The following is a 144,179-nucleotide window of genomic DNA, read 5'->3' on the forward strand; positions in this document are numbered from 1 at the left end:
ATATACAGTGGGGAAAAAAAGTATTTAGTCAGCGACCAATTGTGCAAGCTCTCCCACTTAAAAAGATGAGAGAGGCCTGTAATTGACATCATAGGTAGACCACAACTATGAGAATCAAAATGAGAAAACAAATCCAGAAATCACCTTGTCTCATTTGGCAAGATCTATTTTGCAAATTATGGTGTAAAATAAGTATTTGATTATTAACAAAAGTTCATCTCAATATTTTGTTATATGTCCTTTGTTGGCAATGACAGTGGTCAAACATTTTCTGTAAGTCTTCACAAGGATAGCACACACTGTTGGTAGTGTGTTGGTCCATTCCTCCATGCAGATATCTTCTAGAGCAGTGATTTTTTTCGGCCTGTCACTGGGAAACATGGACTTTCAACTCCCTCCAAAGGTTTTCTATGGGGTTGAGATCTGGAGACTGGCTAGGCTACTCCAGGACCTTCATATGCTTCTTACAAAGCCACTCCTTCATTGCCCTGGTGGTGTACTTGGGATCATTATCATGCTGAAAGGCCCATCCATGTTTCATCTTCAATGCCTTTGCTGATGGAAGGAGGTTTGCACTCAAAATCTCACAATACATGGCCCCATTAATTCTTGCCTGTACACGGATCAGTCGTCCTTGTCCCTTTGCAGAAAAACAGCCCCAAAGCATGATGTTGCCACCTCCATGCTTCACAGTAGGTATGGTGTTCCTTGGATGCAACTCCACATTCTGTCTCCTCCAAACATGACGAGTTTTGTTTCTGCCAAACAGTTCTACTTTAGATTCATCAGACCATATGACATTCTCCCAATACTCTTCTGGATAATCCAAATGCTTTCTAGCAAACTTCAGACTGGTCCGGACATGCTGTTACATGCGCACATTTACTCTAGTGGTCAAAATTGTGGATACACTTCAAATTTCTGTCATTTTTTAAGGTTTTCAGCATGCAATCATACAATGTGTTTATAACAATAGTGCCACAAGTAGTCTAAGGTAGATTAGAACACCTCTACATAGAAAAAAGGTTACCATAATACAAAATATCTCATTGCTTCTATAAGAACAGCAGAATGGCTGAATCAAAATATCATGTCCTAATATGCTATCCCTATGTGTTCTTTCTTTAGTAGCGTGTAGGGTATCCTTTAGCACAGATAACAACTTTGCATCTCCTTGGCATTGATTCAACAAGACTTCTCAGGTTCTCTGTGGTTATAACATAGTGTCAGGAACTGATAACAGCTGCAATCAATGCCTGTTTGTTGCTCGGTCGCTTACTAGAAACCAATCGCATTAATCTTGATCACAAGCTTTCGATAGGGTTCAAATCAGGACTGTTTCCTGGCCATGAAAGCAGAGAAATGTGTTTACTTTCAAACCATTTTAGACATTGCCTTGCAGTGTGACATGGTGCTCCATCCTCTTGAAAAATAATTTCGGTCTCTTCCTTGTCAAGGTCACAAATTGATGGGATGAACTTTGGTTCAAGGACATCATCAATATATTTTGAAGCATTTACAATTCCCTCAAGGAACTGTATTCTCTCAATTCCATGCCAGGACATACAGCCCGGTATAACACTCTCAGGATGTTTCATTGTAGCTGTCATACACTCTGGAAGATAGTCTTCCTTTGGCCTTCTACGAACATAACGCATTCCATCACTACCACAAATTGATATTCTCGTTTCATTGCTCCAGATTACTTTCTTCCAATCGTCAGATGTCCAGCTAAGATGTTCTTTGGCCCAGGAAATTCTCTTACTTCTCTGATTAAGATTTAGGAATGGCTTTGCCCTTGGCGTTCATGCTTTCAGACCGGCATCAAGTAATCAGCGATATACTGTTCTATCCGATGCAGAAACTCCTCCATCATGTAAGAACTGGTTGAGTTCCTTGGCTGATGCTCTTCTGTTTTGCAAGGCTAACAATTTGTGCATTGCTAATCCTGGGACGCTTGACCAGAGGTCAGGTGATTTTCCAGTGCTCGGTGTTTCACCCGGAAGTAGCTCACCATGCTAGTCTTTTTAAATCTTCTCTGCACGAGTTTCCTCACACTTGTTACCCTGCTTCTGGCTGCAAACATGCCATGCATGCCGATTCTTTTTGTGACAGGTGTCACGGTTCCACACCTCAGAGTGTCTGGGACGCAGTTACTGACAGCTCGGCCATCCAATCCGGTACAGGGGCGTTCTGAAGCTGTCAGTACTTTGATGGACAGCATGGTCATCCAATCTGGTACAGGGGCAGTTTGAGCTGTCAGTGTGTTGATTAACAGATTGACTATCCAATCTGTGACTGGGAGGCGTCGGTTGTCTCCAGGTGTTCACTATCCCGGGTGATTGCCAAGCCTACTTAACTGAGCAGCTTCTCCCAGACCACTGCCAGACATACATTCAGCCTGTGAGGTTTGTGATGTGCTTTCCTGTGCCTTGAGTTCTATATGCTTGATCTGTTGCCTGACCTTGGACTTCGTTCTGACCATCCACCTGTTTAACCCCTTCAGCTCTGATCCATTATCCTCCTGGTACTCTGACCTCGGAATGTTACCTGACTATGCTTTTGTCTCTTCCTTCTGTTTATGACGTACCCTACTGGCTTCTGACCTTGGACTCCTTGACCCTTCTGACTCACAACTTGGTCGTGAGAAGTGTTGGCAAATATGCAACAGATACAGACTTCTATGTGTGCAGGAGGACTTTACACTTTTCTGACAGTAAATAGGGATGTTGTTACTGTTATATGCTTAGTTGAATGTAATGCATATACTTGTTGTACTTTGGTTTAATTTTCTCTTTGGTAAAAGGTCCTTTCAGACTTCCTGTTATGCTGTATTAAGAAGCTGATGCATGTACCTTATGTTCTGTGAAGATAAAAGTTGAATTACCCCGTTTAATCTACTCCCACAAGTTTCTTCTGTGACCAAACTATGCAACAAGAAGTGACTAGCGTCACAACAGGTAATATCTTCCCAATGTCTGTCTGTGATTCAGCCTTTCCTGCTATTTTTCATCTTACTTACATGATCTGCTTTGGTAGTTTTACTCTTTCTTTATCTTGTGCTTTTGTTCTGATCTTCCTTTCCTGGGTCTTTGTGGATTTTCCATATGCTATAACCTTTCAGGGATTGCAAGTGTTCTCTTGGCAGATACTTACTTTAGCAATGTGAGTTTTGATATTGACCTCATTGGCTTTCCATTTTTGTTCTCTTTACCTAACAACCCTTGGTTTAAGAATATTTACATTATTATGTCATTTTGTACTCTTGAATAATACATTTTGATGTGTAGGTGGTTACATCCTTTATTATTTTATGATATATGATATACAGATCTTGTAACATAACCTGGACTGTTTGCATAGAAGTGATATGCTTCACTATATTTGTGTTTATTTCTTTTCTTTTATATTGATTTGTTTATAGACATCCTTGATAAAGGCAATATTATTTTGTTACACGGAATATTCTCAAGAAATAGCTTTTTTTGAGCGCCGAATGTGTTTTCTACTACTAACAATTCTTCTGTCTGTTTTTTTTAGATGTTGCCTTTTTCCTTCCTCTTCCACTCTAAAGGCCCCGTCTCACATAGCGATTTACCAACGATCACGACCAGCGATACGACCTGGCCGTGATCGTTGGTAAGTCGTTGTGTGGTCGCTGGGGAGCTGTCACACAGACAGCTCTCTCCAGCGACCAACGATCAGGGGAACGACTTCGGCATCGTTGAAACTGTCTTCAACGATGCCGAAGTCCCCCTGCAGCACCCGGGTAACCAGGGTAAACATCGGGTTACTAAGTGCAGGGCCGCGCTTAGTAACCCGATGTTTACCCTGGTTACCAAAAAAAACAAACAGTACATACTCGCCTTTCGGTGTCCGTCAGGTCCCTTGCCGTCTGCTTCCTGCTCTGACTGAGCCGCCGTACAGTGAGAGCAGAGCGCAGCGGTGACGTCACTGCTGTGCTGCGCTCTCACTGTACGGCGGCACTCAGAGCAGGAAGCAGACGGCAAGGGACCTGACGGACATCAGATGGTGAGTATGTACTGTTTGTTTTTTTTTACATTTACGCTGGTAACCAGGATAAACATCGGGTTACTAAGCGCGGCCCTGCGCTTAGTAACCCGATGTTTACCCTGGTTACCAGTGAAGACATCGCTGGATCGGTGTCACACACCGATTCAGCGATGTCAGCGGGACCTCAACGACCAAAAAAAGGTCCAGGCCATTCCGACACGACCAGCGATCTCACAGCAGGGGCCTGGTCGCTGGTACGTGTCACACATAGCGAGATCGCTACTGAGGTCACTGTTGCGTCACAAAACTTGTGACTCAGCAGCGATCTCGCTAGCGATCTCGCTATGTGTGACGGGGCCTTTAGTTTTGATGCTTCAACTATCAGCAAAACATGAACACAGCTTTTGCACTCCAGAAGCAGTGACTCCACCACCCATCTTCCTAGCAATTTCTCTGAAACTGTATCCCTCCTTCCTCTAAACAATAGCTGTAGCTCTCTTTTTTGGAGACCAATCAGACCTCTTTGTGGCTGGCATTAGTGATCAGTGAGTGTGCTCGTTACTCGAGATTTCCGAGCATGCTCGGGTGTTCTCCGAGTATCTTGGGCGTGCTCGTAAATTATGTTTGAGTCCCTGCAGCTGCATGATTTGCGGCTGTTAGACAACCTGAACACATGCAAGGATTGCCTGTTTGTTAGGGAATCCCCACATTTATTCAGGCTGCAAATCATGCGGCTGCGGGGACACAAACATAATCTACAAGCACACCCAAGATACTTGGAGAACACTTGAGCATGCTCGGAAAACTCGAGTAATGAGCACACTCTCTCATCACTAGGTGGCATGGTTAAAATCTAAGAAAAAAAACAATTATTCAGGAGCTTATGAGCCCAAAATAGACATTTATAAGTATTCAGTTAAAAAATTAAATGAAAATATTAATAAAACACGAGAAATAAAAATTTTCAATAGTTTGTAAAGAAATTAAAGCCCGTAGGGCCTATACTGAAAGGATCAAGTGACGACTGTAGTTTTAAAACACTATTTTTAATTTAATACAGACATAAAGAAAAGTTAACATATAGCTAAAAATATATGAATTTTACTCAAAGAGAACGAAGTCCAGTATTTCTTGTCAAAATTATAAAAACTACAGACAAAATATCAAAAACAAGTCTCCCGATATCTTTAGTAACAGATTGCGTGCCTGGGCTATAAATATAATTACGTAATCAAGCAAGTAAGATTGCTGACATTTCCAGAAGCCTCGAAAATTATTAAAAAGCTCAAGTGTAGCCACAATTTTGGCCACTAGTGTACATATATACAGAGCTCTGCTACGTATGCACATTTACATACACACACAGCTCTGCTACATATGCACATTTACATACACACAAAGCTCTGCTACATATGTACATTTACATAAATACAGATAGCCTCTGTGCAGTTCCTGGTACTCCCTATTCCTCTCCTGCTCTTCACCTATGCGTTAAAGTGTGGTGCTGGAGGAGAGAGCAGTCCTCTCAGTGATCAGGAAGGACACTATCTCAGCATTCTCCTATGTCACAAAAAAGCTGCTTCAAGTCTATAAGACGCACTCACTAATCAGCAAGATTTTTTCATGATAAAAATGTGTCTTATGGTCCAAAAAATGCAGTAAGTTCTAAAGTAATTTCCCTTTATCATTTAATTATATAACTGTCTGTTATATGCTTTGTACAATTTGTCAATAACATTGTTTTTCCCCATCTCCCACAGTTCTTTTTGATGATCAACAAAATACAATTTTCCAATACTTAATTTTTCACACTCTAGGTATGATAATGACTTCTTCCTGTAGGAGATTTTTTGATGTTTAAAGGGGTTGTCCTCTACTTGGACAACCCCCTCTCATTCCTCATGTTTAGTCCTGATAAAACAAAAACAATTATACAAACCTCCCAAGCCAGTGCCATTCCTCGGTTGTCGGTACTTACGTTCCCAGGGCTCATGGAAAGTTACTACGTTGCTTAAGCCCAGCGCCCAAACAGTCTGGCGTCACTGTCCCCACCTTCAGACAAATTTAACATCATAGGAAGGCAGAAGCAGCCCTGGCTTACTGTTAATCTTTAATACTTCTGAAGAGTGACAGTGAAGCTGGCGCTGATTGGGAGCAGGGGTCATGTGATGTATCAAACTCATTTGAGCTCCCGGAACACGGATCCTGACACCACTGGAATGGCGACCTCACAGAAGGTGAGTATGAATATTTTTATTTTAACGAGCCCAAACAAGAGGAATGACAAAAAGGTTGTTCTAGTAGTGGACAATCTCTTTAAGAAGATACAATTTACGGTTAAAACAATTACAACATTCTGAACATGTGACATCTCTGATGTTTATTAAGAGTTTAATTCCGTGTAGAACATTTGCAATGTTAAGAACATAAAAAAGGCTTCTCACTTGCGTGAATTCTATAGTGACTACGAAGAGATGATTTCTGTACAAAACACTTCCCACATTCTGAACATGAAAAAGGTTTCTCCCCTGTGTGGGTTCTCTGGTGGTTATCAAGGTGCTCTTTCCGATTAAAACATTTCCCACAATCTGAACACAAGAAAGGCTTCTCCCCTGTGTGAATTCGTTGGTGATAAAGAAGAGTTGATTTCTGTACAAAACATTTCCCACATTCTGAACACGAAAAAGGCTTCTCCCCTGTGTGGATTCTCTGGTGGATATCAAGATGCACTTTCTGGTTAAAACATTTTCCACATTCTGAACAAGAAAAAGGCTTCTCCCCTGTGTGAGTTCTCTGGTGATTAAAAAAAGCTGTTCTATGGTTAAAACACTTCCCACATTCTGAACATAAAAAAGGCTTCTCCCCTGTGTGAGTTCTCTGATGTCTGATAAAACTTGATTTCTCTGTAAAACATTTTCCACATACTGAACAGGAAAAAGGCTTCTCCCCTGTGTGGGTTCTTTGGTGTTTAACAGCATCTGATTTATGGTTAAAACATTTCCCACACTTGGAACAAGAAAATCTATACTCCATTGTATGAATTTTTTGATGTGTAATAAAAGACTTTTCGAGGGGAAAACTATTTTGATATTCTGAACATGAAAATGGCTTCTTTAAATTAAGAGCAGTTTGTTTTTTAATGCTTATTTTGTGACTTTGATTTTCCTTAGTAGTCGGTAATGAATCAAAAGACGGAATCTGTTTCAAAGCATCAGATAACAGATCTTTGCTGTGAAGGGATGACAGTATAGCTGGAGTATTGGCATTCACTTCAATTGTATCCTGTGGGATCTCAAGATCTTCTAATTTAAAAATTGAAGATATCAGCTCTCCCTCTGATCTCCTGGTACAGTCATCTGCTAAGAAGAAGACCAATTATTATTATTACTATTATTATTATTATTATTATTAATAATAATAATAATAATAATAATAATAATAAATATCCTTGAGTTTCTTACATTTCTACTTAAATTGTCAGTTAAAATTGCAAGTTATGTAAAAAAAATGAATTATTACTATAACAGAACCAATGGAGCGTGGTGTTCAACTGTTAGTTCATTCAGCCTCTCAAATATGGAATTATAAGCCACCAAACAATGTTATGTAGGCAAAAATAATAACAATAAATTACTCATCTCACAAGAAACAAGTCCCCACTCTGGTGCATCATCTGTCAGTGGATAAACACAGGTTTCCAAATTAATAGTGGCTCAATGGCTCTTGGAACCAACATGGCTACCATAAACCAATCCAGCAAAATCTGTTCTCCCAAAATCAAATCTCCGCCTCCTTTCAGAGCCTTGTAGTGTGCTCAAACCACATTTAGCATCCATATATTTGGCATTATTATAGTGAGAACAACCTACTTAACTTACAGTGAGTGTCTCATGGAGAACAATCTGGGCACTATGTGTTGGGTAATAAAATGGCATATTTGCTATTTTCACTCTCCAACATTCACTGCATGCTAATTTCTGGAAAGTGGTTGTGGAATTAAAAGTCACTACTCCTATAGATTCACTGAAAATTAAAATTAATCAATTTATGGGGATTTCTAATGCTCTGTTTTTTTGCCATTTTGTCATATTAGGGCTTCTGCAAATGGTATGTCCCATCTCCTCTGGGATCTGCCCCTGTGACATCTGCCCCTGTCACTAGGCACTGCCTTTTTCATTGTGCAGGTGGCGCTTGTGATGGAGGAGACGTTGGAACCAGAAGCTCTGGGCATGCAGGCTCTGTCCAGCCACTAAGATTAGGGTGCCTGGGACCAGTAGTACCATCCAGTCTGGCAGTATGGGTGTGTGTGCTGTCCAGCTGAAGTAATCTGCTCCCTATTTCAGCCAATTGGAAATTACAACACTCTACTAAAGCTTGAAGCATATTGCTGGAATCTGCCAGATACAACCTTGTTCTCTGCTGGTTCAGTCCTCTGTGCTCAGCTCGCAGCTTGTATATTTGTGTCCTTTTGTAACCCCGGCCCGTTTACTGACTAATCTTGTGTCTTCTGATTTGGTATTTTCTCTTCCCACCTGATTCTGACCCGGCTACCTGACTATTATTCTTCTTATCTCACTCCACAGAACAGCATTTAACACCATGGCCCAAGCCTGGGGGTCTCTGTGTAAGTCCAGATCCATGTACAGGGGATAAACGTTGATGAGCAAGACAATCCCTGGGATCTGGAAAGGGAGTAGGTGGCGCTAAGCCTGTTCACGGTGGCCATTTTTTTGAGCTGCCAGGTGACCATGAACATTGGCCCAATACATTGTGTCTGCAAACTATTCCAGTAAGATCTGCATTTAAATAGCTAAATGGCGCTCCTTTCCTTCTTAACCCTGTCATGTGCAAAGACAGTAGTGCACAACCGTATATAGGGCATTGTCAGATTTAAGAGAAGTTGGAAAATAATTTGTGCGATCCATTTGTTTCCTATTATCCTTTGTGAAGAATTCCAGAATTATCATCACATAAAGTGACACATGTCAGATTTGAAAAATGAGCCCTGATTAGGAACACAAAACTGACTGCGGGAAGTGGTTAAATCACAGTATTTTGGGTACTTATTACTGTAATCAATAACACATCTACTGAAATGATCTGACTCAACAATCTTCATCAGAAAAAAATAAATAACCAGTGGTGAAACCTCTTTGGGGTAAATAGAATATGGGGCTCAGTGGTTCTTGGCAATCTAAACTACGGTATTGCAAGGGCCAATATCTTTTGTCAGATTAATTTCTTGAAGAAATATTTGACATTTAAAGAGAACTTTTTATAATAAATTGTCTTAAATTTATCTTAGAGAAATACTGTATCATGACACAGGTGTAATGTTTTATGTAGTTTATCGCAATCCGTTTTTAAATTAGTTGGTTTTAAAAGAAATTGAAAAGTCAGGATAAAGGGAAACTCTGTTGTTATTGTACAGAAATTCACACTTGGCCCTCACTGCACATTTAATGTTGTCGATCATAAAAGTGAAGATTGGCCAGTAAGGCTGGACCTGGTCTTGTAGGGAGAGAAGGTAGATTCATTCAATAAGATATCAGGGTTCTAGGAAGCCAACAGCATGTTAGGGTTTGCGGAACGCACCAAATATATTTATTGAGGTGATTGGTGCGTTCGCAACCCGGGATCCACCGTGCAGGAATTTCCTGCTGCTAAGTGGATGGCGGCGCTATATGGCAGTAATAACCAGCTCTGTTAGCTTCACAGAGTGGCCGAGAAGACAAAGCTCTGTGCCCTGTTAACTGTCACAGAGACACAGGCTAACTACCCAGACGCGAGCAGTCAGTGGTCATTCATGCATACTGCTCTCCTCGCCGGAGGTGCCAGCATTCTAAGGGCTTGTTTCAGCCGAGTCCCTGAATACTCTCACACACAAACTCCTCGCCGGAGGTGCCAGCATTCTAGGGGCTTATTTCAGCCGGGTCCCTGAACACATTCACACAAATGACCACAATGGCGCAAAGCATGTAACGTATGAGAATACTAGCGCATGGCCGTGCGGCCATGCGAGCCTTAAATAGCTGCAGCACCTGCAGGACCTTAAAGAAGAGGACCAATGAGAGATTGCCATACCTGAGCATGTGACCCTAGATCTCCACTGAGAGATCTTGCCCTGGGCATGCTCAGTGTGTGCAGAGCAGGACTTAGTCCTAGCACCTATAGGACCTTCCTGAAAGGACCAATGGACTTGGCTGCAGAAGCTGAACATGTGACCCCTGATCTCCAGTGAGAGATCTTGCCCTGGGCATGCTCAGTATGTGCAAAGCAGGACTTAGTCCCAGGAAAGCCTGTTCGCCGTAGATCAGTGCAGGGTACAATAGTAGAGCCTGGAGAGGCAGCAATAACCCTTTGCACTGAATCAGACTCAGTGAGACGCTGGGACCGACATCTCCGCTGAGCAGGCTCCACTGCGGCCGATGGAGAATGGGAGACCGCAGCAGAGACGGATCGAGATTCCCCCTGTACAGCAGAGGAAACTCGACTCCTAACATTACCCCCCCTCCTAGGGCCCCCCCTCCTTGAGCCTCGCTACGCTCAAAAGCTGCAATGAGCAGCGGAGCCCGAATGTGCTCCACAGGCTCCCAGGTTCTATCCTCAGGACAGAGACCCTTCCAATCCACCAGATAAAATTTCTTGCCACGTACCACCTTGCACCCCACGATAGCATTCACCTCAAACTCATCCGTGGATGAACCCGATGTCCCGGCAGATGACTCAGAAAACCGGGACAAATGAACGGGCTTTAAGAGGGAAACGTGAAAGGTATCGGTGATACCAAGGCGTGGAGGAATAGCCAAACGGTAGACCACAGGGTTCACCTGTTCCAGAACCTTGAACGGACCAATGTAGCGAGGCGCAAACTTAGTGGACTCAACTCGCAGCCTGATGTTACGGGCGGAGAGCCACACTAAGTCGCCAGGAGCAAAGGTCGGAGCGGGGCGTCGGTGTGTATCAGCCGAGACCCTCATTCTCTCCTTGGAGGCCCGGATGGCATCCTGTGTGCGGTTTCAGATGTCACGTGCCTCCACTGCCCAGTCTGCCACCCTAGAATCGGTGGATGACACGGGCATGGGCACAGGGACACGCGGATGCTGGCCGTAATTAAGGAGAAAAGGAGTCTGACCAGTGGAATCGGCTGCGGCATTATTCAAGGCAAATTCCGCCCAAGGTAGCAAAGATGCCCAGTCATCCTGCCTAGCAGAGACAAAATGTCGCAAGTATGTCACCAGAGTCTGATTGGTTCTCTCTACCAACCCATTCGTCTCGGGATGATATGCAGAGGAGAGATTCAGCTCTATGCTGAGTAAACGGCAGAGCTCTCTCCAAAACCGAGACGCAAACTGGGGACCCCGGTCGCTGACAACTTTATCAGGCATACCATGTAAGCGGAAAATATGCTTAATGAACAACACCGCCAAGGCCCTTGCAGATGGTAACCGTGGTAGTGGCACCAAATGCACCATTTTCGAGAAATGATCGGTGATGACCCAAATGATAGTACAGCCACGAGACTTGGGCAAACCCACCACAAAGTCCATCCCGACCATCTCCCAAGGCCTGTCTGCCACCAGCATGGGGTAAAGTAACCCGGCAGGCCGTTGCCGTGAAGACCGATTCTGGGCGCAGGAGACACATGCCCGAATATAGTCCCCAACGTCACGGGCCATATGCTGCCACCAGTACGTCCTCGCCAAAAGCTCAGATGTCCTCTTGGTTCCAAAATGTCCACCCACTCTGGACGAGTGTGCCCAAGAGAGAACCTCCGGTCGCAAATTTGCTGGTACGAAAGTCTTGCCCGGGGGCACGGACTCAAGCGAAACCGGGGCCACAGTTCTCAGGCTCTCAGAGGGGACAATAAGCCGAGGCTCCTCATCCTCCTCCTCAGATGACACTACGGAGCGAGAGCATCGGCACGAGTGTTCTTCTCTCCAGAGAGAAAATGGAGAGTAAAATGGAACCGGGAGAAGAACAGGGACCATCTGGCCTGGCGAGAATTCAGCCGCTGGGCCGTCTGTATATACACCAAGTTTTTGTGGTCGGTGAATACTTGAAAGGGAAAGCGAGCTCCCTCCAAGAGGTGTCTCCACTCAGAAAAAGCCAACTTCATTGCTAGCAACTCCCTGTCCCCGATGGAATAATTCCTCTCCGCTGGTGTGAAGGTCTTGGAGAAGAAGAAGCAAGGATGCTTCCGACCTTGAGCATCCTTTTGGAAAAGGACTGCTCCAGCACCAACGGATGAGGCATCCACCTCCATAAAAAATGGCTTATCTACATTGGGACGATGTAGAATGGGAGCGCTAGCAAAGTGTGACTTAATCAAAAGGAATGCCTTGGAGACATCCTCCGACCACAACTTGGGATTTGCTCCCTTCTTGGTGAGGGCAACCAAGGGAGCTACCAAAGTTGAAAAGTGTGGAATGAACTGGCGATAGTAATTGATGAACCCCATAAAGCGCTGCACCGCTTTAAGTGAATGGGGTTCCTGCCAGTCCATCACAGCCTGTAGCTTGGCAGGATCCATAGCCAAACCCTGGGCAGAGATGATATAACCAAGGAATGGCAAGGACTCCTGCTCAAACACACTTCTCCAATTTAGCGTAGAGGGAGTTTGCCCGTAAGAGGTCGAAGACTTTGCGCACATCTCTCCGGTGGGAGTCAATATCTGGAGAGTAGATGAGAATATCATCCAGATAGACTACGACCGAGGTGGTGAGCATCTCCCGGAAGATGTCGTTCACAAAGTCTTGGAAAACAGCTGGGGCATTACAGAGCCTGAAGGGCATCACCAGATATTCATAGTGCCCATCCCTGGTGTTAAAAGCCGTCTTCCACTCGTCCCCCTCACGGATGCGGATCAGGTTATAAGCACCCCGCAGATCTAATTTAGTAAAAACCTTTGCTCCCCGTAGCCTATCAAAGAGCTCAGATATCAGGGGTAGTGGGTACTTGTTTTTAACGGTGATGGCGTTAAGACCCCTGTAGTCAATGCATGGACGCAATTCTCCACTCTTCTTCTGTACGAAGAAGAACCCAGCCCCAGCAGGTGACACTGACTTCCTAATAAAACCTCTTGCCAGATTTTCTTGGATATACTGAGACATTGCCTCCGTCTCCGGGAGAGATAACGGATAGACTCGACCTCGGGGAGGCTCAGCTCCAGGCAAGAGATCGATAGGACAGTCATAGGGGCGGTGAGGCGGAAGGGTCTCCGCAGCCCTTTTGGAGAATATGTCCGCATAAGGCCAATAGTGCTTGGGGAGAGAGGAAAGATCTGCGGGTACCTCAGTTGTAGCAACCTGAACGCACTCCCTCTCACATCTACTCTCACAGGATTTACTCCATCCCAAAATTTTCCTTGAGGACCACTCTATATGAGGAGAATGAAAACGAAGCCAGGGTATCCCCAACAGGACCTCATCAACTCCCTCAGGAAGGACCAAAAGAGAAATAATCTCCTGATGTGATGGAGATAACGAGAGAGTGAAAGGGATGGTCTGGTGTGTAATCTGTAAAGGTAGTGTCGACCCATTTACCACTCGAATGGTTATTGGCTTGGCGAGCATCACCAGGGGTATTGCGTGTCGCTGAGCGAAAGTGGAAGACATAAAATTACCCTCCGCTCCAGAGTCCACGCAAAGCTCTACCATAAGAGTGGATGGGCCTATGGTAATTGTCCCCTTGAAGGACAATTTTGAGGTAAACGTCGTCGTGTCTAATGCACCTCCTCCAACTGCCACTAGACACTGACGTTTCCTCGACCGCTGCGGACACTTAGAGGCAAAATGTCCAGACTGCCGGCAAACATGACAGACCTTAGAGGCAAGAGCAGCCTGGGACTTAGACCCCGCTCGTGACCCCTCCATGGCCTCATGTGACTCGGGCGCCTGGACAGGAGATTCCAAAGGTCTGGCAAAGGTGGGAGCCAGCCGAAACCTCTGCTTACACTGGGCTCGCTCCAACCTTCGCTCGTGAAAACGAAGGTCTATGCGAGTTGATATGGATATGAGCTCCTCCAGTGTAGCGGGAATCTCCCCAGTGGCCAAAGCGTCCTTCACATGGTCAGCCAGCCCCCTCCAGAAGACTGGGATGAGGGTTTTATCAGACCACTCCAACTCAGACGCTAAGGTCCGGAAGAGAATGGCAAATTGACTGACCATGGTCGAACCCTGAGTCAATGCCAGCAGTTGGAGCGCCGTATCATGGGTGACTTGAGGTCCTACGAAGACCTGCTTCAGAGTGTCCAGAAACCGAGGAACACTCTGCACCACATGATCGTTGCGCTCCCACAGCGGCGTAGCCCACTCCAAAGCTCTGTCCGACAGAAGAGAAATTACAAATCCCACCTTTGACCGCTCTGTGGGAAAATGTGCAGCCAGGAGCTCGAGATGAATACCGCACTGGCTCACGAATCCCCTACAGGACTTACTGTCCCCAGAGAATTTTTCAGGCAATGGAAGATGGGATAAGGTCGGGACAGAGGTGGTAGTGGGTAAAGCTGCTGCAGCCACGCTAGCAGCCTGAACAGCAATTGCGGTAACATCCACCGCCGAGGTTGCACGCTCGAGAGACGCCAACAGGCCCTCCAGCAGCTGGATGTACCCCTGCAATCGCTGTTTGTCCGCCATTACTTAGCCAGATCCTGGCGCTAGTATAATGTTAGGGTTTGCGGAACGCACCAAATATATTTATTGAGGTGATTGGTGCGTTCGCAACCCGGGATCCACCGTGCAGGAATTTCCTGCTGCTAAGTGGATGGCGGCGCTATATGGCGGTAATAACCAGCTCTGTTAGCTTCACAGAGTGGCCGAGAAGACAAAGCTCTGTGCCCTGTTAACTGTCACAGAGACACAGGCTAACTACCCAGACGCGAGCAGTCAGTGGTCATTCATGCATACTGCTCTCCTCGCCGGAGGTGCCAGCATTCTAAGGGCTTGTTTCAGCCGGGTCCCTGAATACTCTCATACTCTCACACACAAACTCCTCGCCGGAGGTGCCAGCATTCTAGGGGCTTATTTCAGCCGGGTCCCTGAACACATTCACACAAATGACCACAATGGCGCAAAGCATGTAACGTATGAAAATACTAGCGCATGGCCGTGCGGCCATGCGAGCCTTAAATAGCTGCAGCACCTGCAGGACCTTAAAGAAGAGGACCAATGAGAGATTGCCATACCTGAGCATGTGACCCTAGATCTCCACTGAGAGATCTTGCCCTGGGCATGCTCAGTGTGTGCAGAGCAGGACTTAGTCCTAGCACCTATAGGACCTTCCTGAAAGGACCAATGGACTTGGCTGCAGAAGCTGAACATGTGACCCCTGATCTCCAGTGAGAGATCTTGCCCTGGGCATGCTCAGTATGTGCAAAGCAGGACTTAGTCCCAGGAAAGCCTGTTCGCCGTAGATCAGTGCAGGGTACAATAGTAGAGCCTGGAGAGGCAGCAATAACCCTTTGCACTGAATCAGACTCAGTGAGACGCTGGGACCGACGTCTCCGCTGAGCAGGCTCCACTGCGGCCGATGGAGAATGGGAGACCGCAGCAGAGACGGATCGAGATTCCCCCTGTGCAGCAGAGGAAACTCGACTCCTAACACAGCATCATTACCGTCCGCTTTCTCTTACAGGCCCATCATAATATTTTTCTTCGAGTGATTTTCTAATTTGTCAGCACATACTAGGTAACTGTCAGCATCTTCTAATATAATGGGGTAGGTGGATCTTTCAGGTTGTAGGTTATATAGAAAAAGTCTTTCAATGCCCAAAATTATTTAAGGTGGAGGATAGTGATAGGCGAGCACTAAAATGCTCAGGAGCTGGTTGCTAGGGTCGAGCATATTGTAATGCTCGGGTGCTCGACCCGAGCAACGAACCTAATGTAAGTCTATGGGAAACTACAGCATTTTTGCCGTGCCCACCCTGGGGGTCTACAGAGGGTCTATAAACTGTTGAAATCGATGGGAATAGTGCTCAAATGAATTGGGAACATCATGGGGAAGACGCATGGAAGCATTTCTTACTCCCTGGTCACTGCTGTGAACAATGTTGCCAGAGTCTTATGCCACTTTTACTGACTCACAATAAAACATACAAAAGCAAAACCAAAATGGATTTTCCTGGGAAATATGTTAAGGAACATCCTTTCAGCAGTTCAGTGTTAAGCCTGAAGAACCTACATTGGATTGTTGCAGTGTTGAGGTTGAAAATCCGGCGTTGGAGCATTGCAGTGTTGAGGATGAACACCCTGCATTGGAGCACGTCAGTGTTAAGCCTGAAGAACTTGCATTGGAGAATGTCAGTGTTGAGACTAAAGACACGGCATTGGAGCATTGCAGTGTCGAGGATGAACACCCGGCAGTGGAGCAGTTCATTGTTAAGCCTGAAGAACTTGCTTTGGAAAATGTCAGAGTTGAGGCTGAAGACCCATGCATTGGAGCATTGCAGTGTTGAGGCTGAAGAACCTGCATTGGAGAATTGCAGTGTTGAGAATTAAGACCCGGCAGTGGAGAATGTCAATGTTGAGGCTGAAGAAACTGCAGTTGAGAATTGTAGTATTGAGGCTGAACACCTGGCAGTGGAGCATTGCAGTGACGAGTCTGAAGATCTTGCATTGGAGAATGTTAGTGTTGAGGCTGAAGACCTGGCATTGGAGCATTGCAGTGTTGAGGATAAACACCCGGCAGTGGAGCATTTCAGTGTTGAGCCTGAAGAACTTGCATTGGAGAATGTCAGAGTTGAGGCAGAAAACCCGACATTGGAGCATTGCAGTGTTGACGATGAACACCCAGCATTGGAGCACGTTAGTGTTAAGCCTGAAAAACTTGCATTGGAGAATGTCAGTGTTGAGGCTAAAGACACGGCATTGGAGCATTGCAGTGTTGAGGATGAACACCCGGCAGTGGAGCAGTTCATTGTTGAGCCTGAAGAACTTGCTTTGGAAAATGTCAGAGTTGAGGCTGAAGACCCGGCATTGGAGCATTGCAGTGTTGAGGCTGAAGAACCTGCATTGGAGAATTGCAGTGTTGAGAATTAAGACCCGGCAGTGGAGAATGTCAATGTTGAGGCTGAAGAAACTGCAGTGGAGAATGTCAATGTTGAGGCTGAAGAAACTGCAGTGGAGAATTGCAGTATTGAGGCTGAACACCTGGCAGTGGAGCATTGTAGTGACGAGTCTGAAGATCTTGCATTGGAGAATGTCAGTGTTGAGGCTGAAGACCTGGCATTGGAGCATGGCAGTGTTGAGGCTGAACACCTGGCAGTGGAGCATTTCAGTGTTGAGCCTGAAGAACCTGCATTGGAGAATTGCAGTGTTGAGGATGAAGACCCGGTATTGGAGCATTGCAGTGTTGAGGCTAAACACCCAGCAGTGGAGCAGCATTTCAGTGTTAAGCCTGAAGAACCTACATTGGATTATTGCAGTGTTGAGGATTAAGACCCGGCAGTGGAGAATGTCAGTGTTGAGGCTGAAGAAACTGCAGTGGAGAATTGCAGTATTGAGGCTGAACACCTGGCAGTGAAGCAATGCAGTGATGAGTCTGAAGATCCTGCATTGGAGAATGTCAGTGTTGAGGCTGAAGACCTGGCATTGGAGCATTGCAGTGTTGAGGCTGAACACCTGTCAGTGGAGCATTGAAGTGATGAGTCTGAAGAACTTGCATTGGAGAATATCAGTGTTGAGGCTGAAGACCTGGCATTGGAGAATTGCAGTGTTGAGTATTAAGACCCGGCAGTGGAGAATGTCAGTGTTGAGGCTGAAGAAACTGCAGTGGAAAATTGCAGTATTGAGGCTGAACGCCTGGCAGTGAAGCAATGCAGTGATGAGTCTGAAGATCCTGCATTGGAGAATGTCAGTGTTGAGGCTGAAGACCTGGCAATGGAGCATTGCAGTGTTGAGGCTGAACACCTGGCAGTGGAGCATTTCAGTGTTGAGCCTGAAGAACTTGCATTGGAGAATGTCAATGTTGAGGCTGAAGACCCGGCATTGGAGCATTGCAGTGTTGAGGCTGAACACCCGGCAGTGGAGCATTTCAGTATTGAGCCTGAAGAACTTGCATTGGAGAATGTCAGTGTTGAGGCAGAAAACCTGAAATTGGAGCATTGCAGTGTTGAGGCTGAACACCCGGCAGTGGAGCACTGCAGTGTTGAGCCTGAAGAACCTGCATTGGAGAATTACAGTGTTGAGGATTAAGACCTGGCAGTGGAGAATGTCAGTGTTGAGGCTGAAGAAATTCCAGTGGAGAATTGCAGTGTTGAGGCTGAAGACCCGGCATTGGAGCATTGCAGGGTTGAGGATGAACACCCGGTAGTGGAGCATTTCAGTGTTGATCCTGAAGAACCTGCATTGGAGAATTGCAGTGTTGAGGATGAGGACCAGGCATTGGAGCATTGCAGTGTTGTGGATGAACATCTGGCAGTGGAGCATTTCAATGTTGAGCCTGAAGAACTTGCATTGGAGAACGTCAGAGTTGAGGCAGAAGACCCGAGATTGGAGCATTGCAGTGTTGAGGCTGAACACCCGGCAGTGAAGCATTGCAGTGTTGAGCCTGAAGAACCTGCATTGGAGAATTACAGTGTTGAGGATTAAGACCTGGCAGTGGAGAATGTCAGTGTTGAGGCTGAAGAAATTCCAGTGGAGAATTGCAGTGTTGAGGCTGAAGACCCGGCATTGGAGCATTGCAGTGTTGAGGATGAACACCCGTCAGTGGAGTATTTTAGTGTTGAGCCTGAAGAACCTACATTGGATTATTGCAGTAGTGAGGATGAAGACCCGGCATTGGAGCATTGCAGTATTGAGGCTGAACACCCAGCAATGGAGCATTTCAGTGTTGAGCCTGAAAAACTTGCATTGGAGAATGTCAGTGTTGAGGCTGAAGACTCGGCATTGGAGCATTGCAGTGTTGAGGCTAAACACACGGCAGTGGAGCATTTCAGTGTGGAGCCTGAAGAACTTGCATTGGAGAATGTCGGTGTTGAAGCTGAAGACACAGCATTGGAGCATTGCAGTGTTGAGGATGAACACCCGGCAGTGGAGCATTTCAGTGTTGAGCCTGAAGAACTTGCATTGGAGAATGTCAGAATTGAGGCAGAAAACCCGAAATTGGAGCATTGCAGTGTTGAGGCTGAAGAACCTGCAAAGAATTTCAGTGTTGAGGCTGAAGAAACTGTAGTGGAGAATTGCAGTGTTGAGGATGAAGACTCGGCAGTGGATCATTGCAGTGTTGAGGCTGAACATCAGGCAGTAGAACATTTCAGTGTTGAGCCTGAAGAACCTGCATTGGAGAATTGCAGTGTTGAGGATGAAGACCAGGCATTGGAGCATTGCAGTGTTGAGCCTAAAGAACTTGCATTGGAGAATGTCAGTGCTGAGGCTGATGACCCGGCATTGGAGCATTGCAGTGTTGAGGATGAACACCCGGCAGTGGAGCATTTCAGTGTTGAGTCTGAAGAACTTGCATTGAAGAATGTCAGAGTTGAAGCTGAAGACTCGACATTGGAGCATTGAATTGTTGAGGCTGAACACCCGGCAGTGGAGCATTGCAGTGTTGAGCCTGAAGAACCTGGATTGAAGAATTGCAGTGTAGAGGATTAAGACCCGACAGTGGAGTGTGTCACTGTTGAGGTTGAAAAACTTGAAGTGGAGCACTGAATTGTTGAGCCTGAAGAACTTGCATTGGAGAATGTCAGTGATGAGGCTGAAGACCCAGCAGTGGAGAATTGCATTGTTGAAGCTGACCAACCCCTACAGTTCCCATTATTAGGAAGTGGTTCTACCATACTGTTTGCTTATGCAGTGAATGAAAGGCGTGACCCAAATTTGGACGCACCCCAATACCCCTTGTAAGAGACGTGGGGGAGGGATTCCTAAAAATCTGTTCCCATTACAAAGGAGCGGGTCTCCTATACTTGTAATGCCCATGCAGTCAGTGTATGGGCTGACAAAAATTTCCTCCTAGGGGATATACAGCAACATACTTTCTAAAACATTTTTCTTGACTCCCTGACAAGTCCCCCTAGTGAAAGACAGGTGAAACTGTACAATATTGTGGTCGCTATTTCCTAGGTGGTCGGGCATCTAGGAAATAGCGACCACAATATTGTACAGTTTCACCTGTCTTTCACTAGGGGGACTTGTCAGGGAGTCACAAAAACACTGAACTTTAGGAAGGCAAAGTTTGACCAGCTTAGAGATGCCCTTAATCTGGTAGACTGGGACAATATCCTCAGAAATAAGAATACAGATAATAAATGGAAAATGTTTAAGAACATCCTAAATAGGCACTGTAAGTGGTTTATACCTTGTGGGAATAAAAGGACTAGAAATAGGAAAAACCCAATGTGGCTAAACAAAGAAGTAAGACAGGCAATTAACAGTAAAAAGAAAGCATTTGCACTACTAAAGCAGGATGGCACCATTGAAGCTCTAAAAAACTATACGGAGAAAAATACTTTATCTAAAAAACTAATTAAAGCTGCCAAAAAGGAAACAGAGAAGCACATTGCTAAGGAGAGTAAAACTAATCCCAAACTGTTCTTCAACTATATCAATAGTAAAAGAATAAAAACTGGAAATGTAGGCCCCTTAAAAAATAGTGAGGAAAGAATGGTTGTAGATGATGAGGAAAAGGCTAACATATTAAACACCTTCTTCTCCACGGTATTCACGGTGGAAAATGAAATGCTAGGTGAAATCCCAAGAAACAATGAAAACCCTATATTAAGGGTCACCAATCTAACCCAAGAAGAGGTGCGAAACCGGCTAAATAAGATTAAAATAGATAAATCTCCGGGTCCGGATGGCATACACCCACGAGTACTAAGAGAACTAAGTAATGTAATAGATAAACCATTATTTCTTATTTTTAGGGACTCTATAGCGACGGGGTCTGTTCCGCAGGACTGGCGCATAGCAAATGTGGTGCCAATATTCAAAAAGGGCTCTAAAAGTGAACCTGGAAATTATAGGCCAGTAAGTCTAACCTCTACTGTTGGTAAAATATTTGAAGGGTTTCTGAAGGATGTTATTCTGGATTATCTCAATGAGAATAACTGTTTAACTCCATATCAACATGGGTTTATGAGAAATCGCTCATGTCAAACCAATCTAATCAGTTTTTATGAAGAGGTAAGCTATAGGCTAGACCACGGTGAGTCATTGGACGTGGTATATCTCGATTTTTCCAAAGCGTTTGATACCGTGCCGCACAAGAGGTTGGTACACAAAATGAGAATGCTTGGACTGGGGGAAAATGTGTGTAAATGGGTTAGTAACTGGCTTAGTGATAGAAAGCAGAGGGTGGTTATAAATGGTATAGTCTCTAACTGGGTCGCTGTGACCAGTGGGGTACCGCAGGGGTCGGTATTGGGACCTGTTCTCTTCAACATATTCATTAATGATCTGGTAGAAGGTTTACACAGTAAAATATTGATATTTGCAGATGATACAAAACTATGTAAAGCAGTTAATACAAGAGAAGATAGTATTCTGCTACAGATGGATCTGGATAAGTTGGAAACTTGGGCTGAAAGGTGGCAGATGAGGTTTAACAATGATAAATGTAAGGTTATACACATGGGAAGAAGGAATCAATATCACCATTACACACTGAACGGGAAACCACTGGGTAAATCTGACAGGGAGAAGGACTTGGGGATCCTAGTTAATGATAAACTTACCTGGAGCAGCCAGTGCCAGGCAGCAGCTGCCAAGGCAAACAGGATCATGGGGTGCATTAAAAGAGGTCTGGATACACATGATGAGAGCATTATACTGCCTCTGTACAAATCCCTAGTTAGACCGCACATGGAGTACTGTGTCCAGTTTTGGGCACCGGTGCTCAGGAAGGATATAATGGAACTAGAGAGAGTACAAAGGAGGGCAACAAAGTTAATAAAGGGGATGGGAGAACTACAATACCCAGATAGATTAGCGAAATTAGGATTATTTAGTCTAGAAAAAAGACGACTGAGGGGCGATCTAATAACCATGTATAAGTATATAAGGGGACAATACAAATATCTCGCTGAGGATCTGTTTATACCAAGGAAGGTGACGGGCACAAGGGGGCATTCTTTGCGTCTGGAGGAGAGAAGGTTTTTCCACCAACATAGAAGAGGATTCTTTACTGTTAGGGCAGTGAGAATCTGGAATTGCTTGCCTGAGGAGGTGGTGATGGCGAACTCAGTCGAGGGGTTCAAGAGAGGCCTGGATGTCTTCCTGGAGCAGAACAATATTGTATCATACAATTATTAGGTTCTGTAGAAGGATGTAGATCTGGGGATTTATTATGATGGAATATAGGAATATAGGCTGAACTGGATGGACAAATGTCTTTTTTCGGCCTTACTATGTTACTATGTTATTATGGCATCATAAACACCCTTCAAAACAATAATGTTGGTGTTGCATCACGGACCACGGTCACCCTGGTGATAGTGGTGGTGGATGACGAGGATGAGGAGAAGGAGGAGGACAACAGCAAACAGGCCAATTCAAAAAGCATGTACCCATGTGTGGGTGTGAAGAGGTGAATGGGAATAGATCTCCCAAAAAAGACACTGGATTTGAGTATATGTTACGCTGCTATCATTTGGTGGTGTTGAGAAGTCTGGCCCAATCCAGCCCTTGTTCATTGTTATAAGAGTCAGCCTATGAGCATTTTCAGGTGACAGGCGGATGCGCTTATCAATTATAATTCCACCAGTAGCACTAAATACCCGCTCTGACAAAATGCAAGCGGCAGGGCAGGCCAGGACATCCAAGGCTTAGAGAGCCAGTTCATGCCACGTGTCCAGCTTGGATACTCAATAATTATAAGACACAGAAGAATCACGAGGATGTTGATACGGTCAGCAAGGTACTCCCTCAGCATCTTCCAAAACTTTGCACTCCTTATGAGAGTACCCCACGCCTCAGGGCCAGGGCGATGGGAGGGTCTGAGAAAAGTCTCCCAGAACTTTGCCAGTGTTCCCCTGCCTCTGCTAGATTGGAGTTGTGTCTCTCTCGCCTGTATTCCTTGGCTTTCCAACGCACTGTGAACTCTGCCGCCAGCATTTTCAGATGGGATTTTTTTTAATAATTCCGCAACAAGGGCCCTCTGGTACTGCAACATTTTAGTAGACCTGTCTGCCTCTATAATAAGAGATACAAAATTCTCCTTGTAGCATGTGTAGAAGTGTCATCAACCAGTAATGACTGTCACCCAAAATTTTGAGAACGCGAGGGTCATGGGAAAGGCAGCGTAACATAAACTGAACTGTAGGTTCAGTGGTGTCAGCCACAGATCTACCTGCTCTTTCAGAGCTGTCCACAACTCTTCAGCATTGTGCGGTTTGTCACCTAACCATATTAGCTTCAGCACAGCCTGTTGCCACTTGGCTGAGGCAGAGCTGCAGTGCTTCCAGCTTGTGACTGATGTGGTCATTTCAGAGATGAAGGCTGAAGAAGAGCAGGAGAAGGAGGTGCAGGAGCTGTAGACTGTGGGGTAAACCCTGATTGACCTAGGGCCCGCAATCCTCGGCATCGGGAGGACGTGTTTCATCTCAAGGTCTGACTGGGTCCTGGCTTCCACTATGTTAACCTAGTGTGCCATCAGTGAGATGTACCATCCCTGCCCAAAAGTACTTGTCCACGAGTCCATGGTTAGGTGGACTTTCCCAGTAAGTGCATTGCTGAGGGCACAGCTAATGTTGTGGGACACATGTATGTGTAATGCGGGAATGGCACACCGGGAGAAATAGTGGCAGCGGGAACCGAGTACCGAGGGATGGCCGCCGACATCAGGTGGCGGAAAGCTTCCATCTCCACAATCCTTATAGGCAACATTTCGAACGCAAGCAGACGATAGATGTGTGAATTTAGTAGTGTGGCGTGTGGGGCGTTGGCTGCGTATTTGCGCTTGCATTCCAAGGACTGGGGTATGGACAACTGATCGCTGCGCTGAGATAAGGACGCGGACGTGCTTGCTGATGGTGCTATTTGAGTCTGTGCAACGACAGGTGCAGGGCAGAAGGCATCTTCGCATGCACCATGGACAGGGGATTGGCTTTCATGGACAACAGCTGAAGAAGCAGTGGTGTCACCCACAGACACTGTTCGTGGACCCTGAGGTTCGGCCCACAAAGTCGGGTGCTTTGCTGCCATGGCAGGTGGTGCACATTGCCTTTTTGGGGTTATCGGCAGGGTCTTTAAAAAATAACCAGACTTGGGAAGACCTAACAGTTGGACTGACAACTTCCATCGTGTTGGTGTTACGGGGAACGGTTGCCCGCCTTCTGTCTGTGGCCACCACACTGCTTCTTCCTGCCTGTTGGGGTGTTACACCTTCCTCCCCCTGTGTGCTGCTGTCCTCGCTCTGCATGTCCTCCTGCCAGCTTGGGTCAGTTACTATATCATCCACCACCTTGTCTTCCACTTCTGCACCCTGGTCCTCCTCCTGACTTTCTGGCAATTGTGTCTCATCTTCATCCACCTCTTGTGACACGTTCCCACCGTAGCCTTCCTGTGACCGTTACTGCTCAAATATTTGGGCATCGCTACATGCCATCTCCTCTTGCCCCACTTCAAGTGGACCGGGCGAGAGTCCCGAATCTATAAATGGAAAAGTGAACAGCTCTTCAGAGTGTTCAAGTGTGGGATCAGTTGTCTCTGGCCACTCGGCATGGTGGGAGAAAGAAGGATCAGGGTGAGGAATATGCGGTCCAGACTCACGGCTACTCAGACTTGACCATGTAGAAGACAGGGTAGTGGTGGTGGTGGCAAACTGACTGGAAGCATTATCCGCTATCCAAACCAAGCCAAACCCGTTTAAAATACCTGGCCTGTCGGTAACTATTTTTTTTCAGCATACTGGTGTCAAAAACTTGTATACAACATTCCAACTCTAAAGAGCTCCAAACATGCAGGGCAGGGACCTGAATTCCCGCCGAGCAACCCCGGAAATGCTAGCCACTCGACGAGCAACGCGAGCCCTGCGATGCTTGGGCGAACACTTCCGAGCATGCTCGCTCATCACTAGTGGAGGAGAATGTTGTGGTCTAGAGTCAAAATGGTGATCACACGATTGTGATATGGCCGGACTACACAACCGATAAAGCAGCCACAGTCAGTGACTGAAAAGAATCTGTGACTTCTCTGTATTTAGTGGTTACTACTCACCTGGGTAGTCATATGTAGGAATTTCCTCTTTACACCGCTCATCATTCCTCACACATGTCTCTGTAATATTAATATTCGTCAGATCCTCACCCTGAAACAAATATTGTAAAAGTCACAGACAGATGGAGAAGTCATATCTATGATCAGCTCTAATCCTGACATCTCCACCGTTCTCATTACACAAATATAAAACATATTTCTGGTGGATAAAACAAGACTGAGCACACAAAACCTTCACAGCCGTCTACACATCATACGGGAGATCTCATGACACCCTCTCTCCATCTACCTGATGATCCTGAGGGACATTGGGATATTTCTGTTTACAGTCCTGTGGAAGAAGAGGATGAAAACATCTCTCTGGTGTTGTCCGCTTACTGGATAGATCTGGAGGAAACACATACAGGGACTGAATTCATTCTTTACATACAGATAATTATAGGCCGTGTGTATTAAGTCCTGTCTATTACCTGGTGATGTGAAAGGCTGTAGAACCTCCATCATGATGTCCTTGCACAGATCTTTGTGTCCTTGCAAATACTCCCACTCTTCCATGGAGAAATAGACAGCGACATCCTGACACCTTATAGGAACCTGACATATACAATGATATCATCACCCCCCGAATCCATTCATAGCATTACTGTATAATGTCCCAGCATTCCCAGCAGTGTCACCTCTCCAGTCAGCAGCTCAATCATCTTGTAGGTGAGTTCTAAGATCTTCTGGTCATTGATGTCCTCATGCAGCAGGAGGTGTGGTGTAGGCCCTGCGATTGTGCACAGGGGTCTTCCCCATCCCTCAGACACAGGGTCCTGACAGCGTTCAATAGAGGTCTTCTTCACTACTGTGTAATCCTGGTTATGGAGAGACACATGGATAAATCTCACTACAGACATTTCCAGAGTCCTCACCTCTCCAGTTCTGTCCATTTGTTATTCCCATAGATAAGAATGATGTAATGTGACATCATCAGAATCCCTCACCTCTCCAGTAAGCCGGAAGATGATCTCTAGGGTGAGGTGTAATATCCTCTCTGCCATCTTGTCTCTGTCCATATCCATCTTTGATGACTAAGTCAGGAAAATTCTCTTATATTGAAAATCTTCACTGAGAAGATCCGATATTGTAGACACCTGAATGAGAAGAAGATGAGCCGATGTAACATCATAATTATCCTGTGTAATAATACAATTACTAGGGATAATAAGGGAAACATATGAGGAGATTTATTATTTTACAGTATTTAGTTTTCTTCTTTATATCTATTACTAAAACCTATATATTTAGGCCACAGACAACAAGCAGTTTCTTCCTCAGAGTCGGCAGCTGAATACGTTTCTCATAGACTCATCTTCCATAACGCTAATTCTTATCTCATTTACCGACACTGGAATCGGGATTAGCAATACTGCAGGAGATATTCATTACACGTGACATGATGAGGACGACATCTTCATCTTCTACTATGGCTCTAGAAACATATTTGGTCATAGTCTATCGCTGACTCCATCACTACCTGCCGTCTATATGAATTTTTCCCATCTTCCCCGCACTGTAATCTTCTATCACGTTAGATCTCATGTCTGATTCACACACAAAAGTTTGAGGCTTTTCTAAAAGCATTTTTGTTTCCACAAACACCGAGGACAGAAATTATCTGATATCAAAGGCTCCATATCCAGTGTTTTATGGGGTTTATTTCTGTCCTTAGGTTTTCCTATATTACAGGAAAAACACCAGAAAAAAAAGATATTAAAATATTCCAAAAGAAAGTTGGCACCAACAATTCTTGTAGGAAGAGAAAAAGAACATAAAAAAGAAGAAGATACATTTCATTATTTTCAACAAGTGTGATGTACCAACTAGTGATCTACTGAGAGACAGGTATGTATCGCACAGACAGAGGTCTGCGGTGATCTGAATCCAGGACAGGTTCCTGGGTCTTGTAGTCCCACAAACCTGTATGTTAGTAAAGGGCTGGATATAATGGTTAATCGGAAAATGATGGGTGGGACTGGTTAACCACATACCTCACAGGGGGTGTACTTCTGTGACATCAGGAAGGTCCTATATGTTTTCCTGGTTGCACCACATGAGAGATGGCTATGTGTGAGAAAGGAGCTGGCTGGAGCACCTTTGAGTCCAGGAAGCACTGAGGGTCCAGGCTACTGATAGGACCTATATGAAGCCAGGCTGGGAAACCTGGGGATCTGTTAAGCAGGTAACCCAGAGCATGGGGACCTGTGTGTATTTGGCTACACGCCGAGCCTGAATACTGGACACTAACCAAGCCTGTGTGACCACAGGCCTGATGGAGCAGAGCCCTGTTATGGACATTGATATTTTGTTTTGCCTGATCAAAAGGCTGTTTACTGTTTGTTTGTGCTTCTGGGGTTTATGAAGCAATAAACCCACATGAACTTTTAAAGGAAGACATTCTTGCTGTATGATTTATTGCTGCCAAGTGAGTGTGCCCCAACCCGCTTAGGCCTCTTTCACACTTCAGTTGTTTGGCGTCAGTCTAAAACCGTCATTTTCCTCAAAAAACGGATCCGTCATTTTTTGTGACGGATCCGTTATTTTCCCCATAGACTTGCATTAGCGACGGATTGTGACGGATGGTCGTCCGTTCCATCCGTCATGCGACGGATCCGTCAAAATTTGGCGGACGTCATCTAGACATTGACGGTCATTGCAACGTTTTTTGTCTGCGTTGAAATGGCGGATCGTGACGGATCCGTCGCGTCCGTCATTTTATAGAATGGGCGCCTATGGGCGACGGATCCGTCGCGACCGTCATTTCGACAGATCCGTCGCCCCAATCCGTTTTTTCAATTGCGCATGCTCCAAAAAGTATATACAACCCCCGAGTAACGGATCCGTCAAAAAAACGGATCCGTTACATCCGTTTTTTCAACAATTGTGACGGATCCGTCGATCCGTCACTTTGTCGGAAGTGACTGACGCCAAACGACTGAAGTGTGAAAGAAGCCTTAGTGATGGCTACGTCACATGTGGTGGAGAATGCTAGAGGCACTCTTGTAGCCTTGCTGCTAGGGGCAACGGATGAGGCCTTCAAGCACGGTTGCTGGGGGAAATGGACGAGGTGAATGTCTTCTGGTTTCTGTAGCAGTGCAGCCGGGTTGCTAGGGCAACGTTATAGCTGCAACAGCAGGCATCTGGCTGTGGATCGGCGGGGCCACGAAGATTAAAGCTTCTGGTGGTAACTTGGCGGGGGTTATGAAGGTTTCAACTCACTCAACCCAGGTTTGCTGTGGCTCGGAGGAGCGTGCCAGGACCAAGAATGACCGCAGCAGGAGCTGTGCAAAATGCCCAGTGTGGATCAGTGTGCAGTGCCAGGAGGTCCAGCGACAGCCGTAGGAAGTGAAGCAGCCATGTGTCAAATGGCTTGCAGTGACGCTGTTGAGGAGTTCTATCACCTTGTGATCCGTGGGCATCCACAGGAGCCAGTGGGGTATCCACGGAAAGTACCCCAAAAGGGGGTGGTTGCCCAAAAGGGGGTGGAGTCCCAAAAGGGGGCGTTTTCCCACAAGGGGGTATTTGCCCAAAAAGGGCGGAGTCCCAAAAGGGGGTGGTTGCCCAAAAGGGGCGATATCTCAAAAGGGGATAGTTGCCCAAAAGGGGGCAGAGCACCTTGAAGTAAAAGGGATGGCGCAGACGGACTGTTGCCAGTGACAAGTGTACTATGTGTGCCCAGTCTGCCATATGAACTACCCACCCGGCAAGGGGCTACGTGAGTGTGCCGTGCAGATGGACACAGAGGGCGTGGTCAGACTGGTCGATTCTGGGAGCTCGGTGACCCTGGTGGGGGCTGCGCCCAATGTATTCGATACCCAAGAGGAAGATTGGGGTCACCCGCATCCATGGAGGCACTAAAGACTATCCGGTGTCCAGGGTGATCCTCGAGATGGTCAATGACATTGCAAACCATGATGTCACTGTAGTCCCGAATTTTGCCTATCCGGTGATAGTGGGCTGGGACTCTGAGAAGTTCTCAGACTTGTGGGAGAGGGGAGCTCCTCAACTGCAGGAGGATGAAGGGCTCTCTGCTGGTGGGGATGGGTACATTGAGAAAGTAACACCACCGAGAATTGACAGTTCAGACATAGGGGAGACCGGAGGAAGATATGCGTCTGCCCAACGTACTGACCTGACGTCACCTGAACTGTACCATGGTATGACTGGGAGTGATGGGGAAGCTAAATAGAGGGGAGCTAACACCCAGTTAGAGGGCAACTTGAGGGTTCACCATACTGTGGAGTATGACACAGACTCCAGGGGTGACGGTGACTCTACGAAACAACAGGATTACAGTCAGGAAGGGTCCAACCAGGACAGCAAATCCTCCCATTACCGAAGGAGCAAGGGCCACAAAGAAGTAATCCCACTGACTCTGTTGATAATGAGCGGTCAGTTGATGGAGCTATGGGAGAAGAAATCCTGAGAAGTGCTGGTAGAGAATGAGTCTGTGATGCCCAGGAAGACCAGATTAATAGTGGATAGAGCGGCAGGTGTCTGTTCTGGCCAACCAACTCGAAGAGGTAGAAGTCCAGCGAGAGCCGATGCCAGAAACTGAGCAAGCCGATACAAGCAGTCCCTCACCAGCTTCAAGTCCACACTCACTGCCGCAAAACAAACTTCTCCTTTCTCATATCCTCCCTGTCTCACAACCCTAAACAGCTTTTCAACACTTTTAATTCTCTACTTCATCCCCCGACACATCCCTCTCCTCTTATTTCTGCTGAAGACTTTGCCTCTTTCTTTAAGCAGAAGATTGATATGATCAGAGAAAGCTTTGGCCCGCAGCCCCCAATGCCCCTCTTAGCTGCTCAGCCCTGTTCCTCCAAAATCAGCTTCTCCACCATGACAGAAGATCAGCTCTCCACCCTCCTGTCAAGATCACATCTCACCACTTGCACTTGACCCGCTCCCGTTCCACCTAATCCCTAACTTCACCACAGTCTTCATCCCATCCCTAACACACCTCTTCAACCTCTCACTTACAAATGGTGTCTTCCCCTCATCCTTCAAACATGCCTTGATCACACCCATCCTCAAAAAGCCCTCCCTCGACCCATCCTCTGTGTCTAGATATCACCCAATATCTCTTCTCCCTTATACCTCAAAACTACTGGAACAGCATGTCCATCTCGATCTGTCCTACCTCTCCTCCTGCTCCCTCTTTGACGGGTAACAATCTGTCTTCCGACCGCATCACTCAACTGCAACTGCCCTAACTAAAGTTACCAATGACCTACTAACCGCCAAGAGCAAGCGACACTACTCTGTCCTCCTTCTCCTGGAACTGTCTTATGCCTTCGACACTGTTGACCATTCCCTCCTGTAGACATGAGCAATACAAGGCACACACAAGTACAGAAGGAGAGAGGACCCTGCCAGCAAGGGCTTACAGTCTCCAGGGGATGCGTGAGGATACACTAAGAGAGGGTAGAGCTGGTCATGCGGCGGTTCAGCAGACTAAGGATCACTGCAGATTGTAGGCCTGTTGGAAGAGGCTGGGTTTTGTAGTCCCACAAACCTGTATATTAGTAAAGGTCTGGATTTAAGGGTTAAACAGAAAGTGATGGGTGGGACTGGTTAACCACATTCCTCCCAGGGGGTGTAGTTCTGTGATGTCAGGAAGGTCCTATATGTTTTCCTGGTTGTACCACATGGGAGATGGCCATGCGTGAGAAAGGAGCTGGCTGGAACTCCTTTGAGTCCAGGAAGCACTGAGGGTCTGGGCTATTGACAGGACTTTTATGAAGCCATGCTGGGAAACCTGGGGATCTGTTAAGCAGGTAACCCAGAGCATGGAGAACTGTGGGTGTTTGGCTACAGGCCGAGCCTGAATACTGGACACTAACCAAGCCTGTGTGACGGAGCAGAGCCCTGTTATGGACATTGTTACTTTGTTTTGCCTGATCTAAAGGCTGTTTACTGTCTGTTTGTGCTTCTGGGGTTTATGAAGCAATAAACCCACATGAACTTTTAAATGAAGACATTCTTGCTGTTCGCTCTATTGCTGCCAAGTGAGTGTGCCCCAACTTGCTTAGTGATCGCTACCTCACACACTTTAAACATTTCTTTTAAAAAAATTAACCCTTTTTGGGCCCCAGAACATAGATATACACCGCAGGGACGGCACAGGTGCAGCTGCAACAAAAACCCTGGCAGTTTAACCACTTGCTGCTGTCAAAAGCAAAAAAAGCATACAAGAAGGTGTGACAGAGTCCAGCTGAATGCCCATCCACCCCCAGGTACTCGATAGTAGGGGTGGCCTGGTTACTACATACTTACATGCCTAATAATGGTGTCTAGGCCTGCAATGTACGAAGGTCTATTAGGCCAGGCCATAGGCACCATCCTATAAGATACCTTTTAACGCCCCCATACACATTAGACTAAAGTTACATGAAAGCACTGATTTTGGGAGGTTTGGTTGACTATATACAGTCATGGCCAAAAGTATTGACACCCCTGCAATTCTGTCAGATAATACTCAGTTTCTTCCTGAAAATGATTGCAAAGACAAATTCTTTGGTATTATTATCTTCATTTAATTTGTCTTAAATGAAAAAACACAAAAGAGAATGAAGCAGAAAGCAAAACATTGATCATTTCACACAAAACTCCAAAAATGGGCCAGACAAAAGTATTGGCACCCTCAGCCTAATACTTGTTTGCACAACCTTTAGCCAAAATAACTGTGACCAACCGCTTCCGGTAACCATCAATGAGTTTCTTACAATGCTCTGCTGGAATTTTAGACCATTCTTCTTTGGCAAACTGCTCCAGGTCCCTGATATTTGAAGGGTGCCTTCTCCAAACTGCCATTTTTAGATCTCTCCACAGGTGTTCTATGGGATTCAGGTCTGGACTCATTGCTGGCCACCTTAGAAGTCTCCAGTGCTTTCTCTCAAACCATTTTCTAGTGTTTTTTGAAGTGTGTTTTGGGTCATTGTCCTGCTGGAAGACCCATGACCTCTGAGGGAGACCCAGCTTTCTCACACTGGGCCCTACATTATGCTGCAAAATTTGTTGGTATGCTTCAGACTTCATAATGCCATGCACACGGTCAAGCAGTCCAGTGCCAGAGGCAGCAAAGCAACCCCAAAACATCAGGGAACCTCCTCCATGTTTGACTGTAGGGACCGTGTTCTTTTTTTTGAATGCCTCTTTTTTTCTCCTGTAAACTCTATGTTGATGCCTTTGCCCAAAAAGCTCTACTTTTGTCTCATCTGACCAGAGAACATTCTTCCAAAACGTTTTAGGCTTTTTCAGGTAAGTTTTGGCAAACTCCAGCCTGGCTTTTTTATGTCTCATGGTAAGAAGTGGGGTCTTCCTGGGTTTCCTACAATACAATACCTTTTCATTCAGACGGATAGTACAGGTTGACACTGTTGTACCCTCAGACTGCAGGGCAGCTTGAACTTGTTTGGATGTTAGTCGAGGTTCTTTATCCAACATCCGCACAATCTTGCGTTGAAATCTCTTGTCAATTTTTCTTTTCCGTCCACATCTAGGGAGGTTAGCCACAGTGCCATGGGCTTTAAACTTCTTGATGACACTGCGCACGGTAGACACAGGAACATTCAGGTCTTTGGAGATGGACTTGTAGCCTTGAAATTGCTCATGCTTCCTCACAATTTGGTTTCTCAAGTCCTCAGACAGTTCTTTGGTCTTTCTTTTCTCCATGCTCAATGTGGTACACACAAGGACACAGGACAGAGGTTGAGTCAACTTTAATCCATGTCAACTGGCTGCAAGTGTGATTTAGTTATTGCCAACACCTGTTAGGTGCCACAGGTAAGTTACAGGTTCTGTTAATTACACAAATTAGAGAAGCATCACATGATTTTTCAAACGGTGCCAATACTTTTGTCCACCCCTTTTTTTATATTTGGTGTGGAATTATATCCAATTTGGCTTTAGGACAATTCTTTTTGTGTTTTTTCATTTAAGACAAATTAAATGAAGATAAAAATACCAAAGAATTTGTGTTTGCAATCATTTTCAGGAAGAAACTGAGTATTATCTGACAGAATTGCAGGGGTGTCAATACTTTTGGCCATGACTGTAATGTATTTGGGGGCCTCTCGACAGATGATGTCAGGCCAGAGTAGGATCTGGCATCCTGAATTTCAGAGGCCAATTCGTTTGTTCTTCCTGTAGATAATCCTCCGCTAGAGGAGTCTGGAGGCGACTTTCTCATATAGACCACAGGAAAGCTGGAATATCTGTGTGTATGGGGAAGTCGGGAGAGATAGCAGTCTGCCAAATGACCGTTCAGCCAATACTTATCTCATGTGTACGGGGCCGTTAGTATTACACTGACAGGCGGTGATGATACACGGCACTACAGTAGTACAGTGCATCACCGGAGCCATCAGAGGCTTGTATGTTGTATGATCGTATTAATCAGAGGTGTTTAAGAAAGGTTTAAAATACGGTTTAAAGTGGAAAAAAAATCACAGTTTTAGCAACAAGTCACTGCACAATGTTTGTTAAGTATCGTTAATAACAACTTTATTACACTCTATTAACCTATACACAGTGGGGTAGATAGAAATCACAATAGCTTGAATTGGGACCCCCAACTTAAAGGAAAAATATTTATAGATATACAGTATATATAGATATATATGTGGCGGAGTCATATCTCTCGACTATGCAGACCGCATGCTGCTGTTGTACTTGGCAAGCCTGGACCAGATGGTTTGGAGATGAATGAGGGAGACCAAAGTCCAAAAATAAACTTTCCTTTACTTAGCAAGAACTTGATGAGAAGTATATACATCAGATAGCAGGCACCAAAGTTTGTGAATGCTTCTTCTGCATTATGCTGTCAGGAACTTTCCAGTTTCATGCTGCAGTACATAACTTTTGTTACAAGCCACAATAGACCAGCAAACCAGAGCTAAGAACCTCACCCTATTCTTTGTCTCCACAATCCGAATGTCCACTATCATTATATCTTTGCTTACCCTCAGAACGTACTATCTGATGTCTCCCTCCTAGCACACAACACCATATCAATTCAGGAGAACTGCAATCAGATAGACCAAAGATCTGTATTTCTCACTTTCTATCTGACTCATCACAAGGAAATTGTTCCCCTGTGTGCCCATGTAGCTCAGAATGATGGGCTCCACACAGTATGATGCCTCCCACAGCACCTCACACAGTATTATGGCCACCACAACCTGCTACACAAAATAAGTACCCCCACTCAGTATGGAGACATTTACAGTCCACCACAACCCCTTACTCAGTATAATGGCCCCTACCAGCCATACATAGTATGAGAGTCCCAACAGCTTTTCTCTTAATATGATGACCCCAAAATTCCTGATATTTAAAAAAAACACACACACTACTCACACAACCCAGTTCCCGAGTTGCACTGCTCTCGTCTGTGCAGTTTGAGTACTGAGGCTCCATACTACAGGTGCGATGTAGTGATGTCATTGTGCCTACAGTGTACGGAGTCTCAGACTCACAGGCGAAGGCTGATTGGTGGATCAGGAACTTTCGACTCCATGACTCACTATTCTATTCAACGGTATCACCGTCATGGGAGTGTGGATATAGCTGAAATTGTGATTGCGGGAAGGAGAGGGTGACAAATACCAAACCCCACCGAGCCCTCTCAATTCAAGGGTATCATAGCGACCGGTGTGCTACCATTATGGATGATACGCCTCTGCCTATAGTAAATATCTCATAGATTCTGGGTTCATTAGTATCTGCACCAAGAATGAGGCTAAGTATTTATTAATTAGCTGTGAGGTTGTCGGTGGGGTGGATGGTACAATATTGCGCATGTAGGGGGCAGTACTGTGGAAACATTAGAAAGTGGAGGGAAGGCAGTACTGTGGAAACATTATACTGTGTATGAGGGGGATGCCAGTCCTGTGGAAACATTTTCCTATGTGTATGGGAAGCCGCTATTGTGAGAACATTATACTATGTAGGGGGGATACCGGTACTGTAGGAATATTATTCTGTGTTTGGTGGGATGATGGTACTATGAGAACATTATACTGTGTGGAGAGAAAGGCGGTACTGTGAGAAGATTATATTGTGTGTGGGGGTATGGTGGGACTGTGGAAATATCTTTTGTGTGAGAGATGCCAGTACTATGGAAACACTATACTCTGTGAGGGGCATCATATAGACTGCATAAGGGGTGTAAAAAGGTAAGTCATAAGAAGAAAGAATCCTCAGGGATGTGCTGCATTTGAACAAAAAGACTGCCATCTGCCGTGCAGACAGGAACCTGCGGAATCAATGGGAAGAGGGAGAGTTTCAGGAAGGAAGAGTATAGATGTACACCAGGGCAGGTGACCTTGATGATGCAGATTCCTGATATTATAAAGACCATAGCCCCAAATCCAGAACAGATTTGATGCCAATCAAAGGAATGGGGTGTCTGGTACGAATTTGAGGTACCAGCTCATGGTAAAGTGCCCCAGGTAGGTGGTTGTGGCAGCAAAACCCTGCTTACATGGGCATTAAGAGATTATTACACTGTGTGGGGCCAAAAAAAGCGCCCTGTACGATGAGATCAATGCACTTCCTCACTTCCTGTCTTGCATAGTTGGGTAAGGTGTGTAAAAAGGCATGTCATAATCAGAAAGAATCCTCAGGGCTGTGCGGAATTTGTACAAAAAGACTGCCATCTGCCATCCAGATGGGACCCTGCGGAATCAATGGGAAGAGGGAGAGTTTCAAGAAAGAAGAGTTTAAATGGTACACCAGGTCAGGTGACTTTAATGACTCAGATCCCTGTTATTATAAAGGCCATAGCCCCAAAGCCAGAACAGCTTTGGTACCAAGCAAAAGAACCTGGTGTCGGGGAAGAATCCGAGGTACCAGGCCATGGTAAAGTGCCCGAGGCTGCTGGTTGTGGCGGCAGAACCCAGGCGGCACCAGACGAGTTCAGACTATGACAACTAAAGCCCAGCTCTTACTACTTCGGGTACAAGAGACATCCACCATTGGTCAAGCACCAAAGATCTGTGAGGAGATTCCGCTCAGTACTATACGCCTGCAGTCAAGAGCAGGAAGCGCAAGTGAGCCAGGCCATTGTTTCCAGCACTGGCGTCAGTAAACATGTTGGTTCAGGGTAGTACAACAGACAAGGCAAAACCCAGTTGAAGTGAAGGCGGCCCAGCAAGCCTTGATAGACTTTGTCAGGAAGACTTATGGCCTAACGGGGGAGGCGGAGACCCTGCTATGGCCTGTGTTCGCAGAAAAGACAGTGTTGTCGACTATATGTGTCAGGAAAATGACCCTTGTCAGTAGCTAAAGTAACTTATGGTTAGGGGCTGATATTAGAGTGAGCGTGAGACAGAGAATTCATTGTATATCTGATATTGTATGGTTCGCCTTGTAATCACCCTGTTTTGCATTATTCACTGTTGCCATAGTGATCACAATTCCCTGCCATTATCAGGGAAATAAATAGTAACATTGGTTACTTCCGGTTTGTCTGTGTGTTGTATTCGGTCACCTGCTTACAGGGGCATAATGTGGGCATTACACTGTGTGGGGCCAAGAAAGGGGCCCTGTACTATGAGAACAATATGTTTCCTCACTTCCTGTCTTCCATAGTTGGGTCGTACAGTATGTATCTATTACAGGAAACAGAAAAAAAGTTATGATTTTTATAAAGTAGCAACAAAAACCGCAAAAGCGTTTCAGTGCTGAAGGGGTTAATGTTCCCGCTCCCCTCAGTAATGGGGAATCTCCACATACCTCAACCTGCAGAGCCCCACACCACATATATGGCTTTTCTGTGCGCACAGGACCTGTGATGAGGTCACAGGAGGGGAGGAGTCAGGGGTCACATGATCAGGGGCCTGAATGAGTGAACATATCTGGCGTGCAGACTCTACATCAGGGGTCCCCAGCCTGTAGCTCGGGAGCCACATGTGGCTCACAGTCCCATGAATTGTGGCTCGTGGCTGTCTGCTACACCTGCAGCTATTGCATCAAGCTGGCAAACAGTTATGAAGAGCACATCTGAAAATGGTGAATTTTGTGAGCAGCCCTGCACAGAAGAGCAGATCTGGATGCACATATACTGGTCTTAGGGGTTTTGAGAGGAATTAAGTATGGTACGCTGGAGACAAGATGACACCACCTGTCAGAGGAGGGGTTTGAAGCTGAATGTGACAGTGTCCTGGGAGTGCTTTATAGGAGAACACTAAATGGGTGTATTATAGGAACCCATGGATCTTTGTATACTACTTTGGGGTGATTGATTTTTTGTGGAAACGCTTTGGTTCCCATTATTGTGAGGGGGCGGGAGCTGAATGTGGCTCGCGACCCTCTCTCAAGGCTGGCTGTGGCTCTCAAGGTCAGAAACGTTGGGGACTTCTGCTCTACATGGTAACTTCTCCTCAGTCAGTGACATTTCCGGCATTATTTGCCCCTGACTACTGGCACAATTACCCCACGCCGCCTTTGCCACACAGTTTTATATGTGGAATGTAACGTGTGATTTCTCTACTTGGAGATAAGTAGACCCCACAGGGGCGGACACAGACAGCTTGGGGCCCCTGTGCAGGAAATGCATCTGGGCCCCCCTCCTTTTAAGGCGACAAAGCCAAAGCTGCATATACAGTGTATATGTATATGTATATATATATATATATATATATATATATATATATATATATATATAAAAACCGTATATATACATAGCCACACACACGTCACACACGTACATGTATATATTACATAGTCTCCCTTACATATTGGATTTTATAGAGCCCTGTTTTTTATTACATACCGTCCTGTCTTGTGAGCTGTATAATGCAATGATGGCTGATGGAGTATGGGAAAGCTTCTTTTCTAATGGAGGAGCTCATGGTAGTCTGGTCACCGGCTCCTCCATCAGCAGTCATTTTATATCTAACGAGAGGGGACTATGTAATGAATGAGGGTGCTGTGAATAACAAAAATAACAAGAATACACTATGTAAGAGACAGCACTGTACGTAACAGCAGAGGAAGCTATATAATAAGGGAGGGCATCATATATAACTAGAGAGGATGGTACGTAATAAGGGACGTTTTTATACATAACAAAAGAGGAAACTATGTAACTAAGGATGGTGTTATACATAAGTGAGTACACTATACACTAAGGGACTGTGCTATACATAAGTGAGTACACTATATACTAAGGGACTGTGTTAGACATAATGATCGATAAATCCGCCTTCCTCCCATCGCAATCCCCCACCCCTCATTGTCTTCCTCCCCCGCATCCCATTATTGCCCTCTCCCTACACCCCATTATTGCCCATTCTACCACCTCCATCATTGCCGCCTCCCCCACCACACCCATTATTGCCCTTTCCACCACCCCATCATTGCTTTCTACCCCACCACCCCTATCAATGCCCTCTCCGTCAACCCAGTCATTGCCTTCTGCCCCATCACCCCATCATTGCCCTCTCTGTCAATCCAATCATTGCATTCTGCCCCATCAGCCCCTTCTTGTCTCGCACAGCTGCGGCACTGAATGATGATGTCATTCAGCCGCTGCTGTGTGAGACAGGAAGTGTGGGCAGGAAGCAGGATGGATCCCTGCAGCTCCGCTCGACTGCCATTTTCTCATGCGAGCCGCGGAGCTGCAGGGATTGCTCCCTGCCCGCCGCACATGAGGGCAATCTGGCCAGGGGCCCCCCAGAGCCTCGGGGCCAGATAAACTGGCCATATTACCCTCATTATTCACCCTGCAGGGGCCCCCGAAGCCTCTGGGCCCTGGTGCAGCCGCATCGGTTGAACAGGTGGTATGTCCGTCCATGAGACCCCACACATGAGGGAATTATTACCAATCACTGGATGTCTACCATATGGAGGCATATGATTGTGAAATCGACTTCATGCGAGGAACTAAAATGCCTGAATCTCGTTTATTTAACCCCTTTCAGAGTCCAGCTAAGGCCGGAGTCACACTAGAGAGAAAAATACGGACGAGTGATATGCGAGAAAAAATCGCATAGCACTCGGACCAATGTTAATCCATGGGGCAGCTCCGATTATCGTTTTTTTTCTCGGCCTTATTATACATGCGAATGAAATAGCAGCATGCTGCGATTTGAACCATATATCAGCCGAGTCTCGCCAATGAAAGTCTATGGGTGCTAGAAAAACTCGCACACCACACGGACCATCAGTGTGACTTGCGAGAAATACATACCGGTGTCCTTTAGAAAAGCCAGTAATTCAGTGCGGTGTAATGTAAAATCACACTGACAGGTTAGAATAGATTAAATGTCTACACATAGTATAAGTATATACACTGTGTTCCAAATTATTATGCAAATTGGATTTAAGTGTCATAAAGATTTCATTGTTTTGTTTTTCAGATAAACTTGTGGATGGTATTGTGTCTCAGGGCTCAATGGATCACTGAAATCAATTTTAAACACACGTGATAATTAGTTTTCCAGGTGATTCTAATTAATGGAAAACTACTTAAAAATGATTTTCCATATTATTAAGCAGGCCACAGGTTTCAAGCAATATGGGAAATGAAAAGGATCTCTCTGCTGCTGAAAAGCATTAAATAGTGCAATGCCTTGGACAAGGTATGAAAACATTGGATATTTCGCGAAAACCTAAGAGTGATCATCATACTGTGAAGAGATTTGTGACTGAAACAGAGCACAGAGTTCATGCAGATAAAGGCATAATGAGGAAGGTTTCTGCTAGACAAATTCATTAGATTAAGAGAGCAGCTGCCAAAATACTATTATAAAGCAGCAAACAGTTATTTGAAGGTGCTGGTGCCTCTGGAGTCCCTCGAACCTCAAGGTGTAGGATCATTCAAAGGCTTGCTGTGGTGCATAAACCTACTATTCGGCTACCCCTAAACAGTGTTCACAAGCAGAAACAGTTGCTGTGGGCCCAGACATACATGAAGACTAATTTTCAAACAGTCTTGTTTACTGATGAGTGTCGAGCAACCCTGGATGGTCCAGATGGATGGAGTAGTGGATGGTTGGTGGATGGCCACCATGTCCCAACAAGGCTGCGACTTCAGCAAGGAGGTGGAGGAGTCATGTTTTGGGCCAGAATTATGGGGAAACAGCTGGTAGGGCCCTTTAAGGTTCCTGAAGGTGTGAAAATGACCTCTGCAAAGTATATAGAGTTTCTGACTGACAACTTTCTTCCATGGTATAAAAAGCAGAAACGTGCCTTCAGGAGCAAAATCATCTTTATACATGATGTGATGCAGTGACCTCTGTTACAGCTAGGTGGCGCTGCATGTGCTCCTCAGGATATGCATGGAGGCATATCTGTAGTTGTAATGGTTGAACTAGCCACCTCCCACCTATGGGAGTGGCTACAAGTAAATAATGTGACCATGTGGGTCACATGGAAGAAAGATGGATGGACCTGTGTGCCAGGTCCTGGAGGGCCTCTGTGTTGGGAAGTCCTGGGAGTAGGACTAGATCCCTGAAGAGCACATGGGGGAGGCCTTGGACCTGGGGTCTGTGTGTTGGACGGTCCCAGATGGGGATGGACGTCCTGAATAGCGCACAGAGGACGCGTGTGCAGAGTCCGTGATGGCACTGCGTTTGGGGAAGCTACAGCCCGTCTGAGGATCTGGACTGTCAGGTGCCCTGGTGAGCAAGGCATTGCCTGGAACGGTGATCCCAGTTCGGCAACTTCCCTGAGAGAGTACTGACAGGAGTCAGCGTATTGAGCAGGAGCTCCTGGAAGGTAACCCAGCGTATGGGGTGCTGTGCAGTCACCCATGGTAACTGGACGGAGTAAAGTCCAGCATGATTAGAGACTGCAGCCGTATTGTCGTATGTTGGTGCCTGTTGTGCTCCATGGACATTAATGAACTGTATGGCATGCGGTCACCCACAATAACTGGACACAGAGGTTCGGCGTGTTTAGTGACCGCGTTTCAAAGGCGTATTGTGAAGATTGATGTAAAGACTGTTTGCTTGTCATTCATATTTCTGTGGCTTATGACTCCATAATAAACCACATGGACTGTTAAAGTGAAAACCCGTGCCTGATTACGTTAATCCGCTGCCAAATGAGTGTCCCCCAATACACTCAGTAAGTGCAATCTTACAATGACTATGCACCATCTCATGCTGCAAAGAATACCTCTGAGTCATTGGCTGCTATGGGCATAAAAGGAGATAAACTCATGGTGTGGCCACCATCTTCCTCTGACCTCAACCCCATAGAGAACATTTGGAGTATCATCAAGCAAAAGATCTATGAGGGTGGGAGACAGTTCACATCAAAACAGCAGCTCTGGAGGCTATTCTGACTTCATGCAAAGAAAAACTCTCCAAAAACTCACAAGTTTAATGGATGCAAGAATTGTGAAGGTGATCTCAAAGAAGGGTTCCTATGTTAACCCCTTTCTGCCATTAGATGTACTATTCCGTCCATGTGACCCGGGCCCTACTTCCCATGGACAGAACAGTACGTCATAGGCGATCGGCCGCGCTCAAGGGGGGAGCGCGGCCAATCGACACCGGGTGTCAGCTGATTATTACAGCTGACATTCGGCACTATGTGCCAGGAGCGGTCATGGACCGCTCCCGACACATTAACCCCCGGCACACTGTGATCAAAGATGATCGCAGCATTCCAGCAGCATAGGGAAGTACCGCGCAGCATAGGGAAGCTCCCCTCCCTGAGACCCTTGGAACAACGCGATGTGATCGCGTTGTTCAGAGGGTCTCCTACGTCTTCTTCACTGCAGGCCCCAGATCCAAAATGGCCGCGGGGCTCCTTCTGGGTCCTGCAGGGAGGTGGCTTGCAAGCACCTGCTCAGAGCAGGCATCTTCAAGCCTGGAGCACTGCCTGTCAGATTGCTGATCTGACACAGTGCTTTGCAAAGTGTCAGATCAGCGATTTGACACTATAGCATGATGTTCCACCCTGAGACAAAGTAAAAAAAGTAAAAAAATCCTAAGTAATGAAAAAAAAAATATTGTTCCAATAAATACATTTCTTTATCTAAATAAAAAAAACAATAAAAGTATACATATTTAGTATCGCCACGTCCGTAAAAACCCTACCTATAAAACTATCCCACTAGTTAACCCCTTCAGTGATCGCCGTAAAAAAAAACAGAAAAAAAGAGGCAATTAACAATGCTTTATTATCATACCGCCGAACGAAAAGTGGAATAACACGCGATCAAAAAGACGGATATAAATAACCATGGTACCGCTGAAAACGTCATCTTGTCCCCCAAAAAACAAGCCACCATACAGCATCATCAGCAAAAAAGTTAAAAAGTTATAGTCCTCAGAATAAAGCGATGCAAAACTAATTATTTTTTATTTAAAATAGTTTTTATTGTATAAAAGCGCCAAAACATAAAAAAAAAGATATAAATGAGGTATCGCTGTAATCGTACTGAACCGAAGAATAAAACTGCTTTATCAATTTTACCAAGCGTGGAACAGTATAAAGGCGCCCCCAAAAGAAATTCATGAATAGCTGGTTTTTGGTCATTCTGCCTCACAAAAATCAGAATAAAAAGCGATCATAAAATGTCACGTGCCCAAAAATAGTACCAATAAAAACATCAACTCGTCCCGCAAAAAACAAGACCTCACATGACTCTGTGGACCAAAATATGGAAAAATTATAGCTCTCAAAATGTGGAGATTCAAAAACTACTTTTTGCAATAAAAAGCGTCTTTTAGTGTGTGACAGCTGCCAATCATAAAAATCTGCTAAAAAACCCTCTATAAAAGTAAATCAAACTCCTCTTCATCACCCCCTTAGGGAAATATAATAAAATTTAAAAAATGTATTTATTTCCATTTTCCCATTAGGGTTAGGGTTGGGGCTAAAGATAGGGTTGGGGCTACAGTTAGGGTTGGGGCTACAGTTAGGGTTGGGGCTACAGCAGAGGCGTAGCTAAGGGTTCAGCTCAGGGGGGCGAACCTTCTGAGTGGGCCCCTAACCCTTGATTACAACTATGGTGGCACACTTTAATCATGGGTATAGGGGGAACCTCAGTAGATGATCCTGCTGTAATCGAAAATGTATAATGGCCCCCGCATTAGCCCCCACGTTGTATCTCCCTTGGATCCTGGACTCTGTCCCTTTCTGTGGGCTGCAAATTGCAGAAAATAAAAACAACCAGTAAATGCGTATAGTCCATCATATGGGAATAGGTCCCTGAATGAATCCAGGTAACCCTAAAAGGAATACTCTTGTCTGGACAAGACCCTAAAGAGATGAATGGAAAGAAAGAGGAAAGCAGAAGAAAAGGGGGGAGGTAAACTATCACACAATGAAAGAAGAAAGTGCGCCCCTTGTATGTCATGTTATTCAGACTGAGTATACATATGCAGCTAAAGGTGATTGTAATTATCTATACGCACCTACTGGCTGTTCCCATTTTTATTCTATTTGGCTTTTCATCATATATATTTATACTCAACTTTATGGGGATTTTTATGATGTTTGTTACCTTGTATTTACTGATATGAGATGAGAGAGACTGACAGAGACAGACAGAGATTGAGAGAGACAGAATGAGAGCGAGACAGAGACAAACTGAGAGTGAGACAAAGATTGAGCCAGAGAGAGACTGCCAGAGAGTGACAGAGTGATTTACTGATATGAGATGACACACACTGGACTGATAGGACCCTGACCCCAGCTGCAGGACCACATTACAAGAGATAGAGAGAGACTGAGAGACAGAGAGAGAGAGATAGACAGAGAGACTGAGACAGAGAGAGCGAGACCTAGACTGAGACAGAGACAGACAAAGAGACAGAGACTGAAGAGAGACTGACAGAGACAGACAGAGATTGAGAGAGCGAGACAGAGAGCGAGACAGAGACAAACTGAGAGTGAGACAAAGACTGAGCCAGAGAGAGACTGCCAGAGAGTGTCAGAGAGAGACTGACAGAGACTGAGAGAGACAGAGAGAGAGCGCTAGACAAAGACTGAGACAGAGACAGTGAGAGACAGAGACTGACAGAGACTGAGAGAGTGACAGAGAGTGACTGACCCTGAGAGACAGAGACTCAGAGAGAGACTGAGAGAGAGCGAGACAGAGAGAGACAGACAGAGCGAGACAGACAGAGTGAGCGAGAGTGAGACAGAGACTGAGAGAGAGTGAGCGAGACAGTGTGAGCGAGACAGAGAGTGAGCGAGACAGATTGCGAGCGAGACAGAGAGCGAGACAGAGCGTGAGACAGACAGAGAGGGAGACAGAGCGAGAGAGACAGAGAGCGAGAGAGACAGAGAGCAAGAGAGACAGAGAGCGAGACTGACAGAGAGCGAGACTGACAGAGAGCGAGACTGACAGAGAGCGAGACTGACAGAGAGCGAGACAGAGCGCGAGCGAGACAGAGCGCGAGCGAGACAGAGAGAGCGAGACAGAGCGAGATTGAGAGAGCGAGACAGAGAGAGACTGACAGACTAACAGAGAGACAGAGCGAGAGAGACTGACAGAGACAGAGCAAAACGGATGCAAGAAACCTCAGGGACATGTCAGGAGGGGAACAGTGTCCTGCCTCCTCCTCACTGCACAGTGCAGTCACCTCCAGCCCCCTGCAGCCTGAGCTCCTACGTCGTCCTATCTCCTGTCCTGCTCCTGTATGCAGGGCTCAGGGAGGGAAGAAGCAGCGTCCTGAAGTCTCTTCAGCTGCAGACACCACACAGCCGGCAATGTGTGCGTGTCTGCATTATGCTCTGCTGGAGGCAGCAGGTACAGTGCCGGTACCCAGCGTCCCCGGGTACATGCTCCTCTATAGGACAGACCGCGGCAGTGCAGGGAGATTCTGTCCCTGCTCTACCGCAGAGCTCAACTATATTGGCGTGCAAGTAGGCTAATATAGTTAAGGGTAGCGAGGCTCCAGGTGGGCCCCCTCTGAGCACCGGGCCCGGGGCGACCTCACCCTCTGCCCCCCTGGTAGCTACGCTACTGGGCTACAGTTAGTGTTAGGGTTGGGGCTAAAGTTAGGGTTAGGGTTGGGGCTAAAGTTAGGGTTAGGGCTACAGTTAGGGTTGGAGCTAAAGTTAGGGTTAGGATTGGGGCTAAAGTTAGGGTTAGGGTTGAGGCTAAAGTTGGGGTTAGGGTTGGGGCTAAAGTTAGGGTTTGGATTACATTTATGGTTGGTATTAGGGTTGGGATTAGGGTTAGGGGTGTGTCAGGGTTAGGGGTGTGGTTAAGGTTATGGTTGGGATTAGGGTTAACGGTGTGTTGGAGTTAGGGGTGTGGTTAGGGGTGTGTTGGGGTTAGGGGTATGGTTGGGATTATAGTTAGGGGTGTGTAGGAGTTAGGGGTGTGGTTAGGTTTGGGATTAGGGTTAGGGGCATGTTCGTGTTAGGGGTGTGTTTAGGGTTATGGTTAGGGTTGGGATTAGGGTTAGGGGTGTGTTTGGGTTAGGGTTTCAGTTAGAATTGAGGGGTTTCCACAGTTTAGGCACATCAGGGGCTTTCCAAACGCGACATGGCGTCCGATCTCTATTCCAGCCAATTCTGCATTGAAAAAGTAAAACAGTGCTCCTTCCCTTCCAAGCTCTCCCATGCGCCAAAACAGGGGTTTACCCCAACATATGGAGTATCAGCGTACTCAGGACAAATTGGATAACAACCTTTTAGGGTCAAATTTCTCTGGTTACCCTTGGGAAAAAACAAAACTGGGGGCTAAAATATAATTTTTGTGGAAAAAAAAAAGAATTTTATTTTCACGGCGCTGCGTTATAAACTACAGTGAAACACTTAAGGGTTCAAAGTTCTCACAACACATCCAGATAAGTTCCTTGGGGGGTCTAGTTTCCAATATGGGGTCACTTGTGAGGGATTTCTACTGTTTAGGCACAGCAGGGGCTCTGCAAACGCAATGTGACGCCTGCAGACCATGCCATCTAAGTCTGCATTCCAAACGGCGCTCCTTCCCTTCCGAGCTCTGCCATGCGCCCAAACAGCAGTTTTATCCCACATATGGGGTATCAGCGTACTCAGGACAGATTGGACAACAACTTTTGGGGTCCAATTTCTCCTGTTACCCTTGTGAAAATACAAAACTGGGGGGCTGAAAAATAATTTTTGTGGAAAAAATAATTTTTATTTTCACGGCTCTGCGTTATAAACTGTAGTGAAACACTTGGGGGTTCAAAGTGCTCACCACACATCTAGAAAAGTTCCTTAGGGGGTCTACTTTCCAAAATGGTGTCACTTGTGGGGGTTTCAATGTTTAGGCACATCAGGGGCTTTCCAAACGCGACATGGCGTCCCATCTCAATTCCAGTCAATTTTGCATTGAAAAGTCAAACGGCGCTCCTTCCCGTCCGAGCTCTGCCATGCACCCAAACAGTGGTATGGGGTATCAGCATACTCAGGACAAATTGCAAAACAACTTTTGGGGTCCAATTTCATCTGTTACCCTTGGGAAAGTTAAAAATTGGGGGCGAAAATATCATTTTGGTGAAAAAATTTGATTTTTTATTTTTGCAGCTCTACATTTTAAACTTCTGTGAAGCACTTGGTGGGTCAAAGTGCTCACCACACATCTAGATAAGTTCCTTAAGGGGTCTACTTTCCAAAATGGTGTCACTTGTGGGGTTTTCAATGTTTAGGCACATCAGGGGCTCTCCAAATACTACGTGGCATCCTATCTCAATTCCAGTTGATTTGGCATTGGAAAGTCAAATGGCTCTCCTTCCGTTCTGAGCTCTGCCATGCGCCCACACAGTGGTTTACCCCCACATATGGGGTATCAGCATACTCAGAACAAATTGTACAGCAATTTTTGGGGTCCAATTTCTCCTGTTACCCTTGTTAAAATAAAACAAATTGGAGCTGAAGTAAATTTTTTGTGAGAAAAAGTTAAATGTTATTTTTTTTTTTAACATTTCAAAAATTCCTGTGAAATACCTGAAGGGTTAATAAACTTCTTGAATGTGGTTTTGAGCACCTTGAGGGTTGCAGTTTTTAGAATGGTGTCACACTTGAGTATTTTCTATCATATAGACCCCTCAGTGACTTCAAGTGTGATGTGGTTCCCTAAAAAAAAGGTGTTGTAAAAATGAGAAATTGCTGGTCAACTTTTAACCCTTATAACTCCCTGACAAAAAAAAGTTTGCTTCCATAATTGTGCTGATGGAAAGTAGACATGTGGGAAATGTTACTTATTAAGTATGCTTCCTCAAACTCAATGTGGACAAATCTGAGCTCATCATCTTTCCCCCATCCCACAAATCTTCCTTACCTGACCTATCTATCGCAATCAACGACATCATGCTTTCCCCCGTACCCGAAGTCCGCTGCCTCGGAGTAACCTTCGACTCTGCCCTGTCCTTCAAACCACACATCCAAGCTCTTTCCACCTCCTGTCGCCTCCAGCTCAAAAATATCTCCAGAATCCGTCCTTTCCTCAACCCTCAATCTACTAAAATGCTTGTGCATGCCCTCATCATTTCCCGCCTTGACTACTGCAACATCCTTTTCTGTGGCCTCCCTGCTAACACCCTTGCACCTCTCCAGTCCATCCTTAACTCTGCTGCCTGACTAATCCATCTCTCTCCTCGCTACTCCTCCGCATCCCCCCTCTGCAAATCTCTTCACTGGCTCCCATTCCCTCAGCGTATTCAGTTCAAATTACTTATACTGACGTACAAAGCGATCCATAACCTGTCTCCTCCATATATCTCTGAACTAATCTCCCGATATCTTCCCTCATGTAATCTCCGGTCCTCCCAAGACCTCCTTCTCTCCTCCACACTTATTCGCTCCTCATCCAATCGCCTCCAAGACTTCTCCCGAATATCCCCCATCCTCTGGAACTCTCTGCCCCAACACGTCCGTCTATCAACCACAGTCGGATCCTTGAGACGGAACCTGAAAACCCACCTCTTCAGGAAAGCCTACAGCCTGCACTGACCCCGCTGCCTCCTCATCACTACCGAAGCTACCGCCTCACCAACACCGGAGCTGCAGCAACCCTCAACCTACTGTCTCCTTCCCCATAATCCTGTAGAATGTAAGCCCGCAAGGGCAGGGTCCTCGCCCCTCTGTATCAGTCTGTCATTGTTAGTTTGTTTACTGTAAGTGATATCTGTAACCTGTATGTAACCCCTTCTCATGTACAGCACCATGGAATCAATGGTGCTATATAAATAAATAATAATAAAATAATAATAAGTATTTTGTGTGACATAACTCTGTTATTTAAAGGGAAGGTACTGCATTTGTAGATCATTAATAAATCACTGTAATGTAGCATAACATGCTGCTATAACCAAGTTTTAAATGCATGTGAAACAGATTTCGTGTATTATGTGAGTTTAAAGAAGGCACTGGGGGCTGACATCTTGGTTTCACAGCAGTTCACGACACTAGCAGTGTCATATTACGGCACCCCATGGACATAGGGTCAGCGCCGGTCTATTATCTCCTATCTATAACATTGCAGCAGCATTAGCAGTGAGCCGGGCACGCCTCTGTGGGCTGCACAATTCACTGCTGTAGGTGTGACTAGCCGCCATTTTATTATAGCCCAGTGCTATCTGCCGAGCTCCACTTACTCTCTATCGCAGGAGAGAAGCTGCTCCATACATACACACCACGTCTTCACTCTTCCTCCAGTCCACCATGCTGCTGAGCCCACTGTGTTCTGCTCTTCTGTAAATTCTGTAGCTGTGCTTCTGATGCACTAACTGCTGGTGATAGCAGATCACAGGGCAGTCACACAGAAAATGGCTCTGCCCTGTGATGCTGCTGTTCATTCTGCCCCAGGGATATTAGACCACCCAAAAGGGGAGGGAAATGGTGATGTCAGCAGTTACTGCCGGAATTTTCCAGCTAACAGTAAAGCTGGTAAGTCTCACTATAGCTGCTTGAGGTCTAAAACGGAAAATGCTCCCCCTAGTGGTCAATATATGTATTTGTAAGAAAATATATAATATTTTTCATATAGAAATGTTTGCAAACAGTGCAAACATTGCATTAATACATTTTATTTACTATTTTAAGCTTAATTTCACAAAGAAACAAACTACAAAAAAACTGGTGGCACCTTCCCTTTAAGGGCATAAAAAATCAAAGTTGGAAAATTGCAAAATTTTGAAAAATTTTGCAAAATTTCCATATTTTTCACAAATAAACGCAGGTAATATGAAAGAAATGTTACCACTATCATGAAGTACAATATGTCATGAGAAATCATTCTCAGAATCATCAGGATCCATTGAAGCGTTCCAGAGTTATAACCTCATAAAGGGACAGTGGTCAGAATTGTTAAAATTGGCCGGGTCATTAACGTTCAAACCACCCTTGGGGGTAAAGGAGTTAACATGTAACTTGGCCTGTTAGGGTGTTTTGGAGTTAAATAGCTTTTTTGTTCAGTGAATGTGACCTAATGCTGCAAATTCCACAAATGAGCATTTTCAGTTATTTAAAACATATCAAATGTTTAGAAATTCTACTGTGCCTAATAATTTGGAAACAGTGCATTTTGAGTTTTTATTCATTTTGGAGATTATGCTGTTATCATTGGGAGGTTTCTTCAATAAAATTAGATCTATACTCTAACAGGTGATTACTTTTATTAGACTGACTGTCATTTGCATTTAGGAAAATCTGAGAAAAGTGTCATTTGCATAATAATTTGGAACATGGTGTACACTGCTCAAAAAAAATAAAAGGAACACTTTAAAAACAGAATATAACTCCAAGTAAATCAAACTTCTGTGCAATCAAACTGACAATCAATTTCACATGCTGTTGTGCAAATGAAATAGACAACAGATGGAAATTATTGGTAATTATCAAGACACACTCAATAAAGGAGTGGTTCTGCTGGTGGGGACCACATATCACATCTCAGTACCAATGCTTTCTGGCTGATGTTTTGGTCACTTTTGAAGGTTGTTTGTGCTTTCACACTCATTGTAGCATGAGACGGACTCTACAACCCACACAAGTGGCTCAGGTAGTGCAGCTTATACAGGATGGTACATCAATGCAAGCTGTGGCAAGAAGGTTTTGCTGTATCTGTCAATGTAGTATTCAGAGGCTGGAGGTGCTACCAGGAAACAGGCCAGTACACCAGGAGACGTGGAGAGGGCCGTATGAGGGCAACAACCCAGCAGCAGGACCGATACCTCAGCCTTAGTGCAAGGAGGAGCACTGCCAGAGCCCTGCAAAATGACCTCCAGCAGGCCACAAATGTGCATGTGTCTGCACAGTTAGAAACCGACTCCATGAGGATGGTCTGAGTGCCCGACGTCCACAGATGGGGGTTGTGTTCACAGCATATATCACCGAAAAAATCAGATACCAGCGTCTTATATTAAATTATTCACCTAAAAAGAGACACTATATTTTCAGATAATCAATAATAATAAAACTTAACCTTTAATTAATATGGATAAAATTCAAACAACAATCACGACCTAAAAACATGTATGGCTGCAAACAAAGATACAGGGTGCTCAATCTCCCTAGAGGGCTTTCCTATCTAGTCCCTACCTCGCAGCAGAGGTTGGCACCCTAATGATCCTTCGCAATGGCGCCCCTGCTCAACGTAGGCTGCCCTATCTGTCCCTAATAGGCCCTATCGTGCAGAAGATAGTACAACAACATGCAGCAGTACATACAATACAGACAGCACAACAAAAAACTGAGCAAAAAAGATGTAGTATGGTGTACCTATGAGTATATAGTACAGTACATCAATCACTTTCATATATATGTACACCATACAAAAAACAGTGACCTGTGCTGATCGTGTTTATAACACTTCAAAATTGCACATTAAATCCGGCCCGTTCTGCAGCTAGATGACCTATACCCCTGCACTGTACCTAAGGATAAACAGCCTATCTGCGGGGGTTGGCGCCCTAAATACCTGCGCAGATGGCGCCCCCGCTCCAGTCGACTGTCCCTAAACCAACCTATACCATATACCAACATTAGCAAGCATGTTCAGCCCATAAGCCCATTAGCTAAACATACTTATGGGCTGAACATGCTTGCTAATGTGAATTAGTCTATTTTGAGAGTTGTTACTGAGCATTTTTTATGTATTTGTATTGCACTATTTTCTGCACTTTACCCTGCTGTGCACTTTACCTTGTTGTATTTTTGAGCTAATCAATTAGCTTTGTACCTTGGTATATGGTATAGGTTGGTTTAGGGACAGTCGACTGGAGCGGGGGCGCCATCTGCGCAGGTATTTAGGGCGCCAACCCCCGCAGATAGGCTGTTTATCCTTAGGTACAGTGCAGGGGTATAGGTCATCTAGCTGCAGAACGGGCCGGATTTAATGTGCAATTTTGAAGTGTTATAAACACGATCAGCACAGGTCCCTGTTTTTTGTATGGTGTACATATATATGAAAGTGACTGATGTACTGTACTATATACTCACCATACTACATCTTTTTTGCTCAGTTTTTTGTTGTGCTGTCTGTAGTGTATGGACTGCTGCATGTTGTTGTACTATCTTCTGCACGATAGGGCCTATTAGGGACAGATAGGGCAGCCTACGTTGAGCAGGGGCGCCATTGCGAAGGATCATTAGGGTGCCAACCTCTGCTGCGAGGTAGGGACTAGATAGGAAAGCCCTCTAGGGAGATTGAGCACCCTGTATCTTTGTTTGCAGCCATACATGTTTTTAGGTCGTGATTGTTGTGTTCACAGCCCAACACCATGCTGGATGCTTGGCATTTGCCATAGAACACCTGGATTGGCAAATTCGCCACTGACGACCTGTGCTCTTCACAGATGAAAGCAGGTTCACACTGAGCACGTGTGACAGACGTGACAGTCTGGAGACGCCATGGAGAGCGACCTGCTGCCTGCAACATCCTTCAGTATGACAGGTTGGGCAGTGGGTCAGTAATGGTGTGGGGTGGAATTTCTTTGGAGGGCCACACAGCCCTCCATGTGCTCACCAGAGGTAGCCTGACTGCCATTAGGTACCGAAATGAGATCCTCAGACCCCTTGTGAGACCATATGCTGGTGCGGTTGGCCCTGGGTTCCTCTTAATGCAGGACAATGCCAGACCTCATGTGGCTGGAGTGTGTCAGTAGTTCTTGCAAGATGAAGGCATTGAAGCTATGGACTGGCCCGCCCATTCCCTAGACCTGAGTCCGATTGAACCCATAAGGGACATCATGTCTCGCACCATCCACCAATGTCATGTTGCACCACAGATTGTCCAGGAGTAGGCGGATGCTTTAGTCCAGATCTGGGAGGAGATCCCTCAGGAGACCATCCGCCGCCTCATCAGGAGCATGCCCAGGCGTTGTAGGGAGGTCATACAGGCACGTGGAGGCCACACATACTACTGAGCATCATTTCCTTGTCTTGAGGCATTTCCACTGAAGTTGGATAAGCCTGTAACTTCATTTTCCACTTTGATTTTGAGCATCATTCCAACTCCAGACCTCCGTGGGATATTAGTTGTAATTTATGTTGATTATTTTTAGGTTTTACTGTTCTCAAAACATTCTACTATGTAAGGAATAAAGATTTACAACTGGAATATTTCATTCACTAATATCTAAGATATGGTATTTTAGTGTTCCGTTTATTTTTTTGAGCAGTGTATATACCTGACAGGGGCCCATATATTCTGATATCATACCTAATATATACCTGGCAGGGGCCATACATTCTGATATCATCACTAATATATACCTGACAGGGGCCCATACATTCTGATATCATCACTAATATATACCTGACAGGGGTCCATACATTCTGATATCATCACTAATATATACCTGACAGTGGCCCATAAATTCTGATATCCTCACTAATATATACCTGACAGGAGCCCATACAGTCTATATCTACAATAATATATACGTGACAGAAGCCCATACAGTCTATTTCTACAATAATATATTCCTGACAGGAGTCCATACATTCTGATGTCATCACTAATATATACTTGACAGGGGCCCATACATTCTGATACCATCACTAATATATACCTGGCAGGAGCCCATACATTCTGATATCATCACTAATATATACCTGACAGGAGCCCATACATTCCGATATCATCACTAATATATACCTGACAGGAGCCCATACATTCTGATATCATCAGTAATATATACCTGACAGGAGGCCCATACATTCTAGTGTTTTCAGCAGTGAAGCATCAATAATGTATGGGCTGCAGTCAGGACCTGGAAGGGGCCTGTACATTTTGATTTCTTGACTAATCTAAAATATAGCTAATGAATCTTAATATATACTTTCCTTGTAATGTCTTCACATCCTGTTCTGTCCGGATCCCAGAATTCCAAGCAGCGGAAGTTCACTGACCTCTATATTGGGACACCCAAGTGATGGGTGTCTCAATATAGAAACTGCTGGTGGTACCAGCCTCTTGCGCCGCACCTCCAGCAGAACACTGTCGCACCCCACACACACACATTGTATATGCCGTACGCATCTTACATACACACAAACTGCATATGCCGTACACAACATACACACCGCACACAAACACACTGTATACACCGTATGCACCACACACACACACACACACACACACACTGTATATGCTGTACGCAGCCACTTGCGTGGCACCACCAGTACACCATCGCGAACACGCCGAATGATTCACTGACTGCCGCCATCTTTGTACAGGAGGGGCGCATGCGCAGTTTTAATGTGACCGCAGCTATCTGTCTGCACAAAGATGACAGCGGTCTGATTTACTGCGCCTGCGCAGGTACAGTGAGTCATTCAGCTGATCCCAGTAGCAGATGAACGACGTGTCTACAGGCAGAGGAAGTCGGTCACATTAAGGGTATGTGCACACATTGCGGATTCTGCTGCGGATTTTTCCGCAGCGGATTTGGAAAATCTGCAGCGCAAAACCACTGCGGTTTTCACTGCAGCTTTTCCTGCGGATTCCTCTGCGGGTTTTCAACTGCACTTTCCTATTGGTGCAGGTTGAAAACCGCTGCGGAATCCGCAGAAAGAAGTGACATGCTCCTTCTTTTTTTTCCGCAGAGAATCTGCGCTGAATTTTCCGCAGCATGTGCACTGCGGTTTTTGTTTTCCATAGGGTTACATTGTACTGTACACCGCATGGAAAACTGCTGCGGATCCGCAGCGTCAAATCCGCTGCAGATCCGCAGCAAAAACTGCAACGAGTGCACGTAGCCTAACGGGGTTTTCCCACGAATGAAAGTTCATTTTAAAAATTGTGTCTGACCATGAACAGAGACTACCACATCTCCTGGGCAGGGGGGGAAGCAAAAGTCAATACTGACATTACAGCAGGAGATTACAGAGGATTTCTTATGTCAGGTAAAATATTTCACTGACTGTTTTCAAACAATATTTTACCTCACAAAATGTATCCTCTGTGATCTGCTGCTGTAATGTCAGTATTGTTTTTTGCTTCCTCACCTGCCCCGGAGCTGTGGTATATGGGAGACAGCTCAAATAGGACAGCACATGAGGGAAGAACACAGCACAGGAAAGAGAAAGACAGCAGACAAGGGGTATAGCACATGGGGTAGATAGGTCAAAGAGAGCACAGACTGGAGAAGTCAGCATGGATAGGTGGGTGAGCACATGGGGGGAGACATTCTCAACGCTGCAAAGCCTGCCTCCATCGTGACATTACCACCCTCCATCTAGAATAAATATAATAACTTTATTAGTGAAGCTTACACATTCTCATGTCCTGACTAATCAACATCTACCAGGGTTCCCATACATTCTACTGACTTAAATCTATCCCTGGAAGGAGCCCATACAGTCTATCACTTTCAGCAGTGAAGCAGCTAGTATGTATGGGCTGCAGTGGAAACCCTGGAAGGAGCCCATACAGTCTAGCGCATTCACTATTGAGACAGCTAGAATGTATGGGCTGTAGTCAGAACCTGGAGGGAGCCCACACATTCTAGCTACAACCACACCATACATGGCTGTTCTGTGTGCAGAGACACAGGACCTGTGATGAGGTCACAGGAGGGGAGGAGTCAGGGGGTCACATGATCAGGGGCCTCAGTGTATGCAGGACTCTGCTGTGCTGGGAAGTATTCAGCTCGTCTTCTGGAGTTGCTTCAGTAAGAACAGGTAACGTTTGGCAGAAGTCACCAGCAAAAAGTAGAACAATTCCCCCCATTAAGTGATTGGATCCCCCCAGATCTTTGAAAGATCTTAGTGAGATTACAGCTGGGTGTTTCCAAGAGCACTAGATTCAAGGGCAATCCTAGTGCTGAATGAGCCGTGAGGTCTCTAGCTAAGAGTGGCAACGGCCAGAGCAATCTTATTGAGCGAATTTCTGCGAGCAGCAAATTAATTATGTTTTACTGGTACCTCCTGGGGCATCAAGGAAAAACAGTCTCCCATTTCCACTTGACGCCATAATTGCCAAAAGCGAATGATGGCCTTACACCACATAAGTGGCATCAATTTCACCACAGTAGAAATAGTATAATAGGGCCCGAGAGGTCTCCCACTACACCCAATCCAGCAGATGGGCACCCAACCTGGAGTGTTCACATTTTAGAAAACGAGGGCCTGACACCATAGAAGTGGAATAACTGTCATGAGAATAGAAATACTATAATTGGGACTAACACATCTTCCACTACAGCTAACCCAGCAGATGTAGACCAACCATGACTGTTCACATTTCCACAAATTTGTGTTAACATCAGCAGCAGCACCAGCAGGCATAGAAGCCACACTAAAGATATCACAGAGTGCATTTACGTGACATTAGTGCATCACACTAAAAAATGCAATATCAACTGGTCTGTTATGTCAGTGTATTGAAATAAAATATAACTTTTAATAAGTACCGTAAATACTCAAGTATAAGCGGACCCGAGTATAATCCGAGACCCCTAATTTTGCCACAAAAAACTGGGAAAACTTAATGACTCGAGTATAAGTCTAGGGTAGGAAATGCAGCAGCTACTGGTAAATTTCAAAAATAAAAATAGATACCAATAAAAGTAAAATAAATTGAGGCATCAGTTGGTTAAATGTTTTTTGAATATCCATATTGAATCAGGAGCCCCATATAATGCTCTATACAGTTCATGATGGGCCCCATAAGATGCTCCATACAAAATACGCCCCATATAATACTCCATAAAATTTATAATAGGCCCCATAAGATGCTCCATATTAAAATATGCCCCATATAATGCTGCCCAAAGTTTAATAATGGCCCCATAAGATGCTCCATAGAAAATGTGCCCCATATAAAGCTGCATAAAGGTTGAATATGGGCCCCATAAGCTGCTCCATAGAAACATTTGCCCCATACAGTGCTGCATAAAGGTTGATTATGGCCCCATAAGATGCTCCATAGAAACATTTTCCCCATATAATGCAGCATAAAGGATGATTATGGCCCCATAAGATGCTCCATAGAGTAATATGCCCCATACAATGCGGCATAAAGGTTGATTATGGCCCCATAAGATGCTCCATAGAAACATTTGCCCCATACAGTGCTGCATAAAGGTTGATTATGGCCCCATAAGATGCTCCATAGAAACATTTTCCCCATATAATGCAGCATAAAGGATGATTATGGCCCCATAAGATGCTCCATAGAGTAATATGCCCCATACAATGCGGCATAAAGGTTGATTATGGCCCCATAAGATGCTCCATAGAAACATTTGCCCTATATGCTGTTGCTGCGATAAAAAAAAAAAAGACATACATCAGGCCCCCGAAACTTGCGATATTCACCTGTCCCCCGTTCCACCGCCAGGCGCCACTCCGTCTTCCGCGTCCTCTGTAGTGACTGTTCAGGCAGAGGGCGCGCACTAACCACGTCATCGCTCCCTCTGACCTGAACGTCACAGCCAGAGGACGCGGAAGACGGAGCGGCACCCGGCGGTGGAACTAGGACAGGTTTATATCGCGCAATGCTCACCCTCCCCATTATACTCACCTGCTCCCGGCGCGGTCCCTGCTGCTCACTAACAGATGGTCTCCGTGCGCTGACAGCTTCTTCCAGTGTTGAGCGGTCACTGGTACCGCTCATTAAAGTAATGAATATGCATCTCCACCCCTATGGGAGTGCGTTCATATTCAATACTTTAATGAGCGATATCATGTGACCGCTCAACACAGGAACAGACCATTGAAGATGCAGGGACCGCACCAGGAGCAGGTGAGTATGTGACAGCCGTCGCTCACCCTCACCTGCCGACCCCCTTTGACCATGACTCGAGTATAAGCCGAGAGGGGCACTTTCAGCCTAAAAAAATAGGCTGAAAATCTCGGCTTATACTCGAGTATATAAGGTAAGTTAAAAATACAAAAATCCCAAAAAAGAAAAATCGAATATCCTAAAGTGAAAGGTGCTAGTACAAAACATACAAACACAGTGGGGCAAACACCAACAGGTAAACACAATCATCTATAAAGGACTTCTTTTTGGAAACCATCAGTCCTTTTGTTATACCATATATAGCAACTGTTGGTATTCTCTGTATTCAATATCTAACTTTGTATGTACACAATATCACTTTGAGGCAAGTACGAACAATCAACTATGCTAAGTATAAGTCCCACAATTATGCATCCGTGAGAGACCACAATGTGGCAGGTTATATGGACCACCTTATGCAGGCTATTTCCTCATGTCCCACAAAAGACCCTGCCCTGGTCTTTGAACATTTGCATATACTGTACATAAACAAATAGCAGATGTTGCACAAAGAGTGGCTTGCCACGCAACCAACCTGCTTACTACCAGTCAGACCCTATAGTTTAGGGGAGGGAATACAGTGAATACCAACTATTGCTATATATGGTATAACAAAAGGACTATGGTATAACAAGTCCTTTATAGATGATTGTGTTTACCTGTTGGTATTTGCTCCACTGTGTTTTTCTGTTTTGTCCTAGCACCTTGCACTTTAGGATATTAGATTTTTCTTGTTTTGGATTTTTGGATTTTTAAATAATTTTATTAAAAGTTATATTTTATTCCAATACGCTGACATAACTAATACTAGTTTGATACAACCATTTACTATGTATAACCTAGTCTGTACAGTCTGCGATTGGGGTGCAAAAGTCCTTGGAGATCCATGACTTGTTCATCTTGACGAAAGTTAGGCGGTCTACACTTTCAGGGGACAGCCGGCTGCGCTTATCCGTCAAGACACCATCAGCAGTGCTCCAGACACTTTCTGAGAGAACACTGACTGCCGGGCGCGATAAAACCCCAAGGCGTGTGAGGCGAGCTCAGGCCACTCATCCAATTTGGAAGACCAAAATGTGAGAGGGTCTAAACCCTCCCTGATGGTATTGATATTCAGTTCTCGATACTCCTGCACCTTTTTCTCCATTAGTTCACCACATGTAAGACTTGGACTCTGTTGAGCTGGTCTAAAATAATGTCAAAGGACTCACAGAAGCTGCAGGTAGTATTTTGACGAATTGATGTGCTAGAGGTTGGAAGTATAGAGCTGCGGTGCAAACTGTGTGCTTCACCCCTGTCTTGGGGAAAAGCTCTCTTAAAAGGAATCTGTCACCTCATTTTTCGCATGTAAGCTGCGGCCACCGCCATTAGGGGCTTATCTACAGCATTCTGTAATGCTGTAAATAAGCCCCCGATGTAACCTGAAAGATAAGAAAACCAAGTTAGATTATACTCACCCAGGTGCGGTCCGGGTCCGATGGGCGTCGCAGGTCCGGGTCGGCGCCTCCCACCTTCATGCGATGTCGTCATCCTCCTTGCGTCGTGTCACGGCTCCTGCGCAGGCGTACTGATCTGCCCTTTTGATGCAGTGTGCAGGCGCTGGGTCTCTCTGAGCTTTCCTGGCGCCTGCGTCATGAACCGCGACAGAAGCAAGGAAGAGGACGTCATAGCATGAAGATGGGAGGCGCCAGACCCGGACCTGCGATGCCCATCGGACCTAGACCGAACCGGACCGCCCCTGGGTGAGTATAATCTAACTTGTTTTTCTTATCTTTCAGGTTACATCGGGGACTTACCTACAGCATTACAGAATGCTGTAGATAAGCCCCTGATAGCAGTTGCCGCAGCTTATATGCGAAAAATGAGGTGACAGTTTCCCTTTAAGGTTGTGTGAAAGTGTGTTTCGATACTCCAGCATTCACGGGTCCCTTTCCAGGGTGGGAAGCATCTGGAAAAATTTGGTTTTATAACGTGGATCTAACAGAGTGGCAACCCAGTAGTCAGCAGCATTCCTAATCATAACTATATGGGGATTATGTTGCAGATAGAGCAGCAAGAAGACACTCATATGTCGAGCTCCACCATGAGGTCCAAGCCCATGCTGTGTTGGTGGCGGGGTAACAATGATAATCACAATTTGCCAAAAAGCAACTGAACCCCAACTAAAGGTTAAGGTAAAACATAACTTTTAATTCAACTATTAATTAGAAACTGCTTGTCACCGCAACTGATGGGAGATTAGGTGATTGGATGAAAAAAGGTGAAGTAGCATTCAGAACTGATATAAGGGATGTGACACAATTTTATCTGTCACGTAATGCATTATACATTTATAATGAGTGGAAAAATCTACAGAGGTATGATTGGGAACTTTCTGAATTTACTACGATGCTGATATGAGTAATATTGAGGGGGTTTACTAGCTGAATTAAAAGTTATGCTTTACCTTAACCTTTAGTTGGGGTTCAGTTGCTTTTTGGCAAATTGTGATTATCGTATTTACCCCACCCTGGTTTTTGAACAGCAATTGTTGTGTATGGGTAACAATGAGGCTCGTTTGCTCCGTCCCCTCCCACCAACCACGAACAACAGAGAGGGGAGGATTATCCTCTTCATCTGACAGTTGCTCGCCCATCACCTCTTCCACCTCCATTTGTTCCTCAGATCTTGCAACCTTGATAACAGTTTGTCTGTTATCACCAGCCCCCTCGATCGCAGTAATCCACCCTCCCTTGGCACCCGCCTGTGTGATGAAAGTCTGGAACTTAAAGACAATGTTATCCCTTCCGCATTGTACTCTGCTTCCTCCTCTTCTTCTGGGACCACCATCTCCCCCCGCAGGCTATTCAAAGTCTACTCCAGCATATAGATGACCGGAATAGTGATGCTGATGACGGTGTCGACAGCGCTAACCATCTTAGTAGCCATTTCGAAACTGTGCAGAAGGGTGCAGAGGTCCTTAACCTGTGCCCACTCTGTAAACGTGATATGTGCCACATCCGTACTGCATTGGCCCAGGCTATACAACATGACATACTGCATCAGGGCTCGTTGCTGCTGCCACAGTTGCTGCAACATGTCCAGAGTGAAATTCCACCATGTCGGCACATCGCATATTAACCTGTTAACTGGCATGGACAAAGACCTCTGTATCAATGTAATGCAATGACCTGAGGAGTGCGAAAGGCGGAAATGAGCACACAGCTTACGTGATTTCTGAAGTAGCTCACCCAGGCCAGGATAGTGGGGAGAAAACGCAGTACCACCAAGTTGAAGACGTGAGCCATACAAAGCACGTGTGTGTGTTTGCCTCGCCGTAGGGCACCGTTATCGAACATGGCCTTCCCTGGATGCAGGTTCAGCGGAGACAGCCATTGATCAAACTCAGCCTGGAGAGCTATCCACAAATCTTCAGTATGACTGCGATCTCCAAGGCAGATCAATTTTAATTCTGCCTGATTGCGGTGAGCCCTGGCTGCGCAGTATGAAGGTGGTAGGGATTCGCTCTTCACTGTTGGAACACGTGTCTCATTAAGGCAGAGGTTGAGCGTGCAGCTGGAGGCTCTAGAGGAGATCGAGAAGGAGGCAGAAGCAGTGGAGGAAGTGTTAAATGTAGAGAAACATGCAAGAGCAGAAAAGATGAAGCACTCACCCTTGAGCTGTGTCAACGAAGTCCTTTATTGAACCATGGCAGGTCTTTGGACAAAGTTCATGGGACATACAGGTGCAGGAGGAATGCGGGGAAGGACGACAGCCGTTTCACGTACAAGACGCTTCTACGGCACCTGTATGTCCTACGAACTTCATTCCATGGTAGCTTACGTTACATCACAATATAGTAACTTACGTTACAAAGATGATGGTAACTTACCTTACAATAAGTTTAATCCATATGATGGTAACTTACTGTAACGCAAGTTACCATCAGCTTAGTAATGTAAGTTACTATACTGTGCGGCAACGTAAATTATCTATATTTCTTGTAATAACAACTGTTGCTTTTAAATTGACAGCTTAAAATACATATTTTAATGTTGCTGGGACTATGGTGTTTTAATACAATAAAAATAGTGCTTCTCCCCTGTTTACCAGAACAGAAAATTTGGCAGACTCATGAAGGACAATTGACTTTCCTTTTTTTGTAACATAACTTACCAAGTAAAAACACTGTATTTTGTATTTAATTTTATTGTTTGAAAATAAAACTGTGTTGAAATCTATTGAGAATAGTTTAATGTACAATATACATTCACTCCTTTTTGTCTGTAGCCAGTTTTTGGCTTGTGAATGTAATGTAAGTTACCATGGAATGACCCTACTATGGTTCAATAAAGGACTTCGTTGACACAGCTCATGGGTGAGTGCTGCAGCTTTTCTGCTCTTGCATATTTTTCAGTTGGATGTTTTTTCCTTGATGCTGTGCATCAACTACCCAGAGCCTGCACACCGCTGTTCTTAAAGTGCTGGTCATCCCGAGCGACAGGTGTTTCTATTGCATGACCTTAGTGCCATTCATTTTTTCTTTTTTGTGGAATGTTAAATGTAGAGGTTTGTTCTGCAAGCCTTGGGGATTCCAAGACTTGTGGAGCAGTGCCTGCACCCACCAGAGTCACCCAGTGCCCAGTCAGCGAGATGTAACGCCCTTGGCCATGCTTACTCGTTCAAATGTCTGTGGTGAAATGCACCCTGGCAGACAGAGATTTAGTCAAGGAATGGTTGATGTTGTCTGCGAAATGCTGGTGTAGTGCAGGCACAGCTTTCTTAGAAAAGTAATGGTGACTGGGCAATTGGTACTGAAGGACTGCGACAGACATCAGCTTTCGGAAACTGTCTATATCTACCAGGCGGAAAGGCAGCGTTTCCATGGCCAACAGATTGGAGATGGTGGAGTTCAACCTCTTAGCTTTGTCACGCGTAGGAGGAAACAGTCTTTACATTGGTATGTTTACGTTGGCACGGTAATACAGAGAAGGAGGAAGAATCAGCAGATGCGATAGGTGGGGCGGCTGATGGTTGATGAGTTATGCATTGGGATTCCATGAGTAATGCATGTTGATTGCGCATGTGAAGGTTCATACACGTAGTAGTCAAATTATTGCACTTTTTACCTCTACTCAGTTTTATTTTGCAAAGTTGGCAGATTACGTGAGTTGGCTCATCCTTTGCAGTGTCAAAAAAGGCCCAGGCTAGGCAACCCTTGCCACCCCTGCGAGCTGCAGAACTACGGACACTGCTGGTCACAACCAAATCTGTGGCAGAGGATGCATTTCTCGTCGTGGCTGCATCACTACGTGTCTGCGACGTACAGCACAACGTAACCTCGTCTTCCTCCTCAGATGACCTACTCAGCTGTGTGCCTCTATGTTCACTCCAACTGGGATCTAACACCTCATCGTCATCATCATCCTCTGAGTTATCACATTCCTCCTCTTCCTGCCCTGACAGCACAGTACAGTCCGCGTGAGCCTCAGATATCTGAGTCTCATCAGGATCACCTCCCCCCTTTAGGGGTTAATTTGTGATGACGAGTACCAGTATTCTGTTCGAACCCTACTTCGTCCTGCCCCAGATTCAAGCTAAAAAATCTTTGTGCATTTGTGCAGATTTCCTCCTCTTGACTCTGTGAAGCTTTTGAGTACACTTCTGATGACCATGGCATAGAATGTGTGAACATTTCTTCAGACTCACCCATCTGTTGTTCCGTACAGTCAGTTGTTCTGTTGGAGAGTTGGGACATGGAGGAAAGCAAGGGGAATTTGGGTGCCACCTCTGTGGACTGTACTGGGTGTGATGTTGAGGTGGAGGAAGAGGAGGAGAGGACATTTGAAGCTGCGCTTGCTATCCACTTAAGCACATTCTCTTTCTGGACCTCATCAACAAGGCGTACCAAAATGCGTCTGCCAAATAAAGGTAGTGGAGTAGCCCGTCCAGGAACAGAAGTTGTCAGTTGTCTTTCCATAGGACATGACGTTGGTTCACTAGTTCTTTCACAAACATTACCACCTACCCCACATACACCTTGAAAACCAAGTCTAGTTCCCCTTCCACCACGGCCTCGCTTTTTCCCAGTCATGTTGCTCAGATAGTGTGGTAGGAGCACAGTATTAGCAACAAAAAATAGATTTTAAACTCTGCACCACCTCTGCAAACAGTTGAATTTCAGCGACTGTAAACTCCAAGGTGAACTATGGCGTTCTGTATCGTGTTAGTCACAGAATAAAGAATTGTTTGAGTGCAGATGAGGCCTGTATGACAAAGAAGATATGCTGCAAACAATTTGAAAGTCAGATGTCCCCTACTGTATGACTGTTAGGAACACAAACATTTTTTGGTGGCCTCTGGATAAGGCCTCTATTACACACTAGATGCTACAAACTATTTTAAAGTCAGGTCCCCTACTGTATGACGCTAGAAATAGGATTTTTTGGTGGCCTATGGATTAGGCCTCTACAGCTAGTCTGCAGACAGTTTCATATCACCACAGCACAAAATGACAAGGTGGGATACAGCAGGCTGTTTCACATGTAGCTAGTGAAAAAATATTATTTAGAATTTTATGCTTGTGCATGGAGCACATTAGAAGCAGTGCACTTCTAGGACACGTGCCCTGCTGACTTTGTCTGTGGACCTCAGTAATGACAAAAATTTACCTTCCAGCTTTTTTTTAAATGCCACACTGGACACTAGCTACCTACACTATCTGACAGATATACAACTGCCTAGCTAACTAGCTAAAATCTTGCCGCTAACAGTGCCAGCATCAGGAGCAGCCTTTCTGCACTGTTACGTTGTCAAAATGGCACTAAAACAAGATATCCGCTATTTATATAGAGAGGGACATGTGATACTTTTGTGGCAACACAAATATTTTCCCGCACTTATACTGAATGTTACCGATTTTTTTCCAATTTTATAAAATTGGCTCGTGTTTATGATCACGAATCCGAATGTGCCATATTCGTGCCGAATTTATGTTTGGTGATTGTTTTCCGAACAAATTCACTCATCACTACTATTGATACATGTGCACCTTTTTTCTAGAGTCAAGAGGACTTTGTTGAATATGTTTGGCACTTAAATTAAAGTCTAAGTCCGGATTAACTCTCCTGTGCACTCTAAGAATATCTTTGCTAAGATATTCTTTGTTACCAAAAGAAAAAAGCAGACATCACCGTTAATATTACTGGGTCTGTGTGCTGCAGGTGTAATGTGCAATTACAAGCTGTACCTCAGGATTCCGGGTGCTCCTCCAGAAAAGACATGATGAATTCCATAGACAAGAAAAAAGTGGATAGCACTCACCGATCCTTTCAAATTCCATTCTTTATTCGGTAACGATTAAAAAATCATCATGGCCGGGAGAGTGAGGACAGGAGTGTGCGGTAGCAGGTGTTGACAACAGCCATTTCTACGGGATTGACCCGTAGAAGTGCTGTATTAGCGCGAAACGGCGATGATGATTTTTTAATCGTTACTGAATAAAGAATGGAATTTTAAATGATCGGTGAGTGCTATCCACTTTTTTTTTGTCGATGTAAGATATTCTTTGTATTTGTCCAAAAGAGTGCGGGGATTGGAAGGTGCACAGGTTGTAGTTATTTTAGGGATCAGGGTTCAAAGTTGAGGTGGAAAGCCTGTGAGAGATGCTTCCTGCAATGTCATGTCCCAGTGTGTATCATCTTCCATCAGACCATGCTTTTGGCATGCCTCCCTGTAAGTTTTTGTTGGTTCAGTTGTATGTACAAAAGACGAGCGCTTTCCACCTTGTCATACATGTCTACTATAAATTTATGAAAAAGTTGGCTACATTGTTGACTGATCATAATTTGGTAGGCATAGAAGTCCATACTGATATTGTTTTATTGGTTGGTTTATTGGTTGGCCAAGCAGTGTTCGGATCAGTCTGCATTAGATTAAGGCAGACCTGGGCAAGATGCGGCCCGCGGGCCGCATCCGGCCCGCCTGATGATTTTAAACGGCCCGGCTTCTAAGGAGGACCGCTGGCGGCTGGAGTGAAGGCCCCGAGCTCCTCCACCGAGCTCATCCACGCAGCGCATACAGTTCCGGGGTCAGGATGTGATAGACACAGCATCAGGAGCCATTGGCTCCTGGCTGTGTCAATCATTTTTGTGACCGGAGGCAGCATTATGCCACCGGTCACAAGAGGCTGAGCTCCACATCGGCCCTGTACGTCACGTGCGTACGTCACGTGCGTACGTCACTCCAGCGCCGCGCGGGATGTGCTGCGGTGAAGTTGCTTGCTGGCTGGCGGACTCCTCCGGGTGAGTATCCGCGCCTGATACAGAAGATTCATTTGTATCCGCACGGTCGGGGGGAGAGGGGGTCCCTGTGTTGCTGGGGAGTGTGAGGGAGGGGGGCTACTACATGGGGCTGCCGTGGCTATCACACATTAGCAGCGCTAAGCTAACGGCACTAGTACCAGCATTGTGTGTAGCATGAAACTACTGCAAAGAATATGTTATTGGCCGGTGCTGCAGATGTTTCTGTGGGTTTAGCAGCCCTTTGCTTTGTAATCACAGAATTTGCACAATAAATAAATTTTTGCTGCTGGTCTGTAGAAGAAATGTCCTATGGATGCATGCCCTAGGAGAGAATAAAGCCTAAGTTAGTTGCATATCCATATTTGCATTGTGAGACGAAGCTTACATCCATTGTTAGTCTAGCATTGCCATATCTGACCCAAGGTGTGTGAAAATCTTGTCTTGTAGTTGCTGCTGTTTCTGAAGGTTTTTCTGAGTCTGAGAGGAATAAGCTGGCCATGCTCACTGGTATACTTCTGGCCAACGGGAATCTTTCTGCATCAATTCTCAACAGTCTCTAGTATACAACGAGAATTTGGTTAAAGAAAGTAGGACTTGTCAGTAGGGTTGAGCGACTTTGACCTTTTTAGGGTCGAGTCATGTTTCGCGAAATCGGCCGATTACTGCGAAAAGTCGACGATCGGCCGGAACACGAAACCCTATGCACGTCAATGGGTTTTTTTTGTTTTTTTGGTTCTCTCTCTCTCTCTCTCTCTCTCTCTCTCTCTCTCTCTCTCTCTCTCTCTCTCTCTCTCTCTCTCTCTCTCTCTCTCTCTCTCTCTCTCTCCCAGCACAGAAAATCTCGTGTTACACATTGCAAATCCCTACTGCGCACAAGCGATAAAATGATGATAGCCGTGCACGCCCCTAACCCCTATGTCATCACTCTGCCCACACTCCTTCATTGGCTTAAAAAATGGCGCTAGACGCGTCATACGAAACGCGACTTTGGCGCCAAGATCGCGTACCGCATGGCCGACCCCACACAGGGATCGGGTTGGGTTTCATGAGACGCCGACTTTGCCAAAAGTCGGCGACTTATGAAAATGAACGATCCGTTTCGCTCAACCCTACTTGTCAGTAATATGCGGCCTACTGTCTGCACCAATGGAAGCATCGGTCACTGCAGTGTATACCTCCTTGATGAGACTATTTTTTTCATAAACTGTTTGTTTATGAAAAGATAGCATATGATGTGTATACTGTTGGGTAAAAATGAGTTAATTACATTAGTCTGGCCCTCTAAAACCATCCCAATTTCTCATGCGGCCCCATGGCAAAATTAATTGCCCACCCCTGGATTAAGGTGATAGCCATTTTGGCCATTCCAAAATATTATAGGATATTGCATAGCATCTTATGATCTATGTGTTTCTGCAATACGTTGAAGATTTTTACGTCATAACTGAATAATTACAGTGGGCACGGAAAGTATTCAGATCCTTTTAAAATTTTCACTCTTTGTTTCATTGCAGCCATTTGGTAATTTCAAAAAAGTTAATTTTTTTTCTCATTAATGTACATTCTGCACCCCATCTTGACTGAAAAAACCCCCATAAATGCAGAAATTTTTGCACATTTATTAAAAAAGAAAAACTGAAATATCACATGGTCATAAGTATTCAGACTCTTTGCTCAGTATTGAGTAGAAGCACCCTTTTGAGCTAGTACAGCCATGAGTCTTCCTAGGAATGATGCATCAATTTTTTTCACACCTGGATTTGGGGATCCTTGCAAATTCTTCCTTGCAGATCCCCTCCACTTCCTTCAGGTTGGATGATGAATGTTGGTGGGCAGCCATTTTCAGGTCTCTCCAGAGATGTTCAAATGGGTTTAGGTCAGGGCTCTGGCTGGGCCAGTCAAGAATGGTCACAGAGTTGTTCTGAAACTCCACCTTTGTTATTTTAGCTGTGAGCTTAGGGTCATTGTCTAATTGGAAGGTGAACCTTCGGCCAAGTCTGAGGTCCACAGCACTCTGGAAGACATTTTTATCCAGGGTGTACTTGGCCACATTCATGTTTCCTTCAATGGCAACCAGTGGTCCTGTCTCAGCAGCTGAAAACACCCCCATAGCATGATGCTGCCACCACAATGTTTCACTGTTGGGATTGCATTGGGCAGGTGATGAGCAGTGCCTGGTTTTCTCCACACATACCGCTTAGAATTATCACCAAAAAGGTCTATCTTTGTCTCATCAGACCAGAGAATATTATTTCTCATAGTCTGGGAGTCCTTCATGTGTTTTTTTTAGCGAACTCTCTGCGGGCGAGGAGAGGCTTCCGTCGGGCCACTCAGACATAAAGGCCCGATTAGTCAAGGGCTGCAGTGATAGTTGACTTTGTGGAACTTTCTCCCATCTCCCTACTGCATCTCTGGAGCTCAGCCACAGTGACCTTGGGTTCTTTTTTACCTCTCTCACCAAGGCTCTTCTACCACAATTGCTCAGTTTGGCTGGACGGCCAGGTCTAGGAAGACTTTTGGTGGTCCCAAACTTCTTCCATTTAACCCCTTCCCGACATTTGACGTACTATCCCGTCGAGGTGGGGTGGGCCCGTATGACCGCCGACGGGATAGTACGTCATAGCCGATCGGCCGCGCTCACGGGGGGAGCGCGGCCGATCGCGGCCGGGTGTCGGCTGCATATCGCAGCTGACATCCGGCACTATGTGCCAGGAGCGGTCACGGACCGCCCCCGGCACATTAACCCCCGGCACACCGCGATCAAACATGATCGCGATGTGCCGGCGATGCAGGGAAGCATCGCGCAGGGAGAGGGCTCCCTGCGGGCTTCCCTGAGCCCCCCGCAGCAACGCGATGTGATCGCGTTGCTGCGAGGGTCTTACCTCCCTCCCTGCCTGCTCCAGACCCGGATCCAAGATGGCCGCGGATCCGGGTCCTGCAGGGAGGGAGGTGGCTTCACAGACGCCTGCTCAGAGCAGGCACTGTGAAGCAGCCTGCACTTCAATCAGATCGGTGATCTGTCAGAGTGCTATGCAAACTGACAGATCACCGATCTGTATTGTCCCCCCCTGGGGCAAAGTAAAAAAGTAAAAAAAAAAATTTCCAAATGTGTAAAAAAAAATAAAAAAAAATATTCCAAAATAATGAAAAAAAAAAAAAATATTATTCCCATAAATACATTTCTTTATCTAAATAAAAAAAAAAAACAATAAAAGTACACATATTTAGTATCGCCACGTCCGTAACGACCCAACCTATAAAACTGCCACACTAGTTAACCCCTTCAGTAAACACCGTAAGAAAAAAAAAAAAAAAACGAGGCAAAAAACAACGCTTTATTACCATACCGCCGAACAAAAAGTGGAATAACACGCGATCAAAAAGACTGATATAAATATCCATGGTACCGCTGAAAACGTCATCTTGTCCCGCAAAAAACAAGCCGCCATACAGCATCATCAGCAAAAAAATAAAAAAGTTATAGTCCTGAGAATAAAGCGATACCAAAATAATTATTTTTTCTATAAAATAGTTTTTATCGTATAAAAGCGCCAAAACATAAAAAAAATGATATAAATGAGATATCGCTGTAATCGTACTGACCCGACGAATAAAACTGCTTTATCAATTTTACCAAACCCGGAACGGTATAAACGCCTCTCCCAAAAGAAATTCATGAATAGCAGGTTTTTGGTCATTCTGCCTCACAAAAATCGGAATAAAAAGCGATCAAAAACGGTCACGTGTCCGAAAATGTTACCAATAAAAACGTCAACTCGTCCCGCAAAAAACAAGACCTCACATGACTCTGTGGAGCAAATGTGGAAAAATTATAGGTCTCAAAATGTGGAGACGCAAAAACTTTTTTGCTATAAAAAGCGTCGCTGGTTTCACACTTCCGTTTTTGTCTGCAGCGTTTTTTGCACAAAAAAACGCATGCGTTTTTTCCCTATATTTAACATTGAAAACGCATGCGGTTTTTTTGTACGCGTTTGGTCGCGTTTTCAAACGCATGCGTTTTTTTTCTGCATGCGTTCATTTTCAGAAATACAACCTGCAGTATTTTCTTGCGTTTTTAAGCACATGCGTTTGTTTGCGTTAAAAACGCATGCATTTTTATCGAAAAAAACAGAAAACACACTGAAAAGCCACCCACCACCATCAAGGTGATAAAGGGATCCAAACCCTAACCCTAACTCTACCCCTAACCTCACCCCTAACCGTTTAATGAACATTTTCTGACAGTCATAGTGCCACGTATTTCAGTGCCACGTATTTCAGTGCCATGTATTTCAGTGCCACGTATCACGTATTTCAGTGGCACGTGTTTCAGTGCCACGTATTTCAGTGCCACGTATCACGTATTTCAGTGCCACATATTTTAGTACCACGTATTTCAGTTGCACGTATTTCAGTGCCACGTATTTCAGTGCCACGTATTTCAGTGCCACGTATCACGTATTTCAGTGCCACGTGTTTCAGTGCCACGTATTTAAGTGCCACGTATCACATATTTCAGTGCCACGTATTTCAGTGCCACGTATTTCAGTGCCACGTATTTCAGTGCCACGTATTTCAGTGCCACGTATTTAAGTGCCACATATCACATATTTCAGTGCCACTTATTTAAGTGCCACGTATTTCAGTGCCACGTATTTCAGTGCCACGTATTTCAGTGCCACGTGTTTCAGTGCCACGTATTTAAGTGCCACGTATCACGTATTTCAGTGCCACGTATTTCAGTGCCACGTATTTCAGTGCCACGTATTTCAGTGCCACGTATTTCAGTGCCACGTATTTCAGTGCCACGTATTTAAGTGCCACATATCACATATTTCAGTGCCACTTATTTAAGTGCCACGTATTTCAGTGCCACGTATTTCAGTGCCACGTATTTCAGTGCCACGTATTTCAGTGCCACGTGTTTCAGTGCCACGTATTTAAGTGCCACGTATCACGTATTTCAGTGCCACGTATTTCAGTGCCACGTATTTCAGTGCCACGTATTTCAGTGCCACGTATTTCAGTGCCACGTATTTCAGTGCCACGTATTTCAGTCACGTTTAGGGTTAGGGTTAGGGGTAGGGTTAGGGTTAGGGCTAGGGTTGGAGGTAAAGTTAGGGTTGGGGCTAAAGTTAGGGTTGGGGCTAAAGTTAGGGTTAGGGTTTGGATTACATTTACGTTTGGATTAGGGTTGGGATTAGAATTATGGGTGTGTCAGGGCTAGGGGTGTGGTTAGGGTTACCGTTGGGATTAGGGTTAGGGGTGTGTTTGGGTTAGGGTTTCAGGTAGAATTGGGGGGGTTTCCACTGTCCAGGCACATCAGGGGCTCTCCAAGCGCGACATGGCGTCCAATCTCAATTCCAGCCAATTCTGCGTTGAAAAAGTAAAACAGTGCTCCTTCCCTTCCGAGCTCTCCCGTGCGCCCAAAAAGGGGTTTACCCCAACATATGTGTTATCAGCGTACTCGGGACAAATTGAACAACAACTTCTGGGGTCCAAGTTCTCTTGTTATCCTTAGGAAAATAAAAATTTGGGGGGCTAAAAATCATTTTTGTGGGAAAAAAAAGATGTTTTATTTTCACGGCTCTGCATTATAAACTGTAGTGAAACACTTGGGGGTTCAAAGTTCTCACAACACATCTAGATAAGTTCCTTGGGAGGTCTAGTTTCCAATATGGGGTCACTTGTGGGGGGTTTGTACTGTTTGGGTACATCAGGGGCTCTGCAAATGCAACGTGACGCCTGCAGACCAATCCATTTAAGGCTGCATTCCAAATGGCGCTCCTTCCCTTCCGAGCTCTGTCATGCGCCCAAACAGTGGTTCCCCCCGACATATGGGGTATCAGCGTACTCAGGACAAATTGGACAACAACTTTTGGGGTCTAATTTATCCTGTTACCCTTGTGAAAATACAAAACTGGGGGCTAAAAAATCATTTTTGTGAAAAAAAAAAAAGAATTTTTATTTTCACGGCTTTGCGCTATAAACTTTAGTGAAACACTTGGGGGTTCAAAGTTCTCAAAACACATCTAGATAAGTTCCTTGGGAGGTCTAGTTTCCAATATGGGGTCACTTGTGGGGGGTTTGTACTGTTTGGGTACATCAGGGGCTCTGCAAATGCAACGTGACGGCTGCTGACCAATCCATTTAAGTCTGCATTCCAAATGGCGCTCCTTCCCTTCCGAGCTCTGTCATGCGCCCAAACAGTGGTTCCCCCCCACATATGGGGTATCAGCGTACTCAGGACAAATTGGAAAACAAATTTTGGGGTCCAATTTATTCTGTTACCCTTGTAAAAATACAAAGCTGGGGGCTAAAAAATCATTTTTGAGAAAAAAAAAAAAAATTATTTTCACGGCTCTGCGTTATAATCTGTAGTGAAACACTTGGGGGTTCAAAGCTCTCAAAACACATCTAGATAAGTTCCTTAGGGGGTCTACTTTCCAAAATGGTGTCACTTGTAGGGAGTTTCAATGTTTAGGCACATCAGGGGCTCTCCAAACGCAACATGGCGTCCCATCTCAATTCCAGTCAATTTTGCATTGAAAAGTCAAATGGCGCTCCTTCCCTTCCAAGCTCTGCCATGCGCCCAAACAATGGTTTACACCCACATATGGGGTATCAGCGTACTCAGGACAAATTGCACAACATTTTTTGGGGTCCAATTTCTTCTCTTACCCTTGGGAAAATAAAAAATTGGGGGCGAAAAGATCATTTTTGTGAAAAAAATATGATTTTTTATTTTTACGGCTCTGCATTATAAACTTCTGTGAAGCACTTGGTGGGTCAAAGTGCTCACCACACATCTAGATAAGTTCCTTAGGGGGTCTACTTTCCAAAATGGTGTCACTTGTAGGGAGTTTCAATGTTTAGGCACATCAGGGGCTCTCCAAACGCAACATGGCGTCCCATCTCAATTCCAGTCAATTTTGCATTGAAAAGTCAAATGGCGCTCCTTCCCTTCCAAGCTCTGCCATGCGCCCAAACAATGGTTTACACCCACATATGGGGTATCAGCGTACTCAGGACAAATTGCACAACATTTTTTGGGGTCCAATTTCTTCTCTTACCCTTGGGAAAATAAAAAATTGGGGGCGAAAAGATCATTTTTGTGAAAAAATATGATTTTTTATTTTTACGGCTCTGCATTATAAACTTCTGTGAAGCACTTGGTGGGTCAAAGTGCTCACCACACATCTAGATAAGTTCCTTAGGGGGTCTACTTTCCAAAATGGTGTCACTTGTAGGGAGTTTCAATGTTTAGGCACATCAGGGGCTCTCCAAACGCAACATGGCGTCCCATCTCAATTCCAGTCAATTTTGCATTGAAAAGTCAAATGGCGCTCCTTCCCTTCCAAGCTCTGCCATGCGCCCAAACAATGGTTTACACCCACATATGGGGTATCAGCGTACTCAGGACAAATTGCACAACATTTTTTGGGGTCCAATTTCTTCTCTTACCCTTGGGAAAATAAAAAATTGGGGGCGAAAAGATCATTTTTGTGAAAAAATATGATTTTTTATTTTTACGGCTCTGCATTATAAACTTCTGTGAAGCACTTGGTGGGTCAAAGTGCTCACCACACATCTAGATAAGTTCCTTAGGGGGTCTACTTTCCAAAATGGTGTCACTTGTAGGGAGTTTCAATGTTTAGGCACATCAGGGGCTCTCCAAACGCAACATGGCGTCCCATCTCAATTCCAGTCAATTTTGCATTGAAAAGTCAAATGGCGCTCCTTCCTTCCAAGCTCTGCCATGCGCCCAAACAATGGTTTACACCCACATATGGGGTATCAGTGTACTCAGGACAAATTGCACAACATTTTTTGGGGTCCAATTTCTTCTCTTACCCTTGGGAAAATAAAAAATTGGGGGCGAAAAGATCATTTTTGTGAAAAAATATGATTTTTTATTTTTACGGCTCTGCATTATAAACTTCTGTGAAGCACTTGGTGGGTCAAAGTGCTCACCACACATCTAGATAAGTTCCTTAGGGGGTCTACTTTCCAAAATGGTGTCACTTGTAGGGAGTTTCAATGTTTAGGCACATCAGGGGCTCTCCAAACGCAACATGGCGTCCCATCTCAATTCCAGTCAATTTTGCATTGAAAAGTCAAATGGCGCTCCTTCCCTTCCAAGCTCTGCCATGCGCCTAAACAATGGTTTACACCCACATATGGGGTATCATCGTACTCAGGACAAATTGTACAACAACTTTGGGGGTCCATTTTCTCCTGTTACCCTTGGTAAAATAAAACAAATTGGAGCTGAAATAAATTTTGTGTGAAAAAAAGTTAAATGTTCATTTTTATTTAAACATTCCAAAAATTCCTGTGAAACACCTGAAGGGTTAATAAACTTCTTGAATGTGGTTTTGAGCACCTTGAGGGGTGCAGTTTTTAGAATGGTGTCACACTTGAGTATTTTCTTTCATATAGACCCCTCAAAATGACTTCAAATGAGATGTGGTCCCTAAAAAAAAATGGTGTTGTAAAAATGAGAAATTGCTGGTCAACTTTTAACCCTTATAACTCCGTCACAAAAAAAAATTTTGGTTCCAAAATTGTACTGATGTAAAGTAGACATGTGGGAAATGTTACTTATTAAGTATTTTGCGTGACATATGTCTGTGATTTAAGGGCACAAAAATTCAAAGTTGGAAAATTGCAAAATTTTCAAAATTTTCGCCAAATTTCCATTTTTTTCACAAATAAACGCAAGTTATATCGAATAAATTTTACCTTTAACATGAAGTACAATATGTCACGAGAAAACAATGTCAGAATCGCCAAGATCCGTCAAAGCGTTCCAGAGTTATAGCCTCATAAAGGGACAGTGGTCAGAATTGTAAAAATTGGCCCGGTCATTAACGTGCAAAGCACCCTTGGGGGTGAAGGGGTTAAGGATTATGGAGACCACTGTGCTCTTAGAAACCTTGAGTACTGCAGAAATTCTTTTGTAACCTTGGCCAGATGTGTGCCTTGCCACAATTCCGTCTCTGAGCTTCTTGGCCAGTTCCTTTGACCTTATGATTCTCATTTGGTCTGACATGTACTGTGAGCTGTGAGGTCTTAGGCTACGTTCACATTTGCGTTGTGCGCCGCAGCGTCGGCGACGCAACGCACAACGCAAACAAAAACGCAGCAAAACGCATGCAAAACGCTGCGTTTTGCGACGCATGCGTCCTTTTTTTGGTTGATTTTGGTCGCAGCAAAAATGCAACTTGCTGCGTCCTCTGCGCCCGGACGCGTGCGCCGCAGTGACGCATGCGTCGCAAAACGCAAGTGCAACGCATGTCCATGCGCCCCCATGTTAAATATAGGGGAGCATGACGCATGCGGCGACGCTGCGGCGCCCGACGCTGCGGCGCAGACCGCAAATGTGAACGTAGCCTTATATAGACAGGTGTGTGCCTTTCCAAATCAAGTCCTATCAGTTTAATTAAACACAGCTGGACTCCAATGAAGGAGTAGAATCATCTCAAGGAGGATCACAAGGAAATGGACAGCATGTGACTTATGACCGTGTGATATTTAATTTTTTTCTTTTTTAATAAATATATACAAATTACTACATTTCTGCTTTTTTCAGTCAAGATGGAGTGCAGAGTGTACATTAATGAGCAAAAAATGAACTTTTTTGAATTTACCAAATGGCTGCAATGAAACAAAGAGTGAAAAATTAACAGGGGTCTGAATACTTTCCGTACACACTGTATATCTCCGCTTAGAAAGTCCCATCCAACCATTACAATAGCTAGTTTGTTAACACTGGGAGGATTAAATCTCCTTTTGTGCTCAACAACCAGTGTCTTGTCTGCTCTTATTACAACTGGATATTTTGCACTTGGTATTGTTTCTCAGGCTGTTTTAAAAAGGTTTACTAACTGACTGAGTGGATGAAAAAATCTTTGCAAATTCAAAACTATGTCTTTTTGTGTCTCAAGTATAGTTTCACAATATTGATCAGCTTGCACCTGTTCGTCTACCAAACAGTAAATTTGTAAAAATGTTGGGTCATGATTTGCTACAGGAAGCATCAAACTTATTTTCTGATATATTTGTCCCTGGACTTTAAAATCTGGCATAAATGCAGCTTCCTTAAGTCCAGCTGTTGTACCTAAGGATGTCATCTGGAAAGATGAATTGTATCTCCTAATAATTTGCAGTAAATGCTTGGACTCTTGAGTTGTTCCCGACATGTATGAAAAAAGTGGTTTGAGAGGTAGAGTTAAAGATGGCAAACTGACTTTACCATTTGACCTCCACATACCAACCGATTTAAAGTTTTTGCTTGACAATGTTCTCATATTACGTCCATTTTGCATTATATGCCTTTCAGATGTGACCTATGGTCCTGAATTTTGGGTCATAGTGAAGCGCTTCCAAACTCAAGTCAGCCTGCCTACATCTTTGCATAAGTTGCATATCTCGTATGCGGTAATTTTGATGACATTCATCCTTTTGTTCACATGTTTTCGCATCCCTTGATTCAGCCTGTCTCATCTGTTTCTCCTAAAGACTACGTTACCATTGTTTAGATGTTTTCGCAACCCCTAATTCATCCAGTCTCATCTATTTCCTTTCAAGCCAGGACTCACATTGTTCACTTCTCTCAGCTATTTGAAGCAGTTTTGCTTTCTTAGCTTTTGTATTATCTTGCCCAATAGATGGTCGTTTTTTAGGCTGCATTTTAAAAAACAGTCCTTAGTATATGACCCTTAGTAATCACGTCACACTGATCAGAGATCTAATAAGTTAATCTATATACAGGTCCTTCTCAAACAATTAGCATATAGTGTTAAATTTCATTATTTACCATAATGTAATGATTACAATTAAACTTTCATATATTATAGATTCATTATCCACCAACTGAAATTTGTCAGGTCTTTTATTGTTTTAATACTGATGATTTTGGCATACAACTCCTGATAACCCAAAAAACCTGTCTCAATAAATTAGCATATCAAGAAAAGGTTCTCTAAGGGTACCGTCACACATTGAAATTTCTATCGCTACGACGTTACGATTCGTGACGTTCTAGCGATATCGTTACGATATCGCAGTGTCTGACACGCTACTGCGATCAGGGACCCTGCTGAGAATCGTACGTCGTAGCAGATCGTTTGGAACTTTCTTTCGTCGCTTGATCACCCGCTGACATCGCTGGATCGTTGTGTGTGACAGCGGTGCTGCGCTCTGCTCTCACTGTACGGCTGCACTCAGAGCAGGAAGCAGACGGCAAGGGACCTGAAGGACACCGACGGGTGAGTATGTACTGTTTGTTTTTTTACGTTTACGCTGGTAACCAGGGTAAACATCGGGTTACTAAGCGCGGCCCTGCGCTTAGTTACCCGATGTTTACCCTGGTTACCCGGGGGACTTCGGCATCGCTCCAGCGCCGTGATTGCAACGTGTGACCGCAGTCTACGACGCTGGAGCGATGATCATACGACGCTGCGACGTCACGAATCGTGCCGTCGCAGCGATGAAAATTTCAATGTGTGACGGTACCCTAAATGACCTATTACCCTAATCTTCTGAATCAACTAATTAACTCTAAACACATGCAAAAGATACTTGAGGCTTTTAAAAACTCCCTGCCTGGTTCATTACTCAAAACCCCCATCATGGGTAAGACTAGCGACCTGACAGATGTCAAGAAGGCCATCATTGACACCCTCAAGCAAGAGGGTAAGACCCAGAAAGAAATTTCTCAACAAATAGGCTGTTCCCAGAGTGCTGCATCAAGGCACCTCAATGGTAAGTCTGTTGGAAGGAAACAATGTGGCAGAAAACGCTGTACAACGAGAAGAGGTGACCGGACCCTGAGGAAGATTGTGGAGAAGGACCGATTCCAGACCTTGGGGAACCTGAGGAAGCAGTGGACTGAGTCTGGTGTGGAAACATCCAGAGCCACCGTGCACAGGCGTGTGCAGGAAATGGGCTACAGGTGCCGCATTCCCCAGGTAAAGCCACTTTTTAAGTGGTCCCAAGTACTTTTTTCTGATGAAAGCAAATTTTGCATGTCATTCGGAAATCAAGGTGCCAGAGACTGGAGGAAGACTGGGGAGAAGGAAATGCCAAAATGCCTGAAGTCCAGTGTCAAGTACCCACAGTCAGTGATGGTTTGGGGTGCCATGTCAGCTGCTGGTGTTGGTCCACTGTGTTTCATCAAGGGCAGGGTCAATGCAGCTAGCTATCAGGAGATTTTGGAGCACTTCATGCTTCCATCGGCTGAAATGCTTTATGGAGATGAAGATTTCATTTTTCAGCACGACCTGGCACCTGCTCACAGTGCCAAAACCACTGGTAAATGGTTTACTGACCATGGTATTACTGTGCTCAATTGGCCTGCCAACTCTCCTGACCTGAACCCCATAGAGAATCTGTGGGATATTGTGAAGAGAAAGTTGAGAGACGCAAGACCCAACACTCTGGATGAGCTTAAGGCCGCTATTGAAGCATCCTGGGCCTCCATAACATCTCAGCAGTGTCACAGGCTGATTGCCTCCATGCCACGCCGCATTGAAGCAGTCATTTCTGCCAAAGGATTCCCGACCAAGTATTGAGTGCATAACTGAACATTATTATTTGATGGTTTTTTTGTTTGTTATTAAAAAACACTTTTATTTGATTGGACGGGTGAAATATGCTAATTTATTGAGACAGGTTTTTTGGGTTATCAGGAGTTGTATGCCAAAATCATCAGTATTAAAACAATAAAAGACCTGACAAATTTCAGTTGGTGGATAATGAATCTATAATATATGAAAGTTTAATTGTAATTATTACATTATGGTAAATAATGAAATTTAACACTATATGCTAATTTTTTGAGAAGGACCTGTATAAAGCAGAAAATGTGTGACTGCCTCACAGACTGTTCAAGTTGTCCATAGCAACCAATCAGAGCTCAGCTTTCAATTTATCTCAGAAGCTTCAATGCTAAAAGATGCACTCTGGTTGCTATAGGTAACCAGAACGATCTTACTGTGAGGCAAGTCTCATAAATGAGGCCCCAGTTACTTCTGCAACAGCTGTTGCTATAAAAACAGACTTTAGAGCGACTTATCAGGTTGCCCACCTTAGCGACTATGTGGTTGCTGCCCCTTTAAGAGCGACTCTTTGCTGCTGTCCCGTCTAGATCTTTAGGACCTTTTGGGAAACAACTGAGGTTTGCATTGAACATACAGACACCCATTTTCTCCTATATTTCTGTAGAGGTCTTAATTCTCGTGGCTAAATCTCGTGAAGGGGGATATTTTGTGTGCTAATGTTCGCAGTATTTTTAGTCTGGTGTTAAAGACGGGCAGCGCAAAATTTCCCTAAAATCAGGTGTAAAATGTGTTTTTTTTATTCCATGTGCTAGTACACACAGATATTCTGCCTTATATATATATATATATATATATATATATATATATATATATATATATATATATATATATATATATACATATATATATATATATATATATATATATATATATATATATATATATATATATATATATATATATATATATATATACAGTGCCTACAAGTAGTATTCAACCCCCTGCAGATTTAGCAGGTTTAATAAGATGCAAATAAGTTAGAGCCTTCAAACTTCAAACAAGAGCAGGATTTATTAACGGATGCATAAATCTTACAAACCAAAAAGTTTTGTTGCTCAGTTAAATTTTTATAAATTTTAAACATAAAAGTGTGGGTCAATTATTATTCAACCCCTAGGTTTAATATTTTGTGGAATAACCTTTGTTTGCAATTACAGCTAATAATCGTCTTTTATAAGACCTGATCAGGCCGGCACAGGTCTCTGGAGTTATCTTGGCCCACTCCTCCATGCAGATCTTCTCCAAGTTATCTAGGTTCTTTGGGTGTCTCATGTGGACTTTAATCTTGAGCTCCTTCCACAAGTTTTCAATTGGGTTAAGGTCAGGAGACTGACTAGGCCACTGCAACACCTTGATTTTTTGCCTCTTGAACCAGGCCTTGGTTTTCATGGCTGTGTGCTTTGGGTCGTTGTCTTGTTGGAAGATGAAATGACGACCCATCTTAAGATCCTTGATGGAGGAGCGGAGGTTCTTGGCCAAAATCTCCAGGTAGGCCATGCTATCCATCTTCCCATGGATGCGGACCAGATGGCCAGGCCCCTTGGCTGAGAAACAGCCCCACAGCATGATGCTGCCACCACCATGCTTGACTGTAGGGATGGTATTCTTGGGGTCGTATGCAGTGCCATCCAGTCTCCAAACGTCACGTGTGTGGTTGGCACCAAAGATCTCGATCTTGGTCTCATCAGACCAGAGAACCTTGAACCAGTCAGTCTCAGAGTCCTCCAAGTGATCATGAGCAAACTGTAGACGAGCCTTGACATGACGCTTTGAAAGTAAAGGTACCTTACTGGCTCGTCTGGAACGGAGACCATTGCGGTGGAGTACGTTACTTATGATATTGACTGAAACCAATGTCCCCACTGCCATGAGATCTTCCCGGAGCTCCTTCCTTGTTGTCCTTGGGTTAGCCTTGACTCTTCGGACAAGCCTGGCCTCGGCACGGGAGGAAACTTTCAAAGGCTGTCCAGGCCGTGGAAGGCTAACAGTAGTTCCATAAGCCTTCCACTTCCGGATGATGCTCCCAACAGTGGAGACAGGTAGGCCCAACTCCTTGGAAAGGGTTTTGTACCCCTTGCCAGCCTTGTGACCCTCCACGATCTTGTCTCTGATGGCCTTGGAATGCTCCTTTGTCTTTCCCATGTTGACCATGTATGAGTGCTGTTCACAAGTTTGGGGAGGGTCTTAAATAGTCAGAAAAGGCTGGAAAAAGAGATAATTAATCCAAACATGTGAAGCTCATTGTTCTTTGTGCCTGAACTACTTCTTAATGCTTTAGGGGAACCAAACAGAATTCTGGTGGGTTGAGGGGTTGAATAATAAATGACCCTCTGAAATAACTTGTCACAATTTAAAAAAAAAATAAACAAAGAAATAACATTCTTTTTTGCTGCAGTGCATTTCACACTTCCAGGCTGATCTACAGTCCAAATGTCACAATGCCAAGTTAATTCCAAATGTGTAAACCTGCTAAATCTGCAGGGGGTTGAATACTACTTGTAGGCACTGTATATATATATATATTTAAAGAAAAATATTATTATTATTTATTATTATATCGCCATTTATTCCATGGCGCTTTACATGTGAGGACGGGTATACATAATAAAAACAAGTACAGTACAATACAAGTCACAGTGGTACAGGAGGAGAGAGGACCCTGCCTGCGAGGGCTCACAATCTACAAGGGTTAGGTGAGGATACAATAGGCGAGGGTAGAGCTGATCGTGCAGTGGCTTGGTCGAGCAATGGTTACTGCAGGTTGTAGGCTTGTCAGAAGAGGTGGGTCTTCAAGTTCTTTTTGAAAGTTTCGATGGTAGGTGAGAATCTAATATGTTGTGGTAGAGAGTTCCAGAGTAGGGGGGGATGCGCGGGAGAAATCTTGTATGCGACTGTGGGATGAGGAGATAAGAGGGGAGTAGAGAAGGAGATGTTATGAGGATTGGAAGTTGCGTGCAGGTAAGTACCGGGAGACGAGGTCACAGTTGTATGGTGGATACAGGCTGTGGATGGCTTTGTATATCATGGTTAGGATTTTGAACTGGAGTCTTTTGGTGTAATGGGGAGCCAGTGCAGGGATTGACAGAGGGGAGAGGCCAGGGAATAGCGGGGGGACAAGTGGATTAGTTGGGCAGCAGAGTTTAGAATAGATTGGAGTGGTGTGAGAGCGTTAGGGCTCATTTCCACATGCGAGGCACACGTCCGTATGTCGCATGTGGAGACCAAGCTGTGGCGCCGGCACTTTGGAGCGGAGCGTGCGGCTCCATGTGTTCCTATGCGGCCGCACGCTCCGCTCCTGAGTGCCGGCGCCACAGCTTGGTTTCCACATGCGAGATACGGACGTGTGCCTCGCATGTGGAAATGAGCCCTTAGAGGGGAGGCCACAGAGCAGGAGGTTGCAGTAGTCAAGGCCAGAGATTATGAGGGCATGGACTAGGGTTTTTGCAGATTCTTTTTGGTGAGGAATGTACGGATCCGTGAAATATTTTTGAGTTGAAGTTGGCAGGAAGTGGAAAGGGCTTGTATATGTGGTTTGAAAGAGAGATCAGTGTCAAGGATAACCCCGAGGCAGCGAGCTTCTGGGAGTGGGGAGAGTGGGCAGCCGTTTACTGTCCGTTGGAGGGATTGAGTAAGATGGGGGAAAGATGATGAGTTCTGTTTTATCCATATTCAGTTTTAGAAATCTAGCAGAGAAGAGGGATGAAATAGCAGACAGATATTGTGGGATTCTTTTTAGTAGGGTGGTGATATCTGGTCCAGAGATGTAGATCTGTGTGTCATCAGCATAGAGGTGATACTGAAAGCCGTGAGATTCTATGAGCTGTCTGAGGCCGAAGGTGTAAATGGAGAAGAGCAGTGGCCCTAGGACTGAACCTTGCGGGACTCCGACAGATAGGGGGAGCGGTGAGGAGGTGGTGTGCGAGTGGGAGATGCTGAATGTCCGGTCTGTCAGGTATGACGCGATCCAAGATAGGGCCAAATCTGTGATGCCAAGAGATGAGAGGGTCTGTAGTAATAGGGAATGGTCCACTGTGTCAAAGGCAGAGGACAGGTCCAGGAGGAGGAGGACAGAGAAGTGTCGCTTGGCCTAGGCAGTTAATAGGTCATTGGTGACCTTAGTTAGGGCAGTTTCAGTAGAGTGGTGTGGCCGGAAGCCAGATTGTAAGCGGTCGAAGAGGGAGCAAGAAGAGGGGTGGGTGGACAGTTCAAGATGGACATGTTGTTCCAGTAGTTTTGAGGCATAGGGGAGAAGTGATATGAGGCGATAGCTAGATGCAGAGGATGGGTCAAGGGAGGGCTTTTTGAGGATAGGTGTGATAGAGGCATGTTTAAAGCTTGAGGGGAAAACACCAGTTGTTAGTGATAGGTTGAAGAGATGGGTTAGGGTTGGGATGAAGACTGTGGTGAGGTTTGGGATGAAGTGGGATGGGATTGGGTCAAGTGCACAGGTGGTGAGATGTGATCTTGAGAGTATAGTGGAGATTTTATCTTCTGTAATGGTGGAGAAGTAGGTTTTGGAGGTGGAGGGCTGGGCAGTTAGGAGGAAGGGCTCTGGGGGTTGTCGACCAAAACTGTCTCTTATGTTATCAATCTTCCGCTTGAAAAATGAGTCAAAGTCTTCAGCGGAGATGAGTGGAGAGGGAAGAGGAGCTGGGGGATGGATGAGAGAATTGAAGATGTTGAATAGCTGTTTAGGGTTGTGAGACAGGGAGGATATGAGAGATGAGAAATAGGTTTGTTTTGCTGTGGCAAGTGTGGCCTTGAAAGTAGTGAGAGACTGTTTGAATGCGATGAAGTCCTCATTGGAGTAGGATCTTTTCCATCTCCGCTCAGCAACCCTGGAAGCCTGTCTCAGTTTTTTGGTCAGGCTGGTGTGCCAGGGCTGTATATTTATTTTACTAGCTTTGGTATGTGTGAGAGGGGCAACTGATTCCAGAGCTGCAGCTATTGTGGTCTTATATAGAGTGGCTGCGGCATCCGCATTGTGTAAGGAACTTATGTCTGTAAGAGGAAGAAGGGATTCAGACAGTGAGTGTAGATCAAGGTTTTTAAAATTTATGCGAGGGTGTGCGAGTTTGTGGAGTGGGGAAAAATATGATAGATTTTATTAGTAGGTGTAAAGAAGAAAGCTAAATACTGTAAAATAATAAATCTGCTCATATGTTTCCCTTATTATCTACAGTAATTGTATTATTACACAGGATTTTATGATGTTACATAGGCTCATCTTCTCATTCAGGTCTCTACAATATCAGATTCTCTTAGTGAATGAAGATCTTCTATATAAGAGAATTTTCCTGAATTACCCATCAAGGATTGATATGGACAGAGACAAGATGGCGGAGAGGATATTACACCTCACCCTAGAGATCATCTTCCGGCTTACTGGAGAGGTGAGAGATTCTGATGACATCACATTACATCATTCTTATCAATGGGAATAACAGATGGACAAAACTGGAGAGGTGAGGACTCTGGAGATGTCTGTAGTGAGATTTATTAATGTGTCTCTCCATAACCAGGCTTACACAGTAGTGAAGAAGACCTCTAGTGAGCGCTGCCAGGACCCTGTGTCTCAGGGATGGGGAGAACCCCTGAGCCTAATAATGGGGCCTCAACCTCCCCCCCTGATACATGAGGACATCAATGACCAAAATATCCTTCAACTCACCTACAAGATGATTGAGCTTCTGACTGGAGAGGTGACACTGCTGGGAATGCTGGGACTTTATACAGTAACGCTATGAAGGGATTGGGGAATAACGGTATCATTGTATGTGTCAGGTTCCTATAAGGTGTCAGGATGTCACTGTCTATTTCTCCATGGAGGAGTGGGAGTATTTAGAAAAACACAAAGATCTGTACAAGGACATCATGATGAAGGTTCCCCAGCCCCACACATCACCAGGTAATAGACAGAACTAAACACACTCTGCCTATAATTATCTGTATGTAAAGAATGGATTCAGTCCCTATATGTGTTTACTCCAGATCTATCCAGTAAGAGAACAACAACAGAGAGATGTCCCCAACCTCTTCTTCCACAGGACTGTAAACAAGAAGATCCCAATGTTACTCAGGATCATCAGGTAGACTGAGAGAAGGTGTCATGAGATCTCTTCTATGATGTGTAGACGGCTGTGAAGGTCTTGTGCTGGGTCTTGTTTTATCCACAAGTATTATATGTTTTATACTTGTGTAATGAGAATGGCAGAGATGGCAGGATTAGAGCTGATCGTAGATGTGACTTCTTCATCTGTCTGTGACTTTTACAATATTTGTTTCAGGGTGAAGATCTGACCCATATTAATAATACAGAGACATATTTGAGGAGTGATGATCTGTGTAAAGAGGAGATTCCTACATATGGTTACCCAGGTGAGTAGTAACCACTATTTGCAGAGCAGTCACAGATTCTTCTCCGTCATCTGTGGCTGCTTTATCGGTGGTGTAGTGGTCGGCCGTACTACAATCACCATGTTCTTCTAGAATATGACATATTTAATCACCCAAAACTGTTCAAATTAATTTGGGTACTGAAAGCCTTTTACTATAGAACTTACAACCTGGAGGATCCACCTACCCCCAGGGATTAGAAGACGCTAATCCTCACCTGCCCAGATCTGTAAACGGCAAAGCCAAATGACAGCGTATGTTGTGCTAACAAGATAAAAAAAATCACTTGAAGAAAAATATTTTGAGCTTGTAAGAAAAAGCGGAGGGTAATGATGCTGTTGGCTTCCTAGAACCCTGATATCTTATTGGATGAATCTACCTTCTCTCCCTTCTGTGTTTCTGAACGTGCTCTTACGGTCCCTACAAGACCAGGTCCAGTCTTTCTGGCCAAACTTCACTTTTATGATCAACAACATTGAATGTACAATGAGGGCCAAGTGTGAATTTCTGTGCAATAACAACAGAGTTTCCCTTTATCTTGACTTTTCAATTTCTTTTTAAACCGACTAACTTCAAGGAGCATTGTGATAAACTACATATAAAACATTACACCTGTGCCATGATGTAACTCTAATATTTGAAGGGAAAAAGGGAGACACAAAGCGTAAATAGGGTCATTTCTCACAAAAGAATGGAGGAATCACCAAGAAAATCGCTCACCTGGTGAAGCTGAAAGCAGGCATGTACAGATTTCGGCTGCCGCAGATTCACAAGCCGGTCACCGACCATGAAGCAGTATACTATAGGAAGTGTGGATTTAAATCCACGATGCCATAATAATGATGAGGTTTCAGTTGGTAGTAGACATAAAACAGTGGTTTATTCAATGTGTTTCAGGGCTCTTATGGCCCCTTCTTCAGGAATTACCACATACAACATGTTGTATGTGGTAATTCCTGAAGAAGGGGCCATAAGAGCCCTGAAACGTGTTGAATAAACCACTGTTTTATGTCTACTACCAACTGAAACCTCATTATTACGGAAGCGCAGTTTTTAATCCACACTTCCTATAGTATACTGCATGATATAACTCTAAGCTGTGCGTGGTTGATGGCTGTAATATACATTTATTCACACCACCAGGAGTTTTGGCATGGCTCGAGCCCTGGTTTCATGGATTCACTCCACATCTGTTGTGAATTCTATTTTTGGGCTCCCTCTAGTGGTCACAAGCGGTACTGTGTAGTGTTGTCTTTCTGCAGGTTGGCTGCATCAGCTGGTTCATTATCCTTGGTTGGTTTCCTATTTAGCTCACCTGGAGACTCAGTTCCTTGCCTGCTATCAATGTATTCAGTGCTCTTCAGATTCCTTGTGGCTACCTTGCTCCCAGTCTCTCCAAGACAAGCTAAGTTTTTGTTTGATCATTTTTTGATTATCAGTGTTCATTATGTTTTTAGTCCAGCTCGCTAAAATGTGATTTCCTCGCTTGCTGGTTGCTCTAGGGGACTGAGTTTCTCCCCCCACACCGTTAGTTGGTGTGAGGGTTCTTGAAATCTCAGAGTGGATATTTTGTAAGGGTTTTTTACTGACCGCATAGATTCCCTTTTCTATTTTCTGCTATCTAGTATTAGTGGGCCTCATTTGCTGAATCTGCTTTCACCCCTGTGTATGTGCCTTCCTCTTACCTCACCGTTATTATCTGTTGGGGGCTTCTATATCTTTTGGGATTATTTCTCTGGAGGCAAGAGAGGTCTTTCTTTCTCTCTAGGGGTAGTTAGTTCCTCAGGCTGGCTCGAGACGTCCAGGATTTTTAGGCACGTTCACCGGCTACTTCTAGTGTGTTTGGATAGGTTCAGATTTGCGGTCAGTCCAGTTTGCCACCTCCCTAGAGCTTGTCCTATGTTTGTTACTTAGCCGGAGTAATTTGTGATCCTCAACCACTAAGGATCATAACACACATCATAAATTACATTATGTTTTCGATCCCAAGGAAATCAGATTACAACACAATCTCTCCTGAAATGGGGAGCACTAATACTTTCTCTACTCTTCTGGTCAGAACTCACAGTAACTCCAATGGTCCACCATAAATGAGTGCAACTCCGGTTTAGTGTTGGAGCTCTCCTCTCAAACATATGTTGTTGCTAAAGATGCTACATAGAATAAAAAAAGTCTCTTTTTACTGGTTCTTTCTGCATAATAGTTTGATTGTGGTGGGATCGGCCTACCTCACTCATGTGAGTCTACAATACCCCAGTATCTTTAAAAAAGAGGTCTCTATTTCCTCTGCCAAATGCCCGAGATCTAAATTTAAGACACATCAGCTCTTCACTATTATAAAAAGTTCTCTTTAAATGTCTAATATTTCTTCTTGAAATTCATCTGACAGAAAATATTGGCCTTAGATAAACGATAGTTTAGATTGCCAAGAGCCACCAAACCCCATACACTAATTACCCCAGAGAGGTTTCACCACTAGTTACTCATTTTTTATTTAAGAAGACTGTTGCGTTTGATCATCATCAGTAGATGTGTTGTTGTCTATAGTCAGTTTTTGACTACAGTATTTAGTGCCCAAAATACTCTTGATTTAACCACTTCCTGAAGCCAGTTTTGTGGTTTTTTAACCCCTTTGTGTCAGAGCCAATTTGCAGCTTAATGACCAGGCCAATTTTTACAATTCTGACCACTGTCATTTTATGTGATTATAACTCTGGAACGCTTTAACGGATCCCACTGATTCTGAGAATGTTTTTTCGGGACTCATTGTACTTCATGTTAGTGGTAAAATTTATTTGATATGTCTTGTGTTTATTTTTGAAAAAAATGGAAATATGGCAAAAAAATTTAAAATGTTGTAATTTTCAAACTTTTAATTTTTATGCCCTTAAATCAGAGAGATATGTCACACAAAATACTTAATAAATAACATTTCCCACATGTATACTTTACATCAGCACAATTTTGTAAACAAATTTTTTTTTTTAGGAAGTTATAAGGGTTAAAAGTTGACCAGCGATTTCTCATTTTTACAACAAAATTTACAAAACCATTTTTTTTTATGGACCACATTCCATTTAAAGTCACTTTGAGGGGTGTACATGACAGAAAATACCCAAAAGTGACACCATTCTAAAAACTGCACCTTTCAAGGTGCTCAAAACAACATTCAAGAAGTTTATTAACCTTTTATGTGCTACACAGGAACTGAAGCAATGCGGAAGGAAAGAATTAACATTTAACTTTTTGTACAAACATTTTACTTCAGAACAAAATTTTTTTATTTTCACAAGTGTAGAAAGAGAAAATTAACCACAAAATTTGTTGTACAATTTGTCCTGAGTACGCCGATACACCATATGTGGGGGTAAACCACTGTTTGGGCGCACGGCAGAGCTCGGAAGGGAAGGAGCGCCGTTTGACTTTTTCAATGCAGAATTGGCTGAAATTGAGATCGGACGCCATGTCGCGTTTGGAGAGCCCCTGATGTGCCTAAACAGTGGAAACCCCCACAAGGGACACAATTTTGGAAATTAAACCCCTTAAGTAACTTATCTAGATGTGTGGTGAGCACTTTGAACCCCCAAGTGCTTCACAGAAGTTTATAACGCAGAGCCGTGAAAATAAATAATCATTTTGTTTTCCACAAAAATTATTTTTAGCCCGCAATTTTTTATTTTCACAAGGGTAACAGGAGAAATTGGACCCCAAACGTTGTTGTCTAGTTTGTCCTTAGTACGCTGGTACCCCATATGTGGGAGAAAACTACTGTTTGGGCACACGTTGGGGCTCGGAAGAGAAGTAGTGACATTTTTGAATGCAGACTTTGATGGAATGGTCTGCGGGCATCATGTTGCGTTTGCAGAGCCCTTGGGGTCCCTACACAGTATAAACCCTCATAAGTGACCCCATTTTGGAAACTAGACACCCCACAGAGCTTGTCTTGAACTCCCAAGTGCTTCACAGAAGTTTATAACGCAGAGCCGTGAAAATAAAAAATCACTTTTTTTTCCAAAAAAATGATTTTTTTAGCCCACATTTTTATTTTCCCAAGGGTAACAGGAGTAGTTGGACCCCAAAAGTTGTTGTCCAATTTGTTCTGAGTATGCTGATGCCCCATATGTGGGGGTAAGCTACTGTTTGGGTGCACGGCAGAGCTCAGAATGGAGGGAGCACCATTTCACTTTTTCAATGCAAAATTGTCTGGATTCAATGGTGGCACCATGTCACTTTTGGAGAACCCCTGATGTATCTAAACAGTGGTAACCCCCCAATTCTAACTACAACCCTAACCCCAACAGAACCCTAATCCCAACCCAAACCATAACCCTAATATCTTTCCCAACCTTAATCTCAACCCTAACCAGAGCTCGGAAGGGAAGCAGCGCCGTTTGACTTTTTCAATGCAGAATTGGCTGAAATTGAGATCGGACGCCATGTCGTATTTGAAAAGCGCCTGATGTGCCTAAACAGTGGAAACCCCCCAATTCTAACTACAACCCTAACCCCAACACAACCCTAATCCCAAACCATAACCCTAATAACATCCCCAACCCTAACCATAACCACGACCCTAACCCCAACACACCGCTAATCCTAATCCCAACCCTAATCATTACCCTAATCCCAACCCTAACCACAAACCTAATCCCAACCCTCATCCAAACCCTAACCCTAATCCCAACCTTAACCCTTATCCCAACCGGAACCTTTATCCTAATCCCAACTCTAACCCTAATTCCATCCCTAATCCCAACTCTAACCCTAATCCCAAACCTAACCCTAACTTTAGCCACAACCCTAACCCTAACTGTTTCCCAACTCACTTTAGCTCAACTCACTTTAGCCCAACTGTAACCCTAATGGGAAAATGGAAATAAATAGATATATTTTCTTTATTTTATTATTTTTCCCTAATTATGGGGGTGATAAAGGGGGGTTAATTTAATATTTTTTTATTTTGATCACTGTGATAGGGTCTATCACGGTGACCAAAATGAACCAAAAGGAAAAATCTCCCTATTGTTGCCCGATGCCGGCCGGCAGATTTCGACAGGCGTACTGCGCATGTGCCCGCCATTTTCCTCCCAGAAGAAGACGTGGGGGGACACAGGAGGATGAAAGCAGGCCCAGGCATACCGTGGGACACCGGGAGGTACAGGTGGGATCGGGGACCCTATTTCTCTCTTTTCTGATGTGCGATCACATCAGAGAAGAACGAAATTAAATGGCAAATTACACTTTTTTGTGGTCGCCGTTAATAACGGCGATCGCAACCTTGGGGTCAGTAAAAACCGACCCGAATCATGTTCTCTGTGGCCTCGGCTACTCCCAGCAGCCAAGACCCCGGAGAAATTCCGACTCTGGGGGGCACTATACACTTTTTCCACAGCACCATTAATTAATGGCGCTGTGGTTTAAGTACCCTTAACTACCGCTGTTAAAAGGCGTATTGGTGGTTAATCAGTGCCCATTTTTCAAATCTGACGTGTGTCACTTTATATGGTGATAACTTTGGAATTCTTCACAATCGATAATAGGAAACAAATGGAACTAACAAATTATTTTCAAAATTCTCTTGAATCCGACAATACCCTATAAATGGTTGTACACTACTGTCTTTGCACATGGCAAGTTAAGAAGAGAAGGTGTGCTGCTTAGCTATTTGAATGCAGATCTTGCTGGAATAGTTTGCAGACACAATGTATTGGGGGCACTGTTCATGGTCACCTGGCAGCTCAAAAGATGGCCACCATGAACAGGCTTTGCGCTATCTACTCCGTTTTCTAGATCCCACGGGTTACCTTACTCATCACCCTTTTACCCCTCTACAAGAATCTGTACTTACACAGAGACCCCTATGCTTTGGCCACGGTGTTACTTGCTGTTCTGTGGCATGAGATATCAAGAATAGTCAGATAGCTGAGTCAGAACCAGGAAAGCAGAGAAAATACAAAAATCAAAAGATGCAAGGGTAGTCAGTAAATGGGCCGGTGTTACAACAGCAAACAAATATACAGCTCTGGCAAAAATTAAGAGACCACTGCAAAATGTTTAGTTTGTCTGATTTTTCTCTTTATAGGTATATTTTTGAGTAAAATGTAAATTGTTCTTTTATTCTATAAACTTCTGACAACATGTCTCCGAATTTCCAAGCAATAAATTTTGTATTTTTTTCTGACAAAGAAAAATAATCAAAATGAAAAAAACCCCAGGTGTTTTCAGACCTCAAATAATGCAAATAAAACAATCTCATAATCATTTAGAAAGAACAATAATTATGTTTTAACTCAGGAAGAGTTCAGAAATCAATTTTTTAAGAAAAAACCATGATTTTTAATCACAGCTTTCATACGTCTTGGCATGCTTTCCACCAGTCTTTCACACTGCTTCTGGTGCAAATATTTGAGCAGTTCTTTCTTTGATGGCTTGTGACTATCCATCATCCTCTTGATTACATTCCAGAGCTTTTCAATGGGGTTCAGGCCTAGAGATTGGGCTGCCCATTTGATGTGGTAGTCTCTTTATTTTTGCCAGAGCTGTACAAGCCGGGAGCTGAGCATAGAGGTACTGAACCAGAGGAGAACAAGGCTGCTCCAGCAATATGCTTTGATCTTTAGTAGGGTGCGGTGCGGTCCAATTGGTGGAAGCAGGTAGCAGATTACTGCAGCTGGACAGCACACACCCATACTGCCAGACTGGATGGTACTACTGGCCCTAGCAACCCTAATCTTAATGGCTGGACAGAGACTGCACCGCCCGGAGCTTCTTGTTCCAACATCTCCTCCATTACCAACACTGCATGCAGAGTGAATAAGGCTCCTGGTGACAGAAGCAGACATCATAGGGGCAGGTCCCAGAGGAGATGGGACACACCATTAGCAGAAGCCCTGACAAAATATCAGAAAACCAGAGCAGTAGAAATCCCCATAAAGTGACTCTATTTTGGAAATTTTAAGTCTCAGTAAATTAATCTGTAGGAGTAGTGACTATTTTGAATCCACAACCACTTTCTGGAAATTACTACACAGCAGATATTGGAGAGTGAAAATTGCACATTTGCCATTTTATTGCCCAACATATAGCGCTCAGATTGTGCTCCAGGATGCACACCGTAAATTAAGTTGGTTCTTCTCCCTATAGTAATGCCAAATACATGGATGCTAACACTGCAAGACTCAGACGCGAGGGAAAGATTTGACTTTGGGGGAGCGGATATTGCTGGAATGATTTAAGGAAGCCATGTTTTCTATTAGACTGAATTGTCATTGTCTTGGTGAATAATTCAGTATTTTTGCATAACTTGCTATTTTTATGGATAGTTTCGGTAGAAATGTTCAAAAATATAAAATTCAAGGTTATTTTATTATAAAGTAATTATTTGTTTTATTTTTGGTAGGTGACTGCACCAGGAGATCAGAGGTACAACTGGCATCTTCACAGAAATCACATTTTGTTATGCACCAGAGAAGTCAGAGAGGGAAGAAGCCATTTTCATGTTCAGAATGTGGGAAATGTTTTACACAGAAATCAGATTTGGTTAAGCACCAGAGAACTCACACAGGGGAGAAGCCTTTTTCCTGTTCAGAATGTGGGAAATGTTTTACACAAAAATCACATTTTATTAATCACCAGAGAATTCACACAGGGGAGAAGCCTTTTTCATGTTCAGAATGTGGGAAATGTTTTAACCTGAAATCAGATTTGGTTAAGCACCAGAGAACTCACACAGGGGAGAAGCCTTTTTCATGTTCAGAATGTGGAAAACGTTTTATCCAGAAATCAGATTTGGTTAAGCACCAGAGAATTCACACAGGGGAGAAGCCTTTTTCATGTTCAAAATGTGGGAAATGTTTTAAACAGAAATCAGATTTGGTTAAGCACCAGAGAACTCACACAGGGGAGAAGCCTTTTTCCTGTTCAGAATGTGGGAAGTATTTTACACAGAAATCAGATTTGGTTAATCACCAGAGAACTCACACAGGAGAAAAGCCTTTTTCCTGTTCAGAATGTGGGAAATATTTTACACACAAATCAAATTTTGCTAAGCACCTGAGAATTCATATAGGAGAGAAGCCTTTTTCCTGTTCAGAATGTGGGAAATATTTTAATCAGAAGTCATATCTTGTTATACACCAAAGGAAACACACAGGGGAGAAGCCTTTTTCATGTTCAGAATGTGGGAAGTGTTTTACACAGAAATCAGATTTAGTTAAGCACCAGAGAACTCACACAGGGGAGAAGCCTTTTTCCTGTTCAGAATGTGGGAAATGTTTTACACGGAAATCCCATTTTGCTATGCACCATAGAAGTCACACAGGGGAGAAGCCTTTTTCATGTTCAGAATGTGGCAAATGTTTTATCCAGAAATCAGATTTGGTTAAGCACCAGAGAACTCACACAGGGAAGAAGTTTTTTTCTTGTTCAGAATGTGGGAAATGTTTTAACCAGAAAGCACATCTTGATAGCCACCAGAGAACCCACACAGAGGAGAAGCATTTTTCATGTTATTAATGTGGGAAATACTTTCCATGGAAATCAACTTTTAATAAACATCAGAATGTCATGATTCCTCTGCTATGTGTGTTTTTGGTGCATTGACTGACAGCTCAGTTGTCCAATCTGATGCTGATCTTCTTTCAGGTGTTTCCTATTCCAGGTGATTTCTCAACTACTTAGCTGAGCTGTCAGTTCCAGACCTATACCTTATGTAATATCTGCTCAGTGGTTTGCCTTGTTAACCTTTTTCTGCCTGACCTTGGACCTCATTCTAACCGTCCGTTTTCGAAGCCGCTTTGCTCTGATCTGCTATCTTCCTGGTATTTTGACATCAGACCGTGACCTGACTTCACTTTTGTCTTTTCCGTTTAGTTTACTATGTGCTCTCTTGGTATTTGACCCCGGTACGTTTTAGTACCCTGGCTCATGGCCTGTCCGGGAGTAGTGACTAGCATCACATTACGTCTGGCGTACGCTTTATTTCTCCCCGACCAATGGATCCAGTTCATACACTTTGTGATCAGGTGGCAAATCTGACCCAGATGGTCCAAGGTCTGGCCAGTGAGCATCAGAAGATAGAATCTTAACAGTCCCAGCTGCAAGATCAGTTTTCTAGTACTATGGGTGCCTCCCAAAGCGCTCTGCTACCGACTGTAGATATTGCTTCATTACCTTCTGATGAGCAGGTGGTCTCTCCCAAACCAGTAGTTGCACTACCTGATACATTTTTAGGGAAAAAAGACCAATTTAGGATATGCAGGGAGCGCTGTATAGTATTTTTTACCTTTCAATCCTGGTCTTCAGGGAATGAGTCCCAGCGGGTGGGAATAATTGTGCCTACTGTGAGGGGCCCTCAGACTTGGGCATTTTCTTTCTTCCTACTAGCCCCAGAATGGTCTATTGTTCATGCATTTTTGAACCCTTAGGGATAATCTGTGACAAATCAGAAATAATCCAGATTGCGGATGCAAGGATCATGAATCTTACACAAGGGGTCCGCACCGCTGAGGTTTATAGTTCCAAGTTCCGGCAGTGATCCACCGATGTGCTGTAGAATGATGCAGCTCCTATGTGCCAGTTCTGCGGAGGCCTCTCAGATACTTGGAGGGAGTTTTGTACTCGTTTGGGGATCCTTCTGGCATTCTCTACATCATTTCACCCACAGTCAAATGGGCAAGCTGATCATGTTATCCAAAATCTTGAGACTTATCTTAGGTGATTTGTGTCTGAGAATCAGGAGGATTGGGTTTCTTACTTACCTCTAGCTGAATTTGCGTTAAATAATCATTGTCACGAGTCTACTGGTAAGTCTCCAATCTTCGGCGCATACCGGTTTCATCCTCAGTTAAGCTCATTTAATAGGAATCATTAGGAATACCTGAGGAAGAACGGTTTTCATCATCAATTACGTCTACATGGCAAGGGGTTCTTGATAATTTGAGAAAGATGGGGTCAAAATATGAGAGTGTGGCCGATCAGAGACGTATGGGGGGTCCAAACCTGTGTTTTGGTGACTTGGTGTGGTTGTCCTCGAGGAACATTAAGTTGAAGGTTCTCTCTTGGAAACTTGGTCCCAGGTTTATCGGTCCTTATAACATTGTGGCATTCGTCAATTATGTAGCATTGCTTTGTCGTCCAGCTTTAGGATTCATAATGTATTTTATCGATCTCTACTCAAAAAATACATTGCGTCCTGTACCATCACCGCTACCGCCATCTTTGGTCATTGTGGATGGAAACTTCAAATAGCTAAGATCGTTTATTCTTGCTTAGTTCGTCGGTCGCTTCAGTATCTGGTACACTGTAATGGTTACGGTCCTGAAGAAAGGCTGTGGGAACCAGCATCTGATGGTCATGTAGCTATGTTGATCTGGTCTTTTCACTTGGCAGACCCTGATAAACCCAGTTCTGAGGTTACGGAGGTCCCTCTTTGAAGGTGGGGTACTGTCACGGGTTTACCGTGACAGAGAGTAGCCAGAAAACCACAGCTTCTGATGTCTCCTACTCCTGCACTGATTAGAAACCCTTCACCTTCATATTAAATGGTGCAGGTTTCTTTTAGCAGTGCAAGGGTTAATTTGCTCAGTTGAGAGCTCTTGGTAGCTTTCCTGCATTAAGGCTCTCAACTGTTTACTGTTAGCCACTACCCTCTTCTATATATTCGGTACCCTTGCAAGCAGTCAGTGCGAGAGCTAGCTTCATCCTGCATGGTTTAGGAGATGGTGCTTTGTTGTTGTTTGAGAAGGCATTTTGTGGATTTATCTAAGACTGTTGCAAGGTTTTGATTGTGTGCTAATCCCCTTCTTCTCCTACTTTGGTTTTTCCCCATCCTCCACTCCCTGGTGTTTGTGTGAGTATATTTGTATGATTGGTATTTCATGTATCCTTGTTTGTATTACCTTGTTAGTCTGGTTGGTGTATTATGGTACACAACTACTCCCCTCTTCCCTGGGTGGGGGAAGGGTACAGACTGAGTGCATGTTCTGGAACTAAGGTAAGGTACATGGCCTCAGTGTCTGAACCATCAAAAGTAATCCTTGGAACAGGAAAAGCTAGGGTGCCCCTAGTGTTGGGGACAGGGAAGGAACCCCTGGTCCCGGAATACTCAACAACAGAGTTGTGACACACAAACTCTGCTGTGCCCTCCTGTTCTTTAGGAGAAACGCGAATCTAGTCGCCGGCCATTTTGGAAGTTTAGGTCCGAGTTACTGTCTAATAATTCTTTGTTTAGGGCTATCTTTGTACCCACAGGCACCCCTAGGGACTGTGGTGTCAGGAAATCTAGTTTGTAAATGAACCGGTAGGAAGTTTTTTTTTTTTTTTTAGTGTCTAACCTATTAATTAAAAAGTGAGTTGGTACACAGGCATAACCTAAACGCTGCCTCTTGCTATTACAGACTATATCAGATGATGGTGCTGAATGTTGTGACGTGCTGAGTAAGGTTTCACACATTTTTGCAAAGCTAACCCTACCTTTTCAGCTGCGTTAGGGACTTTCTCCTCCCCCTATGTCTTGTGCTTCCACTGAGCCCCGCTGTCAGGTGAGGATGCCATCAGTAGTGTGTCTATCAGCGTGTGCTTGTATTCCCACATTTAAGTATCACACTCCAGTGACAGAAATAAGGATGGCATGTTGTGGTTGTAGTGGGGATACAGCAGGGTGGCCAAACAGCAATCAGCACTTTTAACAATCCCGGCAACTCGATGGTCATTGCTCGGTCACAGCAGCATGTATTGCCTAATGTGTGCCATGTTGCCGAGAGGCAATGACAAGCTGTCCTTGGTGGGAGGTGTGTGTATTGTCTGTGCCCTATCGTCTGTATCCCCTCAGCGACGCTCCAGTGATGCTAGGGAGCTGCTTTGAGTGTCACCCTTCTCTGTACACAATTGTGCCTCATCTTCCATCTCCTTCTACTCATCCTCCAAAACTGTCTCCTGGCTGGACTGTTGTGTACCTAGCCAACGTTGGTACAGCAACCCATCCTGAAAGACTTGTGGCCTGATAAAGTTGTGCATGGTCCCTTTTCCTCCTCTTCCACCTGTGCCCCCATCTCATCCATCATCATTTGAAGCTTTGTTTTTCTAGGAGGCAGAGAAGTTGGATAGTAATGCTAAGGATGATGGCATCATCAGTGCAGGCCATGTTGGTAGAGTCCTCAAAGCTGCGCAACACGACACACGTCTTGCAAAAAAGGCCACTCATTGGTCGTGAAGTGGTGATGTTCTGCAGAGCAAGTCACCCGTGCGTGCTGCATCTCAAACTACAGTATTGCCTAATGCTGCATGCACAGTCTTTCCAGCATGTGCGAGTTCCACCTTGTGGGTGCGTGACATATGATGCTGTGAGTGGGAAGGCAGAAGTGAAGCTGCAGTGCAAACAGGCGAGCAGCAGCAGGGTGAGAACACGAAAAGCATGCATTGACAGCCCTCACTTTCTGACCGGATGAGGAGACGGTCTAGGAGGTGGAGTAGGAGGAGGAGGCAGAATGAACAGACAGCTGAGTTAATAGCTAGGGGACGGCCACGGTGTGCAGTAGGAGCCAACTTAATGGATAGGGGTCAGACTCAGTGCTTTATAGCAGCTGACATAATAGCTAGGGGCTGGCCGCCGTGCTCAGTAGCAGCCAACTTAATAGCAAGCCTTTGCACCGATTCCTCTTTTGCTGTGCAGCTGGGGCAGTCTGACCACCACCTCTTCCTCTGAACTGCCTACATAACTCTGAGGGTGTGGACTCCATGTGGAATCTAGCATCATCACACCTCTCGTCTGTCCTTAACCCTGCTGCACTTCTAATCCACTTCTGTTCTTGCTACTCCTCCACTTCTCCCCTCTGCAAATCCCTTCATTGTCTCCCAGTTCTACAATTTATCCACTTTAAGCAAGCTACTAACACTAACCTACGAAGCCATCCATAATCTGTCTCCTCCACATATCTCTGAACTACTCTCACGATATCTCATACCATGTAATCTCTGTTCCTTCCAAGACCTCCTTTTCTCCTCCACAATCGTACATTCTTCATTCAATCGCCTGAAAGACTTGTCTCAAGTATCCCACATCCTGTAGAATTCTGTGGCCCAACACATCCGATTATCCCCTACATTCTGAAATTTCAAGTGGATCTTGAAAACCCATGTCTTCAGGACAGCTTACTGCTTGCAATGACCAGCTTATTACTCTGCAAGACCTATCATCTGAACAAATCCCAATGGAAAAAGAAAAAAAGAATCAATCTGATGGCCTCAAAGTAAAAAATCCTTATTTCTATCCAATACAGACCAGAGTGGATTGTATGGAGGATTTCCAAGAAATGATAGAAAGAGATTTGAGAAAATTAAAAGAAGAATGTGGTCAAAAAATATTTACCAAAAGATCCAATCTGACATTTAATCAGAAAAAAGCTCTCCAAGAATTAAGACATGAAGAATGTTGTGATAAAAAGGATGACAAAGGAGGAATGATTGTCATTTTAAATGAAGTAGATTACATCACTAAAGTGGAAGAACACCTTGCAGATTACAACACATATGAAAAACTTAACAGCAATCCTACTAAGGAATACAATTTAAAGATTAGTAAAATGATTGACGAAGGCTTAAGTTTGGGTGTTTTACATAAAAAACAAGCAGAGTATTTCTATGTACCATTTCCTATTTTACCAACACTATTTGGACTTCCCAAAGTCCATAAGGGTAATGGCATACCACCCGTTAGACCCATAGTTTCAGCGGTCGGATCTATGACTGAACAAATGTGTGAGTGGTTGGATTGATTATTGCAACCGTTAGTAAGAAGGACGCCAGGTTACATCAAGGACTCTAGAGAAGTACTAAGAACTTTCTCCAGAAAAACATGGCAAGAAGGCTTTTCGTGGCTCTGTTGTGATGTAATTTCACTTTACACGAGCATACCACATGATGTTGCCATGAGAGCCTTAGAGTTTCATCTGAATAATTATAATCTTTATTCACAGGATCTGATACAGTATATATTGCAAGTGACATTTTTCTTACTTAAGCATAATGTTTTTTTCATTTAATAAGACAATTTACAGACAAAGGACTGGAGTTCCTATGTGAGCTAAGTACTCCCCATCGCTTGCAAACCTGACTATGGCTTTTTGGGAATCTGTGTACATTTATTCTGTTGATAACCCGTTTCTTGATTATTTGTTCTGTTATCGCAGATACATCGACGACACCCTCATTATTTGGGGGGGCGATGTGTCTGCCATACCTGAATTCATGGAATATGTTAATGGTAATGATTTTGGTATTAAGTTTACGTACAGGCACAACAAAAAGTGTATATCGTTTTTTGATCTGGAATTGGAGGGTGAGTGCGGTAAATTTATTCACAGTAAAACGCATATTAAACCCATGAGTGGAAATACGGTTCTACACGCCAAGAGTAGTCACCCACCCCACACAATTAAATGCATTCCGGTGGGAAAATTCACCAGACTCAAGAGAAACTGCAGCAAAGCAATAGATAGAGAAAGAGAATTTGACAATTTGGAAATACAACTTGATAAGTGCAGTTATCCTAAATGGTGTTTAAAAAGAGCCCGAAATATGGTAGATAAAAAAGATAGAGAAAATTTATTAAAATCCAATCTTAAATCTAAAAAAAAGTAGGGCAGTTAAACAAAATAAACCGTATGTTTGCCTTCAGTATAGTTCCCATTTTAATGAGATTAAATCCATTATACAGAAGCGGCTACCAATTTTAGAACAGGATGACATTTTGTCAAATATACTAAATGATGGCATAAATATAGTAGCCAGAAGAGCTCCAACCATAGGGGACTTTATTTCTCCAAGCCAATATACATCCAAATCTAGATCCAATACATGGTTGGAATGCAAAGGCTTCTATAAATGCGGCACTATCACATGTAGCACATGTGCATCAAGCCAATTAGGCAATACATTCACTAATTATGACAACTCTAAAAGCTATAAAATTAGAGACTTCATTAATTGCCACTCTAAAAACGTGGTATATAAGATCAATTGTACACAGTGTAAAGTTTCATATGTGGGATGTACCACCAGAAAGCTCAAAACGAGAATCTCAGAACACATAAGAGACACAAGTAATTTCTATTGTGGTAATAGAAATGTATCTATGGTTGCCAAACATTTTGCTACTTGCCACGGAGGTAACATTGCAGCGATGTCTGTTCAGGGCATAGAACTGGTTAAATGCTCAAATCGTGGTGGGGATATCAAAAGACGCCTCCTAACCAGGGAAGCGTATTGGATATACACTTTACAAACGAGATCACTGTTAGGTTTAAATAAGAAAAATGAAATATTATCATTATTGTTAAACGGTTTTTATTTATCAATACTTAGTTTTATTGTGAGATGGTTATATAGTAGGACCTGCGACTTTTCAGTCATGTGATTGTGAAACTCACAGTGATTGGTTTCTTAGTACTATGAATACTGGCAATGTTCATATGCTGTTAGACATGATTAAGATCACATAGATCGAAACGCGTTGTCTATCCTCATGACTGCATCCACCTTTGAGCAAGGATTTTAATCATGCTATATTTATATGCACCAATAAAGAATTTCAAGATTTTAAGGAGCTGGAGTACACATCTTTTCCTCATCTTCCAATGACCCTGCTGACACCTCACCAACACCAGAGCCGCTATAGCCCCTGAACCTAGTGTTCCCTTCCCCATTATCCCGTAGAGTGTAAGGCCACAAGGGTAGGGTCCTGTCCCCTATGTACCTGTCTGACTGTGAGTTCATTGTAATTTCTTTTTATGCTTTTTATGTAACCTCTCTTCATGTACAGCACCATAGAATCAATGGTGCTCTAAAAAAATGACAAATAATCTTCTGCATTATGTTCCACCCAGTCCTTACCCCTGCCCACCTTGCCAGACAACATACAGCGGAAAGATGCAGCAGTTGGCACCTGTGTTTCATCATCATCATCATCAGAGATGCCACTGACCGTTTGCACTACCCCCTCCCACATACTCATACTCCAAGAGAACAAGTGGTTGGGCATTAGTGCACTCATTTTCTTCCAGTTGTTGGGCAGGTCCAGGTGGATGGCCCGTGGAACCATAGCCAGTAGAGTCATCAAAAAGCAGAAGTGACTGCTGCATGACTTGGTGCTCAGACTGTTAGCCTGATTTACAAGTGGGTGAGATGGAAGACAGATGCCCATGGGCAGCAGATGCAAAATCTGCACTTTCAGCAGGGAACCGGGTGGAAGACCAAGCAAAGGAACTGAAGGCACTCTCTGCCAACCAGTCTAAAACCACCTCTACCTGTTCTGGCCTCACTTTTTGCCCAACGATACTCCTGCCTTCAAAATTACACAAAATGCAGTGATGCCTGCGTGCATTAGAGGACGGTGTATCATTTGGGCACATAGCAGGCAGGACTGTGGAGTCAATAATCCAAACTTATGATTCCTCAATTTCCCTGACTCCCGACTACACGACTCTTGACACCACAACACTGCTTCCCTACTGAGCATGTACATAAAGGGCAGCAGAGATTCATCTAAACTAAAAGCCTAAATCTTTACATCAGGAATAGAACAGGCATTTATAGTACATTTCATAACTTTCACAAATTTCTCAAAAATTTACAGCACATCCTGCAGTGAACTACTGTACCCAATTAGATATTTTAGGAGTCGGACATGATCCATTTTACACCGACTCCACCAAAATGGACAGACTCAGACTCCACAGCCCTGATAGCAGGCACAGATCTACCACATCCTCTCTCTCTTCAGTAGACACACCACCACCAGCAGAAACACGGCCACGTACCCTATTTGATGCTCACCTCATTGTTTTCAACCAAAAAAGGGCAAAGTACTACATGGCCTGTATAGACAAAGACAGTGGCCAGCATATTATATCACTGCCTGTCTTCAGAGCACACCCCCAACAAAAACAAAACCAGTGTTGGTTACCTCCTCAGCCTACGCCAGGTCCACCTACATCTTAACCCCTTTACCTCCAAGGGTGGTTTGCACCTTAATGACCGAGCCAATTTTTACAATTCTGAGCACTGTCCCTTTATGAGGTTATAACTCTGGAACGCTTCAACGGATCTTGGCGATTCTGACACTGTTTTCTCGTGACATATTGTACTTCATGATAGTGGTAAAATTTCTTTGATATAACTTGCGTTTATTTGTGCAAAAAAACGGAAATTTGGCAAAAATTTTCAAAATTTCGCAATTTTCCAACTTTGAATTTTTATGCCCTTAAATCACAGAGATATGTCACACAAAATACTTAATAGGTAACATTTCCCACATGTCTACTTTACATCAGCACAATTTAGGAACCAAAATTTTTTTTTGTTAGGGAGTTATAAGGGTTAAAAGTTGACCAGCAATTTCTCATTTTTACAACACCATTTTTTTTCAGGGACCACATCTGATTTTAAGTCATTTTGAGGGGTCTATATGATAGAAAATACCCAAGTGTGACACCATTCTAAAAACTGCACCCCTCAAGGTGCTCAAAACCACATTCAAGAAATTTATTAACCCTTCAGGTGTTTCACAGGAATTTTTGGAATGTTTAAATAAAAATTAACATGTACATTTTTTTTACACAAAATTTATTTCAGCTCCAATTTTTGTTTTATTTTACCAAGGGTAACAGGAGAAAATGGACCCCAAAAGTTGTTGTACAATTTGTGCTGAGTATGCTGATACCCCATATGTGGGGGTAAACCACTGTTTGGGCGCACCGCAGAGCTCGGAAGGGAAGGAGCGCCATTTGACTTTTCAATGCAAAATTGACTGGAATTGAGATGGAACGCCATGTTGCGTTTGGAGAGCCCCTGATGTGCCTAAACATTGAAACCCCCCACAAGTGACACCATTTTGGAAAGTAGACCCCTTAAGGAACTTATCTAGATGTGTGGTGAGCACTTTGACCCACCAAGTGCTTCACAGAAGTTTATAATGCAGAGCCGTAAAAATAATCATATTTTTTCACAAAAATTATCTTTTCGCCCCCAATTTTATATTTTCCCAAGGGTAAGAGAAGAAATTAGACCACAAAAGTTGTTGTGCAATTTGTCCTGAGTACGCCGATACCCCATATGTGGGGGTAAACCACTGTTTGGGCGCATAGCAGAGCTCGGAAGGGAAGGAGCGCCATTTGACTTTTCAATGCAAAATTGACTGGAATTAAGATGGGACGCCATGTCGTGTTTGGAGAGCCCCTGATGTGCCTAAACATTAAACCCCCCCCACAAGTGACACCATTTTGGAAAGTAGACCCCCTAAGGAACTTATCTAGATGTGTTTTGAGAGCTTTGATCCCCCAAGTGTTTCACTACAGTTTATAACGCAAAGCCGTGAAAATAAAAATTCTTTTTTTTTTTCACAAAAATGATTTTTTAGCCCCAAGTTTTGTATTATCACAAGGGTAACAGGATAAATTGGACCCCAAATGTTGTTGTCCAATTTGTCCTGAGTACGCTGATACCCCATATGTGGGGGGGAACCCCTGTTTGGGCGCATGGCAGAGCTCGAGAGGGAAGGAGTGCCATTTGGAATGCAGACTTAGATGGATTGGTCTGCAGGCGTCACGTTGCATTTCCAAAGCCCCTGATGTACCCAAACAGTAGAAACCCCTCACAAGTGACCCCATATTGGAAACTAGACCTCCCAAGGAACTTATCTAGATGTGTTGTGAGAACTTTGAACCCCCAAGTGTTTCACTACAGTTTACAACGCAGAGCCGTGAAAATAAAAAATCTTTTTTTCCCACAAAATTGATTTTTAGCCCCCCAAATTTATATTTCCCCAAGGGTAACAAGAGAACTTGGACCCCAAAAGTTATTGTCCAATTTGTCCCGAGTACGCTGATGCCCCATATGTTGGGGTAAACCCCTGTTTGGGCACACGGGAAAGCTCGGAAGGGAAGGAGCACTGTTTTACTTTTTCAATGCAGAATTGGCTGGAATTGAGATCGGACGCCATGTCGCGTTTGGAGAGCCCCTGATGTGCCTAAACAGTGGAAACTCCCCAATTCTAACTGAAACCCTAATCCAAACACACCCCTAACCCTAATCCCAACGGTAACCCTAACCACACCTTTAACCCTGACACACCCCTAACTCTAATCCCAACCCTAATCCCAACCGTAAATGTAATCCAAACCCTAACCCTAACTTTAGCCCCAACCCTAATCCTAACTTTAGCCCTAACCCTAACTTTAGTCCCAACCCTAACCCTAACTTTAGCTCCAACCCTAGCCCCAACCCTAACCCTAACCCTAGCCCTAACCCTAATGGGAAAATGGAAATAAATACATTTTTTTTATTTTATTATTTTTCCCTAACTAAGGGGGTGATGAAGGGGGGTTTGATTTACTTTTATAGCATTTTTTATAGCGGATTTTTATGATTGGCAGCCGTCACACACTAAAAGACACTTTTTATAGCAAAAACGTTTTTGCGTCTCCACATTTTGAGACCTATAATTTTTCCATATTTTGGTCCACAGAGTCATTTGAGGTCTTGTTTTTTGCGGGATGAGTTGTCGTTTTTATTGGTAACATTTTCGGACACGTGACAGTTTTTGATCGCTTTTTATTCCGATATATTTTTGTGAGGCAGAATGACAAAAAAACAGCTATTAATAATAATAATAATAATAATAATAATAATTTTATTTATATAGCGCCAACATATTCCGCAGCGCTTTACAACTTATAGAGGGGACTTATACAGACAACAGACATTACAGCATAACAGACATCACAGTTCAAAACAGATACCAGGAGGAATGAGGGCCCTGCTGCTCGCAAGCTTACAATCTATGAGGAAAAGGGGAGACACAAGAGGTGGATGGTAACAATTGCTTTAGTTATTTGGACCAGCCATAGTGTAAGGCTCGGGTGTTCATGTAAAGCTGCATGAACCAGTTAACTGCCTAAGTATGTAACAGTACAGACACAGAGGCTATTAACTGCATAAAGTGTATGAGAACATGATGGAGGAACGTGATTATGTTGTTGTTTTTTATTAATAGGCCACACAGGGATAATTAGGTTAATGCGTTGAGGCGGTAGGCCAATCTGAACAAATGAGTTTTTAGTGCACGCTTAAAACTGTGGGGATTGGGGATTAATTGTATTAACCTAGGTAGTGCATTCCAAAGAATCGGCGCCGCACGTGTAAAGTCTTGGAGACGGGAGTGGGAGGTTCTGATTATTGAGGATGCTAACCTGAGGTCATTAGCAGAGCGGAGGGCACGGGTAGGTTGGTAGCTATTCATGAATTTCTTTTGGGGGAGGTGTTTATACCATTCCACATAAAAAATTGATAAAGCAGTTTTATTCTTCGGGTCAGTACGATTACAGCGATACCTCATTTATATCATTTTTTTATGCTTTGGCACTTTTATACGATAAAAACTATTTTATAGAATAAATAATTATTTTGGCATCGCTTTATTCTGAGGACTATAACTTTTTTATTTTTTCTTTGATGACGCTGTATGGCAGCTCGTTTTTTGCGGGACAAGATGACGTTTTTAGCGGTACCATGGTTATTTATATCCGTCTTTTTGATCGCGTGTTATTCCACTTTTTGTTCGGCGGTATGATAATAAATGGTTGTTTTTTGCCTCGTTTTTTTTTTTCCTACGGTGTTCACTGAAGGGGTTAGCTAGTGATATCGTTTTATAGGTGGGGTCGTTACGGACGCGGCAATACTAAATATGTGTACTTTTATTGTTTTTTTTTATTTAGATAAAGAAATGTATTTATGGGAATAAAATATATATATATTTTTTTCTTTATTTAGGAATTTTTTTTTTTTTTTTTTTACACGTGGAAATTTTTTTTTTAACTTTTTTACTTTGTCCCGGGGGGGGACATCACAGATCGCTGATTTGACAGTTTTCACAGCACTCTGTCAGATCACCGATCTGACTTACAGCACTGCAGGCTTACCAAGCGCTTGCTCTGAGCAGGCACTCGGTAAGCCACCTCCCTCCCTGCAGTACCCGGATGCCATGGCCATCTTGGATCCGGGCACCTGCAGCGAGGAGGAGGTAAGAGACCCTCGCAGCAACGCGATCACATCGTGTTGCTCCGGGGGTCTCAGGGAAGCCCGCAGGGAGCCCCATGTTTGATCGCGGTGTGCCGGGGGTTAATGTGCCGGGGGCGGTCCGTGACTGCTCCTGGCACATAGTGCCGGATGTCAGCTGCGATAGTCAGCTGACACCCTTCCGCGATCAGCCGCTCTCCCTCCGTGAGCGCCGCCGATCGCGCTGGATGTACTATCCCGTCGGTGGTCATACGGGCCCACCCCACCTCGACGGGATAGTAAGTCCAATGTCAGAAAGGGGTTAACCTCCTCCTCCACTTGGACCTCCGACTCCTGATTCTGCTATTTTTTATTATATGTTCTTTTAAGTCTGTTCCCTAACTAAAACACCCCCCCCCCACTAAAACAGTGTTGAATATCTCCTCCCCTGCCTTTTCCACCTACGCCTCCACATCCACCTCCTCCACTTGGACCTCCACCTCCTGGTTCAAGATTAATTTTTCCTTTTTTATTCTGTCTTATATTAAATCATTTCCCTATCCACATATGTTTGCAGAGCAATTGTCCTGCTCTTACCCCATTTAGCTTCCTTTTGTAGCCCCCTGGCCCTGTCTATGACCATTTTACAGCCATTTTAAAGCACCAAAGTTCGTGTCCCCATTGACTCTATTGGGTTCGCGTCCACGATCAAGTTGAAGGTCAAGTTCGGACCCTAACCAAACTTTTAACTGTATGTAAGGCAAACCCGAACATTCATGGGTTTGCTTATCTCTAATCATAAGCCAATGAAAGCCTTCTCACTTTTTTCTTGCCTTCATTCTGATACAGGTTGATTTTAGTTTTGCTTTTCTGATACAGGTTGATTTTAGTTTTGCTTTTCCAGAACTGGACAAGCTTCGTTAGATGTTTTTTGGCAATGTGTAATCTAGCATTTGTGTTTTTTAGGCTGGTTAATGGTTTGTACCTTGTGGTGAACCATCTCTATTTGCCTGCATGAAGTCTTTTTTTTACGGTGGACCTAGACACTGAACACCTGTTTCCTGGAGAGTAGTTTCACTTAGGCTGATATTGTGAAGGGGCTTTTACTCACCATGGAAAGGATCAACCACCACTGTTTTCTTCAGTGGACGCCCTCTAATTTTTGAGTTCCCAAGTTCACTAGTGCACTCTTTTTGTTTTTTTTTGCAGAATGTCCCATACTGTTGACTTGTCCACTCCTAACATTTCTACTCTCTGATAGATTTGATCTTTTTATTCAGCCTAATGATGGTCTGTTTCACTTCTATTGAGAGTTCCTTTCCATGTTACGGATTCGCAGCAAGAGCTTCCAATTATAAATATCACAACTGGAATCAGCTCAACCTTTTACTTGCTTAATTGATGATGAATTAACAAGGGAAGAGCCTATACAGCCGATGAAAGAGCTTTTGAGATAATTCTCCAATTACTTTTGATTTCTTTAAAAAGATGCAGCTCCATACTAAGGAGCTGTAATTCCTTAACCCTTACTTCAATTAAGATGTGAATGCCCTCAAATTAAAGCTGAGAGTCGGCACTTTAAGACCTGACTAATATTATTGTATCTTGAATATGTTTTGGTAAACAGCTAAATGCCAAAACTTGTGTCACTGTCCAAATATTTTCTGGACTTAACTATCGAAAGGTGCTATTGAAATTAAATTCTCACCAGATGTCGGTAACAACCCAACCAATCTACACAGCCAAAGAAATCAAATCATAATTAGCCATAAATTGTGTGTAATAATGAGAAATGACACAGGAAAAAATATTGGACTTGCTTACTGAGATTTTTGTAATACTTCTTACAAAACCTTTTTGGTTGATGACAGCTTCAAGATGCCTCCTGCATGGAGAAACTAGTCGCAAGTAGAGATGAGCAAATTTGATCAGAAATTGATCGCCAAACATAAATTCGGCACGAATATGGCACATTCGTGAACGGAAACCGATCAAAATTTTATAAAATCGGTAAAAAACAGTAACATTCAGTAAAAGTGCGGGAAAATATTTGCGTTGCACAAAAATATTTTCAGCACTTTAGCAAAGATAATGGTGGTGTTTTATGAGTGTCTGGCACGTATTTGATGAGGAGAGGGGATTTACAGAGCTCAGAGGCGCGGCGTTCTTGGAAGCACAGCAGTCATTTTTTTTTTGTATCCTAACTTTGTGTGCACATTGCGGCTAGCCAATCAGGGCGCAGGAAACACCCACAATGTCCTGACACCACGGCTTGTGTCATTGGCTGCTGAAATCACATGTCCCTCTCCATATAAATAACGGACATCTTGTTTTAGCATCATTTTGACACTGTAACAGCGCAGAGAGGCTGCTCCTGACGCTGCCACTGTTACTAGCAAGATTTTAGCTATTTAATTAGGCGGTTGTATATCATTCAGATAGTATAGATAGATAGTGTCCAGTGTGGCTGTAAAATTTACCTTCTGGAATTTTTTTTTGAGGGGGGATACATGTCCTACAAGTGTGTTGTGCACTGCTTCTATAGTTCTGCATGCACGAGTATAGCACTCTAAATTATATTATTTCAGTAGCTAAATGTGGAAAAGCCTGCTGTATCCCGCATTTTAGCTAGTAAGGTAGGTGGTTGCAGATCAGTCAAATAGTGTAGCTAGATAGTGTTCAGTGTGGCTGTAAAATTTACCTTCCGGATTTGTCATGTCTCACGACTTGAGAAATCATTTAATGTTTGCATTGCTTGTGTTCGATCCTTTCTTTGTAGGCAGAAGTTTGCCTTTCCCTGTATTTTGTCCCAACTCTCTCACTGTAGTCCTGTGATGTATGTTTGTTCACGCCCTTATTCTCCATTTTGTCATCATTCCTCTATCTGTATGCATCCTACTACATGTCCTCTGTTGAATATTCCTTTTTACCTGCTGCTTTCATCATAATACAAGAATTTCAGTTAAAGCAATCCTCTTTTCCTGGAGTCTTCTTACATGAGAACGTGGCTGAGTTAAGCTATCTGATAAATCGGTATGAACGTGAGTACAGGTCAATACGGAAGCGCCCAAAAGAATAGGTCTATCCAGGTACCACTGCGTTCTACATACCCATGAGTCAGAATAGTAAAAAGGAATATCCTGCCTTCAGAGACAGTAACTCAAGGTCTGTGCTGAACCTCAGTGGAAAAGGACATTTCCCAGATACACAGTAACCCAGTTCCCAGCCAGACCCCAGCGTGCATAGAAGCACACACTGCAGATAAACAGTGAGAAGTATAACCCTCATCATCCACTCTTCCTGCCTGCAAACAAATCATGTCTGAAGTGAGGTATACAATGTCCCTACCAGACTTACAAACACAGGAAAGAGACCCAGATCCCCATCCACCAGCTAGTGAAAGGGGAGAACGTACAGTCAAACCTACATGGAGAGTCATGGAGAATTTAGAGACTGAAAAATGTGTTGTATATAGTGATGTGTCTTCACTATGGGAGAAAGTGCTGAGTCACATAGACACTGTATCAAGGCCTGCTTCTCATGAGTTACCACTTGAGGGAGCCCTAGAACAATTATGCACAGCATATCAAAGGTATATGGAGAAGACTGACCAATACATTATTCTCCTGAAGAAACTGAATCTGCCAGAGACTTTAAAAGAATTGCAAAGTTTCCAGCAGCTTAATTCTGAAAGAGACTACACCGTACGCGACATTAAGACAAAGATAGAGGCTAAAATTGCACGGACACCAGATGCATCATCTCGCTCATCCAAATCGTCTAAGCACTCAAAACGCTCATCTAGGTCAAGTTCATCAAAATATTCCACTCTCAGCCAGCAGCTTATAAGGGCACGTGCTAAGGCAGAAACGTCTAAGATACAAGCAGCCTTTGCGCAAAGGAGAGCAGAAATGGACGCAGCCACAGCACAAAAGAGAGCAGAAATGGCAGAAATGGACGCAGCCACAGCACAAAAGAGAGCAGAAATGGATGCAGCCACAGCACAAAAGAGGGCAGAAATGGATGCAGCCACAGCACAAAAGAGAGCAGAAATGGATGCGGATGCAGCACGCAAGGAAGCTCTGGAGAAGGAATGTGAGCACGCAACAGCCATGGCGGAGTTAAGGATCCTGGAGCGAGCTATCAGTGGGAGTCAAAGAGACAGCATCAGTTTGTGTGAAGTGGAGGCAGAGGACCCTATTGAACGCACAAGAGACTACGTGCTAAGCCAAAATGGCGAACCGCAGATCATCACTAACACTCCTGATGGCGTTCATGCTTCTCCAGGGCACCAGGATGCCGATCCACTTACAGAACCCTACACTCAAGGTCAGTACAATGCTCCCAAACTTGAACTTCCTTCGTATTCCGGTATGCGCCAAGACCCTGCATCTCATCAAACTCCACAGGCTATTATCTGCACGCAACCCAATATACCGGCAGGTCATTATACTCTCGACAACCGCATAGTGCCAGCTCCGCATGTAGCAGAGACTATACCCACCAAACCGGTTGCTGGAGTAAATGCATATGCCACTCCATACTTACCCACGTTTCAAGGCCAAGACATCTCCACTCCTATGTACAGCACCGCTCAGCCCACATTCGTGCATCCTAAGTCAGAAAGAACAGACATGTCCGACTTCGCAAGGTACATGATTCGCCGCGAACTTACTAAAACCGGTCTCACAAGGTTTGACGACCAACCTGAAAATTACAGAGGTTGGAAAAATGCCTTTAGAACCGTAACTAGTGACCTCGGCATCACTGCTGCCGAAGAGCTGGACCTGCTAATCAGATGGCTAGGACCACAATCCACAGAGCGTGTCAAGAGACTCAGGTCTGTACATATCAGTAATCCAATAGCTGGTCTCATGGCCGCATGGGAAAGACTAGAGAAAAACTTTGGCAGTCCAGAAGCCATAGAGGATGCACTGTTCAAGCGTCTACAGAGTTTTCCAAAGATATCAAGCAAGGACAGTTCAAAGTTCCTAGAGCTCAGTGACTTGCTGTTAGAGCTCCAGCTGGCCAAGGCAGACACCCACCTACCTGGCCTCAGCTATCTGGACACTGCTCGTGGAGTAAATCCCATTATCTCCAAGCTACCATACAACGTACAAGAAAGGTGGACTACACTAGGGTCAAAATACAAGAAAGACCATCAAGTGTCATTTCCTCCGTTCTCCTACTTCTGTGAGTTTTTAAAAGATGTGGCAGAGCGTAAGAACGACCCAAGCTTTTCCTACGAAGAATCCAGTGGCCCAGCTTCACCTCCTTCTAAATACGTGAGCGCACGCTCGAATGATAGAAACCGCAGGGGTCCAGTGTCAGTGAAGAAGACGGATATTCTTCCCTTACCATCATCACCCCCAGACAAGAGTGACAAGGGTGAAAAGATAGAGAACCCAAATCATGAGTGTCTCATCCACAAGAAGCCACATCCCTTAAAAAAGTGCATCGGCTTCAGGAAGAAACCGCTCCAAGAACGCAAGGAGCTTCTAAAGAAGTTCGGGGTATGCTACAGATGTTGTGCTTCTACTGAACACCTTGCTAAAGACTGTAAAACTACAATTAAGTGCATGGAGTGTGACAGTGAGGACCACGTACAAGCACTCCACCCATTCCGTCCTGACTCTACACTTACTCCTTCCCCCACCACGAGCCATGGCGGGGAGGACGCAGCTCAAACTGCAAGCCATACCACAATATCTTCTTCATGCACAGAAGTCTGCGGAGAAGACCTCTGGGACAAGTCCTGTGCGAAGATTTGCCTGGTGAACGTATATCCCAACGGTCACCCAGAGAAAGCCGTGAAGGTGTACGTCCTTCTGGATGATCAGAGCAACCGATCACTTGCAAGGTCAGAACTCTTTGATATGTTTAACTTAAAGGGAAATGCCTACCCTTACACCTTAGGTACCTGCAGTGGTGTTACAGAGGTTTATGGGAGAAGGGCCAGTGGTCTTACAGCGACATCTCTCGAGAACACCGTCGAGATACCGTTGCCTACACTGGTCGAGTGCAACCAGATTCCATCCAATCGAGAAGAGATCCCAACGCCAGAGGCTGCTCTTCATCACCAACATCTCAAGGGGATAGCAAACAAGATACCAGCCCTCAACAACAGCGCAGATATCCTGATTCTGCTTGGAAGAGACATTCTCCGGCTGCACAAGGTGCGTCAGCAAATTAACGGACCACACGATGCACCATTTGCCCAACGCTTAGATCTAGGCTGGGTAATCATAGGCAATGTTTGCATACATAAGATGAAGAGACCTAACAACATCTCCTCTTACAAAACACATATCTTGTCAAATGGTCGCAGCACTCATTTCCAACCATGCCCACATCACTACTGGGTGAAAGAGAAAGTGAGCAACACCAAGTGGCAACAGGAATCCTTCAACAACATGAACACACTCCAGTCCTGGGAAGAAAACCTCGGGTCATCAGTGTTCGATTCCACAAGTAATGACAACAAGTTGGCACCCACAAGGGAAGATAAAGAATTTATAAAGGTTATGGATAAAGAATTTGTTCAAGACAACTCCAACAGTTGGGTAGCTCCTTTACCCTTTCGTTTCCCAAGAGTGAGGTTGCCGAACAACCTGCAGCAAGCAACTGCAAGGTTCTCATCCTTAAAGCGTACCCTAAAGTGGAAACCAGAGATGGAGAAGCATTTCATTGACTTTATGCAGAACATCTTTGACAGAAATCATGCTGAACCTGCGCCACCACTGAGGGAGGGAGAAGAATGTTGGTATCTTCCATCCTTTGGTGTCTATCACCCTCGCAAGCCTAACCAGATCAGAGTGGTGTTTGACTCCAGTGCTCAGTTTGAAGGCCTCTCTCTCAATAACCTGCTCCTAACTGGGCCCAACCTGAACAACAGCCTCCTTGGAGTATTGATCCGCTTCAGACAAGAACCTGTTGCCATAATGGCCGACATTCAGCAGATGTTTCATTGCTTCATTGTGAAAGAAGACAACAGAAACTATCTTAGGTTCCTATGGCACAAAGACAACAATGTCAACAATCAGGTCATAGACTACCGGATGAAGGTCCATGTCTTCGGCAACAGTCCCTCACCTGCTGTGGCGATCTATGGACTGAGACGGACAGCCCAGGAAGGTGAGAGAGAGTACGGTTCCGATGCTCAGCAATTTGTAGAGAAGAACTTCTACGTGGACGATGGGCTCAAGTCCTTGCCCACAAGCGAAGATGCAATTGACCTACTCTCCAGGACACAGGAAATGCTATCCACATCAAACCTCAGACTCCACAAGATTATCTCTAACGGTCAAGAGGTAATGAACGCGTTTCCATCTGAGGACCACGCCACAAACCTAAAGGGCCTCAACTTGGGTTCTGATGTTTCTCCAGCCACACTTCTCACACAGAAGATTGGAGCTGCTACAGTTCCGCCTGGGAACTTCGATAAGAAGGACATTTACAGACGTCAGTGGAGGCAAGTACAACACCTGGCTAACGTGTTTTGGCATCGATGGAAGACCAAATATTTACACTTGCTTCAAAACCGTCACAAATGGCAGATGCCCAGTCCCAATCTCCAAGAAGGAGACCTTGTTCTCTTAAAGGATAAAGAGGCTCATCGTAATGACTGGCCAATGGGACTTATTACCAAGGTCTTACCCAGTGAGGACAGAAAGACTCGTAAGGTAGAAGTTAAGGTGACAAAAGGGGGCTCTACCCGAACCTTTTTCCGCCCGGTCACTGAACTCGTGCTGCTTCTACGAAAGGAGGACATCACATGAACTGAACATGCTCCTGGACGTTGCTCACGGCGGGGAGCATTCCTCTTCATTCTCCAGTTTATTGAACTGTTACATTCCCATTGGATTCTGGGTTGGTGGAAGAGTTGGCATGTTTGCGGCTTCCCCAATCTGAAGATGGGTTTAATATATTTGGACTTATCTTTCGGTTTGATCTACGGGTCGGCAACAACGAGTTTTGGACTTTAAAATCTTTGATGTTTATTATTGCATGCATGTTTTCTTTCTTCTTGTTTTTCAGGTTCGAACGACTTCCAAGAATTACGGACATCGTGAAATCCAAGGATTTCAGACGGGGAGTGTCATGTCTCACGACTTGAGAAATCATTTAATGTTTGCATTGCTTGTGTTCGATCCTTTCTTTCTAGGCAGAAGTTTGCCTTTCCCTGTATTTTGTCCCAACTCTCTCACTGTAGTCCTGTGATGTATGTTTGTTCACGCCCTTATTCTCCATTTTGTCATCATTCCTCTATCTGTATGCATCCTACTACATGTCCTCTGTTGAATATTCCTTTTTACCTGCTGCTTTCATCATAATACAAGAATTTCAGTTAAAGCAATCCTCTTTTCCTGGAGTCTTCTTACATGAGAACGTGGCTGAGTTAAGCTATCTGATAAATCGGTATGAACGTGAGTACAGGTCAATACGGAAGCGCCCAAAAGAATAGGTCTATCCAGGCACCACTGCGTTCTACATACCCATGAGTCAGAATAGGATTTTTTTTTTTTGGGGGGGGGAGGGGGGGATTTCTGATGGTTTTCAGACAAAGTCGGCAGGGCATATGTCCTACAAGTGTGTTGTGCACTGCTTCTATTGTGCTCCATGCACAAATATAGCTTATTAAATAATATTTTTTCACTAGCTAAATGTGAAAAAGCCTGCTGTATCCCACATTGTCATTTATTGCTGTGGTGATATGAAACTGTCTTCAGACCTAAGGTGTCATTTCGGACACTGTTCAGACCAGGTCGTCCGACAGACAGCGGTAATTCCGCTTTTGACCACTATTTGCTCATTGGCGTCTGCTAGATTTTATCTAGCTGTTCCGGGGTTAATTTACCTAATCCTTGGATTGGAAGCTGGGCCATGCCCACTGCCTTTAAATAGTTCTCCTGATCTTTGGGCGTCGCCGATTATAGCTTCTGTCTTGTGCGTTGTTATCTCGGTCTGGTGAGGAGAGCCGGTGGTTGGAGATTCGTTGCTGGTGGTGTATTTTCCTTTGTCTTATTTACTCCTTCCTATATTTGTATTTATTTTGCCCTGCACATTTATAGTGTATTCCTGAGTGACTGCGGCGTGGTGTATATTTTCCTTTATCCTTGTCTGTGCTAACTGTGGGTATTGGGGAATAACATCTTCACTGGGTGGTGGGCGGAGGTTTCAGCCTAGGGCTGAGCTCAGGAGACAGGGTGAGGTTCGAGGCCTGGACATGCACACCTTCAGTGTAAACTCCAGGTAGAGGGTCAGTCAGGATTTCCCTAGTCTGAGCGAAACTGCAGGGGCCCGGGTTATTAGCTCTCGCTCACCTAGTCTCTCCCTGACATAAGGTACATTACAGTAGAAAAAAAGATGAATTTTTTTTCTGCTGCTGAATGTGATACAGCCCGCCGTATCACACATTGTCATGTTCTAGAGACGGTAAAGAAAGGGGCGCAATAGTGCAGTTACCAAATTAACAATTTGTTTGCTGTAAAGTAAAATTCTCACCTTTACAAATTGTGAGTATGCACAACACATATACAAGAAGTATTGGATAGGATATTCAGGATGCCGACCATTCTGTGCTCCTCCAGAATCAAGGAGCACAGAAGCAAGGGAACGACAGAGTTCAGAAGAGTTGCATGCCTTATTCAAGGCTATAAAACTACACATTTCGTGAACGTCCTGTCCATTTCCTCAGGTACATTGGCTCATGGGTACATAGCCAATGTTTGGCTATCTTCTAGATTATGTGCTTCTTTGGTATCCAATTTCTCATGGGCATCTTTTATACCTAGCTTGAGACACGCATCTGTTAAACCTATCTTTTGACAAGCATCAAACGCTCTCTGGTAATTGGTGTTGGGTAGATGAGTAGTAGTTGTAGGCTGGATCCTGGATCTTGTACTTCCCATAGCCACCCTGTTATTGATCCTGTTGCACGCTCCCATTCTCGCCCCCAAAAATTATTCTGCTACTAACGTCAGACAGTAGGGGACATGCCACTTTTAAATTATTTGGAGCACATCTTTGTCATACATAATGAAAAAAGTCCGGCACTCCAAAACTATGCAAATTATTTCTTTTTATTTATGATCCCAAACTTATAACGTTTTGGTCAATTCTGACCTTCATCAGACGCTAGATGCAGTGACTGAAAAACCGACCTATAGAGTAGATATGACTCCGTCAGGAGTTCGCGTTTGTCAGGTGGTCCCAGGATTACAGACCGCAAAGAGCGGCATGTGGAAAGTCTGCAGACTTTCCACATGCCGCTCTTTGCGGTCTGTAATCCTGGGACCACCTGACACACGCGAACTCCTGACGGAGTCATATGTACTCTATAGGTCGGTTTTTCAGTCACTGCATCTAGCGTCTGATGAAGGTCAGAATTGACCGAAACGTTATAAGTTTGGGATCATAAATAAAAAGAAATAATTTGCATAGTTTTGGAGTGCCGGACTTTTTTCATTATATTGATATAGGGGTGGCATCCCTTCTCTGAGCACCCGAGGTTGTAAGGAGTGACGTGACAGTTTGTTCAGATCTTTGTCATACAGGCCTCATCCACACTGAAAAAATTATTTTTTCTGTGACTAATGTGATTCAGCACGCCATATTTCACCTTATCATTTAGTGCCACTGAAATTCAGCTGTGCAGAGGTGGCACAGAGTAAAATATGTAATTTGTAGTTGCTAATACTGTGCTCATAGCACACTATCTGAGCAACATGACTGGGAAATAGTGAGGTCATAGTGGAAGGGGGATTAGGCTCGATGTTCGAGGTCTAAATGGGGTAGGTGGTGAAATTGATGCCACTTTATTGATGTCTGGCACTAATTTTTGGAAATGTGTACACTCTTGGTTGGGCCTCCATTTGCTGGGTTAGCTGTAGTGAAAGATGCATCGGTCCCTATTATACTATTTCTACTCTCTTGAAGTTTATACCACTTTGTTGTTGACTCCAATTAATTTTTGGAAATGTGTGCAATCGTGGCTGGGAGTACATCTGCTGGGTTGGCTGTAGATGAAGAGATGTCGCTCCCCATTATACTATTTTTACGCTTGTGAAATTGATGCCACTTTGGTAGTGGCTGCCACTAATTGAAATGTGAGTAGTCTTGGTTGGGTGGTGTCCAACTGTCCATCTGCTGAGTTTGGTGTAGTGGAAGACCTGTCGGTCCCTATTATACTATTTATACTGTGGTGAAATTGTTGCCACTTTGTTGGTGTCTGGCATTACATTTTGGAAATGTGAACATTCCTGGTTGGGTGTCCATCTGCTGGGTTGGCTGTAGTAGAAGATTTGTCAGTGTAGCGCTCCGGTCGGTGGGTCCCGCTTCCAAGGTGCAGGGAGGCCGTGTCCCACCTGCCCACAGGCATGCCTCTGGTCTCCAAAGTCCTCACCCAGTCCAAGCTCCCGCGACGCTCCCTCAGGCTGCAGCGTCTCTCTGGCGTGTCTCCTACACTGCCTCACTTCCTGGTTGTAGGGGAGCGAGCATAGGGTGCGCGCGTTTCACTGTCAAAGCATTTAAAGGGCCAGCGCACCCTTTTTCTTGAAATGTCCTCTTAGCCAATCACTGAGAGTTCTGGGTGTATTTAAGGTCCTCACTTCCTGTGGTGGGTGCCTGGGCAATTTTGTCTTTTATTCTCAGTTGCTGTCCTCAGGTCTCAGACCAGCGCTTACTCGTGCAGTCTTTATTTTTCCTTACACTAACACTCCATGTTTTCTTCTAGTTCCGTGTCCCATCCGTCCATCATCTGTCTGCCGACTCTGTCGGTACCCTCCGGATCGTCTGGTTCCCAGGACCTCCCGTTTTCTTCTCCGGTGTGTCTCTATCCATCTTGGGTCTGACCCTATGGTTTTGGAACTGTTTCACTCGAGTTTCCTTGTTTATTTCTTTACAGTCCCTGTATAGGGGTTCGCTCGCCAGTGCTCCCTCTGAGGAATTTGGTGTCTTGGTCCAGGGGTTTTCCCTGTGAGTCTGCTTGTTTGAAGTCACTAATAAAGTCTTGCCTGGTTGGTTCCTAGGGTTCAGCTTCCACATTATATTCTGTGGTCCAGTGGGTTCACTGTCCCCATTCCACCTGCCTCGGCGTGACAGTCGGTCCCTATTATACTGTTTCTACTGTGGTGAAATTGATGTCACTTTGTTGGTGTCTGCCTTACATTTTTGTAAATATGTAGACTCCTGGTTGAGTCTCCTTTATGTGTGTTGCCTGCAGCAGTAGGCCATTGATACCGGCAGTCCTCCAGCCTCATTGAGTCAACTACCCGTGTTACTATTCTTACATTTTTCTGACAATAGTAATCAACAAAACTGATATTTGTGCCACATGAGTGTGGCTGAGCATCAATTTCAATTTTTTTTTTATCACTTATATAGCTCCAATAATTCAATATTCGCTTCACAAACATTAACAGACATTACTGCAACTGTCACCATTGGAACTCACAATCGAAATGTAATATCTATAGGTCTTTGGAGTGTGGGTAAAAAGATAAGTACTGGGAGGAAACATTTGCATACATGCTTAGAACATATAAACTCTTTGCAGATGCTGTCCTTGGTGGGGTTGGAACACAGGACTACAGTGCTGCAAGGCTGCTAATGTTTTTGCGTTGACGACTCAACATTTCTGTGGTTGGAAGCCTATCACTGTGATGCACACTTTGTGCGTCACTGCTGTCTTTGGGAAACCCACTGTCAGTATTGTCTTCAAACATACTTTGATACTGCAGAATAGGCGCGTCCCTTTTTCAGGTGGGGAGGCAACTGTCAAAATGTAGTTTTGTATCATGGATAGAACACACTGGTACCCAGAACTCAGCACTATTTTGATGCATAACTATACGGGTAACAATCATGTTGAAGATAGTGCTGCAAGAAGGTGCACATGGGTCGGTCTCTTTCATGAGGTCCAACTCCACAGTGTTTTGGTGGCGGGATAACACTCAAGCTTTCTTTGTCCATCCCCTTGTGGCAACCATGTACAACAGAGAGGGAATCATTATCCTGTTCATCTCCTAACTGGTGCGCGTCCATCACCTCTTCCTTCTCGTCCTTTTCAGGGTCCTCCATTTGTTCCTCCCATGGCAACCGCCTGTGAGACAACAGACCAGAACTTATTGTTAACCCTAAAGGCATCCTCCTCTTCTTCATCGTCTTCCCCCGGGACCACCAGCACCTCCTCACCCAGACTATTTAAAGTGTGGTCTAGCATTTAGATGACAGTAATAGTGATGCTGATTATGGCATCGTCACCGCTAAACATCTTATCAGCCATTTCAAAAACATGCAGAAGGGTGCAAAGGTCATTTATCTGTGTCCGCTACGCAAGTGTGAATTGCACCATGTCCGTACTGCGATTTGCCAGGCTATGCAAAATGTCATACTGCACCAGGTCTCGGCGCCACTGCCACAGTCGCTGCAACATGTACAGTTGAATTCTATGGTGTGGACATTTCGCATATCAATCGGTTAACTGGTGAAAGTGAACATACAACGACAGTGTTTTCTTAAGCAGCGCATCCATGCTGGGACAGTGGTGTAGGAATTGCTGTACCATCAGGATGACAATGCGAGCCATAAAAGGCACATGTGAAAGGTTGGCACTGCATAGGGCTGCCACCAGGTTTGCACCGTTATCGCACACGACCTTCCCTGGCTACAGGTTGAGTGTAGGCAGCCACTGGTCAACCTTGGCATGGATAGCTGTCCACAACTGTTGAACTGCATGACTGCGATCTCCAAGGCATATTCATTTAAAGCTTTTTTTTTTTTAACCTATCGCCACATAGTCCTAGATTTGCCACAACATAATAATGTTGCTTAGTGCATCCCGGGCTATATAGATTGAAGAGGAGACCAAATAATAGTCTATACATATATAACGAAATATAGCAAGTTTTATTATATGTATCAAAATAATACGTAAAATCACATGGACAAGTCAAATACTGTGAGCAAGTACAAAGAAGGCAATCCAAGACAAAACAACAACATCCACCATAGTGGGACTAGCCGGGGGTGCCAATAAGCCAATGGTACTAGAGATGGAACACATGAAAAACCTCAATGAGAGGAAACATAAATATACCTATGGTAAAGTATATAGATAGCTGAGACCAGGGATATCAAATTATATCTACACAAGTGGAGAAACTATACCAACATATCATCATTAATATAGCATAAGTCCCTAACACAATACACAAATAGTGGAACTTGTATAAGCCTATACCTAAGTATAGTCACCAACTTGTGAAAGAGTCACAACTGGTCATAGCATGAACAAATATTCATGTAGTACCTGTGGCCATAGCTAAAGCTGGTGTATCTCCCCTGCTGTCATGCTGGTTGGCACCTCAACGCGCTTTTCGCCACTAAGGCTTTGTCAGGAGGCATGCTGGGACAGTGGTGTAGGAATTGCTGTACCATCAGGTTGACAATGCGAGCCGTAAAAGGCATATGTGAAAGGTTGGCACTGCATAGGGCTGCCACCAGGTTTGCACCGCTATCGCACACGACCTTCCCTGGCTACAGGTTGAGTTGTAGGCAGCCACTGGTCAACCTCGGCATGGATAGCTGTCCACAACTGTTGAACTGCATGACTGCGATCTCCAAGGCATATTCATTTAAAGCTGTCTGATTGTGGTGAGCCGTGGCTGCGCAGAACACAGCTGGGGGGAGATTCTCTCTGCAGTGTTGTAACGTTGGTTTCATTAAGGTAGAGGTTGAGGGCACAGGTGGTGGCCCTAAAGGAGGTGGAGGAGGCAGAAGAACTGGAGGAAGTATTACATACAGAGGTTTGTTCCGCAAGCCCTGGGGATTCAAAGACTTGGTGTCAAGTGACACCTTGCTGTCTAGTGCTTAAATTCTTCATCCCCTGGTGTGTAGTAGTTTTGTTTTCCGAGTCAAGAAGTTTAGCAGTTTAGTTATCCAACCCCTGTAGTCTAGTTCTCCATGTTCTGGTGTGTATTTGATACGTTCTGCAATCATAGCTGTTTAGTAGTTTAGTTCTCCAACCCCTGTTGTCTATTAGTTTAGTTATCCATCACATGGTGTGTAGTGGTTTAGTTCTACAACCCTAGCTGTTTAGTAGTTTTGTTCTCCAACCCCTGTCTAGTAGTTTAGTTCTCCATGTTCTTGTACATCTTGGCTTATTTTTCCATTTTCCATCCCCAAGCTCCCTGCAAGCCTTGGTGATTGTAAAACTTGTGGAGCAGACCCTTCCACGACTCCCCCTACAACCACCAGTCACCCAGTGCCCAATCATCTAGCTGTAATTCCCCTGTCCATGCTTGCTCGTCCAGGTATCGTTGTTTAAATGCACCCTTGCAGACATAACATTTTTCAGGGAACGAGTGATGTTGTCTGCCACTTATTGCTGTAGTGCAGGCACATCTTTCTTAGAGAAGTAATGGTGCCAGGGCAACTGGTATTAGGACTGCGACGGCCATCAGCTTTCGGAAACCGTCTGTATCCATAAGGTGGAAAGGCTGCATTTCTGTGGCAAACAGATTGGAGTGGCCTTGCATTAATCACACAGATCACAGGCCATGAGTCATACAGAAACAAGCGCTGTGATCTTAGTAGCGAATAGCTCTCAGCTGGCCCCTATCATCCAGACAATGATACGATTGGGCCACGAACCATCGGAGGAGTCCGCAGGATGTTCACAATAATTAGTTCTCAGAAAAGTAATAGTGAGGGTACAGCTTATCCCAGTCCAGATTACAACACATCGAATATGTGTATATCGCGATGTACGTTCACTGCTAACTCCACGATAACCCTACACTCCTCGCTGCCAACAAAAATCCTGCTTGTAACCCAATAATTAAATGAGGGCCGACTGGATGCCATTCTTCTTTTGAGTTTCACACCATCAGGGTGTTCCATCCCCTCTCCCTCAGAGTAGCAGTCATGTACCAGCCCCCAGGCTCACCCACTTCCTTGACCACTTTTATGCATTGCGTCTAGTGATGAGCGAACATGCTCGCCACTACTCATTACTTGCCCGAGTATCACTATGCTCGGTGTACTCGGCGAGCAGCAAGCATTTCCACGATTATTCAGCGGTAACTGGTGTGTCCACCTGGCGCTTTTGACGGGCTTTAGAGACCCAGTTACGGTGCAGGGATTGCCTGCCAGGCCATGACATGCCGCAGCCATCTTTGTTGTGGCCGTGCAGTGATTGGCCGCACAGCATAATCCCGAGTATAAGAGACCTGGTGCCGCCCTGCTCACCGCATTCTGTTCCTGATTTAGCAACAGTAGGGAGAGCTGGTGCCGAGATAGGGTCAGAATCGCAGTTTTTAGAGTTAGTTTAGGTCTGCAACTCTTAAATCCACAACTCCTCAGAAACTAAAAGTCCTTTTTAGGGCTAATTCGTGAGTCCCGATATTGCAGCGCTAGGTAGGCAGGGCACAGCATATCCACATCAGTGCAAGGCCTGCAGGCACTGTATGTGCATCCATTGCTCCCACTGCATCCCTCCCAAAGGTCGATAACTGTTGGCTGCTGCTGCAGATTATTTGCTATATACCTAGTTGCTTTTTTTTTTCCAAAAATTCACCCCCAAAAACAAAAATATACGATCTGTTCTGTCAGACTGAGGCCTGTTGAAAAATCATAATTTGTCAGGCATACGTAGCAAAGTTGTGTGTGCTAGCCTTGTGCCACTTTTTTTTTTGTGTGTGTTTTAAATTCACCAAAAAGGCCTCATATATCTGCGTGCTCCAACTTTGGACATTGTAGGCCGGTAGACCCCTCTTTTTGCTGTCTGAGACTCTAATTCTATACAGCACTATTTAGCTTCCAAAATTACAAAAAGGCCACATATTTGCCAGTGTGGTATTTCCGTGACAGCCCTCATATCTGTGTGTTCCAAGTTTGGTCATTGTAGGCCGGAGAACCACTCTTTTTTGCTGTCTGTTACTGAAATTATATACAGCACTATTTAGCATAAAAAAATATAAAAAGGGCACATATTTGCTAGCGTGGTATTTCCATGAGAGCCCTCATATATGTGTGCTCCAAGTTTGGTCATTGTAGGCCAGTGTACCCCTTTTTTTGCTGTCTGTTACTCTACTTATATACAGCACTATTTTGCATAAATTAAATTCACAAAAAGGCCCCCAAAAATTGAATACAGTCTGTTATGTCAGGCTAAGGCCTGCCTGGTGTTTGGGTTTGAAAAATTGTAGATTTGCAGCCATACTGATCAGATATTATTTCACTACTAATAAATATATTTGTGTTGAGCATTTGAAATAGTGCTGTAGTTCATTTAAAATGGGCAAGGCAAGGGGCAAGGGACGGGGAAGTGGATGTGATGATGATGGTGCATGCAGAGGACGAAGCCGTGGCCAAGGTGAAAGTGGGCCACAACAAAGACCCACATCTTCTTGCTCGACCTTCCTGTCCCAGTTTCTAGGGGACCGCAGCACATCACTATTGAAGCCAGAGAAGTGTGAAACGGTTGTTGGTTGGATAGCAGATAATGCTTCCAGTCACTTTGCCACCACCACTATGTCTTCCACACGGTCAAGTCTGAGTAGCCGTGAGTGTGGCCTGGATATTCCTCACCCTGATCCTCCTTCCTCCGACCATGCCGAGTGCCCTGAGACAACTGATCCCATACTTGGACACTCTGAAGAGCTGTTCAGTTTTCCATTTCAAGATTCTTAACTCTCGGCCGGTCAACTTGAAGTGGTGAAAGCTGAGATCACATGTAGAGAAGGCGATGGTGGGAAAGTGTCAGAAGAGGTGGACGATGATGAGACACAATTGCCAGTAAGTCAGGAGGAGAAGCAGGGTGCAGATGTGGAAGACGAGGTGGTGGATGACTATGTGACTGACCCAACCTGGCAGGAGGACATGTAGAGCAAGGGCAGCAGCACACATGGGGAAGGAGGCATATCACCCCAACAGGCAGGAAGAAGAAGTGTGGTGGCCACAGACAGAAGGTGTGCATCCGTTCCCCGTAACACCAACATGAGGGAAGTAGCCATTCCAACTGTTAGATCTTCCCGAGTCTGGTTATTTTTTTAAAGACTCTGCCGATAACCCCAAACAGGCCATTTACAGCACCTGCCATGCCCGCATCAGCAGGGGTAGCAAAACAACCAGCCTGACCACCACTAGCATGATCAGGAACATGGCAGCAAAGCACCCGACTTTGTGGGCCGAACCCCAGGCTCCAGGACCACTGCCTGCTGGTCACACCACTGCTTCTTCCACTGTTTTGCATAGAAGCCAATCCCCAGTACACTGTGCATGTGAAGATGCCTCTAGCCCTGCAACTGTTGTGGCCCACAGTCAAGCAGCACCATCAGCAAGCCCGTCCACGTCCTTCTCCCAGCACAGCCCTCAGTTGTCTATAACCCAGTCTTTGGAATGCAAGCGGAAATACCCAGGCAACGCCCCACAGGCCATAGTCTTCAATTCTAATATTTATTTTCTGTTTGCGCTAGAAATGCTGCCTTTTAGGCTTGTTAAGACGGAAGCTTTCCGCAACCTGATGGCGGCGGCCGTCCCAATGTACTTGGTCCCCAGTTGCCACTATTTCTCCCAGTGTGCCGTACCGGCATTACACCAGCATGTGTCCCACAACATTACCCGTGCCCTCAACAATGCTGTTACAGGGAAAGTCCACCTAACCACGGACACATGGACAAGTGCTTGTAGGCAGGGACGGTACATCTCACTGACGGCACACTGGGTTAACATAGTGAAGCCGGGACCCAGTCGGACCTTGGGATGGAACACATCCTCCCCACGCCGAGGATTGCTGCCCCTACATCAATCAGGGTTGCCCCCACAGTCTACAGCTCCTGCACCTCCTCCTGCCCTCTTCATCCTCCATCTCTGAAATATACACATCAGTCAGAAGCTGGAAGCACTGCAGCACTGCTTCAGCCAAGCGGCAACAGGCTGTGCTGAAGCTAATCTGCATAGGTGACAAACCGCACAATGCAGAAGAGTTGTGGACAGCGCTGAAAGAGCAGTCAGATGTTTGGATGACACCCCTGAACCTACATCCAGGCATGGTTGTGTGTGACAATGGCCGTAACCTGGTGGCGGCTCTGTGGCAAGGTGAGCTCACACTCGTACCTTGCTTGGCCCATGTGCCTAACCTCGTGGTTCAACGTTTTCTGAAAAGCTACTCGGAGCTGCTGGATCTGCTAGTGAAAGTACGCTATCTGTCTGCCCATTTTAGAAAGTCAGCTACAGCTTCAGCCGCCCTTGCCGTGCTTCAGCAGCGTTTGCAGCTTCCAGTTCACCGGCTGGTGTGTGATGTCCCCACATGCTGAAACGCTACGCTGCTTATGTTGGAAAGGCTTTGTGAGCAGAAGAGGGCAGTTGTTGACTACCAACATCAACAAGGCCGTGGAGGACTCCACACATAAGACCTCAGGAGTGGACATGTATGTCCGACATATGTACCATCCTCCAAAACTTTGAGGACTGCACCAAGATGGTGAGCGGCGATGATGCCATAATTAGCGTCACCATTAGTGTTGAGCATTCCGATACCGCAAGTATCGGGTATCGGCCGATACTTGCGGGTATCGGAATTCCGATTCCGAGATCCGATACTTTTGTGGTATCGGTATCGAAACAACATTAATGTGTATAATAAAGAATTAAAATAAAAAATATTGCTATACTCACCTCTCCGACGCAGCCTGGACCTCACCGAGGGAACCGGCAGCGTTCTTTGCTTAAAATGCGCGCGTTTACTTCCTTCCGTGACGTCACGGCTTGTGATTGGTCGCGTGCCGCCCATGTGGCCGCGACCCGACCAATCACAGCAAGCCGTGACGTAATTTTCAGGTCCTCAATGCCTAATTCTAGGCATTCAGGATTTTAAAATTACGTTCCGGCTTGTGATTGGTCGCGTCGTGGTCACATGGGCGACGCGACCAATCACAAGCCGTGACGTCACGGGAGGCAGGAAACGCGCGCATTTTAAAATTACGTCACGGCTTGTGATTGGTTGCATGCCGCCCATGTGACCGCGACGCGACCAGTCACAGCAAGCCGTGACGTAATTTTCAGGTCCTGAATGCAGAATTAGGCATTGAGGACCTGAAAATTACGTCACGGCTTGCTGTGATTGGTCGCGTCGCGGCCACATGGGCGGCACGCGACCAATCACAAGCCGTGACGTCACGGAAGGAAGTAAACGCGCGCATTTTAAGCAAAGAACGCTGCTGGTTCCCTCGGTGAGGTCCAGGCTGCGTCGGAGAGGTGAGTATAGCAATATTTTTTATTTTAATTCTTTATTTTACACATTAGTATGGATCCCAGGGCCTGAAGGAGAGTTTCCTCTCCTTCAGACCCTGGGAACCATCAGGGATACCGTCCGATACTTGAGTCCCATTGACTTGTATTGGTATCGGTATCGGATTAGATCCGATACTTTGCCGGTATCGGCCGATACTTTCCGATACCGATACTTTCAAGTATCGGACGGTATCGCTCAACACTAGTCACCATCCTGCTTCTCAGCATTCTGAAAACCTCTCTGCTCACAATTAAAGAGGATGCATTGCAGGCAGAGCATGAGGACATGGAGCAAGGAACCATACAGGGGATTACACGCAGCCCAGCCTCATGTCTTCTCATCGTGGATTGGTAGTTAATGAGGAGGAGGAATAACAGGAGCTACTTTCATGTGCTATAGATGGTACTACAAACACAGCTGTCATACCGTCTGTTCAGCATGGATAGCCTGAGGACAGGGAGGAGGAGTAGGACAGCATGGTCAGTTGTCCTGTTGGTGAGGACACGGAAGTCTTGCCTGTTAGCAGTCTGGCACGCATGGCTGACTTTCTGTTGCGCTGCGTTTCACGTGACCCTCGCATTATAAAAATTTTGGGTGGCACTCATTACTGGTTGGTGACACTCCTAGACCCACGCTACAAGGAGAACTTTCAATCTCTTCTACCAGAGGCAGAGAGGTGTACTAAAATGTTGCAGTACCAGAGGGCCCTTGTAGCGGAATTACTTAGAAAATTCCCATGTGAGAACGCTGGCAGCAGACGTCAGAGTTTGTTGTACAACCAAGGAGTCCAAGCGAGAGACAGAAGTGCAATCCAGCTCAGGCAGGGGAACAATGGCAAAGTTCTGGGACAGTTTTGTCAGACCCTCCCATCGTGCTGGCACAGAGGCAAGGGGTGCTGTCACAAGAAGTGCAATGTTTGGGAAGATGCTGAGGGAGTACCTTGCAGATCGTACAAACGTTCTCCGGGATTCCTCTGTGCCTTTTAATTACTGGGTATCCAAGCTGGACACATGGCATGAACTCTATGCCTTGGAGTTCCTAGCCTGCCCTGCTGCTAGCGTTCTGTCAGAGCGGGTTTTTAGTTCCGCTGGTGGAATTATAACAGATAATCGTATCCGCCTGTCAACTGAAAATGCTGGCAGGCTGACTTTTATGAAAATGAACAAGGGCTGGATTGGGAAAGACTTCTGTACACCACCAAGTGAAAACAGCGAAACATAACCTCAAATACGTTCTCTTTTGGGGAGGTGTATTCTCATGCACATCTTCACAACCACACATGGGTATACGCTTCCACATTTGGTCTGTTTGTTGTTATCCTCCTTATCCTCATCCTCATCATCCAGAACCACTAGATAACCAGGGTGAACGTGCTCTGTACTGATATAGGCTGGTGATTTTTGGGCACGGGGACTGTGAAGGCACTATTTTATTTTGTAAAAACAGGACCCCACATTGGGGAATCGTGCATTACATTACATTGGGCCTACTTCTTAAGTCTGTCTCCTGCAATGTGTCCTTTAACTTACACTAGATGGCAAGGGTGAACGTGCTTAGTACTGTTATAGGCCGGTGAATTTTGGGCAAGGGGCCTGCGATGGCACTAGTCTATTAAAAGAGATACCCCCATTGGGGAATTGTTTGGCAGCTCATGCACTGCATTACAAGTTTAAGAGACACACACCACTACATTGGGCCTGCTTCTTAACTCTGTCTCCTGCATTGTGTCCTTTACCTCCCACTAGATCACCGGGGTGAACGTGCTCTGTACGGTGCATTTTGGGCAAGGGGGCTGTGATGGCACTCTTTTATTTTTTTAAAAAAGGACCCCACATTGGGGAATTGGGCATGACATTACATTGGGCCTACTTCTTCATTCTGTCTCCTGCAATGTGTCCTTTAACTGCCACTAGATCACCAGGGTGAACGTGCTCAGTACTGTTATAGGCCGGTGAATTTTTGGCAAGGGGCATGTGATGGCACTAGTCTATTTGTAAAAAGGTACCCCCATTGGGGAATTGTTTGGCAGCTCATGCACTCCCTTTTAAGTCTCAGAGACACACACCACTACATTGGGCCTAATTCTTAACTCTGTCTCCTGCAATGTCTCTTCTTTAACTGCCACTTGATCACCAGGGTGAACGTGCTTTGTATTGTTATAGGCTGGTGAAGTTTGGGCAAGGGAGGCAGAGATGGCAATAGTATATTTTTAAAAAAGGTACCCCACATTGGTGAAACCACATCTTTGTTGGCAAACACTTCATAACATTTGTGTACCTTAAAGAGCTCACTTGAAAAGCTCCTTTTTGTGTTGCCTGGTTGCTCATATTGGACACAATACACTTCATATAAATTTGATAAAGCAATGCTGTTAGTTTGGCTCAGTAGTTCATTAAAAATTTTGCTTCATCCACTATATTAGTGTCTCTCCTTGAGAGCCATAACTTTGGCTACCTCAAATGTACAAATGGCGACTATACAAATGGCGATTTGTAAACAAGATTGAAATACTGTATACCGAATGCATTCAGACAATCACATAGCTGCATTTCTTGTAAAACATTTACAGATGTGACAGACAATGCTCATAGTCACACAATCTTGATAAATGTTGTTTGTTTATTCACTTCACACAATATTATAAGCCTCTATATGTTTGCTGTTTGTCATTGTAAAACATTAAGGTTTACTGAAAGTATCCCTGTGGTGGTTTGATCTAAATCCTTGTGGCTTTTATTTTCTAGGGGTTTATGGCCCCTCGTCTGATGACTCCATGATATCTCAGTTTCATCCAACCTTGAAAAGTGGCCACTTGAAGGTCTGGGTGAAACAAGAGTTACTACATAGTGTAAATCACTATATAAGACCAGAGAAACATGACTAAGACAGATGCCAAAACTGGGGTACCTGTACATGTACAGTGTGCTGATACCTACATAATTGGGGACGCCCATGCAGTGTAGGTAATCTCCCAAGGGTTCTCTGTCTTGGTGTTGCTTCTCGAATATTCCAAACGGATGATGTTTAACCCCTTCCCGACATGTGACGGTATAGTACGTCACATGTCGGGACCCCCGCTTTGATGTGCGCTCCGGCGGTGAGCGCACATCAAAGTCGCGACATGTCAGCTGTTTTTTACAGCTGACATGTGCGCGCAATAGCGGCGGGTGAAATCGCGATCACCCGCCGCTATTAACTAGTTAAATGCCGCTGTCAAACGCAGACAGCGGCATTTAACTACCGCATCCGGCCGTGCGGCCGGATATGAGCGCATCGCCGACCCCCATCACATGATCGGGGGTCGGCGATGCTTCTCCATTGTAACCATAGAGGTCCTTGAGACCTCTATGGTTACTGATTGCCGGTGGCTGTGAGCGCCCCCCTGTGGTCGGCGCTCACAGCACACCTGCAAATCTGCTGTGTAGCAGCGATCTTATGATCACTGCTGCATAGCAGAGCCGATCGGGCTGTGCCTGCTTCTAGCCTCCCATGGAGGCTATAGAAGCATGGCAAAAGTAAAAAAAAAAAGTTTTTAAAAATGTGAAAAAAATAAAAAAAATATAAAAGTTTAAATCACCCCCCTTTCGCCCCAATCAAAATAAATCAATAAAAAAAACCCCCAACCTACACATATTTGGTATCGCCGCATTCAGAATCGCCCGATCTATCAATAAAAAAAAGCATTAACCTGATCGCTAAATGGCGTAATGAGAAAAAAATTCGAAACGCCAGATTTACGTTTTTTTGGTCGCCACGACATTGCATTAAAATGCAATAACGGGCGATCAAAAGAACGTATCTACACCAAAATGCTATCAGTAAAAACGCCAGCTCGGCACGCAAAAAATAAGCCCTCACCTGACCCCAGATCACGAAAAATGGAGACGCTACGAGTATCGGAAAATGGCGCAATTTTGTTTTGTTTTGTTTTTTGCAAAGTTTGGAATTTTTTTTCACCACTTAGGTGAAAAATAACCTAGTCATGTTAGGTGTCTATGAACTCGTACTGACCTGGAGAATCATAATGGCAGGTCAGTTTTAGCATTTAGTGAACCTAGCAAAATAGGCAAGCAAGAAACAAGTGTGGGATTGCACTTTTTTTGCAATTTCACTGCACTTGGAATTTTTTTCCCGTTTTCTAGTACACGACATGCTAAAACCAATGATGTCGTTCAAAAGTACAACTCGTCCCGCAAAAAATAAGCCCTCACATGGCCAAATTGACGGAAAAATAAAAAAGTTATGGCTCTGGGAAGGAGGGTAGCGAAAAACGAAAACGGAAAAACGGAAAAAGCTCCGGGGGTGAAGGGGTTAAAAGCCTCTTGGTGATGATCTAACTATACTGTATGTAGTTGTTAATCTTCATATATACGTAATCACTATATTTATGTAATCCTTATATGTATTTATTAACCTTTGTATGTTAACATATACAAAAGTGTACGCACTCATACTATTCAATCATACTATTCCTTGAATTTTGTAGTTTGCAATAAAATTGCGTTGTATTGCAAGTATTAGCCTTTTTTAAAGCATATCTGAACCTTAGTGTTAAAAACATGGCAAATAAAATTGCCAAATTCTCCCTTAAATAATTCTGCAAAGAGGAAACCATCATACCATTAAAAAATACGAGTGGATTTTCATTCGCCCATCCAGTATGTGGGTTCTAAGGCGTAATGGGGTGCATATGACGGACTATTCAGCAGGGCTGGCCTTGCTGCCAATGTGTAAAACAAAGGAGTTCGGGAGTACAAAATGCATATTGTGAAGTGGATTTTCCTGGGCCCATCCAGTATGTGGGTTCCAAGGCGTAATGGGGTGCATATGACTGATTATGCAGCAGGGCTAGCCTTGCTGCCAATGTGTAAAACAAAGGAGTACGGGAGTACAAAATGCATATTGTGAAGTGGATTTTCATGGGCCCATCCAGTATGTGGGTTCAAAGCCTTATTGGGGTGCATATGAATTGGTAGCAGGACAGGCCTTGAATTCAATGCAACACTTTTTCAGGAGTCCCCCCTGCACATCTTATGACAGGGGTATTGTGGTGCGTTGTAATTCTTGGCAGCCCATCCACTCACAGCATAGGCTACAACAGCTTAGAAGACCCACTGTTTCATAATTGCCCTTTAAGAAGATTAATGCCGCCTGATGCACCAGTAAAAAAAAAGCTCTATGACTTTAAGAGTCCCTCCTTCGTAAATGAAACAGATGGGTCTCCTTATGTGTCACACACCACATGGCCAGCAAGGGTTGTTACATGTTACAATGACATTTCCCAGTGAATGAATTTGTAGTGGTTGAAAGCAATGTTAAAGTTGAAAAACGCTTCAAAAACACTGCGTCTGAACTAAGCCTAAGTTGGGGAGGAAATTTTCTGTCTGGGGTTAAATATTTAGCCTTACAAGCAAGTCATTAACCTGCAAAGGATGTACCTTGACATATTTCCAAGCAAAACCCGTTTTGGTTTCGTTTTAATATGTTTTTTGTGGCAGCGGAAAAAATGGCATGAATCTCAGAAAAATGGTTTAAAGCTGTGAATGCTTCCAGGGGAGATCCCTATGATGGTCCTGTGTCATTTGAGCAGTGTTTCCATCATTTTCAGATGTTTTTAGACCTTAAAAGTACCCCCGGGGGGGATCGCTGTAAAAATACTCGGGTTTCCCATAGACTTACATTGGGCTCGTTGCTCGGGTCGAGTACCCGAGTATACCAATCTGCTCAACCCGAACAATAAGTACCCGAGCATTTTAGTGCTCGCTCATCACTAGTTGCGTCCACACTTCATGTCCTCAGAATTGACAAACCTTATCCTGGGAGATTTCAACAGCTCCACCTCCCCAACTGCATCCCAGTTTCTATCTCTAGCCAATTGTCCTGGACTCTCACAACTTTCCAACTCTACTGGAGAAAATAGCGCTAAAAGGGTCTTATCCAAAATACAATTGATTTAAAACAATCAAATTGCACTCACCAGATGGAGCTATAAATTAAGCTTATAGGAGTATGTGGATAAGAATGAAGTGATTAACCAGGGGCAGCGTGGGTTTGTAACTAATAAGTCATATCAGACTAACTTAATTTCCTTCTATGACAGAATCACTGACTGGTTGGATCAGGGAAATGCTGTAGATATAGTATATCTTGACTTGAGCAAAGCAATTGACTAAGTATCTCATACCATCCTTTTTGAAATAATGACTAAGTATGGAATGGACAAGGCAACTGTTAGGTGGACTCATAACTGACTTAGTGATTGGACCCAAAGAGTGGTCGTAAATGGCTGCACATCCAGTTGGAAGAATGTCTCAAGTGGGGTACCACAGGGTTCTGTCCTGGGCCCTGTATTGTTCAACATCTTTATCCATGATTTAGATGAAGGAAATTAGGGTACACTGATTAAATTTGCTGATGACACAAAGCTAGGAGGCATAGCTAATACTAGAGAAGAGAGAGAGGAATCAAAAAGATATAAATAAACTGGAGCAGTGGGCAGCAACTAACAGAATGGTTTTTAACAAGGAAAAATGGAAAGTACTACATCTGTGCAATAAAAATGAAAAAAGCATATACAGAATGGGAGAAATAGGGCTAAGCAACAGCTCATGTGAAAAAGACTTGGGTATACTAATAGATCATAAACTGAACATGAGTCAACAGTGTGATGCAGCAGCAAAAAAGGCAAATGCAATTCTGGGATGTATTAACAGAAGCATACAGTCTAGATCACGCAAAGTCATTATTGCCCTTTACTCCTCTTTGGTCAGACCTCATCTGGAATACTGTGTCCAGTTTTGGGCACCACATTTTAAAAACATCAACAAACTGGAACAAGTTCAAAGAAGAGCGAACAGAATGGTGACCGGTCTGCAAACCATGTCCTATGAGGAACGGTTACAGGATTTGGGTCTGTTTAGCTTGCAAAAAAGAAGACTGAGAGGAGACTTAATAGCTGTCTACAAATATATCAAGGACTGTCAGGTTGTAGAAGGATCATCTTTATTCTCATTTGCACAAGGAAAGACTAGAGGCAATGGGATGAAACTGAAAGGGAGGAGACACAGATTAGATATTAGAAAAAAACGTTTTGACAGGGTGATCAATGAGTGGAACAGGCTGCCACGACAGGTGGAGAGTTCTCCTTCCATGGGAGTTTTCAATCAGAGGCTGAACAGATATCTGTCTGGAATGATTTAGTGAATCCTGCTTTGAGCAGGGGGTTGGACCAGATGAACCAGGAGGTCCCTTCCAACTCTAATATTCTATGATTCTGTGAGATATTCGCTGCAGCAGATCCACAGGTCCAGTAACGGTCACCAGATAACTATACATTGGGAAAAAAACATGGACTTATTCTGCGCTGCTGAATAACTGCAGATCCGGGTATATTAAATAAAATGTGGTTTCGTTTGTGGTATTTCCTGATGAAGAAGTCTCAGTACTTTAAAACGCGTTGAATAAAACCCCATTTTATTTAATATACCTGGATCTTCAGTTATTCAGCAGCGCAGAATAAGTCCACGTTTTTTCCCAATTTCTAACTTTCCAACTCTGAAACACACAAAGATGGTAACACCCCTGATCTGAACTTTGTCCGGTTAAGTTTAATCTCCTAGCTAGATGACGCACCTCTTATCCTTTGTCCCCCAAACTAGGAGTATAACCACAATTTAGACATATTTAGGTGCTCCCTAAAAACACGTGTTTAGGACAGCCTATCATATTCCCTACTCAAAGTCCTTTTTATATATAAACATCTTATTCTCTACTTCTCTGAATATAATTCATCATCAAACTCAAACCATACCCAAAAGAGTCATGCAGCCTTTATCTACCCCCCATTTATTCAAGATGGTTGTACCATCATTGTAAATAAGCACCTGTAATTGTTGTCACCCCCACCTCATTGTAGATTGTAAGCTCTGAAGAGCAGGGTTGTAATTATTTTTGCTTGAATTGTTTGATTATCTTAAACTTGGTAACTTTTGACTGGTTTATATGAAATGTTGACTCATAAAGCTATGCGTAATGTGTTTGTGATATATAAATAAAGTTTATTATTAGTAGATTGAAGATGGTGAAATTCAAACTGTTACCTGTTTCATGTATAGGAGTGAGGAATCTTTTATGTGACCACAATTGCAGAAACAAGGGTTAGCTGCTGTGCCAACACAGGGTGGAGTAGGGTGAACACGACAGGTTGATGTTCTGTGACAGAGGTGCGTTTACTTCCTTCCGTGACGTCACGGCTTGTGATTGGTCGCGTGCCGCCCATGTGGCCGCGACCCGACCAATCACAGCAAGCCGTGACGTAATTTTCAGGTCCTCAATGCCTAATTCTAGGCATTCAGGATTTTAAAATTACGTTCCGGCTTGTGATTGGTCGCGTCGCGGTCACATGGGCGACGCGACCAATCACAAGCCGTGACGTCACGGGAGGCAGGAAACGCGCGCATTTTAAAATTACGTCACGGCTTGTGATTGGTTGCGTGCCGCCCATGTGACCGCGACGCGACCAATCACAGCAAGCCGTGACGTAACTTTCAGGTCCTGAATGCAGAATTAGGCATTGAGGACCTGAAAATTACGTCACGGCTTGCTGTGATTGGTCGCGTCGCGGCCACATGGGCGGCACGCGACCAATCACAAGCCGTGACGTCACGGAAGGAAGTAAACGCGCGCATTTTAAGCAAAGAACGCTGCCGGTTCCCTCGGTGAGGTCCAGGCTGCGTCGGAGAGGTGAGTATAGCAATATTTTTTATTTTAATTCTTTATTTTACACATTAGTATGGATCCCAGGGCTCCTTCAGACCCTGGGAACCATCAGGGATACCGTCCGATACTTGAGTCCCATTGACTTGTATTGGTATCGCGTATCGGTATCGGATTAGATCCGATACTTTGCCGGTATCGGCCGATACTTTCCGATACCGATACTTTCAAGTATCGGACGGTATCGCTCAACACTAGTCACCATCCTGCTTCTCAGCATTCTGAAAACCTCTCTGCTCACAATTAAAGAGGATGCATTGCAGGCAGAGCATGAGGACATGGAGCAAGGAACCATACAGGGGATTACACGCAGCCCAGCCTCATGTCTTCTCATCGTGGATTGGTAGTTAATGAGGAGGAGGAATAACAGGAGCTACTTTCATGTGCTATAGATGGTACTACAAACACAGCTGTCATACCGTCTGTTCAGCATGGATAGCCTGAGGACAGGGAGGAGGAGTAGGACAGCATGGTCAGTTGTCCTGTTGGTGAGGACACGGAAGTCTTGCCTGTTAGCAGTCTGGCACGCATGGCTGACTTTCTGTTGCGCTGCGTTTCACGTGACCCTCGCATTATAAAAATTTTGGGTGGCACTCATTACTGGTTGGTGACACTCCTAGACCCACGCTACAAGGAGAACTTTCAATCTCTTCTACCAGAGGCAGAGAGGTGTACTAAAATGTTGCAGTACCAGAGGGCCCTTGTAGCGGAATTACTTAGAAAATTCCCATGTGAGAACGCTGGCAGCAGACGTCAGAGTTTGTTGTACAACCAAGGAGTCCAAGCGAGAGACAGAAGTGCAATCCAGCTCAGGCAGGGGAACAATGGCAAAGTTCTGGGACAGTTTTGTCAGACCCTCCCATCGTGCTGGCACAGAGGCAAGGGGTGCTGTCACAAGAAGTGCAATGTTTGGGAAGATGCTGAGGGAGTACCTTGCAGATCGTACAAACGTTCTCCGGGATTCCTCTGTGCCTTTTAATTACTGGGTATCCAAGCTGGACACATGGCATGAACTCTATGCCTTGGAGTTCCTAGCCTGCCCTGCTGCTAGCGTTCTGTCAGAGCGGGTTTTTAGTTCCGCTGGTGGAATAATAACAGATAATCGTATCCGCCTGTCAACTGAAAATGCTGGCAGGCTGACTTTTATGAAAATGAACAAGGGCTGGATTGGGAAAGACTTCTGTACACCACCAAGTGAAAACAGCGAAACATAACCTCAAATACGTTCTCTTTTGGGGAGGTGTATTCTCATGCACATCTTCACAACCACACATGGGTATACGCTTCCACATTTGGTCTGTTTGTTGTTATCCTCCTTATCCTCATCCTCATCATCCAGAACCACTAGATAACCAGGGTGAACGTGCTCTGTACTGATATAGGCTGGTGATTTTTGGGCACGGGGACTGTGAAGGCACTATTTTATTTTGTAAAAACAGGACCCCACATTGGGGAATCGTGCATTACATTACATTGGGCCTACTTCTTAAGTCTGTCTCCTGCAATGTGTCCTTTAACTTACACTAGATGGCAAGGGTGAACGTGCTTAGTACTGTTATAGGCCGGTGAATTTTGGGCAAGGGGCCTGCGATGGCACTAGTCTATTAAAAGAGATACCCCCATTGGGGAATTGTTTGGCAGCTCATGCACTGCATTACAAGTTTAAGAGACACACACCACTACATTGGGCCTGCTTCTTAACTCTGTCTCCTGCATTGTGTCCTTTACCTCCCACTAGATCACCGGGGTGAACGTGCTCTGTACGGTGCATTTTGGGCAAGGGGGCTGTGATGGCACTCTTTTATTTTTTTAAAAAAGGACCCCACATTGGGGAATTGGGCATGACATTACATTGGGCCTACTTCTTCATTCTGTCTCCTGCAATGTGTCCTTTAACTGCCACTAGATCACCAGGGTGAACGTGCTCAGTACTGTTATAGGCCGGTGAATTTTTGGCAAGGGGCATGTGATGGCACTAGTCTATTTGTAAAAAGGTACCCCCATTGGGGAATTGTTTGGCAGCTCATGCACTCCCTTTTAAGTCTCAGAGACACACACCACTACATTGGGCCTAATTCTTAACTCTGTCTCCTGCAATGTCTCTTCTTTAACTGCCACTTGATCACCAGGGTGAACGTGCTTTGTATTGTTATAGGCTGGTGAAGTTTGGGCAAGGGAGGCAGAGATGGCAATAGTATATTTTTAAAAAAGGTACCCCACATTGGTGAAACCACATCTTTGTTGGCAAACACTTCATAACATTTGTGTACCTTAAAGAGCTCACTTGAAAAGCTCCTTTTTGTGTTGCCTGGTTGCTCATATTGGACACAATACACTTCATATAAATTTGATAAAGCAATGCTGTTAGTTTGGCTCAGTAGTTCATTAAAAATTTTGCTTCATCCACTATATTAGTGTCTCTCCTTGAGAGCCATAACTTTGGCTACCTCAAATGTACAAATGGCGACTATACAAATGGCGATTTGTAAACAAGATTGAAATACTGTATACCGAATGCATTCAGACAATCACATAGCTGCATTTCTTGTAAAACATTTACAGATGTGACAGACAATGCTCATAGTCACACAATCTTGATAAATGTTGTTTGTTTATTCACTTCACACAATATTATAAGCCTCTATATGTTTGCTGTTTGTCATTGTAAAACATTAAGGTTTACTGAAAGTATCCCTGTGGTGGTTTGATCTAAATCCTTGTGGCTTTTATTTTCTAGGGGTTTATGGCCCCTCGTCTGATGACTCCATGATATCTCAGTTTCATCCAACCTTGAAAAGTGGCCACTTGAAGGTCTGGGTGAAACAAGAGTTACTACATAGTGTAAATCACTATATAAGACCAGAGAAACATGACTAAGACAGATGCCAAAACTGGGGTACCTGTACATGTACAGTGTGCTGATACCTACATAATTGGGGACGCCCATGCAGTGTAGGTAATCTCCCAGGGGTTCTCTGTCTTGGTGTTGCTTCTCGAATATTCCAAACGGATGATGTTTAACCCCTTCCCGACATGTGACGGTATAGTACGTCACATGTCGGGACCCCCGCTTTGATGTGCGCTCCGGCGGTGAGCGCACATCAAAGTCGCGACATGTCAGCTGTTTTTTACAGCTGACATGTGCGCGCAATAGCGGCGGGTGAAATCGCGATCACCCGCCGCTATTAACTAGTTAAATGCCGCTGTCAAACGCAGACAGCGGCATTTAACTACCGCATCCGGCCGTGCGGCCGGATATGAGCGCATCGCCGACCCCCATCACATGATCGGGGGTCGGCGATGCTCCTCCATTGTAACCATAGAGGTCCTTGAGACCTCTATGGTTACTGATTGCCGGTGGCTGTGAGCGCCCCCCTGTGGTCGGCGCTCACAGCACACCTGCAAATCTGCTGTGTAGCAGCGATCTTATGATCACTGCTGCATAGCAGAGCCGATCGGGCTGTGCCTGCTTCTAGCCTCCCATGGAGGCTATAGAAGCATGGCAAAAGTAAAAAAAAAAAGTTTTTAAAAATGTGAAAAAAATAAAAAAAATATAAAAGTTTAAATCGCCCCCCTTTCGCCCCAATCAAAATAAATCAATAAAAAAAAACCCCAACCTACACATATTTGGTATCGCCGCATTCAGAATCGCCCGATCTATCAATAAAAAAAAGCATTAACCTGATCGCTAAATGGCGTAATGAGAAAAAAATTCGAAACGCCAGATTTACGATTTTTTGGTCGCCACGACATTGCATTAAAATGCAATAACGGGCGATCAAAAGAACGTATCTACACCAAAATGCTATCAGTAAAAACGCCAGCTCGGCACGCAAAAAATAAGCCCTCACCTGACCCCAGATCACGAAAAATGGAGACGCTACGAGTATCGGAAAATGGCGCAATTTTGTTTTGTTTTGTTTTTTGCAAAGTTTGGAATTTTTTTTCACCACTTAGGTGAAAAATAACCTAGTCATGTTAGGTGTCTATGAACTCGTACTAACCTGGAGAATCATAATGGCAGGTCAGTTTTAGCATTTAGTGAACCTAGCAAAATAGGCAAGCAAGAAACAAGTGTGGGATTGCACTTTTTTTGCAATTTCACTGCACTTGGAATTTTTTTCCCGTTTTCTAGTACACGACATGCTAAAACCAATGATGTCGTTCAAAAGTACAACTCGTCCCACAAAAAATAAGCCCTCACATGGCCAAATTGACGGAAAAATAAAAAAGTTATGGCTCTGGGAAGGAGGGTAGCGAAAAACGAAAACGGAAAAACGGAAAAAGCTCCGGGGGTGAAGGGGTTAAAAGCCTCTTGGTGATGATCTAACTATACTGTATGTAGTTGTTAATCTTCATATATACGTAATCACTATATTTATGTAATCCTTATATGTATTTATTAACCTTTGTATGTTAACATATACAAAAGTGTACGCACTCATACTATTCAATCATACTATTCCTTGAATTTTGTAGTTTGCAATAAAATTGCGTTGTATTGCAAGTATTAGCCTTTTTTAAAGCATATCTGAACCTTAGTGTTAAAAACATGGCAAATAAAATTGCCAAATTCTCCCTTAAATAATTCTGCAAAGAGGAAACCATCATACCATTAAAAAATACGAGTGGATTTTCATTCGCCCATCCAGTATGTGGGTTCTAAGGCGTAATGGGGTGCATATGACGGACTATTCAGCAGGGCTGGCCTTGCTGCCAATGTGTAAAACAAAGGAGTTCGGGAGTACAAAATGCATATTGTGAAGTGGATTTTCCTGGGCCCATCCAGTATGTGGGTTCCAAGGCGTAATGGGGTGCATATGACTGATTATGCAGCAGGGCTAGCCTTGCTGCCAATGTGTAAAACAAAGGAGTACGGGAGTACAAAGTGCATATTGTGAAGTGGATTTTCCTGGGCCCATTCAATATGTGGGTTCCAAGGCCTAATGGGGTACATATAACTGACTATGCAGCAGGGCTGGCCTTGCTGCCAAGGTGTAAAACAAAGGAGTACGGGAGTACAAAATGCATATTGTGAAGTGGATTTTCATGGGCCCATCCAGTATGTGGGTTCAAAGCCTTATTGGGGTGCATATGAATTGGTAGCAGGACAGGCCTTGAATTCAATGCAACACTTTTTCAGGAGTCCCCCCTGCACATCTTATGACAGGGGTATTGTGGTGCGTTGTAATTCTTGGCAGCCCATCCACTCACAGCATAGGCTACAACAGCTTAGAAGACCCACTGTTTCATAATTGCCCTTTAAGAAGATTAATGCCGCCTGATGCACCAGTAAAAAAAAAGCTCTATGACTTTAAGAGTCCCTCCTTCGTAAATGAAACAGATGGGTCTCCTTATGTGTCACACACCACATGGCCAGCAAGGGTTGTTACATGTTACAATGACATTTCCCAGTGAATGAATTTGTAGTGGTTGAAAGCAATGTTAAAGTTGAAAAACGCTTCAAAAACACTGCGTCTGAACTAAGCCTAAGTTGGGGAGGAAATTTTCTGTCTGGGGTTAAATATTTAGCCTTACAAGCAAGTCATTAACCTGCAAAGGATGTACCTTGACATATTTCCAAGCAAAACCCGTTTTGGTTTCGTTTTAATATGTTTTTTGTGGCAGCGGAAAAAATGGCATGAATCTCAGAAAAATGGTTTAAAGCTGTGAATGCTTCCAGGGGAGATCCCTATGATGGTCCTGTGTCATTTGAGCAGTGTTTCCATCATTTTCAGATGTTTTTAGACCTTAAAAGTACCCCCGGGGGGGATCGCTGTAAAAATACTCGGGTTTCCCATAGACTTACATTGGGCTCGTTGCTCGGGTCGAGTACCCGAGTATACCAATCTGCTCAACCCGAACAATAAGTACCCGAGCATTTTAGTGCTCGCTCATCACTAGTTGCGTCCACACTTCATGTCCTCAGAATTGACAAACCTTATCCTGGGAGATTTCAACAGCTCCACCTCCCCAACTGCATCCCAGTTTCTATCTCTAGCCAATTGTCCTGGACTCTCACAACTTTCCAACTCTACTGGAGAAAATAGCGCTAAAAGGGTCTTATCCAAAATACAATTGATTTAAAACAATCAAATTGCACTCACCAGATGGAGCTATAAATTAAGCTTATAGGAGTATGTGGATAAGAATGAAGTGATTAACCAGGGGCAGCGTGGGTTTGTAACTAATAAGTCATATCAGACTAACTTAATTTCCTTCTATGACAGAATCACTGACTGGTTGGATCAGGGAAATGCTGTAGATATAGTATATCTTGACTTGAGCAAAGCAATTGACTAAGTATCTCATACCATCCTTTTTGAAATAATGACTAAGTATGGAATGGACAAGGCAACTGTTAGGTGGACTCATAACTGACTTAGTGATTGGACCCAAAGAGTGGTCGTAAATGGCTGCACATCCAGTTGGAAGAATGTCTCAAGTGGGGTACCACAGGGTTCTGTCCTGGGCCCTGTATTGTTCAACATCTTTATCCATGATTTAGATGAAGGAAATTAGGGTACACTGATTAAATTTGCTGATGACACAAAGCTAGGAGGCATAGCTAATACTAGAGAAGAGAGAGAGGAATCAAAAAGATATAAATAAACTGGAGCAGTGGGCAGCAACTAACAGAATGGTTTTTAACAAGGAAAAATGGAAAGTACTACATCTGTGCAATAAAAATGAAAAAAGCATATACAGAATGGGAGAAATAGGGCTAAGCAACAGCTCATGTGAAAAAGACTTGGGTATACTAATAGATCATAAACTGAACATGAGTCAACAGTGTGATGCAGCAGCAAAAAAGGCAAATGCAATTCTGGGATGTATTAACAGAAGCATACAGTCTAGATCACGCAAAGTCATTATTGCCCTTTACTCCTCTTTGGTCAGACCTCATCTGGAATACTGTGTCCAGTTTTGGGCACCACATTTTAAAAACATCAACAAACTGGAACAAGTTCAAAGAAGAGCGAACAGAATGGTGACCGGTCTGCAAACCATGTCCTATGAGGAACGGTTACAGGATTTGGGTCTGTTTAGCTTGCAAAAAAGAAGACTGAGAGGAGACTTAATAGCTGTCTACAAATATATCAAGGACTGTCAGGTTGTAGAAGGATCATCTTTATTCTCATTTGCACAAGGAAAGACTAGAGGCAATGGGATGAAACTGAAAGGGAGGAGACACAGATTAGATATTAGAAAAAAACGTTTTGACAGGGTGATCAATGAGTGGAACAGGCTGCCACGACAGGTGGAGAGTTCTCCTTCCATGGGAGTTTTCAATCAGAGGCTGAACAGATATCTGTCTGGAATGATTTAGTGAATCCTGCTTTGAGCAGGGGGTTGGACCAGATGAACCAGGAGGTCCCTTCCAACTCTAATATTCTATGATTCTGTGAGATATTCGCTGCAGCAGATCCACAGGTCCAGTAACGGTCACCAGATAACTATACATTGGGAAAAAAACATGGACTTATTCTGCGCTGCTGAATAACTGCAGATCCGGGTATATTAAATAAAATGTGGTTTCGTTTGTGGTATTTCCTGATGAAGAAGTCTCAGTACTTTAAAACGCGTTGAATAAAACCCCATTTTATTTAATATACCTGGATCTTCAGTTATTCAGCAGCGCAGAATAAGTCCACGTTTTTTCCCAATTTCTAACTTTCCAACTCTGAAACACACAAAGATGGTAACACCCCTGATCTGAACTTTGTCCGGTTAAGTTTAATCTCCTAGCTAGATGACGCACCTCTTATCCTTTGTCCCCCAAACTAGGAGTATAACCACAATTTAGACATATTTAGGTGCTCCCTAAAAACACGTGTTTAGGACAGCCTATCATATTCCCTACTCAAAGTCCTTTTTATATATAAACATCTTATTCTCTACTTCTCTGAATATAATTCATCATCAAACTCAAACCGTACCCAAAAGAGTCATGCAGCCTTTATCTACCCCCCATTTATTCAAGATGGTTGTACCATCATTGTAAATAAGCACCTGTAATTGTTGTCACCCCCACCTCATTGTAGATTGTAAGCTCTGAAGAGCAGGGTTGTAATTATTTTTGCTTGAATTGTTTGATTATCTTAAACTTGGTAACTTTTGACTGGTTTATATGAAATGTTGACTCATAAAGCTATGCGTAATGTGTTTGTGATATATAAATAAAGTTTATTATTAGTAGATTGAAGATGGTGAAATTCAAACTGTTACCTGTTTCATGTATAGGAGTGAAGAATCTTTTATGTGACCACAATTGCAGAAACAAGGGTTAGCTGCTGTGCCAACACAGGGTGGAGTAGGGTGAACACGACAGGTTGATGTTCTGTGACAGAGGTGCAGGCCGGGATGTTACGATGGATTGAGAAATATGGGGTGTGCTTGGTAGGTAAGATCAGTCAAAACAGCAGGCATGTCCAATTCCGTAAGCTGATTGGCTATCAATCACCCTAACAGTAGGGGGTAAACAAGTGGAGGTTCTTCGGCCAGAGACCTGTGTGACAACACTTGCCACGGGGAGGGAGGAGGAAGAATCAAAAGATGCGGTTGATGGGTTGGACGGTGGTTGAGACAAGCTAGTCTGCATTTTTGTTAAATATGCTTATTCTGCACATTCATTTAAATCAGGACTTAACCAGGTGCGTTATTCTTAAAAGAAAAATGTCGTCATATTCACTTAAAAGTATAGTGGTTTATTGAATTGTCCATAGAAAAATCAGGTTGCAGCAGAAACATAAAACAGATCAAAATAGTTACGAACAGATTGTCCATGTGTAGAGATCATCATTAGTTACCCCTCTTTCCCAAGTCCTGAATGGAAACCATCGGTCTGTGTGTCTGAAGTTTGAAGGTCATCATGGCTGCAGCTACCAGCTGTTGTTCCTTTCTTCTCGGACATCCATGGAGAGAATGAAGTGAAGAAGATGGGAGGTGACAGTCCCACGTGACAAAAGACCCCCACACCCTCCTAAGAGACGCTTATATCTCTTCTCTACAGATCACGTGTTGCCCTGTATATGGAGTGGACTTATGCTCTGAGCTCCTATATACATAAATAGCTTTTGTAACGTCAGCATGAAACAATATGTTCGGTACAGGATTGAGACCAAGAATATGTCAATTAATTAATATTTAACAATTCCCCCTTTTGAGGGTGAAAGACATTGATTGGAACCCTCAAATTAAATATATTAATAAAATCTTCTTTCTTCTTTTCTTCTTCTTTAGCAAAATAATTTAGTGTTCATAATATCAATAATAATAATAATATTGTTCTACGTATTCAATAATATAATGATATATAAATGCATGTTATGGTAAGCCGTGACCAATATTCATAAA

The 144,179-nt window shown here is 44.3% G+C and overlaps 2 protein-coding genes across 4 annotated transcripts; one reads left to right on the top strand and one right to left on the bottom strand.

Moving 5' to 3' along the window:
• Positions 1-5,049: 5,049 nt before the first annotated feature.
• On the bottom strand, positions 5,050-37,022 carry LOC143765037 (oocyte zinc finger protein XlCOF8.4-like). Of its 2 annotated transcripts, none has more exons than XM_077251284.1 (7): positions 36,963-37,022; positions 26,162-26,311; positions 25,853-26,032; positions 25,646-25,769; positions 25,465-25,562; positions 25,176-25,266; positions 5,050-7,370 (listed from the first exon to the last, which is right to left on the bottom strand). In XM_077251284.1, the coding sequence occupies exons 2-7, from the start codon at positions 26,237-26,239 to the stop codon at positions 6,433-6,435; spliced, it is 1,509 nt and encodes a 502-aa protein (XP_077107399.1). In that variant the 5' UTR covers positions 26,240-26,311; positions 36,963-37,022; the 3' UTR covers positions 5,050-6,432. The 2 variants fall into 2 exon arrangements, with proteins under 2 accessions (XP_077107399.1, XP_077107398.1); XM_077251283.1 differs by having other exon boundaries at positions 5,050-7,373; positions 36,963-37,005.
• Positions 37,023-55,090: 18,068 nt separating this feature from the next.
• Positions 55,091-93,272, top strand: LOC143765033 (uncharacterized). 2 transcript variants are annotated; one of them, XM_077251271.1, is made up of 8 exons: positions 55,193-55,295; positions 66,129-66,268; positions 83,547-83,700; positions 83,830-84,009; positions 84,092-84,215; positions 84,299-84,396; positions 84,595-84,685; positions 92,103-93,272. In XM_077251271.1, exons 3-8 carry the CDS (start codon positions 83,629-83,631, stop codon positions 93,215-93,217), a joined length of 1,680 nt encoding a protein of 559 aa, XP_077107386.1. In that variant the 5' UTR covers positions 55,193-55,295; positions 66,129-66,268; positions 83,547-83,628; the 3' UTR covers positions 93,218-93,272. The 2 variants fall into 2 exon arrangements, with proteins under 2 accessions (XP_077107384.1, XP_077107386.1); XM_077251269.1 differs by lacking the exon at positions 66,129-66,268 and having other exon boundaries at positions 55,091-55,295.
• The last annotated feature ends 50,907 nt before the right edge of the window (positions 93,273-144,179 follow it).

The sequence above is a fragment of the Ranitomeya variabilis genome, chromosome 4 (assembly GCF_051348905.1).
Source record: "Ranitomeya variabilis isolate aRanVar5 chromosome 4, aRanVar5.hap1, whole genome shotgun sequence".
Lineage (NCBI taxonomy): Eukaryota > Metazoa > Chordata > Amphibia > Anura > Dendrobatidae > Ranitomeya > Ranitomeya variabilis.

Excerpts from the sequence above, each read along its gene's own strand:
- LOC143765033 (XM_077251269.1), top strand. The coding sequence starts at position 55,231 with ATGCAGGACTCTGCTGTGCTGGGAAGTATTCAGCTCGTCTTCTGGAGT. Across the intron at positions 83,701-83,829 it reads TCTTCCGGCTTACTGGAGAG|GCTTACACAGTAGTGAAGAA; the intron begins GTGAGAGATTCT and ends CTCCATAACCAG. Across the intron at positions 84,397-84,594 it reads ATGTTACTCAGGATCATCAG|GGTGAAGATCTGACCCATAT; the intron begins GTAGACTGAGAG and ends TATTTGTTTCAG.
- LOC143765037 (XM_077251283.1), bottom strand. The coding sequence starts at position 26,239 with ATGGATATGGACAGAGACAAGATGGCAGAGAGGATATTACACCTCACC. Across the intron at positions 26,033-26,161 it reads TCTTCCGGCTTACTGGAGAG|GATTACACAGTAGTGAAGAA; the intron begins GTGAGGGATTCT and ends CTCCATAACCAG. Across the intron at positions 7,374-25,175 it reads TCCTACATATGACTACCCAG|CAGATGACTGTACCAGGAGA; the intron begins GTGAGTAGTAAC and ends TCTTCTTCTTAG.